Consider the following 135133-nt stretch of genomic DNA (forward strand, 5'->3'; position numbering starts at 1 on the left):
AATGTTATGCCACGCTTACAAACTTATTAAAAAATTATAATCTAGAGATAGCAATAGATAAAGTACAATTAAATCTTCCAATTAATTATTTAGGAGTTCTATTATCCTCAACCATGGTCCGTCCACCAAAAATTCAAATACGAGTAGATCAACTCAAATCACTTAATGACTTTCAAAAGTTATTGGGAGATATAAATTGGATAAGGCCTTATCTAGGCATACCAACAGGAGAATTAGGACCTTTATTTGATATTCTAAAGGGTCCATCAGATCCAAATTCACCCCGCATGTTAACGCCTGAAGCTAGAAAGGCATTAAAAATCATTGAAACATATATGGAAAATATGCATTTGGATAGAATTGATATAAGTTTGCCTTTATTATTTATTGTACTACCGACAAAGAATATTCCTACAGGGGTATTTTGGCAAGAAGGTCCATTATTATGGATACATTTATCTTATTCTCCTAATACTATTCTTACTAGATATCCTGAGGCTGTAGGGCAATTAATACTCAAAGGAATAAAAGCAGCAAAAGGAGTGTTTGGGATTTCTCCCAATAAAATTATTACTCCATATACTATGGATCAAATTGATGAGTTAGCTAATGAGTTAAATACTTGGGCAATAATCATGTGTAAATCTAGTGTTGCATTTGATAATCACTTGCCATCTAATCCTTTGTTGTCTTTTTGGTCTAAGCATCCTGTAGTTTTTCCAAAAATGACAAGAAAAACCCCTATCATAAATGCTCCAAATATATTCACTGATGGGTCAAACAATGGTACAGCAGCAGTAGTTACTCCTGATCAAACTTTTACATTTTTAGTACCCAAACAATCAGCTCAAAAGGTAGAGCTCAATGCAGTATTGCAAGCTTTTATGATGTTCAAAGATTCTACATTTAATTTATTTTCTGATAGTCAGTATGTAGTTAATGCTATCGTATCTCTTGAAGATGCTGGTAGGATTTCTCCTTCCTCTACTGTTTTCTCTTTGTTTTCTGCTATACAAAGTCTAATCTGGGATAGAAAGGATCCATTCTTTATAGGACATATCAGAGCACATACAGGATTGCCTGGAGCCCTTAGTTTGGGTAATGAACTAGCAGATAAATCTACACATGACATACATATTTTTTCGACTGTAGAAGAAGCTATAAATTTTCATAAAAGGTTCCATGTCAATGCTAATACTTTACAAAAACGTTTTAAAATAACTAAAGAACAAGCCAGACATATAATAAAACAATGTCAAAATTGTGTGACATTTTTGCCACAAGTTAATCTTGGAGTCAATCCTAGAGGACTGATACCTAACCATATTTGGCAGATGGACATCACACACTTGCCAGAATTTGGAAAATTAAAATATTTACATGTTACAGTTGATACTTCTTCTGGATTTTTGATGGGCTCCCTTCATCCCGGAGAAAAAACTAAAGATGTTATAGCTCATTGCTTACAAAATTTTGCCACTGTGGGTGTTCCTAAACAGTTAAAAACCGATAACGGTCCTGGTTACATCTCCAAGTCTTTTAAACAATTTTGCTCATCATTTGGCATTACTCATATAACAGGAATCCCATACAACCCACAGGGACAAGGCATAGTTGAAAGAGCTCATCAAACTATAAAAATGTACTTATTAAAGCAAAGGGAGGGAATTAGTAAGGGGTATATATCCCCCAAAGATAAACTTAAAATAACCCTTTTTACTCTAAACTTTCTAAATTTGGATTCATCAGGACTTAGTGCTGCGGAAAGACATATGTATCCGAAAAATGTACATAAGCCTAAGGTACTTTGGAAAGATATTCTAACAGGACAATGGAAAGGTCCGGACCCAGTAATAGTCTGGAGTCGGGGCTCCGTCTGTGTTTTTCCACAGGAGGAACAGCAACCAATTTGGATTCCAGAGAGATTAACTAAAACAATTTCTACAGAAAAAGAAGATGATTTGACTCAAATTCATAACAGCTGATATCCAGAGTTCCAGCCTGGCTATTCTTACATCTACGACAGTGATTTACCACGGTGCCTTTTTCAATATCTATTTTATTATTTGCATTTTTCCCACATCATAAAGTTTTATTTTATTTTATTTTATTTTATTTTATTTTACCTTATTTTTTAAGCTCATATAAACCTAGGTTAATGTTTTTCTGATCAGTTTTATTTTTTTGACTGTGTTTTATTTATTTATTTATTTTTTAAACTGTAAAGTTTTTAAACATTGCAATGGAGATTTCACCTAGCTATAGCTACAAGGCCTTTATTTACTATTGTCTTATATGTTCTATGTTATGTATGCTGTTTTGTGTTGTATGTCTGTATGTGTGTATGTCCATATTTCATTTACAAGGAGCGCTCATATATAAATAGATACTAGTATTCAAAAAAAAAAAATTTAGTCACGTGACTTATATGGTTTAATTTACTTTAGGTAAACAGCTGTTATTAAATTTTGTTTTTAAAGGTGGTTAACAGATATGTTTGTTTACTTTCACCTTTCCTTTTCATTATATTTCATAATTCTGTTCAGGATAATGTCTCTTTAGCAACATGGCCATAATTCCCATCTCCATCCCAGTGCCGGTGAAGACTAAGACCAAACTACAACTTTTATGATAGCTATCACTATAAACTGTATAAATTGATACATCAATCAAAATAACTCAATAAGACTGCTCAATCAAGGACTTAATTTACTTTGGGAGGAAATGGACATATTGATAGACTCCTCCAATTTCAACTGCTCAATCAAGGACTTAATTTACCTTGGGAGGAAATGGACATATTGATAGACTCCTCCACTTTGAACTGCTTACACAACTTGCCTGGACTATGTATCACCTGTATGCATTGTGCTCTATTTGTTGATACAGCGAACTGGTAGTGCTATATCTTAGCCGATGTGTCACCAGTGTTTCCAAAGGAGCCGTCAATTGGCTTGGTGTCGTGGCAATTCTGCGTCTTTCTCCCTTCTGCTAGCGATGGTCTGATTTTGGGGGCCAACAGAGGTGAGGCAAGAACCTCACCCCCCCACTGGCACCAAGGTTAAATTTGGGGGCCAACAGAGGTGAGGCAAGAACCTCACCCCCCCACTGGTGCATAGGCCTATTACACAGGTATGGCTATATACTGGACCGGTAGTCAGTGACGGGTATGATTCGGTTACAGTGGTATCAACCTAAGCCAGGAGACTGACGCAATAAGGTCAGTTTTCCCATGACGGGTAAGAACCATATGTGAATTGGACATACCTAACAGGCACGGTCCCTAGCCACATTTGCCTGTTGTTTATTTAAACAGAAGGGGGCAGATGTTAGGAGCCACAGCAAAAATATTGATACAGGCACCTTTGGATTTTATGACTGCCAGCCAGCAATTCACATTCATATGGTAATTGGACTCATGCTGTCTAGCTGGGCCCATTTTCAGGACTCAGGTTACTCATGTCACTCTTGTAATGGGAGAGTTCCCATTGGTTGGGAAAGGATGGTAGGAGGGTGTTCCGGGGGAAGGGGAAACCCCCCGGCTCAGGTAGAACACACACGTGGCGGACCCACCTGTTAGGGGACGCACACGGCCTCTCTCTAAATAAAACTTTGTCTCAGTTTGACTGGCTTGTGTTTTTGTGCCCAACCGGGTTGCAAGATTGCAAGCCCGCGTGCACTGACAGCTCAGCAGGGAATCGCTCAGCAGGGGTGCCGCAGGCAGTGCTCGGCAGCAGGAGCGGGACTCAGCCGGCCCGGGGCCGGGCAGTTTGCGGCAAAGAGTCATCTAGAAGTGGGGATGGGGGACCGCTGGGGGACCCCAGGAATCATCTAGATGTGGGCATGGAGGACAGCTGGGTACCCAAGGAGTCATCTAGAAGTGGGGATGGAGGACAACTTGGGGACACAAGGAGTCATCTAGAAGTGGGGATGGAGGACAGTTGGGGGCCCCACAGGAGTCATATAGAAGTGGGAATGGAGGACAGTTGGGGGACCCAAGGAGTAATCTACACATGGGGATGGACGACCGCTGGGGGACCCAAGGAGTCATCTAGAAGTGGGGATGGAGGACAGCTGGGGGACCTAAGGAGTCATCTAGAAGTGGGGATGGAGGACAGCTGGGGGACACACAGGAGTCATCTAGAATTGGGGATAGTGGACAGCTGGGGGACACAAGGAGTCACCTAGAAGTGGCGATGGAGGACAGAAGAGGGACACACAGGAGTCATCTAGAAGTAGGGATGGAGGACAGTTGGGGACCCAAAGGAGTCATCTGGAAGTGAGGATGGAGGACAGCTGGCGGACCACAGGAGTCATCTAGAAGTGGGGATGGAGGACAGCTGGGGGACCCACAGGAGTCATCTAGAAGTGGGGATGGAGGACAGCTGGGGACCACAGGAGTCATCCAGAAGTGGGGATGGAGGACAGATGGGGACCCAAAGGAGTCATCTAGACGTGGGGATGGAGAATAAATGCGAACCCACAGGAGTCATCTACAAGTCGGGATGGAGTACAGTTGTGGATCAAAAGAAGTCATCCAGAAGTGGAGATGGAAGACAGCTGGGGACACACAGCAGTCACATAGAAGTGGGGATGGAGGATAGCTGGGGACCCACAGGAGTCATCTAGAAGTGGAGATGGAGGACAGCTGGGGACCAAAGGAGTCATCTAGATGTGGGGATGGAGAAGAGCTGGGAACCACAGGTGTCATGTAGAAGTGGGGATGGAGGACAACTGCCGACCTACAGGAGTCATGTATATGTGAGGTTGGAGGACTGTTGTGGACCCAATGGAGTAATCTAGAAGTGGGGATGGAGGACAGCTGGGGACACACTAGAGCCATCTAGAAGTGGGGATGGAGGACAGTTGGTGACCCAAAGGAGTCATCTAGAAGTGGGAATGGAGGAGAGCTGGGGTCACAAAGGAGTCATCTAGAAGTGGAAATAAAGGACATCTGGGGACATACAGGAGTCATCTAGAAAAGGGGATGGAGGATAGCTGGGGAACCCAGGAAGCATCTAGAAATGGACATGTAGGACAGCTGTAGGACCCACAGGGGTCATGTAGAAGTGGAATGGAGGACAACTGAGGTTCCACAGGAGTCATTTAGAAGTGGGGATAGAGGACAGCTGGGGACACACAGGAGACATCTAGAAGTGGGGATGGAGAACAGCTGGGGGACCACGGGAGTCATCCAGAAGGGGGGATGGAGGACAGCTGGAGACCCACAGGAATCATCTAGAAGTGGGTATGGAGGACAGCTGGGATACACAGGAGACATCTAGAACTGGGGATGAAGGACAGCTGGGGAATCAAAGGAGTCATCTAGAAGTGGGGATGGAGGACTCTGGAGGACCCACAGGAGTCATCTAGCAGGGGGAATGGAGGACAGCTGGGGACACACAGGAGTCATGTAGAAGTGGCGATGGAGGACAGCTGGGGAACCTCAGGAGTCATCTAGAAGTGGGGATGGACGACAGCTGGGGACACACAGGAGTCATCTAGAATTGGGGATGGAGGACAGCTGGGGAACCTCAGGAGTCATCTAGAAGTGGGGATGGAGGACAGCTGGGGACACACAGGAGTCATGTAGAAGTGGGGATGGAGGACAGCTGGGGATCACAGGAGTCATCTAGAAGTGGAGATGGAGGACACTTGGGGAAAACAAGAGTTATGTAGAAGTGGTGATGGAGGACTGCTGGGGACCACAGGAGTCATCTAGAAGGGGGGATGGAGGACAGCTGGGGACACACTGGAGTAATCTAGAGGTGGGCATCGAGGACAGCTGGGAACACACAGGAGTCATCTAGAAGTGGGGATGGAAGAAAGCTGGGGACACACAGGAATCATGTAGAAGTGGGGATGGAGGACAGCTGGGGATCACAAGAGTCATCTAGAAGTTAAGATGGAGGACAGCTGGGGACCACAGGAGTCATCTAGAAGTGGGGATGGAGGACACCTGGGGAACACAGGAGTTATCTAGAAGTGGGGATGGAGGACAGCTGGGGACCACAGGAGTCATCTAGAAGCAGGGATGGAAGACAGCTGGGGGACCCACAGGAGTCATCTAGAAGTGAGGATGGAAGACAGCTGGGGACACACTGGTGTCATCTAAAATTGGGGATGGAGGACAGCTGTGGTACACACTGGAGTCATCTATAAGTGGGGATGGAATACACCTGGGGACACACTGGAGTCATCTTGAAAAGGGATGGAGGACAGCTGGGGACCACAGGAGTCATCTAGAAGTGGGGATGGAGCACCCCGGGGGAACACAGGAATTATCTAGAAGTGGGGATGGAGGACAGCTGGGGACCACAGGAGTCATCTAGAAGCAGGGATGGAAGACAGCTGCGGGACCCACAGGAGTCATCTAGAAGTGGGGATGGAGGACAGCCTGAGACAAAAGGAGTCATCTAGATGTGGGGATGCAGGACACCTGGAGAACACAGGAGTCATGTAGAAGTGGGGATGGAGGACAGCTGGGGGACCACAGGAATTATCTAGAAGTGGGGATGGAGGACAGTTGGGGGACCCACAGGAGTCATCTCGAAGTGGGGATGGAGGACAGCTGGGGAACCACAGGAGTCATCTAGAAGTGGGGATGGAGGAAACCTTGGGACCCACAGGAGTCATCTAGAAGTGAGTATGGAGGACAGCTGGGGACACACAGGAGTCATCTAGAAGTGGGGATGGAGGACAGCTGTTGACCACAGGATTCATCTAGAAGTGGGGATGGAGGACAGCTGCGGACACACAGGGGTCATCTAGAATTGGAGATGGAGGACAGCTGGGGACCACAGGAGTCATCTAGAAGTGGGGATGGAGGACAGCTGGGGACCACAGGAGTCATCTAGAAGTGGGGATGGGGGACAGCTGGGGACCACAGGAGTCATCTAGAAGTGGGGATGGAGGACAGCTGGGGACCACAGGAGTCATCTAGAAGTGGAGATGGAGGACACCTGGGGACCACAGGAGTCATCTAGAAGTGGAGATGGAGGACAGCTGGGGACCACAGGAGTCATGTAGAAGTAGGGATGGAGGACAGCTGGAGGATACAAAGGAGTCATCTAGAAGTGGGGATTGAGGAGAGATGGGGGACACAAGGAATCATCTAGAAGTGGGGATGGAGGACAGCTGGGGACCCACAGGAGTCATGTAGCAGTGGGTATGCAGGACAGCTGGGGGACCCAAGGAGTCATCTAGAAGTGGGGATGGAGGACAGCTGGAGGACACACAGGAGTCATCTAGAAGTGGGGATGGGGGACCGCTGGGGACACACAGGAGTCCTCTAGAAGTGGCGATGGAGGACAGCTGGGGACCACAGGAGTCATGTAGAAGTGGGAATGGAGGACAGCTGGGGACACACAGGAATCATCTAGAAGTGGAGATGGAGGACAGCTGGGGACACTCAGGAGTCATCTAGAAGTGGCGATGGAGGACTGCTGGGGACACACAGGAGTCAACTAGAAGTGGCGATTTAGGACAGCTGGGGACACACATGAGTCATCTAGAAGTGGTGATGGAGGACAGCTGGGGACCCACAGGAGTCATCTAGAAGTGGGGATGGAGGACAGATGGGGACACACTGGAGTCATGTAGAAGTGGGGATGGAGGAGAGCTGGGGACCACAGGAGTCATCTAGAAGTGGGGATGGAGTACAGCTGGGGACCACAGGATTCATCCTGAAGTGGGGATGGAGGACAGCTGCGGACACACAGGGGTCATCTAGAATGGGAGATGGAGGACAGCTGGGGACCACAGGAGTCATCTAGAAGCAGGGATGGAAGACAGCTGGGGACCACAGGAGTCATCTAGAAGTGGGGATGGGGGACAGCTGGGGACCACAGGAGTCATCTAGAAGTGGCGATGGAGGACAGCTGGGGACCACAGGAGTCATCTTGAAGTGGGGATGGAGGACAGATGGAGGACCCACATTAGTCATCTAGAAGTGGCGATGGAGGACAGCTGGGGACACACAGGAGACATCTACAAGTGGAGATGGAGGACAGCTGGGGGATGCACTGGAGTCATCTAGAAGTGGGGATGGAGGACAGATGGAGGACCCACATTAGTCATCTAGAAGTGGCGATGGAGGACAGCTGGGGACACACAGGAGTCATCTAGAAATGGGGATGGAGGACAGCTAGGGACCACAGGTGTCATCTAGAAGTGGGGATGCAGGACATTGGGGACCCACAGGAGTCATCTAGAAGTGGGATGGAGGACAGCTGGGGACCACAGGAGTCATCTAGAAGTGGGGATGGAGGAGAGCTGGGGACCCACAGGAGTCATCTAGAAGTGGGGATGCAGGACAGCTGGGGACCACAGGAGTCATCTAGAAGTGGGGATGGAGGACTGCTGGGGACCACAGGAGTCATCCAGAGTGGGGATGGAACACAGTTTGGGGACACACAGGAGTCATGTAGAAGTGGAGATGGAGGACAGCTGGGGACCAAAGGAGTCATCTAGATGTGGGGATGGAGAAGAGCTGGGAACCACAGGTGTCATGTAGAAGTGGGGATGGAGGACAACTGCCGACCTACAGGAGTCATGTATATGTGAGGCTGGAGGACTGTTGTGGACCCAATGGAGTAATCTAGAAGTGGGGATGGAGGACAGCTGGGGACACACTAGAGCCATCTAGAAGTGGGGATGGAGGACAGTTGGTGACCCAAAGGAGTCATCTAGAAGTGGGAATGGAGGAGAGCTGGGGTCACAAAGGAGTCATCTAGAAGTGGAAATAAAGGACATCTGGGGACATACAGGAGTCATCTAGAAAAGGGGATGGAGGATAGCTGGGGAACCCAGGAAGCATCTAGAAATGGACATGTAGGACAGCTGTAGGACCCACAGGGGTCATGTAGAAGTGGAATGGAGGACAACTGAGGTTCCACAGGAGTCATTTAGAAGTGGGGATAGAGGACAGCTGGGGACACACAGGAGACATCTAGAAGTGGGGATGGAGAACAGCTGGGGGACCACGGGAGTCATCCAGAAGGGGGGATGGAGGACAGCTGGAGACCCACAGGAATCATCTAGAAGTGGGTATGGAGGACAGCTGGGATACACAGGAGACATCTAGAACTGGGGATGAAGGACAGCTGGGGAATCAAAGGAGTCATCTAGAAGTGGGGATGGAGGACTCTGGAGGACCCACAGGAGTCATCTAGCAGGGGGAATGGAGGACAGCTGGGGACACACAGGAGTCATGTAGAAGTGGCGATGGAGGACAGCTGGGGAACCTCAGGAGTCATCTAGAAGTGGGGATGGACGACAGCTGGGGACACACAGGAGTCATCTAGAATTGGGGATGGAGGACAGCTGGGGAACCTCAGGAGTCATCTAGAAGTGGGGATGGAGGACAGCTGGGGACACACAGGAGTCATGTAGAAGTGGGGATGGAGGACAGCTGGGGATCACAGGAGTCATCTAGAAGTGGAGATGGAGGACACTTGGGGAAAACAAGAGTTATGTAGAAGTGGTGATGGAGGACTGCTGGGGACCACAGGAGTCATCTAGAAGGGGGGATGGAGGACAGCTGGGGACACACTGGAGTAATCTAGAGGTGGGCATCGAGGACAGCTGGGAACACACAGGAGTCATCTAGAAGTGGGGATGGAAGAAAGCTGGGGACACACAGGAATCATGTAGAAGTGGGGATGGAGGACAGCTGGGGATCACAAGAGTCATCTAGAAGTTAAGATGGAGGACAGCTGGGGACCACAGGAGTCATCTAGAAGTGGGGATGGAGGACACCTGGGGAACACAGGAGTTATCTAGAAGTGGGGATGGAGGACAGCTGGGGACCACAGGAGTCATCTAGAAGCAGGGATGGAAGACAGCTGGGGGACCCACAGGAGTCATCTAGAAGTGAGGATGGAAGACAGCTGGGGACACACTGGTGTCATCTAAAATTGGGGATGGAGGACAGCTGTGGTACACACTGGAGTCATCTATAAGTGGGGATGGAATACACCTGGGGACACACTGGAGTCATCTTGAAAAGGGATGGAGGACAGCTGGGGACCACAGGAGTCATCTAGAAGTGGGGATGGAGCACCCCGGGGGAACACAGGAATTATCTAGAAGTGGGGATGGAGGACAGCTGGGGACCACAGGAGTCATCTAGAAGCAGGGATGGAAGACAGCTGCGGGACCCACAGGAGTCATCTAGAAGTGGGGATGGAGGACAGCCTGAGACAAAAGGAGTCATCTAGATGTGGGGATGCAGGACACCTGGAGAACACAGGAGTCATGTAGAAGTGGGGATGGAGGACAGCTGGGGGACCACAGGAATTATCTAGAAGTGGGGATGGAGGACAGTTGGGGGACCCACAGGAGTCATCTCGAAGTGGGGATGGAGGACAGCTGGGGAACCACAGGAGTCATCTAGAAGTGGGGATGGAGGAAACCTTGGGACCCACAGGAGTCATCTAGAAGTGAGTATGGAGGACAGCTGGGGACACACAGGAGTCATCTAGAAGTGGGGATGGAGGACAGCTGTTGACCACAGGATTCATCTAGAAGTGGGGATGGAGGACAGCTGCGGACACACAGGGGTCATCTAGAATTGGAGATGGAGGACAGCTGGGGACCACAGGAGTCATCTAGAAGTGGGGATGGAGGACAGCTGGGGACCACAGGAGTCATCTAGAAGTGGGGATGGGGGACAGCTGGGGACCACAGGAGTCATCTAGAAGTGGGGATGGAGGACAGCTGGGGACCACAGGAGTCATCTAGAAGTGGAGATGGAGGACACCTGGGGACCACAGGAGTCATCTAGAAGTGGAGATGGAGGACAGCTGGGGACCACAGGAGTCATGTAGAAGTAGGGATGGAGGACAGCTGGAGGATACAAAGGAGTCATCTAGAAGTGGGGATTGAGGAGAGATGGGGGACACAAGGAATCATCTAGAAGTGGGGATGGAGGACAGCTGGGGACCCACAGGAGTCATGTAGCAGTGGGTATGCAGGACAGCTGGGGGACCCAAGGAGTCATCTAGAAGTGGGGATGGAGGACAGCTGGAGGACACACAGGAGTCATCTAGAAGTGGGGATGGGGGACCGCTGGGGACACACAGGAGTCCTCTAGAAGTGGCGATGGAGGACAGCTGGGGACCACAGGAGTCATGTAGAAGTGGGAATGGAGGACAGCTGGGGACACACAGGAATCATCTAGAAGTGGAGATGGAGGACAGCTGGGGACACTCAGGAGTCATCTAGAAGTGGCGATGGAGGACTGCTGGGGACACACAGGAGTCAACTAGAAGTGGCGATTTAGGACAGCTGGGGACACACATGAGTCATCTAGAAGTGGTGATGGAGGACAGCTGGGGACCCACAGGAGTCATCTAGAAGTGGGGATGGAGGACAGATGGGGACACACTGGAGTCATGTAGAAGTGGGGATGGAGGAGAGCTGGGGACCACAGGAGTCATCTAGAAGTGGGGATGGAGTACAGCTGGGGACCACAGGATTCATCCTGAAGTGGGGATGGAGGACAGCTGCGGACACACAGGGGTCATCTAGAATGGGAGATGGAGGACAGCTGGGGACCACAGGAGTCATCTAGAAGCAGGGATGGAAGACAGCTGGGGACCACAGGAGTCATCTAGAAGTGGGGATGGGGGACAGCTGGGGACCACAGGAGTCATCTAGAAGTGGCGATGGAGGACAGCTGGGGACCACAGGAGTCATCTTGAAGTGGGGATGGAGGACAGATGGAGGACCCACATTAGTCATCTAGAAGTGGCGATGGAGGACAGCTGGGGACACACAGGAGACATCTACAAGTGGAGATGGAGGACAGCTGGGGGATGCACTGGAGTCATCTAGAAGTGGGGATGGAGGACAGATGGAGGACCCACATTAGTCATCTAGAAGTGGCGATGGAGGACAGCTGGGGACACACAGGAGTCATCTAGAAATGGGGATGGAGGACAGCTAGGGACCACAGGTGTCATCTAGAAGTGGGGATGCAGGACATTGGGGACCCACAGGAGTCATCTAGAAGTGGGATGGAGGACAGCTGGGGACCACAGGAGTCATCTAGAAGTGGGGATGGAGGAGAGCTGGGGACCCACAGGAGTCATCTAGAAGTGGGGATGCAGGACAGCTGGGGACCCACAGGAGTCATCTAGAAGTGGGGATGGAGGACAGCTAGGGACCACAGGAGTCATCTATAAGTGGAGATGGAGGACAGCTGGGGAACACAGGAATCGTCTAGAAGTGGGGATGGAGGACACCTGGGGAACACAGGAATCATCTAGAAGTGAGTATAGAGGACAGCTGGGGACACACAGGAGTCATCTAGAAGTGGGGATGGAGGACAGCTGGGGACCACAGGAGTCATCTAGAAGTGGGGATGGAGGACAGCTGGGGGACCACAGGAGTCATCTAGAAGTGGGGATGGAGGACAGCTGGGGGACACACAGGAGTCATCTAGAAGTGAGTATGGAGGACATCTGGGGACCCACAGGAGTCATCTAGAAGTGGGGATGGAGGACAGCTGGGGACCACAGGAGTCATCTAGAAGTGGAGGTGGACAGTTTGGAACCACAGGAGTCATCTAGAAGTGGGGATGGAGGACAGCTGGGGACACACAGGAGTCATCTAGAAGTGGGGATGGAGGACAGCTGGGGGACCACAGGAGTCATCTAGAAGTGGGGAAGGAGGACAGCTGGGGGACCCAAGGAGTCATCTAGAAGTGGGGATGGAGGACAGCTGGGGGACCACAGGAGTCATCTAGAAGTGGGGATGCAGGACAGCTGGGGGACCCACAGGAGTCATCTAGAAGTGGGGATGGAGGACTGCTGGGGGACCCACAGGAGTCATCTAGAAGTGGGGATGGAGGACAGCTGGGGACTCACAGGAGTCATGTAGAAGTGGGGATGGAGGACAGCTGGGGACCCACAGGTTTCATCTAGAAGTGGGGATGGAGGACAGCTGGGGACCACAGGAGTCATCTAGAAGTGAGTATGGAGGACAGCTGGGACACACAGGAGTCATCTAGAAGTGGGGATGGAGGACAGCTGGGGGACCCACAGGATTCATCTAGAAGTGGTGATGGAGGACAGCTGGGGACCCACAGGACTCATCTATAGTGGGGATGGAGGACTGCTGGGGGACCCACAGGAGTCATCTAGAATTGGGGATGGAGGACAGCTGGGGACCCACAGGAGTCATCTAGAAGTGGGGAAGGAGTACATCTGGGGGACCCACAGGAGTCATCTAGAAGTGGGGATGGAGGACAGCTGGGGACCACAGGAGTCATCTAGAAGTGGGGATGGAGGACAGCTGGGGACCACAGGAGTCATCTCGAAGTGGGGATGGAGGACTGCTGGGGACCACAGGAGTCATCCAGAGTGGGGATGGAACACAGTTTGGGGACACACAGGAGTCATGTAGAAGTGGGGATGGAGGACAGCTGGGGACCACAGGAGTCATCTAGAAGTGGGGATGGAGGACAGCTGGGGACCACAGGAGTCATCTCGAAGTGGGGATGGAGGACTGCTGGGGACCACAGGAGTCATCCAGAGTGGGGATGGAACACAGTTTGGGGACACACAGGAGTCATGTAGAAGTGGGGATGGAGGACAGCTAGGGGACTCACAGGAGTCATCTAGAAGTGGGGATGGAACACAGTTGGGGGACTCACAGGAGTCATCTAGAAGTGGGGATGGAGGACAGCTTCGGGACCCACAGGAGTCATCTAGAAATGGGGATGGAGGACAGCTAGGGGACCACAGGAGTCATCTAGAAGTGGAGATGGAGGACAGCTGGGGACCACAGGAGTCATCTAGAAGTGGGGATAGAGGACATTTGGGGAGCCACAGGAGTCATCTAGAAGCTGGTAGAGGCTTGCCTGTGATTTACTTCAGACCTCCCAGGTGACTTCCAGTGCCAATCCTGTCCCTTTGAGACAAGCCAATTTCCTTCTGCCCTGTTTTTCCTGTCATTTGGGCTGAGAGCGGAGTCCTGCAGTGAGTTGGTCCACTCTCCACCGTGTGACGGGGCCCTACCTGGGCTTGAGGTGTCATGGTTAACGAGGCTGTTACAGTAGCGTTCTGAAGTCCAGTGAATGGTCACTCCGTCATGCAAGTCCATTCCACCACCCTTGGCTCTTCTGGCCTCGTAGGCTTCCAAACCACCCAGGGACGTGCTCACCTCTGGTGAAAGAGCCCTGTCCTCTGCAGTTCCTACCCAGAAACCCAAGCCTGACCCCACTTCCTCATCACCTTCAGGGTCCAGGGTCAGGGCTGCAGGGGTGAGAGGGGATCGATGCTGAGGTTGACCCCATGGCCACTGTTGCCAAGGAGATAGTCCAGGGGGGCTGGAGAGGGCCAGGGCCATGGGGGGAGGGAGGTGGCCCCGCAGGTGCTCTGCTGACTCCCTGTGGAGTGGGCCTGGGAACAGACCTACCCCCAACCTGGAAGTCCTACAGGGAGCATCCGCTGGAGGGCGTCTCTGCAGACTCCACAGTCCAGAGGCAGCAGCCACTGGCAGCTGGAAGCCGCTTAGAAGGGCAGGGACGCACCCCCAGAAACCAGGGAGGGTGTCCTCAAAGAGGGGCAGATAGTGCAGGTCCTGCAGGATGGGCAGGATTCACAGGTGGAGATGGTGTGGAGGAGGGAGGCAGCCGACGTCTGGCTCTGAGATGGTGAGGAGTGAGGTGGGTTACAGAAACGTCCCCATTGACAGGCTCTGCCACAGTAGACTGGCTATCTGCGGCTGGGTTGTCCAGGACACAAACATGCACCAATGCCCAGGTCCTACATTAAAACGTGTACATGCGAATGTGCTAATGCTTGTGCACACTCGTCTGCACACTTCTCACCAAGTGCCGACGTGAAAATGTGTGTGGATATGTGCAAATATGGCTGATCTGCATGAACACACCTGGACACAAAACAAAGGAACAGCCCAGCACAAGTGGGTGCACACACAAGCACGCAGGCACGTGCACGTAAGCACAGACAGACACGTGCTGGAATACTCAGGAGCACCATGGACCAAGCTGGTGGACAGTACGTGTGGCATGCTGAATGGGCGTTAGCATAGTGTGCAGACAGCCACAGCACATACGAGCACGTGTGCGGGCACAGGTGCAGGAGTGTCCACGTGCAAGGCCAGGCGCTCTTGTGAGCATGTCCGACAGGCGCCTGCACACCTCCTGCCCGCCACCCGACCCTCAGGTTTCTGGACGCCGCGCGCCCCCTGGTGGACAGTGGCCCCGCTGCAGAAGCATCCCGCAAGCGCCAGGTCCAGGGCCCCTTGCCACGGAGGGTCAATGTGGGTTTAGAGTGGACAGCCTGAATCAAGATGAGGGTCCGAGGGGTCACGGGAGGACAGCCCAGATGGGACCCCGGTTTTCTTTCTCACCTCCAGCTCTCCCCAGCCCGCCCCCACCAGCGCTGACAGTTTGTATCTCGCTGCCAGGGCGAGGTCCTGAGTCCACCTTCTCCTGTGCAGGGCAGGACCCCCACGCCCCAGGAAGGCCGTCGGACTCACCCCCAGGCGCCGGCAGGTGGCAGCATGTGCTCCAGTGCACCCCTGCGGCCTGAGCCCCAGGATCAGGGAGCCCCCAGCCTGCCCCATCCCGCCCCTGGCGCATGAGGAAAGGGCCTTGTGTGACTCTAAGCACCCGACCTTGGTGCCCTGCGCCGCATTTTCCACGGCATCAGGAGGGGAACACAGACTGACCCCGACCAAGCAGGATGGGAGCAGATAGTGAATAACACACAGCCCTGCAGGTCCGGGGCGGCCCTCGGGGGGCCCGGAGCACCCAGGAGCAGGGCCAGGCCTGCAGACTGCTCTGAGGTCCAGGGGCAGACCTCGGGGGGCCCGGAGCACCCAGGAGCAGGGCCAGGCCTGCAGGCTGCGCTGAGGTCCAGGGGCGGCCCTCGGGGGGCCCGGAGCACCCAGGAGCAGGGCCAGGCCTGCAGACTGCGCTGAGGTCCAGGGGCGGCCCTCGGGGGGCCCGGAGCACCCAGGAGCAGGGCCAGGCCTGCAGGCTGCGCTGAGGTCCACGGGCGGCCCTCGGGGGGCCCGGAGCACCCAGGAGCAGGGCCAGGCCTGCAGGCTGCGCTGAGGTCCAGGGGCGGCCCTCGGGGGGCCCGGAGCACCCAGGAGCAGGGCCAGGCCTGCAGGCTGCGCTGAGGTCCAGGGGCGGCCCTCGGGGGGCCCGGAGCACCCAGGAGCAGGGCCAGGCCTGCAGGCTGCGCTGAGGTCCAGGGGCGGCCCTCGGGGGGCCCGGAGCACCCAGGAGCAGGGCCAGGCCTGCAGGCTGCGCTGAGGTCCAGGGGCGGCCCTCGGGGGGCCCGGAGCACCCAGGAGCAGGGCCAGGCCTGCAGGCTGCGCTGAGGTCCAGGGCGGCCCTTGTAGGCGACCCTGAAAGACCCCTTGAAGCCCAGCTGGTCTGGAGCCTGGGCTGCTGAGGCCCAGGTTTTGTCTCTAGGCAGGAGGTGAGGAGGATGACTGAGGACATGTAGGGGATAGAATCCAAAGTCTTAACCCAGGAAGATGTCGGATTCCCAACCTCACAGGACACAGCCCAGAACCCCACTGCCCTGGTGACGCCAAGGTGAGGCTCCAAGCTCCAGGGTGGCAGAGACACCAGGGCCCCTGTGAGCCGGGAGGCAGGGACCTCGTGACCTCTTGACTGCCGAGGTAGGGTGGCTCCAGGGGCAGAGGTCCTGTGCCCCAAGGCTGGTCCCCAGGCCAGGTGAGGAAGGTGTCCCCACTGCTCACCCTCCCCCACCCTCTGTAGCTTCTGAGCTTCTGCGCCTTTCAAATAAGGCAGCAAAATTAGCAGCTCTCCTGTCATTAATATGCAAAAATGCAAATCAGAAGGTGATTAAGCTGCAGCCCCCAGGATGTTTCTAGGAAGGATTCCATTGTCAGAGGTTTGGGGGTTGAAGGGGGAGGATGGAAGCCCAGTGCCCTCCCCAGGTCCCACACAGCCACTGTCACCCACCTTCTCCAGGCCTGGGCAATGGGGCCTCAGGGGGGACAGGGGCATAGGCAACCTCCTGAGACCTGCAGGTGGGGACCAAGAATGTGCAGAGGTGGCCCCAGCCCCAGGGCCTTTGCACTGGCTAGGCCTCTCACCAGGATCATTCCTGGCCTCCCTGCCCCTCTCTGGCCACTTGGTCCTGGTCTGTGACAGCTTCACGACGGCTCGTGCTGCCATGGCCAGGAGCCCGGGAAGTAAAGACTTCTTCCCCTGGAGCTCCACACCAGGTCCTGGCCCAGCCATCAAGAGGCCATGCCCCCAAACCTTGTGAGATGGGAAGCAGGCTCACAAGGGGGCTCCTGAGAGCACCTCCCATCTGCCTCCCTGGGGGCAGAGGCACAGTGGGGTCCTGAGGCAGGGCCAGCACTGCCCCTGGCTCCCTGACCCAGGGACGGGGAGAGGGAGGGAGATGGAGAGGAGAAGAGAGGCTGAGAGGGAAAGAGAGAGACCCTGGGGGAGGGGAGGGAGAGGCTCCCATCTGGCCCCCAGCCAGCTGCCAGCTGTCACCCCTTCCCTCCCAGGCAGGGCGGTGTGGGGGTGGGGAGCCCCAGCTGCCACTGCCACACAGGCTGGCCCTTTGGTGGCCCACCAGCTGCCTGGGGAACCCTCGGAGCTCCGGGTCCAGGAAATACCTCTGCTGGGCTCCTGGGGCCTCCTCTCTGGGCCTCCGTTTCCTGGCCTATGAAGTGGGAACCCTCATCCCTGCCTCTTCACCCCAGGCTGGACACGAACCCACGGCAGCCAGACCGGGCAGTGAGGTAGCCCTGGATGCGGCTGGTGCAGGCGGGCCACAAGCCAGCGGGCGAGGGGGGTGGGCAGCAAGGCTAGGAGGGGGGTGGGCAGCAAGGCTAGGAGGGGGTGGGCAGCAAGGCTAGGAGGGGGTGGGCAGCAAGGCTAGGAGGGGGGTGGGCAGCAAGGCTAGGAGGGGGTGGGCAGCAAGGCTAGGAGGGGCCACAGGAGAGCAGGTCAAGAGGACAGCCCTCCTAGCAGGGCCTGGCCAGGGCCCCGGCCTGCCTCCCCGGGATTCCTCCATCTTCCCACCAGGCCTGCCCTGAGCCCTCTGGCCTGGGGTGTCTGCTTCTAGCTCCACCTCCCTGGGTGGGCGTCCCTGCCCTGGCCAGGTCACCCACAGGGACAGCTCAGACCTCCCTGCTTCCCTGCCTAGATGTGGCTGGCCTGTTTCCCACCCTCCACACTGACCCTGCCCATGCCAGGCAGGCAACCCACCGCTGAGCCGCACCCCAGCCCTTTGTACTTTACTTTGAGACGGGTTCTTGCCACGTTGCCCAGGCTGGCCTTGAACTTGCCACCCTCCTGCCTCCACCTTTTCTGGCAGCTGGGAGGACAGGCCGCTTGCTTTTCTCTGTGTAATTTTGCAGATGGAGGTGTGGGCAGCCTGGAACCCAGTGGCCTGTCTGCTGTGGGACTGACTGGGGTTGGGAAGGGGCCACACCCACCAGAAGCCGCAGGGTGAGAGGGCAGGTCTGAGACACCAGGAGCAGGGACCCCGGGGGCTGAGGCCAGGCCTCTTCACCAGCCTTCACCTGAGCAGGAAGACAGGGACCCAGAGGCCCAGGGTCTCCCTGGGGCCCTGTGCCCAGTTCCCTCAGGCACCACTTGGGGCCGGCCGGCCCTGCCTTTTGGGAAGGGGCCACCCCTCCTTGCTCCCCCAGCACCTGCCAGGCACCAAGGGACCCAGCTGCAGGGGACCATGCCTCAGTGGCCTGGGCCACCCTCCTCCTGGACCACCCTCCTCCCGGGCCACCCTCCTCCCTGGGTCACCTCCTCCCGGGCCACTCTCCTCCCGGGCCACCCTCCTCCCTGGGTCACCTCCTCCCTGGGTCACCTCCTCCCTGGATCACCCTCTTCCCTGGGTCACCCTCCTCCCTGGATCACCCTCTTCCCTGGATCACCCTCTTCCCTGGGTCACCCTCCTCCCAGTCCACCCTCCTCCTGGGCCACCCTCCTCCCTGGGTCACCTCCTCCCTGGATCACCCTCCTCCCTGGGTCACCTCCTCCCTGGGCCACCCTCCTCCCTGGGCCACCCTCCTTCCTGGGTCACCCTCTTCCCTGGGTCACCCTCCTCCCTGGATCACCCTCTTCCCTGGATCACCCTCTTCCCTGGGTCACCCTCCTCCCAGTCCACCCTCCTCCTGGGCCACCCTCCTCCCTGGGTCACCTCCTCCCTGGATCACCCTCCTCCTGGGCCACCCTCCTCCCTGGGTCACCTCCTCCCTGGATCACCCTCCTCCCTGGGTCACCTCCTCCCTGGATCACCCTCTTCCCTGGGTCACCCTCCTCCCAGTCCACCCTCCTCCCGGGCCACCCTCCTCTCTGGGTCACCCTCCTCCCAGTCCACCCTCCTCCTGGGCCACCCTCCTCCCCGGGTCACCCTCCTCCTGGGCCAACCTCCTCCCGGGCCACCCTCCTCCAGGGCCACCCTCCTCCCGGGGTCACCCTCCTCCCTGGGCCACCCTCCTCCCCGGGTCACCCTCCTCCCTGGGCCACCCTCCTCCCTGGGCCACCCTCCTCCAGGGCCACCCTCCTCCAGGGCCACCCCACTCCTGGGCCAAGGCACTTGTGCTGTGCTGGCTTCTTCCTGTGCACATAAGAAAGTTAAAAACGTAGTTTAGAAATGGAAATGCTGTGCCCTGGTCTGACCGTCCTGCACCATGTGCTGGTGTCCAATTGCCACACTTTACCCTGCAAATCTGCTCGCTCACTATGTGGTGATCAAGAAAACACGAACAAGGCTAACAAGAAAGAGAGGAGAGGAAAGGAGTGGCAGCCGCACACAGTGGCCACGCCAGCCGGCTCCAGGCCGGCCTCAGCCACCTGGAAACCCTGTCTCAAAACATCCAAGGGCCGGCTAGGGCTGGGCGGGCTCAGGTGGAGCGCTGGCCTCTCCCATGTGAGGCCCCGGGTTCCATCCTTAGCACCGGAGGTCTCAGCTAATCCCGCTTCTTAAATAAAAATATGAAGGAAGAACTGAAAGTCGTCCGTGGCACCGCGCCCTGGGCACTTCCTCCTGCACTGTTTCGATATCTGCTTTTTTCCTTTACAAAATCTTTCCCCTGAATGGCGTCCCGGGTCCCACCGCGTCACTCCCAGGTGTGCTGCAGCGCCGGCCTCTCCTCTGCTCCTGCTGGGAGGTGTCTCTGCAGGGTCCTCTCTCAGGACCTTGCGCCCTTTCTGCCCTGTCCCTGGGTTTTCTGGCAGGATCGAGCTCGGCCTTGTCCAGCTAAGGAGCTCTCCACCCTGAGCTGCACCCAGCCCTTTTCGTTTTATGCTGAGACAGGGTCTTGCCAAGGGGCCAGGCTGCCCTGGAACTTTCTGACAGACGTGGCCACTGCACGGGCAAGATGTCCTCTTTTTATCGCGATTAGCACTCCCCGGGATCTGCCACACCACCTCTGCAGGCTTTGATGATCTTGACAACTGAAGACAAGAAGTGCCTTCCCGTTGCTCACCCTCTGTATTCCTTTCACCAGGAGTGACTTCACATTTTTTGTCTCTGTTTATCCCGTGGCCATTTCTATTATTTTTTTGCAACACTGGAGATTCAGCCCAGAGGTGCTCTGCCACTGAGCTATTCCCCACCCTTCTTCTTTTTTGGGGTGCTGGGGTTTGAACCCAGGGCCTTGCACATGTGAGGCAAGCACTCTACCAACTGAGTCCTTCTTTACTTTTTATTTTGAGACAGGGTCTCACTAAGTTGCCCAGGCTGAACTGGAACTTGTGATCCTCTTGCCTCAGCCTCCCAGGTAGCTGCAGTGACAGGTATGTGCCACCACACCCAGCTTCTATTACTTCTGTATGAATTGATTGTTCATTCCTTTGCCCAGTGCTCTGGGATATTTTTTTCTTATTGATTTGCAGGAACTCTTTGTATACAAAGGACACAAATTCTCCATCTGTTACAATGTTGCACATGTTTCTCCCCAGCTATCACATCTCACCTAGCTTCATCCGCAAGCTGGTTATGATCTGTAGTGTTTAATGTTCATGTAGAGTAAAAGGTTTTTCTTTCATTGTTCTGAGCTTTGTGCCTTTTCCAGCCCCCCAAAAGGATCAGGAAGTGGTTGTGCTCCCCACACCTTTGTGGAGATTCTTTTGATCCCAGGAGTCTGGGGAGCTCAGCTGAATCCAGGTATTCTCCACCCACCTGATGAGACAGACCTCCTGCCCACCTGACGCTGGGCGGACAGGCCTGGTGGGGCCTCTCTGAGACACTAGGGCAGTTGTTGCTCCACACCACCCTTCCTTTGAACACTCCCAACCACATAAGGACAGGTAGGGGTCAGGCCTGAGCTCAGAGGCCTGGGATCCTCAGCGGGCCAGCACCCCAAAAGGAGGAAGCAAGCCCACCTCCTCCCTAAGCCCCCTCAACACCTGCTTTGGTAACTCATTTCTTTTTCTCCCCATCCCCCGGGGTGGCCCCAGCCAGGAGGACTCCCGTGTGACCCATGCAGCCTCTGGGGACCCCAGTTTCCTGCTCAGTGGGCTGTGAGAGGGTCGAGGGCATCGGGGGCATCAAGACGCCATGGTGGCGCAGCAGCTCACAGGCGCCCCTCCCTGTCTGTCATCCTCCGCCCCCACCCGGTCCTGGCTCGGGTGGTCCCAGGCGCAGAGCCTGCCCGGCTGGTCACTGGGATGTGGGCTTTGGCCATATGGCCTGGTGCCTGTGCTGGGCTTCTCCCCCCTGGGGCTTGGGAACAGGCTCCTGACTCCGGCAGCCCCCACCCAGGTTGGTACAGCCCACACATGGAGGGGCCAGGCCCGAGCAGACCCTGGGAGGGCCGCCCTCGCACTCCACGCCCTTTGAGTGAGCCCCTGCGCCCCCCAGGCCCTGCACTCACAGGCCCTGCGGGTCGGAGTACCTCTCAGTGCAAGAACGAGGCAGGGAGTCTCTTCTCCTGGGGCCCCCGATCTGCTGCCAGTGACCCAAAACCCCACAAGGCAAAGTCGAGAGGTGGTGAAGTGGGCAGGGAGCCTGGCCTGCCCTGGGGACCAGGGAGGGACAGCCAGGCGCCGGCAGCGGAGGCGGTCAGAGGAGGCCAAGGCTGGCGTCTGGTGAGACGGGACCACCCGGCCTGCCTCAGCTTGGGCCCAGCCGGGGCCGGCCATCCCTCCTCACCACCCTGCCTTCCAGCTCTGGGTCACAGCACCTTGGCCAGCTCCTGGGCCCCGGCAGCCCCCTGCAGACCCAGGCTCAGCCAGAGTCCCTGCCTGGATCCTGCCCACACCCTCAGTCTGCGGAACCCAAGTCCTGCTCTGTCTGGGGGAGGCTATGCCTGTGAAGTGGGCTTCTTCCTGCCATCTCACCCCACCCCAGGTCTCCACCTCCACCTGGATCCCCAACCCTCCTCCTGCCGGGTGAGGCCACACACTCAGCAGGGTGCAGGCCCTCAGGATATTCGGCGAGGCCTGGTCCGCAGCCTGGAGGGCCTCTTCCCTCTCAGGAGCTGGGCCGGCGCCCGGCCCGTCCTCAGGCCAGGGGCCTCTGGAGGCAGCCTCTCAGCAATGGAAGACTGCCTCTGCTCCCCAGGCAGAGCTCCCCTGGGAAGAGGGGGCACCCCCATCAGGCCCAGAGTGGGCAGGGGCCACCCCACCCAGAGGTCAGCAGGGGCCACCTGGGTTAGGCCCGTGGGAGTGACCTGCTGGCCTGCTGGCCTCCCTGTTCCTGCCCCCCCCCCCAGGGATAACTGGGCCAGACACTGCCCAGTGGGGGGCGATGTGGAGGTGCCCCCTGTTTGCACAGGCTGTCCGGAACGTGGTGCGACGGGCCCCAGGGCACCTGGCCAGGAGACGGTAGGGCACCTTAGCAGGTGGTGATGGCTGGTGGCAGGGTGTGGGGGCATCGGGGGAGAGCAGGCTGGGCTACATCCAGGACCACACTAAGCCTGGATGGGGCTTCTGTCCATGTTGAGGGGCTCAGCTGGGTTGGGGTTTGGCTGGCGTTCTGGGCCAAGTCCAAGGTGGGCAAGAGCTGGAGCTCAGCTGGGGGGCCAGGGCTCTGCGGGATGGGGACCCTCCACTCACTTGTTCTTGCCCCTCCTGGCGGTGCCAGGCACCATCCACGGGGCCTGGACACTCCCCTGGTATAAGGACCTCTTGTCCCTGTTAGTTCCCGCCTGGCCCTGGGCAGCCCCTCATCCTCCAGCCGGGGTCGCTGCTCCTCAGCCTCCCCAGGCTCCTCTGGGCCTCAGGCCGCGCCCACAGCCCCACTCTCTCTCCCTTTCCCTCCCCCGGTGGCAGCATGAGGCAGGCCACCACCCTCCTCTGCTCAGCCCCTGGGGGCCCCGAGGCCTTCCTGCGGTGAACCAGGTCCTGACCCCCTCTCTGACCTGGGTCCTCTCTTGGTCTCTCTGCTGTCCAGCCCCCTAGGCCTCTTCCTTAAACATGGCCTGCCTGGCCCCACCCTGGGGCCACCGTCTCTCCCTTGGCTCCTTATCTGCGGCCACAGCCCAAGAGTCTCTGCCCTCGGGGACCCCAGTGGGGCTGGGGTGCCCTGAGATGTGCTCAGACCACAGCGGGGGCTTCACGGCCGGCTCTCCTGTCACCTTCGGCCACCCTGCCCCGCTCTCCCGGCCTCCGGCACCCAGGACAAGTCTGCGTGGAGCCAGGGGTCAGATTCTCAGGGTGCCCTCCCCTCCTTGCAGTGCTGTGGCGGGGAGTGCCAAGGATTAGGACCAACTGCTGAAGTTGTGACCAGGCCTGGGGACACCTAGTGGCCCCATCCTTCAGCTTCCCTCTGAGGTTTTTTTTTTTTAAGGGGATGTTGGGAAGGAAGCCTGGGGCCTCACACCACTGAGCTACACCTGTCCATCCTATGCCCAACGTGACCACGTCTCCTCCCTCCGTGGCCCTCCACCCTGTGTCCCTGGAGGCTCCCCGGCCAGGCCCCACCAACAGGCCCCACCAACAGGCTGGGGAGGCTGCCTCTGTAAGTCTGGGAGGAGACATGTCTCCGGCGGGCGACTGAAGCCCAGTGCTGCGGGGCAGTGGGCTGGACTTGGATGTCTTGGGATCGGACAGGACTCTGAGTGGAGCAAGAAGCCCCCACCTTGGGGCGGCCCCCACCCGGGTGGCTTCAGCTCCTGAGTCCAGTGGCTGTGAGTCTGCTGCCAGCCCTGGCCCTCCTCCTAGGGGACGCTGAACGGGGGGAGGCAGGTGGAGAGCTCGAGGGAAAACCCCAGGCATAGATCTGACTCTACCCGGGGCAAGCGCCTGTGCCTGCACACCTACTGTCTGCCTTCCAGAAGCTTCCACCACCTGCAGCTGTGGTCTCTGCGCTCCCCTGGTGGGAATTCATCCCTGACTTCATCTTTCCACCAGAAATGGCTGGGTGCAGGCCTCAGGCCCTGCGCACAGTAGGTGTGGCTGGAATAAAGGGCCAGTGGCAGGTGCAGAGGCTCTGGTGACGGTGCCCACAGAACAAAGGCTGCAGTCAGGGGGTGGGGCACCAGGGCTGTGGGCTGCCCTCGAGGGGCCCTGGCACCAGCACTGGCGGCCTGTCTGGGTGCCAGGCCCTGCAGGATGCACCCAGGCCTTGGGCTAGGCAGAGGTGGCAACCAAGGGGGGCCCCCATGGGCTGTTCCGCCCGGTGACCCAGCCCCAAGATGGCCTCCCAGGAAAGACACGGTGCCTGTGGGTTCTGGCAGAGCCTCCTAGCAGGTGTGAGCCCCAGGCTGCTGGGGCCCCACAGGGAGCTCTCCAGGTCTCCTCATCTGTTTAGTGCAATGGATCACTTGGGCTTGGGGACCCGATAGCCAACCCTGGAAAAGCTCACCTGTGGGACCCATGGTCTCGGACAGCTCTCCTCGCCCTGGAGGACAGGACTGGGGTCACTGGTGTCCCATGCCCAGCACCCACCCTGGTGTGCTGTCTGTCTGCACTCAGGGATGGGATGGTTTTGGACTGGATGTTTCTTCCTGCCCCTGGGTGAAACTGAAGAGCGCTCTCTGGTCCATTCCCCAGCATGGCTGGGGTGGTGGGCTGACCCCCACTGAGAGGCTGGGGGTCCCCAGAGGCCTCAGTTCCAGTTTTCAAGAAAGCCCCAAGCTGGGGCTAGAGAGTGCCAAAACTGGCCAGAGGCCACGAGACCCACACTGTAAGGGCTAAGGCACCCTCCCTCCAGAGACAGGCGCTCCAGGGCTACAAGCATGAGGCATGAGCTGAGAGCACGTGTGTGTGTGTGTGTGTGTGTGTATTTGCACCCTTCCTTCCACTTTCCTGGCGGGGAAACTGAGTAGGAAAGCAGAAAGTATCAGGAACGTGCCCAAGGTCTCAGTGCAAGGGTGTAGGCTGCTCCCTGAGACCCACACCCATCTCTGCAGAGCAGGAGATGAGTGGCTCTGGCCTGGAAGGGGTCGGATGGAGGGTGAGTCCAGCTGGCCTGTAGCTTTATTAGGCACCCCTGTGCCTCAGCCTCCCCGACACCCACTTTTCTTCCTCCCCTTCAGTTCCACTCCCTGTGGCACTCAACTGTGAACTGGGGGCTACAGACCTTGTGGGAAGAGGGTTCAGGGTGCCAAGTGAAGGGAGTTGATTTCTCTCTGGGACCCCGCGAGCCTCAGAAGACTGTGTTTTGTTTATTACTTTATTGTTCTGATTCTGCATGGTCCACGGTCCTCAAAGGCTGAAGAGCCGGTTGGCATGAGCGGAAAGTTTGACCAAAATGCACACACAGCTGAGAATCACAAAGGCACATACGGACTTGATTCTGTCCAAACTCAAGTCCAAAATCTATTTTAAAGATGAAGAAACCGAGACACACCAAGTAGCACAGCACGGGTTTCACTTGGAGCTCTCTGAACCTGAAACGAAGCAAGCCTCGGTTTCCCCGCCAGTAAAATGGACACGATGTTACCTCCTGGCTTGGTATGCCCGTTCTCAATACACAAGCACTCGGAGCCACCCCTAGAAACGCAGATACAACCAAGCTGACGCGACCAGGCGGGCGGCCACACCAACCTGAGAATAAAACCTCAATACCCACTCCCCGACACCGCTTCTCGCGGCCTCTCGCTCGGAGAGTCCCGCCTCTATCGTGGGGCGAACGGACTGAGGCGGGGCTACTTCACGAATGGCTGGAAGCCCCGCCAGGCAGGATTTTACAGCTTCCGATTGGTTACTGAGGCTCTTCTTTATCTTTCAATCTCACGGGTCTTCCGCTTGCGTCATGGTATTACTCTCAGCTCGCGTGCACCTCCGCGTAGGAAGATAGTTCCAAGCTTGTTCCCGTGCCTTGGCCGACCTATCTGCCCCGGGATCACTCACTCTCAGACGACAGCTCTGCGGAACTTCAGGGCTCTCCTGAGGGAGCTCGGGAGGCCGAGGCGCGGGTTCGGGGCCGCGCGGACGTGGCGGAGGGATCCGCGGAGTGCCTTCGGGCGGGGCGCGGGGGGCGGGGTCCTACGGAGGCGGGGCCGGCGCGGGGCGGGGCCGGCGCGGGCGGCGCGGGGCGGGGGGCGGAACATGTCTCCCGCCGCAGGAAGATGAGGCAGCGACCGCCGCCGCGGGCGTAGCGGGCCGGAGCGGAGCCGGACCCGACGCGGTCGGCGGGCACCGCGGGCACCGTACACCGCTGCCCCAGCGCCCCGGCCGGCCTCGCGGGGCGGCAACGCGGCGGGGGAGGGGCCGCCCACGCGCGCCGCCGCCGCCGCCCACGCGCGACCCTCGGGGGCCCGGCCGTGACGCCCCTTTGTCCGGGGGGGGGCCGTTCATGCCGCCGCCCCCCGCGCGCCGCGTGCCGGGCCGCGCCGAGCAGGTAAACGCTCGGGGACCCGGGGAGAGGCGTGCGGCGTCGGGGCCGCGCCCGGGACCCCTGGCGCTTTGTGCGAAGTTGACCGCGGGCTCCGCGGGGGGCGTGGGGGGCTGGGCGCGGGCGCCGTGGGGTGCGCGCCCCTCCGGGCAGCTGGGGGTGGCCGGTCGCCCGGGCCGCATTGTTCTCCAACTTTGCGCGCCGGAGGGGGCGACCGACGTGGAGGGGCCCGCGCCGCCCTCCGCCACTCGCACTTGGGAAACTTTGCGCAGCTCGGGCCGGCGCGCGGGGGGCGCCAGAGGGGTCGCCCAACTTTGCGGCGGGGCCCCAGTGCCCCAGTGCGGTGGTCCCAGGTCGCCCCTCCTCAGGGAGGGGCCCCGGCCGGGACTGGAGTTCGGAGGGGGAGCGAGGGAGGGAGGAGAGTCCTTTTGTCTGCGCGGGGAAGGTGCCGCCGCGCGCACGCAGGCTCAGGGTGAAGGGCCGGGGCCGGGCGCGAACATCTGCTCCGCGTTAGTGCGGGGCGAGGCGGCGGTCGGGGTCGAGAACACCGCGGTGGCGCGGCGAGCTTCAAAGGACTCCCGGGCCGCACTGGCTGCCCCGGGAAGGGGGGGTACCCCGGCTTCCTCCTCTCCGCATTAAAAGAAGTATCAGGTTTTTTTCTCCCCTCCCAATTGTTTTCAGACGTCCAGTCCATTTCCAGTCCCCCAAAGTTGTTGTGACACCCCAGAAATCTTATCTCTATGTTAAAGGCTCGTTTCAGCCCTCCCCAAGTTGGCCTGAAAATGGGTTTCAGCTACCCCACAAAAAAGTGCGGTTTCGCACAACTCAAAGTCAGTTTCACACGCCCTCCAAAAAGGAAAAAAAAGAAAGAAAAAAGCGGGGGAGGGGGCCCGTGGGTCACCGTTTCACACCCGGTGTTGGCGTTGGCACACAAAGGGGGGGTCCTCTGCCTCTGGAGTTGGGTGTCCCTCTATCTCGGAACCCTTTCCCCTCCCCCAGCCTCTGCGGTTTCTTCTTGGCCACCCCCGCCTGGGGAACCCTGGAAAAAGTTCTTTGGGAGGGAGGTCCTGTGCTGCTCCCTTTCCGGGGGTGGGAGGGGGCTTGGCAGGTGGATTCCCCCATCCCCCATCCCAGGATGGAGTCCCTGGGGACCAGGTGGGGAATCCCAGGTCTTGGGGAACCCTCCCCCCCAGGGGTGGGAGGTAAGGGATGTTTTTAAAGTTGCTTAAAAATAATTCCCGGATACATCGTGACAATAAAACAACTTCGGATTGTTTTTTTTTTTTTCTTTTTATCTGTATTCGGTTGAGTTGGGGGGGGTGGGGAGGGCGGATCCGAGGTTAAGGGTGGCGGGAAGCTTTCTGATCCCTGAGTCAGGCCTCCTGGTCTCCCTTCTCCCAACTAAGTCCAGAAGCCGAGGTGGGTTTCGTGGCTTTGTGACTTGTGGATTTGTTTTGCTTTGTGTTTGGGGGTGATCAGCCCTCAGCGTGCTATGACAGGTGCTGGGGAGGGGTCCACCAAATTTCTCTTGGGGCGGGTCCTGGGTCGCCCCTCCCCCCAGGGGCGGGGCTGGCAGGGCCGCCTGAAAGTAGTTGTTGGAAATGAGAGATCCTGGGCCCCTGCATTTAAAGCTTGCAACCTGATTCCTGGTGGTCTCTCAGGGATTGACCAGATTTATATTCATCTTCTCCCTAGTCTCCCTATGGGCTCTAGGCAGGGGTCTGCAGAGGACCCAAACCTCAGGATCTCAGCTTCCTTGCCCTCTTCACTCAGGGTCAGGAAGGGACTCAACTTTCTGCTTCCCACCTGTCCACTTGGGCTATGGTCACTGAAAACCCTTCTCTCCCTTCCCTGTTTGTCCTTGTGCGTTGTTGGTCTGTCCCTGCGGCCACTGTGCAGGGCTGTCTCTAGGCTGGAGGGCCTTCCCTGGTTCTTGTGCCTGCCCCTGTTGCTGGAGAATGAGCCAATCGCAGAGGATGGCCCCTGTGGGCACCGACAAGGAGCTCAGTGACCTCCTGGACTTCAGCATGGTGAGCTAGACCCCTTTCCTGCCCACCTCTGCCCAAGCCTGCTGCTCTTGGGACTGTCTGCCCAGAGTACTCCCCGAGGAGTGCTGAGCCTCTCGCTTTTCTGGGAGTTTGCCCCAGTGGGGCTGGGGTCAGGGTACCCCTGGGCAAGCCAGCACCCCCATGGCAGTGTGCGCAACACCAGAGTTCTCTTCAGCCACAGAATGGAGATTGCCTACCACTATATGTAGATGGAGAAATTGAGGGACTGCCAGGGTCCCAAGCTTCTCCCTGGGGCTGGAACTCGGGAGTGCTGCTCCCTGAGGCCCCAGCCTGGCTGGGTGAGCATTCAGTGACCTTGGTCTGTGAGAGCAGTGAGCAGGGTCCCGAGTGTGGTCAGGTGGTTCAGTCCCTTGTGGAGCAGAAAAGGAAAGTGGAGATTCTGGTGGAGACCCTCAGGGAAGTGGTGGCACTTCAACTTGCACCAGGGTCCCTGTCCCCACGTGCCAAGGACACAGGTGTTACACACTCCATGGTTAACAGGGCTGAGTCCTTAGAGGGTCCATGTGAGCACAGAGCACCGGGGGCAGCTGGTCCAGGCTGCAGGGGAGGGCGGGCAGTCCTCAGGTTTCCTGAGTCTTGACTCTTTACTGAGCGCCCCGTTCTCCCCTCTGCAGGTGGAGGCCCAGAGGTGCTGGCCCCAAGGTTACAGGGCTCAGGTCCAGAGAGGCTAGAGCCAGCAGTCTCCTTGGGTGTTGATGGAAAGGCTCGGGACCCTCATTTTGGGTGTCAGGGGATCAGCATTTCCTCCAAAAAAATCCGAGAATCCTGTTTTATTCTCTTGTGTCTGTGGGCACTCCTTAGACTCCAGCCCTCACCCCCATGAGCCCCATTTGGTCTGAAGCAGTGTGGGGAGGGTGCTGTACTGATCCCTCCCCTGCACAGGCCAGGCCACTGAGGTTGGTCGGGAACAGGTCTCCAGACTGAAATGGCCCCAGCCACACTGGAGAGACAACCCCCAGACATGGCGGCCGGCTCCGGAAGGGCCATGCCAGTATTTTTAAGCCCCGTCTTATTTTTACCTCTCCGGCTGAGTAACCGGAGGTACAGTTTGCTTGTTTTTGTGCTAAACTGACAGGTCACAGACTACTGGGCTGGAACAGACAGCCTAGTGGGGGCAGCCTGGGTTCAGCCCTGCAGGGCTAGCTCCCTCTCCCCACTCACAGTCCTGAACCACTTCTCATCTCCCCTGCTGTCCCCAGGACCCTAAGTCTTCTCCCACCCTGGTCAAAACCAGCACCCGCTCACAGAGGAGGAAACAGCCCGAGGGGTTGGGGTTGGCTCCTCCCAGGACCCCCTTCACCCAGAGAGGAGGTGTTTTTTTGGTATGGGAGTTGAACCCAGGGGCACTTGACCACTGAGTCACATGGCCAGCCCCATTTTGTATTTTATTTAGAGACAGGATCTCACCTTGCTTTTGCTGAGGCTGGCTTTGAACTCCTGATCATCCTGTCTCAGCCTCCCAAGCTGCTGGGATTATGGGCATGCAACATCAGGCCCAGCCCAGAGGTGGGTTTTAACCCTCTTGGTGTTACAGGAAAGCCTGTCTGGTCGGGTCAGGGAGCACAGGCAGTGCCCTTTACTGACCAGGGACATGGGGTGGACTTGTTTCTTTGAGTAAGGACTTTCAGGCTGAGACAAACAGACCTTGAAGGGAATCCCTTCTTGGGCAGACTCGTGTGGGGTGGGAAAGTCAGTGGCATATTAAACACAAAGAGGAGAGCAGCGGTGACCTCAAGAGTCCCGCTGGACCTGAGCCTGGACTTGAACTTTATGGTTAGAAGGAAGAGCGAGAGGCATTGAGGACCTGGGAGCCCTGGACTGGTGCTGATGGGTACCCCACTGCCCAGTGCCAGTAAGCGTCCCCAGTGGGTATGGACAGAGGCCCCTCCCTACTGCACACAGGACTGCAGTCGGGCCCAGCCCTGAGTCCGCCCCACAGAAGGAAGCACTGGGGCTCCAAAGGATGAGGGGTAGCTCTGGGTTAATCATGAGGCCTTCAGAACCCATGAGACACGGCCCAGGGTCCCCCGGTGCCTTGTCAGTAGTTCCCTGCATCCTGGGGACAAAACAAGTGGCCTCAGGCTAGACCTGCCGAAGCAGACCCCGGGTACCCCAATGGGAGAAGGGTTCTTTTGGGAGAACAGAGCCCTGCGGAGGCTGGGCCGGTTTCCATTGGTGCATGAGCACCACTGAGCCGTGGACCCCTTTGAGAACCCCTCAGCCTGGACACCCCTCCTCCATGAGCCAGGCCGAAGGCAGTGCGGGCTCAGTTTCTCCTGAGACAGTGGGCACTGAGCCCTGGCATGGTGCTGTGCAGGCACCTCCTGGCTGGCAGGGGTGTTGGGACTGGGTGGTGCTCCCCAGCATTCCCTTTGAGCATAGAGTGGGTCTCCCACACCCTGCCCCTTGGGGTAGAGCACACATGGTTTATTTTTTCTGAGGCAAAAGGGATTGTTGGTGTGGGGTCTTTCTGGTTGCAGTGCTAAGCTGTTTAGTCTTTAGGGACTGGGCACCCTGAGTACCTGCAGCGGGTGGCTGTCCCCCTCGGTGTCTAGGGGATCCACGCTGCACACTGGATCCACCCGGCATTGCCACTCTGAGCCTCAAGTCTCTCCTCCGACAGGCCCACACTGTCCCCTGGGAGGGTGTCGTGGGAGCACAGACCTCACATGGGGACGCTTCGCCTCTTTGCCCCCTCCGCATAGTCCCCTCACGTGTGTCTGTCCTGCTAGAGAACCTCAGCCCAGGGTGCTGGTGCCCAGCCGGACCTTGGGGCTCTGGCCTGAAGTGGGTTTCTGTTCCTCCATCTGTTGGGGTGAGCACCCGTCTCCTTTGCTGAGTTGAGATAGGAAAGAACTTCGAATCACTAAAGCTGATACCGTGTATCCGCTGCTTCAGCAGGTATCCCATCTGTGATGCCAGGTGGGCCCGGGCCTCCTGGGTGGGGGGCCAGTGCTCCAACACTGAGTCACCTGCAGGTCCTGGTTGCCCTTTCCGGCGTTGGGTGGGCCTGGGCAGCTGGCTGCTCCTGCGCCTTTTCCCGCCCTGGCAGTAGGTTTCAGGGCTTGACCCTAGCCTCGGCCTCAAAGTTTTTGGGTCTTGGGAGGGTGGACATGTCTGAGCAGAACTGGTCCCAGTGTGCCAGAGCCCTGTGTTCCTGCGAGGAGACAGCCTTGGGGTGGGGTTTGCTGGCCACCCCACTCACTGCTCTCCTGCTCTGTCTCTGCAGATGTTTCCGCTGCCTGTGGCCAACGGGAAGGGCCGGCCGGCCTCCCTGGCGGGAGCTCAGTTCACAAGCTCAGGTGAGCCCAGGTTTCCTGTGGCACAGGTGCCTGAGAGGTGGATGGGGAGGGCCGCTACAGGACAGCACAGCGCTGGGCACGCGCTTGTGGGTGTGGGGCTGTGGGCTTAAGAGCACCCTGAGGGTGGGCCGCCCTCACTCTTACCAGTGTACCAGGGCCTGGCCAGAGACCAGGGGTCTATCCTGTGGACAGCCCAGCGTCCCCTTGTTCTATCCTGGCCCGCCTGGGGTGGAGTGGGCTTTGCTCTTAGGACGGGCCTGGGCCCACGTAGTGGTGGTCACCTGTTTCATGCATCCCATCACGAATCCCACCCACCTCTGGCCTGCCAGCCCAGGGGAGGCCTCACTCGGTTCCACCTGTCTTTGCTCAGGGAAGAGCTTCTCACACTGGGCCTCTGCTGTCCTGGGATCTGGCCCTTTGAGCATTCATATCCTGAGAATCCCAGGCAGACCTGGGCAGTTGGTCACCCTGATGATCTGTGTGCATGGCAATGGGCAGGGTGGACAGGGAGATGGGCACAGCCAGGGCCGGACTGGGGGAAACTGGGCCCCGGGATCTGTCCCAGCTGTGTCACTCTGAGCCCCTGACAGGCCCAGGCCCTCCCTGGGTGGGGTGGGAACACAAGCCCACCGCCTTGCTCTTCCTCGCCCCCCCCTTCCAGGGAGGTGGGCAGGAGCTGAGGGGCAGACAGGAGCCCACTGGGTGTGAGCAGATTGGTGCCCTGAGGCAGGACCCTGCAGCACAGGGGAGCCAGCCAGGCAGGGGGGACACAGCGCAGGAGGTGGTGGGCAGAGGTGCTGGGGCAGGTGTGGTGGGAGGGCCTGGCACACGTGTCCTGAGGCACTCTCACGCTCTGCTCTGGGGCCTCTCGGTGGGTGGTGTCGTCGAGGAGCACAGTGTCTTGATTCTGTGTGGGGCTGAGGTCAAACCCGGGCCTCACACACAGCAGTCAGGCGCTCACCACTGGGCCCAGCCCAGCCCTTGATTTGTCTCGAGCCCCAAGATCGAGCCCAGAGGCGCTCAACCACTGAGCAGGTCCCCAGCCCTTTTCAGGTTTTTTTCTCTTAAGGCAGGTTCTCATGGGGTTGCATAGCGTCTTGCTAAGTTGCCCAGGCTGACCTCGAACTTGCAATCCTTCTGCACCTGGCTTCTTGGTGGAGCTGTCTGTCCTCCTGGGCTCTCAGGCAGGTTCTTCCTGGTCTCTGGCATGGGTGGAACTTTCTGTCTAGTGGTTTTCTCTGAAGTCCGCTGCAGGCTCTGCTGGGGAGGGGATTTGGAGGAGTGGTGCCACCCCTACTGTCCCTTCCTGGCTTTTCTGGGGAAGTGACCCTGGGCTGCCCTGGCACTCCCTGAGGCTTGGAAATCCCCATGGGCTCCCATCGCCCTGGAAGCAGCCCCCAGGAACCAGAGGGGCTGAGGTTTCCTGGCCGAGGCAGAAGGTCAGGCCCAGGGGCTGTCACAGAGCACCTGTGCCCCTTACCTGCCCTCTCTCTGCCCCAGGCTCACAGGTAGGTGTGGCGTGGAGGTGAGGTGAATGGCTTCTGTTTCTCTGTCCACTGACCTTCCTGGCCCTTCTGCAGGCCCTCTGTGGCCAGACCTTTGTGGGTTACTGGGCTCCCAGAACTTTGTACAGGGACCCCTCTCCCTAGAGAGCTGGTCGTCTAGAGCAGGCGCCCTGTGGACACTGGAGGGCGGTCTTCCGTGGTGTCTGTGGTGTGTCCTAGCCTCTGGCCCTGCCCTGACAGCTTCCTGCCTGTTCCCCTCCTGTATTGGGACTGGGTTTGGGGGCCTGGTGAGCCCAGCAGGTGGTGTTCCTTGTCCCGAGGGACGAGGTGTGGTTCGTTCCCCTCATGGGCATGTGGTTCCAGCAGTGGACTCCAGCCAGAGTCCCAGGGGGAGCAGGGGACTGGGAGAGAGGCTAGCGGGGCACCGTCCACGGCTGCGCACCTGTGCAGGGCCAGCGGGCCTGGTGGCTTTCCTTCTGTACTCCGGCGTTCTCTCCTGTCCTGGGGCCTCTGTCCTGTTCACCGAGGGTCCAGTGGATTGTGGGGGCACAAGAGGCTGGACACACGGAGGCAGTCCTGGCCCAGGGGACCCTTGCCAGGCTCCTGGGAGGAGGCCCAGGTGCTAGGAGCTCCTGTCCTTGCCTGCCACTCTGCACAGAGCCGGGGCCCGGGAAGGGCACCTGCTGCTGGTGGCCGAGTGCTTGCTCGCCCCTTCCCGCCGCCTCCCCTCAGCGCTTTCTCTTGTTTTCAGGCCTCTCGGCTCTCGCTGCAGCCCCTCTGGTGGGTTTTTGTGGGTTTCGGTTCTGGGGATGGAGCTCAGGGTCTGGTGCCATACAGTGAGGTCCCCGGCCCGACCTGCAGCCGACCTGTGGCAGCGTCTGATAAGCTCTTGGCTGGGAGAGTGGCGTAGTCCTTCACGGTGGCCGCTTGGCCGCCTGTTCCGGAGCCTGCTGGGGTGCCCAGCGTTCCGGTGGGGTCTGTTCTTCATTGGCCGCCTGGAGGCCTCCTGCCGTTCTGACGGTCGGCATTTTCCCCTTGCTTTGCTTTCCAGGTAGGCAGTCACACTGTCCACCCTCAGACCCAGGCTCATGCCATGTACCCTTTGACCTCCACGGGGGCGTGTAGACCCTGTGGCGGGGCCACCAGGCCTGATGCTGGCTGCCAGCTGCAGATAGGCTTTTGTCTCTTTGTTGTTGTTGTTACTGGGGATGGAACTCGGGCTCCACCACAGAGCTATAGCCCCACCCCTTATTTTTTATCTTGAGACAGGACCTTGCTCAGTTTCTGAGGCTGGTCCCCAACTTGTGGTCCCCCTGCGTCAGCTCCTGGGATGCTGAGGTGAAGGCGTGTGCCACTGTGCCGGGGTTGTGTGCGGGTCCTGTGCAGGGCCTGTCCGGGTCCTGTGCAGGGCCTGTCCTGGTCCTGTCTGAGCCTCCCCCTGAGTCTGGAGGTCAGCTGTGCGCACCTGCAGTGGCCCTCTGCAGGCCGACCTTTCCAGGGGCTGCCTTCCCTGCCAGGCCTTCCTGCGCCTTGAGCATCCCCTGAGCTGTGCAGGCCCCCAGCCTCACCTGCACTGGCCTTCCTGCTGGGGGTGTTGGTCAGAGTCTCCTGCGGCACCCTTGGCTGTGTTCTGAACCTGGCTGGGGACTGTCCTCTCGCAGCAACAATCTGCCACGAGTAGGAGCCACCTGGTGCCTGCAGGGGACACATCTGAACCTTTCCTGGGCATGTTTTCCTGTGTGCTGCCTCGGGAGCTGGTGCCCGCTGCTCTTGGCCACTGTAGCATGTTCTTAGGAGAAGATCAGCCAGGTGCCAGGGCCACACCTGTCATCCCAGCAGCTTGGGAGGTTGTGGCAGGAGTGTGGCAAGTTGGAGACCAGCCTGGGCAACTGAGCAAGACCTTGTCTTTGTGAAAAGAGAAAAAGGCTAAGGATGTGGCCCAGTGGCAGCTTGTGTGGCATGCGTGAGGCCCTGAGTTCCATTCTTAGCTTGGGAGGAGAAAGATTCTTTCAGTCACGTATTCAAGCCCGCCAGTGTGGACTCTGGTGGTGCAGAGCTGACCGCCGCTGTCCCTGGAGGTGGAGCTGTGGTGCATCCCAGACGGCGCCCCTTCCTCTCTGCCTGTCCTTGGTTCGGCTGCCCTGCTTCACCTGCTGCTTTGGCTCCTGGAGATCAGCGTGCGCCTGTCGACTGCTGGGCTTTTCTGCTGAACCCGGGTCGTGGTGCTTTGGTCTGTCAGCGTTCACTCGTTCTTTTCAGTCGCTCATCACGGGTGACTTCCCGTCTTGGGGTGGTGCACACGTGGAGTCTGGCTGGCCGAGTGATCGTGTGTGCTGTCCTGGGCAGCAGCAGGGAGCTGGGTCTTGAACTCGCCCGGACCGTGTCAGCTACATTGTAACCTGTTGTCATAGACGTTGACAACTTGGATAAACTTCCTTCTTGAGTCAGGTTGTTTCAGAGACTTCTGGGTTCTCCATTGGGATAGGCTCATTTCTGGGTGTTCAGTGCCAAAGCTCCGCTCGCGAGCCCCTGCTGGTGCTGGGGTACAGTGCGTCCTGCCCTGCTGGCACTGCCCTCCCTCCCGAGCCCTGAGAGCAGCTGGATGTGAGACCACGGGGTGCACCGCAGCTCCCAGGTCATCTCCAGGTGGACTTAACTTTTTGCTTTTATTCATGGTGCTGTGGATGGAGCCCAGGGCCTCCTGCATGCTGACCCTGTGTGGGGCTTTCCGGGCGTTGATGGCCATGGGCTGAGGGCAGCACCAGTTCCCCTGCCGCTGTGTGTGCTTCTCTGTCTGAGGGTTTGGGTGCAAGGTTACTGGGCCCACTGTGCCCGGGCCAGACCCAGCTCAGGTGATTCTCCTGGGTCAGCCGGTGGGTCCCCAGGTGTGGCTGTGGGTGCTGATGGCAGGTGGAAGGGGCTGGGCTGGAGCCAGGTCTGTGGCCAGAGCTCCTCCAGGGTCTCGGCTGGTGTTGCTGCCTTTCCCGCCGCCTCAGCTGGCCCTGAGGTCCCCTGGAGCTCGTCCCCGCAGTCCTTGCCTCTGCAGTTGTGTCCCCCCTGGTTTCCCTGAGCCGCTGCTTGCTGCCTTCCTGCGCTTGCTGTCAGTTGTGGCCGCACCTCCCTGGGGACCTTGCTGCTGGTCTGGCCACCACCACTCACTTCCTGAATCCACTCCAGGAAAATGGGTACAATAGTGGCTAAAGGGCCCTGCGGGCACGCTGTGCAGCCTCCCACTTGGTGCCTGCCTTCCCGCCTGGGCTTTCCCCACCCAGGCCTGGCTCCCTGGTGCCCACTTGCTGCCAAGTCCCATGCGGCCTGGAATCTCGGTTCAGGAAGTTTTTTCCACCAAGGGACCTTGGTGACCCAGGATTTGTGTGTGAGCAGCATTTAGTTGAGCCTGGGGTGTGTGCACCAGGCCGACTCCTCCCCATTGCCCACTACACCTACGGGTACACCTACTAGCCCACACCTTGGTGTGTTGGTTTAGGGTGTGTGTGTTTTGAGACAGTGTCTTGCTGTGCTGCCCAGGCTGCCCTCGAGGCCCTGGCACAAGCCTTCCTCCTGCTCAGCTGTGGCCACTGGGTGGCAGGTGTGCCGGGCTGGGAAGCCACCTTGGAGCCCTGGGTAGTGTGGCCTGCTCTGTCCTCTGTTCTGCAGGCCCTGCTGTCTGCTTCCTGAGGACCCACGTGGCACCGTGAGGGCTTCTGCACCCTGGGCTAAGTGGTCCCTGTGTCCAGCTTTGTCCACCCGTCCCTGCTTGTCTCTGGGCTTCTTTCTTGCGAGAAGCCCCTGGTTGATTCGGGTGGACCTCGGCTGCCTGGGTTGCCCACGGGCTGCGTTGGAGCCCACCTGTCTTCCCAGGGCTGCTTCCGCCGACCCTGTTGAGTCAGCTTTCTGTTGCTGTGACTAAAGCACCCATCAGAACAACTTCAGAGGAGGAGAGTTTGTTTGAGGGCTCACAGTTTCAGAGGTCCTGGTCCATAGACGTCTGCTCCATTCCTTAGGGCTCCAGGTGAGGCCGGAGGCTCCACTCAACCTATACAGCACACCTGCCCCATCGCCATGCCCCGCCCACCTCTTCCAGCCACACCTGCCTTCAGTCCCACTCAGTCCCTCCAGGGTTAGGTCGCTGGTTGGGTTAAAGCTTTCACAGCCCAATCATTTCTTTCTTTTTTTTAGAGAGAGAGAGAGAGAATTTTTTAATATTTATTTTTTAGTTTTCGGCGGGCACGACATCTTTGTATGTGGTGCTGAGGATCCAACCCGAGCTGCACGCATGCCAGGCGAGCGCGCTACCGCTTACGCCACACCCCTAGCCCCCAATCATTTCTTCTCTGAACCTTTTTGCATTGTCTCATGTAGGCTTTTGGGGGAGACCTCACACCCAAACCATAACATTCAACCCCCAAAAGCTCACACTCATCCGACCATTCAAAATACATTTAGTCTGTTTCCGAGAGTTCCCGTAGTCCCAACGGTTCTGAGATTGTTCAGAGTTCAAGGCCCAAGTCTTCTCTGAGGTCAAGGCGTTCCCACTCTGAGCTCCTGTAAAAGGCAGTTGACGAGTGGCCAGTACCAGTGCAGAGTGAGCCCCGGAGGAGGGAGGAGGACCAAAGCAAGGCTGAGATCCAGCTCCACGTCTGGCTTCTGGAGCACATGGCATTATGGTGTCCTCTCAAAAGGGCTTGTGTAGCTCCATCTCTGTGACCTTGTGTGTGGCAGCCCAAGTGGCCTTTCTGTTGGCTGTCTCTGCTCAATTCCCAGCTTTCCTGGGACGGTGTTCCATGTTACTGGCGTTTCTCAACCTCAGGGGCCTGCGCTATGAGGCTTCCTCCTCGCATCTCTACACTGTGACTTCTCGCGAGGTGCCCAGAAGGACTCTGACCCTGCTGCACTTTGCCTGGACTCCCAGGCCTTCCTTTGAAATCAGACTCCAGCATCCTGCATCCCTGCAGAACCAGCACCATGCGGCTGACACCAGGGTCAGCCGCCATATCAAGCAGTAGCCAAACCTCCAGGGACTTTGGCTGCAGCGGCCTCTCGGTGTCTGCATGGCTGAACACATTGAAAAAACCACCCAGGCCCCTAGTGTAGGAAGGGTGCCCCATGAGGCGAGGATTCTGGTCTCTTCCCCAGAATCCTCACCTTTACTCCCCTGAGCTTGAGAGATGTGTGGTCTTGCCATCTTTCTCATTCTCTCTGGGCACAATCTTTAACATTTCTTTAGTGGAGTTAATGCCTTTAACAATTGCAACTTCTTAGGCCCAGTTTTATGACCACTTTTCAAGTCCCAAGTTTTTCAAATATTTTGTTCCTGATTATCACAGTATATTTGGCTAAAAGCCGCCAGCAATATTCATGCCACTGCCTGAATACTATGCTGTCTAGACATTTCTTTTGCCAGATTTAAGAAGTCCATCTCTTTAAAAATCATCGTCACTGAAAGTGTCAGGACACGGGCAAAACTCAGAAAACTTCCCAGTCAGAACATAACACAGGTGGCCTTAACTCCAAATTCCAACAGTGTCCTCCTTTTCCTCTGAACCTTCTTGAACCTTGTCTTCATTGTCCGTGGTCCTATTGGCATTCTGGTCGGAGCTCACACCAGAATCTGCCATTAAGCCCTGCTTAAAACAACCTAAAGCATTTCCAGCTTGCAATGCTAAACATCTCAAAATTCCTGCCACCAATTCCAAAAAGCTCAAAAAACTTCTGAACCACATGGTCAGTTTAGTCACATCAGTGACCCCACTCCTGGTATCAGTTTCTGTTTTAGTCAGCTTTTTCGTTGCTTTTAAAAGACCCAACCAGAACAACTGGAGGTAGACAAATTTATTTGAGGGCTCATAGTTTCAGAGATCTCAAGCCCTTAGATGGCTGGCTGTATTCCTCAGGCCTCCAGGTGAGCAAAACATCATGCAGAAGACTAGCAGAGGGAAGCGGCTCAGGTGATGACCAAAGAGCGGAGACTCCACTTGCCAGATGTAGATACCTACCAACTCCTCCAGCTGCACCCCACCACCCTTAGTCACCCTTCCCTCGGTCCCATCGGGTGACTACTCACTGACTGGGTGAAGGCTCTTGAGCCCATCATTTCTCTGAACCTTCTTGCGTTGTCTCACATGAGTTTGTCGGGGGCACCTCACATCCGAGCCATGACACACTTTCTCTTCAGCTACAGCTTACAGCTTGCTCAGGGGAAGGCCAGAGACCCTGCTATTATGGCTCCCAAGTATTGGGCAGGTTTCTAGGGGCTTTCCGGTGTCTCCTACCCGCAGCAGCCCACCACCTGTCTTGGGCTGGGCACTTGCCTGGCTAGCATGTGGTCAGTGCTGGACATGATCACTCCTGCTTCTGATCGCTCCCAGAGTGCTGGGAGCTGTTGGCGAGAGCCTGTGGCCACTGCGGCCTGGGAGGTCTGACAAGCTGCAGGTTGCACAGACCTGAAAGATGGTCAGAAACATTGATGCAGAAGGGAAGGACCAGGGAGTCTGGGTGGCAGGCGCATCCGGGCCACTTTTCCTTTTTTCTTCTTTTTTTTTTGGTGGGGGGGGTATTGGGGATTGAATGCAGGAGTTGAGCCACATCCTTGGGCCTTATTTTTTATTTAGAGACAGGGCCTCACTAAGTTGCTGAGGCTGGCTTTGAATTTACATCCTCCTGCCTCAGCCTCCCGAGCCATTAGGATTACAGGCATGGCCACCACACGTGGCGTTATCTTGGTCTTCTTGTAGTGCTGCCCTAAGCTTTGAACTTGCATGGGAACTAAAAATACCCCCATAACAATCTTGAGCAGACCTCCCGGTTCATGGTGGGAGCCCCCAGCTCACTCAAGGAAGGCAGCTCCCTGAACTCTGACCCTTCTGACCTCACTCCTGCAGAAGCCCCCGGTAGGCGAGGAATAGGTCATTGAAGGGGACAGGCCAGACTGGCAGCTGATGGACTCTCACCCTGTTTAAGATTTTAAGTGGCCAGGCACATTGGCACATGCCTGTAATCCCAGCAACTTCGGAGGTTGAGGCAGAAGAATTGCAAGTTAGAGGCCAGCCTCAACAACCTAGCAAGGCCCTAAGCTTAGCTTAGATACTTAGCAAGACTGTATCCCAAAAAGTGAAAAGGGCTGGGATGTGGCTCAGTGGTTAAGTGCCTTCTTTGTGTGTGTGTGTCTGTATGTGGTGCTGGGGATTAAACCCAGGGCCTTGTGCATGGGAGGCCAGCACTCCACCAGCTGAACTGTATGCGCAGCCTGCCCTGCCCCTAGGTTCAATTCCTGCTACCAAGAAAAAAGGGATTTTAAGTGTGAGGGAAGGAGTCAGCAGGGGAGGTTTGGGTGCTGGGGGTCTTGCTTGGCTCTCACGAGCAGACTCCCATGCACCCTGCCCAGGGGCTGCTGTTCTGGGTTTAGGTGCAGCCATCATATACAGGATCAGGTGGGGGGGTTTCAGAATTGCCATTTCAAGCATCCCTTGGCACCTGTCCGGGATTGGGTTGAGGACCCCCAACTCACTCTCCTGTGATAGCCCCGTCTTTGCTGCGTAGAACCCACACACGGACTTCTGAGTCCTCCCTGGATGACAGGTAAGGCCTGGTGTGGCCGGCCATGGTGCACAGCCACACAGGAGACTGAGACAGGAGGACCGTGAGTTCAAGGCCAGCCTCAGTAACTTCACCAGGGCTGAGGGGGCAGCACAGTGGTAGAGTGCTTATCCAGCTGAGGCAAGGCCCTGGGTCTGCTTTCTGGAACCACCAGGAGGGGGACCCAGTGCAGTGCTGTGCAGGTTGCCGCACTGCATGTTCAGGAACAGAGGCCAGGAAGTCGGGGCTGGTGCAGATGCAGGTTTCTGTTTCTGTGTCTTCGGCACGTGGTGCCTGCAAGTGGGGTGAGTGTGCCTTAGTCTTCTGGGTTGCAGTTGCTGGCCCCACAGCCGTCCCCCGTAGGGTCACTGAGCCAGGTGCAGTAGGGCACACCTGTCCTCCTGGCAGGAGGATGATCCCAAACTCAAGGCCAACCTTTGCAACACGGTGACATCCTCTCAAAAAAGTAGGAGAAGGGGGGGGGGTAGCACAGTTGTGGGTCACTTGCCCAGTGTGCATGAAGCCCTGGCTTCCATCCAGAAGACTGAAGAAAAAATCTTTTTTGAAATGTTTTTTAGTTCTCGATAGACATAATCTTTATTCATCTTTTGTGTGTGGTGCTGAGGCTCGAACCCAGTGCCTCCCACGCAAGATGCCGGCGCTGTGCCACGGAGCTACAGTGCCACCCCAAGTTTTCTGTATGATCACATAAAATGGGACCTCCTTCCTGAGCCTGCTGGCCCCGCGGGCAGGTGGCTGCTGTGAGGGACAGCACAGCGGGAAGGGTCTCGTTTTTCAGCCCGGGATACGGTCACTTGTCACTCAAGAGTGGAGTGAAGAACTGGAACATAGAGGCGTGGGGGGCCCAGCCCCAGGCCAACCGGAGTAGAGACAGGAGCCTGGGTGGGCGCCGGGGCAGGTGGGCGCAGGCAGGCCAGCACACCGCGTCCTGGGGGAGTGGGGCCTTCACCCTGAGGCCCCAGACCCAGGGCCTCACCCCCCTGGAACCACACCTCCCACCCTGTTAGTAATTCCTCCGCCCACCAAGGACTGTGTGTGAATATTCATGGTCACGTCATTGGAATGCATCGTTAATAACCCTGTGAATGTGGGTGGCGGAGGGGCCTTCCTGTTGTTTGGCATTTCTAGAAGGGTTGGGCGAGGGCCAGTCTCTGCATTCCAGAAAGTGTGGAGCAGGGTCTGTTGCCTTGCCAGGGGCTTTCTGCCTTTGTGGGGACCCCAGGACCGCCCCACCATCACCAGACCCTGGGTGCCCGGGCTCAGCCTGGCGGCAGTTTGGGGTGCATCGCAGGTGCCCTTGGGGAGGTGTGTGGAGGGTCGTCAAGGTACCAGGCTCCTTCGGTTGACCCTTCCTTCCAGGAGCCTGCCCCCCACCCCAAGGCCGCGTCCCAGCCCAGGCCCTTCCCTGTCTGTAGTCACTGGAAGTATTAGATTTGAACAAAATCTAATGGGATGTGAATATTCATTAGTTTGACCAATTAATATGCATAATCATGCAAATTAGACAGCAATTAAGCAAGAGAGCTCCAGGGGGCTGGTAGTGGGGACTGAGGCGAGAGCTGGTCTGCGTGGAGTCCCCACTGTAGCCCTCTCCTCACTCTCTCTGGTGGTGCCAGGAGCACCCCAGTCCTGCTGTGTGTCACCAGCCCTGTTCCCAGAAGAGGGAGGCTGAGGCCCAAGGTATGGCTGCAGCCAGGCCAGGGGTCCCGGGGCTGCTCTGTGTGCCTCCCACGGGGAGGAATGAGCCTCAGGGAGCCAGGCACCCTGGGCTGCCCCTGCCCTCCTGGGCTGTTGTCCCTGGGGAGATAAGGGCCCCGCCCCGCCCCACCCTGGGACAAGGTCCTGTGGCCTGGCGGCTTGGCACCTGCCTGGGCCTGGTGGTGCCTCTGGGCTCCTGCCTGAGGCCTGGGCTTGTGTCTGGCTTGGAGCCGTTTCTCCTCCCCTGGGTCAGGTCCCACCTTCCCTGGGTCAGCGCAGAGCTCAAAGCCCTGCAGGGCAGCCTTTGTTCAGATCCCACGTGACAAGGCGCCTCTGCAGAGAGAGTCCACGTAGGACCGAGGGGGGTCCTGGGCTGGGGGAGAAGCTAGCATAGCAGTGGGGCCCCGGGTCTTGACGATGGGCAGGAGTTTGCTGGGAACGACAGGTGGTAGAAGTGCTACCGAGTGGCAGCCCTGAGCCCACCAAGTTCCCAGGATTCCAGGGCGTTGGCTGTGAGGTGAGCCCCTGGGTCCGTGTGGCCCTCCCCAGAGACATTGGGCACTGCAGGCTAGAGCCAGCAGGTCTGAAGTGGCCCCTGACCACCTCTTGTCCTGCAGGCCTCGAGGACCGGCCCAGCTCAGGGTCCTGGGCCACCAGTGACCAGAACAATTCCTCCTTTGACCCCAGCCGGGTGAGGATCCCCTGTAGCCCACGACCCTGGGTCTCCCTCCCCTGAGTGAGGGGTGGGTGAGGAAGCTGGGGCTGGGTGGGAGGGACGTTGATGGGGGGCTCTGAGGTGCTGGGTGGCGTCCTGGGCCTCACCCCAGCCGTCTCCTAGGCCTACAGTGACGGCACCCACTTCAGCGAGTCCCACGGCAGCCTTTCTTCGTCCACATTCCTGGGACCCGGACTTGGAGGTGAGTGGCTAGTCAGGTGGACTGGTGGCAGCCTCAGGACTGATCAGGGCACTGGACCCCTCCTGCTGGCTCTGTGGGGCAGGGGCCTGTGGCGGTGCCCACAGCAACAGGTGTGGGAGTTAGGTGTGGGTCTTGGCCACTTGGGAAGGTGGTGCGAGGCCCCAGCAGCCAGAGTGGACAGAAAGTGGCCTTCAGGCCTGCGCTTCGGCCAGGTGCTGACCAGGGCTCTGTCATGGGGGGATTCTTAGGCTGCAGCTAGCACGGCTGTCCCGTGGGGCTGGGTCTGGAGGCAGTCTGGTGACAGGTCGAGGCCCAAGGAGAGCCGGATGTGCTGCTGGCCTCTGGTGGGGACTGCTGCATGAGCTGCTCGGCCTCATGGCCAGGGGTACAGCTGGGCACCCCCACCTTGTCCCAGCCAAAGGCTGCGAGGCCTGGCCCGTTGCGTGACCTGGGGTGGCCCTGCACCTGCAGCACACTGGCTTCCCCTCTCCCTCTTCCTCCTCCTGGCCTCCTCAGCTTCCTGCTGGTGTGAGCAGGGCTGCGGGCAGTTCCCACGCGGGCAGCAGTGTCCAGAGCCCAGCTGGGTCCTGGCCGGGTCCTGCCTCCCCTGCCACTTGCCCTCTCACAGCTGTGAACTTGGGCAGGGCAAGTGGGCTCCCAGGAACCCCACCCCAGGGTTCCTGTTGAGGAGCGGAGCAGGCCCCGGACAGCACCTGGCGCATCTGGAGCATGGCGCTCTCACCCGCTGCCCCTGGTCACTGACCTGGCACCTCTTCCCACGAGTCTAGGAGATGTTCTTTTACAGAAGTCAAGGGGTTTTGTTTTCTCCCAGTTGTAGATAATTAACCTCAGTGGACAAGTGTTCTGACTGCTTTTTGAGAAGGTTCTTACTGACCCTGCCTCCCACTCCTGCAATCAGCCATTTTCTGTGTCCAGTTTAAGCGCAAGGGGAACTTAGATGGCTCAGGTGCCGAGTATTCCAGGGACGCTGCTTCAGGCGAGGCTGGATCCAGGCATCCGTGCAGTGCCGGAGCCTGTGCGGGGGGTGGCTCTCAGTCCCCTACAGAGCTCCAGACTTTGCCTGCCTCTTCTCCCGGTGGCTTGACGCAGCATCCAGGGTGGTGCCTGTGGCTAAGTGGGGCTCACATGCTGGTTTACAGAGGGACCACTGGCCAGCAGGCTGGGCTGCCCCCGAGCTGGCTGTGGGAGCCGCAGGCCTGGGTGCTGGCCTAGTGGGCATCGTGCACACAGCACAGGTCCCTGACGGATCTGCCACTGGCGTCCCAGGGAGGTGGCACCCTAGCCTTGAAGTGAAGGGCCCTGAGCCAGGGAAGCATGAGGCGGTGGAGTTCAGCACTGTCTCCCAGGCTGGCGGCAGCAGCTCCAGTTGTCAGGAGGCTCCGCCCCCTGCGTGCGCCAGGTGCCCTGGGCCTGCTCTAGAGCTGGGTGCCTGCGTTCCTCGGGGTCCGCCCCAGTGACCTCCTTCCCCTGCAGGCAAGGGCGGCGAGCGAGGCGCCTACGCCACCTTCGGGAGAGATGCTGGTGTTGGCAGCTTGACTCAGGTGAGGGGTGCAGGGTGGCCGGCCGAGCTGCCCTGTCCAGAGCCTGTGCTCGGCTCGACCCTCCCCGGCCCCTTGTTTGGGTTCCTTGTCTCTGGGCCTGGTGGGGCTGCTGGTTGTGGGTGGGGGCTCTTCTCCATGGCTCCCCACTTAGGGTCTAAACCAGGCCAAGCCACCCCCAAACCTGGCCGCCTGTGCCACTCACAGGGGTAGCCCACCCAGGGGTTGCCCCAGCCCAGATGAGAACCTCACCACCTGGTTCTCATGTGAGTGAGGGCAGCAGGGCCCGGGGCCAGTTCAGTGGTCCCAGCCTGGCCTCCCTTCTCTGTCCCCTGGGAGACATCTATCCCCACACCCCCAGGCATTTCATTCTTGTCCCCACCACGTCCTCCCCAGTCCCAGGGTATAGCCTGGCCTGTCTGAGGTGGCTCCCCTAAGCTGCTGGACACCAGCCAAGTGCAAGGGTCACACCTGCAGGCCTGCCAGGCCCCACAGGGCCCTGTATGGTGGGGACAGCCTGCAGCGTTACTGCTGAGAGCAGAGCCTGGCAGAAGTGGGTTGCGAACCAGGGGCCAGGGCAAACAGGAGGCTCCTTGGTGGCCTGATACCCCAGGGACAGAAGTCCATCTCGACCCAGTGTGCAAGAACCAAGCTGTTGGGGTAGGAAAGAAAGGACACAGGAAGAATGACTCCCAGGCCCAGCGGTGCCCAGCCCAGAGCCAGAGCGGGTGGCCATCGGATGCCAACAGCCTTGAGCCATGCCCACAGCTGCAGTCCCTGGTGCCTGTGTTGCCCAAGCCAGGTCCCCAGACAGCAGGAGAGCCCCCTGCCCCCAGGGCTGGGCCACCCCAGACGTCTGAGTGACTTTGACCTTTTGTAGTTGATGGGTATCTAACTGGCGTTGGCATGGGGAGTGGACAGTGACTCTGCCTCCTGCTGTCCCTGCAGGCCGGCTTCCTGCCTGGTGAGCTGGCCCTCGGCAGCCCCGGGCCACTGTCGCCCCCTGGCAGCAAGGGCAGCTCCCAGTATTATTCCTCCTACCCCAGCAACCCTCGGCGGAGAGCTGCGGACAGCGGCCTGGGTGAGTGGGCCGGCCAGGGCCTTGGAGGGCAGTAGCCAGGGCGATGCCAGATCCTGACTGGGGTCTGGGCACGCAGGGTGGGAGGCACAGAGTGGGCCTCCCTCTGCCTGAGGCCACGGACACTGGGCCATGGCTCCCCAGACAGACTGGGGGCCGCTTCCCAGGACCCTCCAGACTGCTGGTCTCCATGGGTCCTGGGCCTCTGTTCATGCCTCTCTGTCTGAGTGGCGCTGGAGATGGGGCCCAGGACCCGCGTGCTGGGCAGGCGCCTGCCACTGAGCCACCTGTCCTGGAGCGTTTTGCTGGATTGATTGTTCTCCAGCCCGCGTGGCCCAGCCGCCCACGTCCACACAACAGGTGGACCTGGGCCCCTTTGAGCCTTCAGCACTGTGCCTGGGGACACTGAGTCAGCCAGACCCAGGGCTGTCCTGGGCCCTGTGGGCAGCACAGGAGCTGGGGTCAGTCGCAGGGTGCACAGCAGTGGTTCTGGCCTTCGCTGCCTGCAGGTGTCCTGCAGGTGGAGAAAGTGCCCCGAGTGCCTTGCACACTCACAGATGCTGCCGGGTGGGTGAGTGTGCACGGAGCTGGGGCCACAGTGTGGCTGAGAGGGACGGCCTGGCACTTCAGGTGTGTGCCCCGCCAGACTCCTTGCCCACTGCTGTGGGTTTCTGCATCTTTAAACTCGTGTGGGTGGACTTGAGGCCCCTTCTTTCTGGCAGGACTGGGGATTGAACCCGGGTGCCGTGCCGCGAGCTGGCCCCAGCCTCACAGTCTTGGTTGGTCCTTTCACCCAGGCTGGCTTGATACTTGCCATCCTGCTGCCTCAGCCTCCTGAGTTGCTGGGGTGACAGGAGTGACCAGGTGTCCAGCCAAGGTGTTTGACTTTACCAAATGGGTGACCTGAAGACCTCTGCTCCAGGGCAGGAGCTGCTCCATACCGGTCCCCAACAGTGACAAGGTGTCCAAGGGGCAGGAATGGTCATTGAGGGGCATTTCTCATTTCTCTCTCTCAACAGAGGTGCAGCCCAAGAAGGCCCGGAAGGTTCCACCTGGTCTTCCTTCCTCGGTGAGTGGCGGAACAGAGGGAACCCCACTTGATGAACGCCCTTCCTTGGCAGCCAGACCTTGTGAGGTCCTGAGCTGTGCGTGCCTCTGCAGCCCGGAGCACAGCGTGAACACGTGTGGCCCGAAAAGCTACCCTAGGGCCCAGCCCTGGCCACAGGCCTCCAAGGGACAGTGGTCTGAGGCCTCTGTTCCAGTCTTGGCCTCACCTGGCAGAGGAGGGCAGGTTCCTGGCGAGGCCCCCTGGGCATGTGTGGGGCTCTGGGAGCCAGGCAGGAAAGTCCTCCTGGGCGCTTTCTAGGGCCTGTCCACCCTATCTGCCCTGCATCCCCACCCGCTGCCCGGTGGTTGGCTGGAGGCCAGGGCAGCAGATGGTGCGGGCCGGCCGCCCCCTGCCGGGCCCCTGCGTCGTGTCAGGCTGGAAGGAGAGGTGTGTGCCATTCCCTGCACCACCCAGCACCTCTGCCGGGGCCGGCCAGCACCGGGCACCACCACCAGTGGCTGCACCACCACCAGTGGCTGCACCACCACCCTGGTCAGCATGAGCAGAGGCCAGGCACCTGCTGCCCTGGCCCAGGGCCCTCCTTCCTTGTCGGGCCTATAACTGGGGTGGGGGCAAGCAGAGGGGACACAGGGAGGGAGGCCCAGGCATGCAGGTGCCAGGACCTCAGTCGGGCCTGGAGCGCTGGGGCTCTGCTTGGGAGCCACACCACGCGTCGGGGCAGAACGGAGCCCCTGGGGCCCTGGTCCAGCCTCGCTCACAGCAGGTGTCCATGTCTCTGTTGGCCTGAAGTCCAGGAGCACCAGGGGTAGTGGTGGTGGGCCCTTTGCCGTAGCTGCCCTCGGGTGGCCAGACCTGGGGCTTAGGGAGGCCCCGGTATGGAGGACCCTGGCCGGGTGGCAGGAGAGCAAAGGGAATGGCTGGGGGCTTGGCAGGAGCGGAGTTGGCTGCAAAGGTGGCCGGGGCAGGACCAGGGCACCCACAGCTCAGAGCCGCGGGAGGGAGGCTGGACGACCAGTGCCCCTGTCCTTGAACCTGCAGGTGTACCCCCCCAGCTCCGGGGACGACTTTGGCAGGGACACAGCCGCCTACCCCTCTGCCAAGACCCCCAGCAGCGCCTACCCCGCCCCCTTCTACGTGGCAGGTGGGTGGGGCTCGCCCGGGGTGGCTGGGGCCCTCTGTGCCCGTCTCACCTGCGCTCCCCACAGATGGCAGCCTGCACCCCTCGGCCGAGCTCTGGAGCACTCCTGGCCAGGCAGGCTTCGGGTCCATGCTGGGCAGTGGCTCGTCCCCCTTGCCCCTGACACCGGGCAGCAGCGGTCCTGTGGGCAGTAGCACCTTCAGTAGCCTGCACCAGCATGAGCGCATGGTAGGCCTGGTTGGGCTGCAGGCGGGTGGGCGGGAGGGCCTGGGCAACACTGCCTGATCCTCTGCTGTCCCCCAGGGCTACCAGCTGCATGGAGCAGAGGTCAATGGCGGGCTTCCAGCTGTGTCCACCTTCTCCTCAGCCCCCGGAGCGCCTTACAGCAGCGTCTCCAGCCACACGCCGCCTGTCAGTGGGACTGAGGGCCTCCTCGGTACGGCCACCCCCGGGACACGGCCTCCCTGAGCTAGCCCAGCCGGGGATGCCTCGGCGTGGCTGGAGAAACTGGTCCTTAGTCACCATGGCTTCCGCTGTGGGGTGGCCCCAGGGGACATTGGAAGGACCCTGGAGTGGTATCTCCCCCCCCCCCCACAACCAGGGACACAGGGGCTGGGGGCCTAGTTCACTCCAAGTCCTGCTGCGGTCCCCAGGGCCTCACCTCAGCATGGCAGGTGTCATGGGGCCTCCTCACACGGGACACCTGACCTCGAGGCTGGCCCTCGCCTCTTTCCACCCACAGGCTCCCGTGGGACCACGGCCGGCAGCTCTGGGGATGCCCTTGGGAAGGCGCTGGCCTCGGTGAGGCATGGGGCCCGGGAGGCGGGCTGGGGACGCTGCCGGCCAGCCTCTGACCCCCGCTCCTCTGCTGCACAGATCTATTCCCCGGACCACTCCAGCAGCACCTTCTCACCCAGCCCCTCGACCCCTGTGGGCTCCCCGCAGGGCCTGCCGGGTAAGTGGGGGCCTGGGCCCACAGGTCACGGGTTTGCTCCCCTGGGGTCTCGCAGCCTCGGGGATGGGGCCGGATGGGGCAGAGCCTGCTGTGAGCCGTGCCCTGAGCAGGCCAGGAGGGCTCCCTGGAGGTGGACTGCAGGTGTCCTCGAGCACAGGAGAGGCCCTGTGTGAATGAGGCCCAGAGGTGGCACCTGGCGGCTCACACTGCAGCCACCAGGCGGGTGCAGAGGGTCTGCGTCCAGGAGCTAGGCCACCCTCTGGCTCAGACCCATGCCCGCTGTTGTTTGCTGTCCTGATGGAGAGCAGGTGGTGCCAGCTGTGGCCCGTGCCACCTCTGTCCTTGCTCAGTTGTGCCCAGCATCAGCTGGGTACAAGAGGAAGTGAGTGCTGGGGCCTTCTGGCTGGCCTGGGTGGTTGTGCCAACATTACCCCTGGTCCTCGCCTCTGCCTGTGAGAAACCTCAGGAACCCAGGCTTTTCCTGGACCTGTGCAGTCTCCTGGAGCTAACCACTTCCCCTACTGCTGCTGGAGCTCAGAGCATGTGGGGCAGGATATGGAGGAGCCTCCCTCCCAGGCACTGGCTGCTGATGGAAGCTGGTGGGCTTGGTGGGCAGCTGGCCAGGGCCCGGTGGGGCCAAGATGCCCTCCCTGTGCTTTTGTTTGCATAGGGCATCCCCAAGTGGCCACCCTGAGCCTTAGAGGATGCCCAGCTGTGGGGAATGCCCCTTCCCCAGGGCTGTGGCTCCCTGTGTCCCAGGACACCCTGATGCTTGTCCCCCATCCACACATCTCCTGCCCTTCCAGGGACGTCGCAGTGGCCTCGAGCAGGGGCCCCCGGTGCCTTATCGCCCAGCTATGACGGGGGTCTCCCCGGCCTGGTGAGTGACCCTGCCTTGCCATGGGGGTGGGTGGCCTGTCTGTCCTGTCCCCAGGCAGCAGGACTGCAGGGGACAGCAGCCCTTTGACCAGGAGGTGCTTGTGAGGAAGGGTCTGGGCTAGAGGTGGGTGGAGCCCACCAGTGTGCAGAGCTCCTGGGCAGGACCGCAGCGGCCCCTCACGCCCTCCTTGTGCCCCACAGAGCAAGATGGAAGACCACCTGGACGAGGCCATCCACGTGCTTCGCAGCCACGCCGTGGGCACAGCCAGCGACGTACATGGGCTGCTGCCTGGCCCCGGGGCACTGGTCTCTGGTTTCGTGGGCCCCTTGCCACTGGGTGGTCGGCACGCTGGCCTGGTGAGCCTCCGGCAGGGTTGGGGGGTGGGGCTGGGGCCACCCACCTTGACGGCACCCCTGCCCCGTCTGCAGGTGGGGGGCAACCACCCTGAAGACGGACTTGCGGGCAGCACCAGCCTCTTGCACAACCACACTGCTCTGCCCAGCCAGCCTGGCACCCTGCCTGACCTTCCGCGGCCGCCTGACTCCTACAGTGGTGAGTCCAGGCACCAGACTGCTTGTTCCCCCACCCCCACCCCGCTGCTGTCCTCTGCAGTGCGGGCTCGGGTAGTCCAGGGACGGTGCTGCCAGGGGCCAGGCAGTCTCCCCAGCCTGAGCAGAGCTGTAGTGTGGCCCTGTTGCCCTGCCAGATGTCCACGGTGGCCACGGATGCAGGATTCCAGGGCCCCGTGTGCTGCTGAGGACGCTGTGGCAGGAGGTTGGACCTGGCACTCAGAGGGCGGGGGGCTTGCATTGCTCCTCAGGTGGGACTCCTGCGGGCATCTGGGGACACAGGCTGCTGGCGGGTGGTGTTGGGGGGAGCAGGGCTGGCACAGGCCTCTCAGCACATGACGTGGCGGCCCTGCCTTGACCACCTGGGTACCCGGTACTGTTGTGGGCAGTGAGCGGGAGACTGGGGAACAGACCAGGTGCGGGCCGAGTGCGGGCAGGACTGTGAAGGCTGGGGCCCGCCAGGCTGCTGGAGCCCAGGAAGGGAGGACCTGGGCAGCTCTTCAGGACTGGACCTGCTTGGGATTCAGGGGCGCCCTCCGGTGGCCATGTCATGGGCGTGGCCAGGGAACCACCCAGTGTGTGCCCACAGTGCTGGGGTAGCCCTGGCCTTAGTCCCACCTCCCCAGGGTCCTGTCCTGCCCTTCCCTGGGTTTTTTGAACCCCAGGACATTTCCACAGCTGCCATTTCAATTGCAGCATCTCAGGGAGAGTCCAGGGTGGAGGCCCTGAGACCAGGCACTCTGCTGCCCTAGTGTTTGAACACCGCGGCCATGGTGTCGTAGAGGCTTGGTCTGCACCTGGTTCCTGGCGTGCCTGTCCACTTCTTCAAACAGGTGCCAGCCTCCGATCCATGCACGGCACGTCCCAATGTGCAGCTCCATTCTTGCCTCACCGGGTTGAACGGTGTTTCTTGATTTGGTGAAGGAGGCTCCCTGGGCTGGGGACACGGCTCAGCTGGCAGAGTGCTCGCCTCGCATGCCCACAGCCTGGGTTCCACCCCAGCTCCACAGAAGGGGAGAACAGGGGCAGCTCTGCCTGCAGAGCCCGTCTGGGCTGGGCCCCTGTTTTCTGGACTTGTCCTCCCATTGCATTGACCCCAGGGCGCTCTGCGTGTTTTGGAGAGCAGTCCATTACTGGCTATGCAGGTCATGCATGTTGTCTGCCTGTGACACTTTCATTCTGGTGTATTCTGGTCATTTTGAGCCGGGTCCCCTGGTGCCTGCCTGTCTTCTCATTGTCTGGGCATCTGAGGCAGGGAGAGAGCTCAGGCCCAGCCCGGCCATGCAGGAAGACCCACACACACACACACACACACACACACACACACACACACTCACACACACACACACACACTCACACACTTCTAAACGTGGATACCGTTCAGTGTGCGGGCTCGGGGATTCTGCAGTGCTAGGTGGGACCGAGTGCACTGCCATCCCTCTACATTGCAGAGGCTGACCTCCCGCTGTCAGGCTGCGCCCGCGCCCGCCTGCTGATGCTGTTGGAGGAGCTCTTCTGGTGTGCCCTCTGGCAGCTCAGCTGTTACCAGTGGCCTCTGTGCGAGGACGGCGTGAAAGCCCTGAAGTGCCTCCCCCTGTTTTTCATTAAATAATGATTTCCTCCCCAAAAAAGCTCTTTAGTTGGCTTTTTGTTGGTTGGTTAGGATGCTAGGGCTATGCCCCAGGGCCTCGCGTGCTGGGCAAGCGCTCCACCACGAGCTGGCCGCCGCTCCAGGATTCCCCAGACCTGTTCACCTGCCCCCTCCTGAGAGTCCTGAAGCCCCGTTTCCCCAGGCGGCTCTGTTCTGGTGGAACTGGTGCCTCTGGTGTGGGTAGAGGCCCAGCTCTGGATGATTGATTGGTGTGTCGCCGTTTTCTGTTTTTTTGTTGTGGTGGTGGTCATTGTCATTGTCGCTGTTGTTTTTCCTTGAGATCAAAGACCTATGACAGGAGCGTCAAAGGGGCTGGTCAGGTAGTCTTGGAGGCCATTACTGGCCGGGCCACAGCCTTTGATGCCAGGCCTATTGCAGGACTTGGGCGAGCAGGAGCTGCGGTGGTCACCGGCGAGATCAAGCGCGAGGAGAAGGAGGACGAAGAGAACACTTCGGTGGCGGACAACTCCGAGGAGGAGAAGAAGGAGCTGAAGGGCCCCCGCACGCGGACCAGGTGCCAGCCCGCCCCGTCCCTTGCCGCCCCCGCAGGACGCTCCGCGCACACGCACTCGGCAGCGCACACGCACTCCAGCGCACACGCACTCCGCCCACCCGAGGGTCGCGGGCCACGCCCGCCCCCTCCTCACTGTCTCCCTTGGCCCCCGGCCCCCCTCCCCCGTAGCCCAGACGAGGACGAGGACGACCTTCTCCCCCCAGAGCAGAAGGCCGAGCGGGAGAAGGAGCGCCGGGTGGCCAATAACGCCCGCGAGCGGCTGCGGGTCCGGGACATCAATGAGGCATTTAAGGAGCTGGGGCGCATGTGCCAGCTGCACCTCAACAGTGAGAAGCCCCAGACCAAACTGCTCATCCTGCACCAGGCCGTGTCGGTCATCCTCAACCTGGAGCAGCAAGTGCGAGGTCAGTGGGGCGCGGCCACCAGCGCCCAGCGCGCCGCCCCCTCCCGCGCTCCGCCCTTGCTCGCTCTCCCTTCCTGGCGCCAACCCTCCCTTCGCGGTGACTTCCTAGTCACCACCCTCGCTTCCTGGAGCCACCCCCTGCAGCCAGCCCCTTGTTCCCTGCAAGGACCTTCCCCCTGCTGACCCCAGGGTCCAGTCCTGGGATGGGAGGGTCGGACTCTTGGACTCGGGTCGAGCAGACCTGGGTATTTTGCTCATGGCTGTCTCCTTAGCCCAGGGGCCACAGCCCACCCTACCCCCTCCTCAGGAAGCCTAGAGCCTAGCTCTCAGGGCCAGCGTGCCCTGGAGCCCAGAGGCCAAGCTGGCATCTAAACCACTCTTGGCCATTTGGCTTAAGCAGATGAGTCCTTGACCCCACTCCTCTGGCTCAGTTTCCCTGTCTGCAGGGGGGCGGCCACCAGGGCTGGGTGAGGAAGGTGAAGGCCCATCCCATTCCCAGTGGCCCAATGCCCACTGCTGCTGGCAGCTGCTTCCCTAACCTCTTCTGCTCCTGCGTGGCCCTGTTAACCCTTTCTTTCCTGCAGCACTGTCGCTTGGACCGGAGCCAGAGTCCCGGCCCGGCCTCTGTCCCCTCAGCTCTGAGTTTCCACGTCTCCATGGCGGTGTGCACGTCCTGCCCTCGTGCCCAAGCCCACCTCTCTGCTCTCTGCCTCTTGCTGTCCCCTCCACCCCAGCCCTGCGTCCTCTGCTCCCCACTGGTGGCCCCTCCTCACCTCGCACTTGCTGCCCAACCCCAGGATGGCCGTGGCTGCAGCCCAGAGCCTTTCCTCTCCCCAAGCCTGCCAGGCCTGTGGGAAGGAAAGGACCAGGGCTTGCCAGCCTCTGGTTCAGTTTGGTCTGCGCGCTTGTCCTGGGCCCCAGGCCGCTGCCTCCCCAGGGATCCACCCAGGCCCCAGGAGGCAGGGGGCAGGGAGGCAGGGAGTGGGGGAGGGCAGCCCTCCCCCAGAGGAGCAAAAAAGGCCTTCAGACTCAGGCTCCCTGCTCTTGATGTCGGGGGGCCGCGCCTTCCTCTGTTTGTCTCAGCCAGTCAGAGCAGCAGGGTTCATGGGTGATTGGCACCCACTGTCCTAAGAAGGAAACCAAGGCGTGGGAAGTGAGGTCTCGGGTCCAGACCACACAGCGCTTTGGGTCTGGGCCAGGACTGCGCCCTGGCAGGTGGTCATCTGGTCTGCTCCAGACTCTGGCATGGCGAGGGGCCCAGTGCTAAGCCGGGTGCCCTCTGGCCCAGGAACTTGGAACCCCTGCTTCACCCAGAGGCAGGTCCTTTGAAGGGCTCAGAGCTCAGGGCCCCTCCGGCCCAGCCTGGGGCAGCCAGAGTCCACCAAGGGAACACGCGCATTTCAGGGGCTTTTTGGAGTTGGGGGGATCTCAGGGTGGACTGTTTCACTTCCCTTGGGCTGACCCCCTGGGCAGGCCAAGCTGTGCTAGTGCGCCATCACCCAGCAGGCACTGCTCTTGTGGGAAGATCGTCGTCTTGGGAGGAGCGGCCAGGAGGGGTGGTGGAGCAGCCAGGGTTCAGTGTCCTCAGCCAGGGCCTCCCGTCATGTTGGTAGCTGGGGACAGTCAGGCCTTGGTCCTTCTCCACACACAGCCTAGACTCCAGTTGGGTCTGAGGGGCACAGCCACAAGCCTCTGAGGTCACACCCCTGTGGGTGTGAATACACTGCCCTCCACCACCAGCAGCCATCACCCACATGCCGTCCCACACTAGCTGTTACCACACGAACACCGTCACCCTCAGCTACACCAGCATCGTCACCCTCACAGCTGTGCACCAGTAGCCTTCGCCTGCCCTATGCCAACACCAGGTGTCACCTGCGCCAGGCCAGCACTGGCCTGTAAAACACACACACACACACACAGCCAGCTGCACCCTCTCCACACCTGGCCCTACCCGGCCTGCCCAGGCTGGACACTAATAGAGGCCCCGGTGCTGTGACCCAGCAGTACAGAAGAGGTGCTGTCCTTGGAGGAGAAGGACCTGAGGGACCGGGAGAGGCGCATGGCCAATAACGCGCGGGAGCGGGTGCGTGTGCGGGACATTAACGAGGCCTTCCGGGAGCTGGGGCGCATGTGCCAGCTGCACCTCAAGTCGGACAAGGCGCAGACCAAGCTGCTCATCCTGCAGCAGGCCGTGCAGGTCATCCTGGGCCTGGAGCAGCAGGTGCGAGGTAGGACCCCAGGCCGGCCTCCCCCCCTGCAGACCTGGGTCCTGGGCAGGCCTGAGCCCGCGGCCCTCCTGTGGCCGCAGCAGGACCCTGCCGTCCCCGACACCTGGACTCCTGGTCTCGGCAGCCCCTGCACCCCTGACGGCCCTCTCACCCAGGAGACAGAGGCGTGCAGGCCCTGCCCACCCCTGCAGTGCTCGCGGCCCTCTGGGGACCCTCTTCCCACAGCCCTCTCCCTCTCCCCAGAGCGGAACCTGAACCCCAAGGCGGCTTGCCTGAAGCGGCGAGAGGAGGAGAAGGTGTCGGGCGTGGTCGGAGACCCCCAGATGGTGCTCTCAGGCGCCCACCCTGGCTTGAGTGAGGCCCACAACCCTGCCGGGCACATGTGAGGATGGCCCCGCTGGACGAGGGACCAGCTCACTCTCCTACTCTAGGTTTGGGGTGCATGGAGCAACATTGCCACCCTTGAGCCAGGAGCACCCACCGGGCTCCGAAGGGGATGCCTGGTGGCCCTGCCTGCTCCACCCCTGGCTGCCCACTGCCTGCTGCAGATCCAGAAGTCCATCTTGGCTCCGTGACGGGCCACAGGAGCATTGGTGGGGGGAGTTGAGCGAAACCAGAAAGCAAGCAACAAAGTACACTTCGTCAGAAAGAAGAAAATTATGCCTTAACTATGTAAAACGTGGAAGAACCGAAACTCTTCACTCCATCGAGGGTGATGCTGTGCAAACCTGGCTTGTTCTTCAGAAGCCACCAGCAAATCGTGCCTAAGCATAATATTTTTTTTAAGGAAAATAAAAAAGAACATTAGTTATGAGATTTTTTTAATGTAGAAGAAAATTAGTAAGGAGGATGCCTTTTTTTTTAAGCTTTCTTTTGCATATGTTTTGTAAGCAATTTTTTTTTTTTTTTTTTTTTTTTGGTATAAAAGTCTTGTCTCGCTGTTTCTAGACGTGAGCAGTGCCTTTTATGATCAACCAGATTATTAAAAGTCCTATCAAGACCAGCGTTGACCTGCGGCTCACCTCCCCACACCCTCTGGCAGCTGTGCTCAGCAGGGCTCTAGAGTGGCCCCTGTGCCTTTCCCCACGGGCTCCCTCCACCTCTCTTCCTCAGGGTGGCTCAACCTGGCTCTCCCCACCTGCCTTATCCCCAAGGCTCTGTGCTGTCTCCCTGGGGACCCAGCACATCTTTAAAATAAGGGATTCCGTGCGGGGGGTGCTGGGGTTGAACCCAGAGCCTTAGGCGTGCAAGCCCATATCCATGTACATGCAACTGAGCCATGTCCCCAGCTTGAAACGGGGTTCTTTGGGACTAATGACATCTTGCATGGAGGCCACAGCCCAGGAGGATGGTGTTGGCAGCCACAGCTTGTTCTCTGGATTGGCAGAGGGGCTGCTGCCTGGGAGTCTGGAACAGGACAAGCTCCCTCCCCACTCTGGCCCTTGGCCACATTACAAATGGCCACCCTGGTGTGGACAGATGGCCGGAGCTTATCCAGGAGTGTGCTATGGCTGCACCAGCTGCCCTCAACCCAATGCTGTGTAGTGAGACGCAGGAGGGTTCCTGTGCCCAAGAAAGTCACCCTGGGGCCCACCTGCCTTCTGGTCCCTCACCCAGGCTCACCATGCACTGTTTCTTGGTCTCCTGTCAGTAGCTGGGGAAACCAGTTGGTCCTGGCTGGCATGGGACTGTCCTGGGTCCAAAACAGCATCTCAGCCCCCCCAGTCCCAGACGTGTCACTTGTCCAACCATGGGGTAACCTGCTCCTGCACAGGCCTTCTGGAACCCAGTTGTCTGCATTCTGCACACCAGCATCCTGGGTACCCCCGATGGCTCCTGAGACCGCTGGGGACCTGGGCTCCAGGGCAAGGCCTGGCTTGGGGAACTCCCGTGCGCCTTGGTGATTTGGGAGCTCCCTCATGGGAAGCCAGCCTCGGTTTACCCTTTATTTGCCTGTAGTCCTGCCCAGGGGTCCAGTGGGCAGTGCTGAGGAGACCCTGAGGTCTCATCCAATTTCCAAGCTGAGATGAGCTCAGCATGAGAGGAAACACCACGGTGGGAGGGAAGGTCCTCGGCTACAGGTGAGGGCCTCAGCATAACTGGGAATCTTGTTTGGGGGAGCTTTGTTGTATGCTTTTCTATACCAGGTGTTGAACTAGGTGTGATCAGCCACTCAGCCCCAGCCCCAGCCCTTTTAGACCAAGTTGCTAAGCCTGGTTTTGAACTTGCATCCTCCCGCCTCAGTCCCGCCAGCTGCTGGGATAATAGGTGTGCATTTCTAGAATACCTGGCAGAACAACTGGGTTTTAAAAAATGTTTAGGAGCTGGGGTTGTGGCTCAGTGGTACAGCACTTGCCTAGCATGTATGAGGCACATGTTTAATTCTCAGCACCACATAGAAATAAATGAATAAAGTGCGGGGTCAATCAACAACTACAATATTTTTAAGGAAAACAAATTTATAGCCAGGCATGGCATATACCTGGCAGCCCAGCTATGTGGAGGCTGAGGCAGGAGGATCCCAAGTTGGAGGGTTGGAGGTCATCCTGGGGAATTTAGCAAGACCCTATTTCAAAATAAAAAGTAAAACAAGCTGGGGACACAGCTCAGTGGCAGAGCACTTGCCCTGGGCCCAGTACCACAAAAAAAAAACATTGTTTTTTGGCTCAGTTGGCTAGATTATTTGAGATTTTTAAAGGATCCTGTCCTGTTTATAACACCTCTGATGTTGGCCATCCTGAGTCTGTCCAGTGTGATGTGCTGACAGGAGAGAAGGGGTCAGGAGGGTTGGTCTTCAACCCTTGGTGCCCCTGACGCCTACCCCAAGAGAGAGCAGCTTGCCCAGTGGTCCAGTGCTTGTATACCACTGACCCCCCCAGGGAACAGCTGCATCCAAAGCTCTGCAGGGGAGGTGGGAACCTGCACTGGAAAGGAGATTGGGTATCCGGATGCTGGGCTCCAAGCAGAGGATGCGAGTTGCAGAACTCCTGTCTCCCTGTACTGTTGCAGCTGGCTTCTCAGGGGGACCCCTGCCTCTAGCCTCGACCCGTCTGCTGCTCGAACTGTGGGCATGCTCCAGGCATGGTGGCACACGCCTGTGATCCCAGCTACCCAGGAGGCTGTGGCAGGATTGTAAGTTTGAGATCAGCCTGGCTACTTAACAAGACCTGTCTCAAAATAAAAAGCTGGGAATGTGGCTCAGTGACAGGGGCCTGACTAGCACGTGTCTCTCCAGCTTCAATCATCAATACTGGAAGAAAAGGTGGGCCTTGCTATTTCTCCGCTAAAACCTCCCAAGGCTCCCTAAAGCCCCTGAGGGGCGTTTACCGCTTCTTCAGAAGGAGACCCCTGCAAACTACAGGCACAGCCGCTCGAGGAGGCGGGGCTGTAGCGGAGGCTTGTTGGGGCCCTGCGCCAGACTCCTCCACCTTCCGCTGCTTACTGGGGCTCCTGCTGTCTGTGCCCTTCACCGCTGAACTTGACCCGACCCCTTGGAAGGGGTGGCCCCAGGGGCCAGCCATTCGGAGCCTCCTGCCCTCTAAGAGTGAGCCCTGTCTTTACGCACGCTGAGACCGGGACCCGTTTGCTGGAGGGCATTCAAGGTTGCAAATGAAAGTCACTAGGATGAGAACAGGGTCATTCTTCTCGGGACTGGTTCTTCTCTGGTGTGCGGCAAGGGCAGTGCAAGATGCTGAGCAGCTCCGTGCCTCCACTCACTCCATGCCAGGGCACCCCCATCGTGACAGTCACCAGTGTCCCCAGACGGCCCGGAGTCCTCTTGGGACAGAACTGCCTCCGGAGTGAGACTGCTGCCTTCAGGCTTCCTCGTTCAGCAGAGCCAGGAGGAGCGATGCAGGCCTTCAAGAACTGCTGGATCGGGCCGCAGCAGAGCACCCTGCCTGACCCCTGCTCACTCCTTCAGCCAGCACCCTCCCCGTTCCCTCCACAGGCCTCATGCCGGCCTCTACACCCCACCAACGGACACAGTCTTATTCAAGTGCTTCCTAATCCTAAACACCCCAAACCAGGGCAATCGTCCACACTGTGGCAGAGCCTATGGTCCGTTGGCCTGGGGCAGAGGCAGGACCCCGACCGCCAGGGCAGAGCAGGCCAAACCACTGGGTCACTGCCAAACCACCAGGCCCCAAGAGGCCGAGAGCCGGGTCCTCTAGCCTTTCTCCCATTCTATCCAGGTGCTGGGCTTCCTGAAGGAGGCAGGGCTTGGTGACGAGAGCCAGATTCGGCGGCGGGTCCCCCTTCCTCCGGGGTGTGCGTGCACGAGGTGGGGCTGGAAGGCGGGGGTTACTGAGCGCCCTGGCCGGGCCGGGCTCTGGAGGCCGCTGGAGGCAGGGGCGCAAGGCCGGGAGGCTGACGACGAGGAGCACTGGCCGGCTTCGGCTGCGAGGGCCCGAGACTTCCCTGTGCTGCGGGAAGGAAGGCTCCCAGCGTCCTCCAGCCATACCCGCGGGCGGACGGGGCGGGCGGGCGGCTCGGCCGGAGAGCGCTGCCTCGCAGGCACGGGCTCAGGCTCACTCCGCACCAAAGCCGGAAAGCCTGCGGAAAGACTTTCCTCGGGCCTCGAGGCAACAAGTGGATGCACCCTTAGGGCTCTGGGAGGCACGGCCACTCGGCCACAGTCCCTCCCACGGCGAGTCAATGACGACCCCTCCCGCCTGCGAGTGGGTTCAGTGCCCGCCCTCCTGGGCGCGCCTCTTTCCCGTCGGGTCTATTTCCGTCGCTGTAAGTCACAAGCAGATGCTGCGGGGCCCAAAGTCACCGTTCGGCCGCTACAGGACACATTGGAGCCGCAGGCGGCTGCGCAGAAGGGACCCCAACCGCTCCGGTGAGCTCGACCGCCCCCGGCCACGTGGGCCTAAAGCCCCGCCCACCGCGGTCCACCTACCGACGCTCCCCGGAAGTGGCTGCGAATGCCTTCCGGGCCTGCGCGCGCAGCGGTCGGGCGAAGGGCGGCCACGTCTTGGCGCATGCGCGCCGTGGGACACGGTGACCCTGAGCGTGCCGACTGGTAGCGATGCTGTCCCGGTTCCTGGGCCCGCGCTACCTCCAGCTGGCCAAGAACTGGTGAGGACGCCGCCCGCCGGGGCCCGGACCCCGGCCGTGCCGGCGGCCGAGGGCAAACCGACCCCGGACGGGTGGACCACCCGCCTCCGCCCGCGGCCGAGCCGCAGCTGGCCTCGCTTCCCCCGGCCGCGGCGCCCCGGGGCGAACCCGCCTGTCTGCTCCTATTCCTTTATCGGCCCCGTGGCTGCACCCCGGCCTGGCGCACGCTGGGCAAGTCGCCCCACCCTGAGCCGCACCCCAGCCTTTTTTGCGTGTCATTGAGACAGGGTCTTGCCAAGTTTCCCGGGCTGGCCTCGGACGTGCTTCCTCCTGCCCTTTCGATGCTTTTTAATAATGCATGGAACCCACAAGTGCACCTAGCCCTGATCCCGTGTGGGAGGTGGGCAGGGTTGGGGTGACTCCCCTGGGAGCCGGGATGGGGCTGAGCGTTTGGCCAGCAGCCTCAGCGGTCAGCTGGGATGTTAAGAAGCAAGGGTTCTTTCCCGTCAGGGTGTTGGGGCTTCCACAGCTGGACTGCTGAGACTGCTGCGTGTTGGAAGACTGCGCGCATCGGGCTGAGGGCCCAGCCTTTCATCTCTCTGGTACAACTGTCCTATTTCCTGTGCTTGGTCAGAGTGACAGCCATGCCTCCTTCACGGTCCTGTTCACTCACTATGCATTCATTGAGTACCTACTGTGTGCTGACATTCTATTAGGTCGGCAAGGAAAAGTAAAGAATTGGAAAAAAAAGAATTGAGAGGGGCTGGGGTTGTGGCTCAGTGGTAGAGCGCTTGCCTGGCATGTGTGAGGCGCTGGGTTCAATCCTCAGCACCGCATGAAAATAAAGATCTCTACAACTAAGATTTTTTAAAAATAAATAAAAGAATTGAGATCTAAGCCAGGCGTGGTGGCAACACCTGCGATCCCAGCGACCTGGGAAGCTAAGGCAGGAGTGTCACAGGTTTGAGGCCAACCTTAGCAACCTGAGAAGACCCTGTAAGGGCTGGGGATGTAACTCAGTGGACGAGCACCCCTGGGTTTAATCCCCAGTGCAGTAAAAGAAACAAGATCTGTGTGTAGGCAGATCTAAAATAGCCAAGTGGAGGAGGAAGGGGCTGCAGCCCGTCTCACTGGACTTTGGCTTTGAGAGGCCAGGAAGCAGGTGTCCACAGGAGGGGTCGTGTCTAACACAGGACATGGAGGATTTCTGGTTACTGAGTCACACACTCGCCAAGCCCTGATGTGTTGATCTGAGAAGGGGGAGGAGGATTTGCGGGATGGTCAGCATGGCTATCTTCTTTGTGTCCTTCCTCCTTGCTCGTGGAGGTCAGGTTTATGGACTCCTCCTGCATTGTGCAGGTCCATGGGGTCCTAGGGTTAAGTGAAGCCAGTCACCTCAGCAAAAGAAAAAGGCTGCTGTGATGATTATTACAGTGGCACTGAGGAGGAAAGAGTCCCACCATTCCGTGGCCCTGCTAGGTTCCATGGCTGCCGCAATCTGATTCTGTTGAGATGTACAGTGAGCTGTGAGCCCTAAATGGCAGAGTAGTCTCAGTGAGGCAGCCTGAGGCAAGGGGTGTCTATGTGTGGGTTGTTCATCCCTCTCTGACATCCCAGGCATGAGGCTTACTGTGACCCACAGACATGGGACTTGGGTTCAGACCACCAATGGGACAGACCTTCTGTAGTTATCCACTGCTGCGTGCCAAATGGCTCCCAAGGTCAGCTGCTTCCCACGGCAGTGTTGAGTGTCGCGCAGTCTCTGCAGGACAGGCACTCGGGCACCACCGGGCTAAACCCTTGCTCATCTGATGGTCTGCTGCTGCAGTCCCTCTTCCAGGCTCTCCCCTGTGGCCTCTGGGAGGTGATGGACAGCCAGCCTCGCCCAGTCGGTGGGATGGGGAGTGCAGGCACGCATGGTGAAGCCACAGCTTTTTACATCTGAAATCTCAGAAGTGGTGCACCCTCACACCTTCTGTTCCTTGGAAGTGCCTCCTGGGTCCGTTCTGCGAGGGCAGGAGCATGTGGGTCTGGCCGACCGTCCTCCTCTTCTCGGAGGCCACAGAACACAAGCACAGCCCTGGGAACCCTTAGGCACATGCTGCACTGGCCCAGAGTGTGTCCTTGGAATGCCAGGGCTCCGAACCTCCCTGGCTGTGTGTCCTCAGGGAAGCGACTCCCCCCCCTCCGTTGCTTGGTCTCCCTCCCTGAGAAACAGTGGTGAAATCACTGGGTCTCCCTCAGTCCTGCTAAGATGCAGGCCAGTGAGTGAGGAGCTGCCTGCTCAAGGTGCCTGCCTTGAAGAAGCACCTGTTGCCGTGGTGGTTGCCAACTTGGTTTTCAGCAGCAGCATTCTCCAGATGAACCCTCGCGTGTCATTTGTTTGGCCCTGCCATGCTGTACATGTGCATCCATACAGCACCTTGTTACCTGTAAACTGTACAATTATGATTTGTCTGGGGTGCCAGGGTTGCTTGGTGTTGAGCACTTCCTGGTGTGTGAGAGGCCCAGACTCCATCCCCAGCAGCGCATGCACATGCCTGAGGTAGACTCTCACTGTGAAAGCAGATAGGGTGGGGTGGTGGATGAGGCAAGGGTCCCCAGGGCCACTCTGATGCACAGTTCTCTGCAGCTCCAGCATGGCTCTTGGCGTGGCGCACTCATGGCTAGGGGAGCTGCTCCCTGCTGAGGCCTCCTGACGGCTGGCAGGCAGCAGGTTTGGTGCTCTTGAGGACCCAGCCTGGTCTTCCTCCTTTCCCTCCTGAGGGGCCCTCAGCTCTGGGTAGAGGCTGGCCCACGGGGGTGCTTGACAGAGGGTGGCTTGGGGTCAGAGGTGCCCATGGTGGGTCCCAGGGGAGAGTCTGAGGCAGGGCCTAATGGCCACTCTTCTCACAGGATGCCCACAGCCAGCATGTGGGGCGCTGTGGGCACTGTGGGGCTGGTGTGGGCCACAGACTGGCGGCTGATTCTGGACTGGGTGCCTTACATCAACGGCAAGTTCAAGAAGGAAGACTAGCTAAGCTGGCCCTCCGAGGACCCCTCTGGTGAGTCATGGCCAGGGTGTTTGGACCCTCAGCTTAGTGGCACTGGGTGGGTGGACTAAGTGGCTGCTGGAGGGTAAAGTGGGGCTCTCCAGGCTTCTGGGATTGTCCTGGAGAGCCCTGCAGGAGGGTAGAGCTTGGGCACTTCTGCCTGGTGGCCCAGCTGGGGGTGGGGGGTGCCCCTCAGAACTCAACAACCCCTAGCAATCTGGAGCTAGGCAGTGGTTACCCAGTCTGGGGCAGGGTGGGAGGCCCCACTTTACAGATGGGGAAGTTAAGGCTGGACTTCTGGATGGGCTATTCTGTCCACTGTGCTGACCACTTTGATTCTGTCATGGCCTGTTGCACATGTGATAGTCCTGTGTCATAGGTCCACGTCACAGATGCAGACTGAGTGCCAAGGATAGGCAGCCAATATGAACCTGGGCCATAAAGCCCAGAACCACCTTCCATTTCACTGTGTCTGGTGGCTGGTGTCCCTGGCCACTCACCCTGCCTTGTCCCCACCCCCAGGTGTATGTCCAGAGCAGCCCAAGCCCAGAGGATGGATGCAAGGACTCACCTCATGGCTGGAAGGTCATCAGCCTGCTCTGCGGACTACTCTGCCTGGGTCTCGGTCATGCTGTGACTCAGTTCCCCGACTGAAGTCCCCGAGGCCTGCCTGACCAGGGCTTTTTCCAACTCCATAATTTTGCAAATCTAGGAGGCTTATCCAATGACTGGCAGAAATTGTCTGAGTACTTAAAATATTTAAATATTCAGTGGTTGGTACTGTGCAATGTGTTCCTCTACCGCTGCCCTGACAGAGAACCCCACAACTTCATTGGCATCAAATAGACACACAGTCTCCTGGACGAGTTTAGGGCCATGTGTCTGGGTGGGTCTGGCCCAGGGTGCTGCCACTGCAGTCAGGACACAGGCCAGGCAACCCTTGGAAGCTTAGTGGGGGCTGCAGGAGCCACCTGCAGGCTGTGTGTTCTGTGGCTGCGGGTGGGAAGCCAGAGCTCCTACCAGGTGGGCCTCCAGCGTGCTGTGCTGGCTCCCCAAGGTGAGCAACCTCAGGGAGAGTCAGGAGGAAGTCACTGTCCTCTTACAACCTGATCTCAGAAGTCTCTTGCCACCATTCCTATCACTTCCTAGCTCCAGCCAGACCAGAACAACTGTAAAGGAGGAAAAGTTTATGGGCTCACAGTCCTCAGAGTTATTAGTCCCGAGAAGGCCAGCTCCATTCCTTGGGGCTCGAGGTATGGTAGATATCATGGTGGAACAGTTGGTGCAGGGGAGCAGCGCACATGGTGGTCAGAAAGCTGAGACTCCACTCTCCAGATCCATAGCCACATCCCCAGTGACCCACCTCCTCCAGTTCCCACTCAGTTAATCCCATCAGGGATCAATACACTGATTAGGTCAGGGCTATAGCCCAATCATTTCTCCTCCAAACCTTGCAGTGTCTCATGTGAGCTTTTGGTGAACACCTCACCTCCAAACCATAATAGCTACATCCCCAGCCCTTTTTATTTTGAGACAGTCTGGTGAAATTGCCCAGGCTGATCTCAAACTTGAGATCCTCCTGAGTCACTGGGATGACAGGAGCATGCCATCGCACCCAGCAATGTGACCTTGTGTATCTAGTTCTCCCACTGAGCACAGTGTCCTTGGGGTCTGTCCCCAGTGCAGCAATTCCACATGCCTGAGTGATGCTCCAGGTGTGGGTGGACACTTGGGCTGCTCCTGCCCTTTGGCTGCCGTGAGACTTCCTACAAGCCTGTGTGAGCCTCTCCTTTCAGGTCCTAGGTCTGTGCCTAGGAGTGAGCTGCCAGGTTTCCTAGTCCCTGGTCTCCAGCACTACTGCCCCCTCTCACACTCCTGCCAGCCAAGGGCAGGGTTCGGATGGCTCTGCTTGCTCACCAGCACTCATCCGCTTCCATGCTTTACACAGGTGTTCCAGTCCCACCCTCTGCTCACCCTGACCCAGCCCTGGAGTGAGCAACTTGGCAAAGAAAAGCATTCCCCTGCAGGCTGACAGGGCTCACCCTACCCGTCTCACCACGTTGCTGTGCTGGGTGGGCAACCACGGTCCGAGGCATAGACAGTCTCCACACTAGCACTGGCCCCTCTCCAGATCGCCCCACTTGCCATTGCACTATGGGCCTCTGGGTCTTGAGCCACCAATGAGCTGCAGAGCATTGAACCCCTCAAGTTCCTGGTGTGGGGAGAGAGAAACCATCTGCCCCAGGGCAGCACTGTCCAGAGCAAGGGCTGTTGTGGGTAGAGGAGAGGGGGCTGAGTGGGACCCAAGTCCCTGTCATCATCCATCTGTCTTCCCACACCGTGCCACGTGCATCTGTCCAGTTATAGCTTTTTCAGGGCTTGTAGGATAATGCCCCACAATTGGTGCAAGTCACAACCCCAGGACCTGTGGACACGGCACCTTCCACGGAAAAGGGGACTGTAAATGGGGTTAAGGACCTGGAGGTGGTAGGTCATCCTGGTTTAGAGTGCACTCCTGCACACTCGAGGCCCAACAGTTTAGACTAAAATGGAGTCAGATTCAGGGCCACGGAGCCAAAACTAAACTCCGATCTTCCCAGAGGTCAGGAGAGAAAACAGCCAAAACCTCAAGCAAGCCAGTGTGATCAGCGGGCGCGACAAGGCTCTGACCGACCAGCCCCGTGTTTCCGTGTGCTTCAGCCCTTCCTGGTCTGCAGCCTGCGCTCAGCCCGTGGGATCACTTGTTCTTTTACAGAACTAGGGGCTGCCCGGTGCTGGAATCACGCATGAAGCCAATTAAGACCTTCAGGCTAAACGTGTTAATTTCGTCTTTTGAGCCGTGGGTTGGCCCAACGCCACCATCTGGCTCCTTAGAACCAGGGACCTTCTCCGGGTGACTGCAGAGCAGCTGCAGCGGAGGAAAGGTAGTCCATTTTCCAACACCTGCCCCTGGGCGCGCGTCGAGCCAGAGCGACCCCTTCCACCTCCTATCCCCCTGGTCGGGTGGGGCAGGGGATGGGAGACCGTCCCACGCGCAGGCCTGGGCCCCTCTGGGCGAGATGACGGGACAGGTGGAGGGGCGCTCAGAGGCGCACTGCGTCGGCGGTGGAGCCCGAGGGTTAGAGCCCCGGCACCGCGAAAAAGCGTTGGCGTTGGCAGGACTTGGATGCTCGTGAAGAGTCTGGAGGGTGGAGAAGGGCCGAGCGGGAAGGGTACGAGCCTGCCACCTCGGCTCCTCAGCGGCCGCGCTACCGAGACGCTCCGAGGTTCGGGACAGAGGGCCAACCAGCGCGTGGAGCCCGAGAGCAAAGAGCGCATGCGCACACCCGGCCCCGCCCCGAGCCGCGCACCGATTGGCCTTGTCTCCACGGGGCGGGGGCTACGCCGCGGCTGCGCAGTCGAGCCCCGCGGGCGGGTGGGCGGAGCGGCCCCCCGAACGGGGGCTGGCGAGCGCGGGGAGGGGGCCGAGAGGGCGGCAAAGCCGGCGCGCGCCCGGCTGGGGGCGGAGGGCGGGGGCCTGCGGGCCGGAACAGCCGCGGCAAGTGGCGGCGGCGGAGGCAGCTGAGGCGGCGGCGAGCGGGGGTCGCGGCGGCGGCGGCAGCGGGCCCGGAGGCGGGCCGAGGAGCCGGGCGTGATGGAGCGGAAGAGGTGGGAGTGCCCGGCGCTCCCGCAGGGCTGGGAGAGGGAAGAAGTGCCCAGAAGGTCGGGGCTGTCGGCCGGCCACAGGGATGTCTTTTACTATAGGTGAATGAGCGCGCCGGCCGCGCAGGGCCCCAACGGGCGCCTCCCAGCGGTCTCTGCGGCGGCCTGGGCGCCCCTGCCCTGGGCCGCGGCCTGGGCCGCGCGCGTGCGTCGTGCGTGCGAGCGTGCGTAGACCGTGTGTGCCCGCCCGCCTAGCGCACGGCGGCCTAATGCGCGTGCGTGCTCGCGGATGCGCGGCTCAGTGAGCGTGCGCCGTGTGGCGCGCGGCCGCATGGCGCTCTAGCACCCGGCGGCTGAAGCTTTTGTACTGGCTGCCGCGGGGAACGTGCGCTCTAGGCTAGGGGCGCCCGGCAGTGGCCAGACGCGCTGGGAGGCGGGTGGGGGTGGGGGCTGGGCTCTCCCTCTGGCTCCCGTGGTGTGTTCCCCGGGTCCCGCGGAGCCCGAGGCGGGTGGCCAAGCCGGGATTTCGGGGAGCAGTGCTCGTTGCGGGGGACTGGAGCTAACCTGCTTCAAGATGCACAGTCCTGGGCCCGTTTCAGTCCTGGGAGTGTGTTCCCTAGGGTGACTGGGATTCCCTGCTTTTGAGGGGGGACCCCACGTTTGGAAATGTTTGAAGGCCACTGTCCCTCATGTGTACCCCCAGGCCTGAGAATGCTACTACTGCTACTTAGGAACCCATTTAAGACTAGTGCATTGATGCTTCTGGTGGTCAGTGTTTTTGAGAGCCCTCAACCCTAGATTGGAAGGAGGAGCTGGTCTTGACCAGGAAAGGCAGCAAGGACCCCTTTGGTGGAACAAAGAATTAGTCACCTGCTAGTATCCCTGCTCAGACAGGCCATCACGTACTGTGTTTCTTCTCCCTAATTTTGAAAGATGCCCCTTTTTCTTTTTGGTGCTGGAGCTCTACTCTAGGGGCTCCCACATGCTAGGCAAACCCTCTATTACTGTGATACAGCCCTAGCCTGGAAGATGCTTTTGATTCTGCATCACTTTTTAATTGCCCCTTCCTTGTCTTGTGTTGGGGTGCCTGCCATCTGCAGAATGCCAGCCTGGGTGCTGGGGGTGCAGCTCCCAATGCATGGGTGAGCAGGTGTGGAGCCAGGGCCAGCCAGCCCTTCATCAGCTGAGCTCTGTGGTTCTTTCCTGTCCACTGTTTGGGCTGTAGAGTAAGGGGTGGCTTGTGTTTGGAAGTGTGGTTACAGGATCAGGATACGTTTAGAGTCTGATTTCAAAAAAGTGTAGGGACAGCAAGGGAAGGTGTGACTGTCAGCCCCGAAAGGTGTAGGAGTTGAATGATGGGGCTGCTAGCAGAGGGACACTGTATATTTCCCTTGTCCCCTCTCCTGTGACTTCATCCCCCTACCCCAATTCTTTAGAAAGCTGAAATTCCTGGGGTTCTGTCTTTTGGGCCTGTGAAGAGGCTTCAGGCCAGGATTCTCCAGAGCCATTCCAAGAACACTGGTACTCTGGTCTGTGTCTGCCTATCTGGTCCTTTGTTTGGTTAACACCTCTGCAGCAGTTGCTGGGCTGGGGCGGCCGCTGAGCTGGCACGGAGAGTGGGTCCATCCCTCTGGTGTCAGAGCACCAGCCACCACTCCACACTGAGCTGCAGGGATCTATGGGGTGCTGGGGAGCCCTGGAGGACCCCCTGAGGAAATGACAGGGGAACAGGAGACACCTAGGCAAGGCCCGAGAACCTGAGGGCTGGCTGCAGTTCAGGAGCTGAACCAAGGTCAGGTTGGCCAGTGTCCTGATCGCGTCACACATTTCTTATTCCCATCTACCCTGAAGCTTCTTAGGGGTCAGCCGGGGTCCCTCTGCGTCCTCCAGATGTAGGGATCTAGCTGTAGGAAATGAAGTTGACCATTCCAGAGCTGCCCTCCAAGGTGCAGGTTTGGGGTGCTCCTTACCCTGGACTTCAGTCTTGGGGTTTGGCCTGCTTGCTGTCTCCAGTCTTGGCATAAGAGAGCTCAGGCTTCTGTGCTCATTTTTATCCCATGTATCTGGTTTTATTAAATCTGTTCACTTTTCTTTCAATAAAAAAACAGGGACATCTTTCTGTGTCAATACAGATATGCATAATCTTTTTCAAAAATTTGATACCATTCGTATTCATAAGTTATTCTTAACCTGTAAACATGGTAGTTTTGTACAATCAGAGTTGAGCAGCTGCCACGCTGTCTACTTGCAGTTCATTTTCAGCTTAACAAGACGTAGTTCATGTGCTGTACCGTCTACCCACTGTGTGTAAGTCAGTGGTGTTCTAGAATGTTTTCAGACGTGTGTGGCCATGACCAGACTCAGTTCTAGGATTTTCATCACTGCTGAAGGAAGCCCTTGACCATTGTAACTTTATTGCCCTGAGCCCCTAGCTGTACCAAGCCCTGTAAGCAACCACTAGGCTGAGTTCTGTGTCTGTATTTTCCTGTTCTCGGTCTCTTGAAGGTAGGCACGTGGAGGAAAGGACTGTGGGCAAGCGTTTCCTGGGGTCTCTTCCTTCTCTGTGGCTGTGTCTGGGACCGGTCAGGGCCTCAGCTTCTGTATAAAGCCTGGACATGTGCACTCAGTTTTGACATCAGCCCACAGCATAATTGCAGAAGTGAATCTCTGGGGTCCTCTATCCCTCAGGACACCAGGCACTTACAGGTTCTCTGTGCCCCAGTGCCCTCCCTGGTGCCTGGTCCTGGAATATGTGTCCGAGCCCCACCAGGTCCTTGGGCACCATCCCGTTTCCCTGCGAGTGCAAAACATACCTTCCCAGGATCTGTGTATTGGCCAGTGCCTCGTGACACTGGGCTGGGGGCTGCTGTGCCAGAGGGTAGCTGAGTCTCCCTCCATGATTGCAGGGTTGGGTTTCCTCTTGGCTGGACTGGACCATGAGCTGTCCTGTTTTCTGGCATCTACCCAGGGCTAGGTCAGGATCCTGTCCTAGAAGTTTACAGGGGAGAAGGACAAGGTGAGCCACCACTAATCTCAGCTACAAAACACACTCACAGGGAATGAACTGAGGGGTGCTCTATCACTGAGGTACATGTCCAGAGCCCTTTTTATCTATTTATTTTGAGACAGTTTTGAAAAATTGCTGAGACTGGCCTTAAACTTTCTGCTGGAGAAACAAAGTTTTTTCCCCTCTTCCTCTTGGGGTTGGGGATGGAACCCATCCCCAACCTAAGCAGGTACTTCACTGAGCCACATCCTGGCCTTCAGACTAAATTATTAACAAGCGCTATTTACTGAGTTTGTATAAGTTTTGTGCTTGAACATCTGACCTAGTGAGCACCATACATGCTCTTACGACTTTTTAATGACTTTTTGAAGATACCACATGCCACATAGTTCAAACATCCAGGTCAGTGCACACTTTGGTGGTATTTAACCACGACGCTGTGTAACCATGAGCATTAACTAGTAACATTTCCATCACCACAACAGGAAGCCAGCCTCCACAGTAGTCACCCATTCCCTCCCAGGTACCTGAGAAGCCACATCATGTCTGGACTCCCCTGTTCTGGATGTTCCCTGTCACTGGAGTCACACACTGTGTGGCCTTGTGTGTGTGTGTCTGGTTCTCACTGAGCATGAGGTCCTCAGGTCCATCCACACTGCAGGTGTGTGTCTGTCCGTCCATTCAGACACTGGGGCTGTTCCTGCCCTTGGGCATTGAGTCATGCTGCTCTGGGCATTCATGAGCAAATCTCCATGTGACATGTTTTCACACCAGGTCTAGGAGTGAGTGGCTAGGTCATTTGAGGAGCAGCCAGATTCTCCATGCTGCCTGCTGGTGATGCTGGCTCTGCAGTAGGTGTTCTGTAGGGTGGTGGCAGGTGGCATGCACAGCACTCAGGTGGTGGTACACGCCTGTAATTGCGGCCGCTCAGGAGGCTGAGGCAGGAGGATCCTGCAAGCTTTCAGCCAGCCTCAGCAATTCAGAACCTGCCTCAAAATAAAGGGCTGGGTGTGAAACTTAGTGAAGAGCACCCCCTGGGTTCAGTCCCCAGTAGTGCAGAACAACAACAAAACAGCTGGGTGACTCCATAGATGGGTGTCCTGGAGTGAGCAGGGCACCCTGCACAGCCTCCCCCCAGGTAACCACCCAAAGGAGCCAGCTCCCAGGGATGCCCCTCAGGCTGGTCTCCTTGTGAACCACAGTGCAGGAGGTCATGGTGACTGTCCGGCAGCTGCCCTCCACCCTGGTGGTGGGAGGGTCCCCGAGGGGCTTCCTGGCGGTCTAGCTGGGTCTGGCAGGCCCAGAGGCCTGCGCCGACCCGCCTCTGCCCGCAGCCCCAGTGGGAAGAAGTTCCGCAGCAAGCCCCAGCTGGCGCGCTACCTGGGGGGCTCCATGGACCTGAGCACCTTTGACTTCCGCACCGGCAAGATGCTGATGAGCAAGATGAACAAGAGCCGCCAACGCGTGCGCTACGACTCCTCCAACCAGGTCAAGGTAAGTCGGGGTGGTGCCAGCGCCACTGGGGAAGGTGCTGCCCGGAGAGGCAGCCGCATGGCGCAGAGGTGGCCCCTGGAGAGGGGCCTGAGCCCACCCCCAATCTGGCCATGGTGGGCATGACCGCGGGCAGCCTATGGAGCCCAGCTGGCCACCTTGTTGGAGTACCTTGTTCTGCAGGGCAAGCCCGACCTGAACACAGCGCTGCCTGTGCGGCAGACAGCGTCCATCTTTAAGCAGCCTGTGACCAAGATCACCAACCACCCCAGCAACAAGGTGAAGAGTGACCCACAGAAGGCTGTGGACCAGCCCCGGCAGGTGAGCCCATGGCTCCCACTTTTAAAGGGAGGCTTTCTTGGGAGTGCCGCACTGCTTCCCAGAGCCTTGCTCTGCAGGAACTAGCTCCCCACGTGCGGCCTTCCCTTCTGCTTCTCTGTTCCAAAGTAGATCGCTCAGTTTGTGGGCACCGTAGCTCAGTGGCAGAACTTGCTCAGCTGCTCTAGGACCTGACTTTGGAGCCTAGCACTACAAAAGAACAGCATGCTACATAAATGGCTTTCTAATCTGCTTTTTAAAAAGCAGAACCCAGGTGGGCCTGGCAGCACACGCCTGTAATCCCAGCTACTGACTGGGGAGCCTGAAGCCGGAGGGTTTCAAGTTCAAGGCCAGCCTCAGCAATTTTGTGAGGCCCCAAGCAACTAATCAGGGAGGGCCCAGAGGCCTGCACAGACTCAAAATTTTAAAAGTAAATAAAAGGTCTGGATTCTGTCCCTGGTACATTAAAAAAAAAAAAAAAAAAACACAGAACCAAGCCAGGTGCCATGGCTACCTGTGGTCCTAGGCACTCTGCAGGCTGAGAGAAGATGAAGCTGTTTCAAGGCAATTTAGCGAAAGCCTATCTCAAAATAGAAAATACAGAGGGGCTGGGGAATAACTCAGTGGTAGAGCACCCTGGGTTCTGTAGCCAGAAAAGCCACAACAGCAAAAAGAAAACCTTTCTGTCTTGAGTACTAACTTACACTGCCCACTGGAGGTCTGGGCGTGGTAGGCGCCTGGGGCAGGCAGGGGAGATGCCCAGGGGCCCAGTGTCATGAGGAGGTCATGGGAACCCTGGCCCTGCCTGGCTTGGTGTGTCCTGTCCCCCCCTTCCGCACCTCCCCATCCTTCACATTCCCCCACCCCCGTGGCCTGGCTGACCTGTCTGTCCTGTCCGCCTGGGCAGCTGTTCTGGGAGAAGAAGCTGAGCGGCCTGAGTGCCTTTGACATCGCGGAGGAGCTGGTCAGGACCATGGACCTACCCAAAGGCCTGCAGGGTGAGCAGAGCCCCAGCCCTCCGCTTCTGCCCGTCGTCATGTGGCCGTGGAGACCGAGTCTCCTCTGATCTCTGGAGCACCCCGGGGGACACTGCTTGCCTCCAGGTGTCTTAAGAACTTCCCGAAGGCTGGGATGTGGCTCGGTGGTAGAGCCCTTACCTGCCATGCTCAAGGCCCTGGGGTCCACCAAAAGGTCTGCAGGGATGTCTGGGTTTGCTCCTGCATTTTGAAGTCACTGTCACGCTGCTCAGCGGTGTGCTAGGCTTGCATTCTTCCTGTTGTGAAAGGCATGGTGCCCAGGTGAGGGAGTGTGGGAGGAGAGCCAAGCTGGAGAAAGGTAGAGCCCCCATCTGAGTGCTGAGCAAGCAGCCGTGTGACCCCACCCTGCCCGGGCTGTTTCCTCTTCACCTGTTAGGGGTGGGCCCAGGCTGTACGGATGAGACGCTGCTGTCGGCCATTGCCAGCGCCCTGCACACCAGCACCATGCCCATCACGGGGCAGCTCTCAGCCGCCGTGGAGAAGAACCCTGGTGTGTGGCTGAACACCACGCAACCCCTGTGCAAAGCATTCATGGTGACTGACGAGGACATCAGGTAGCTGGTGGCCCTTGTCCCTACTGCACCTGTCTCTCAGGGCCCTGCCCCCAGCACCTGTGCATTCCCAGTTTCCCCCAAAACTTAGACATTTCTGCTGACATTGCCAGAGTTTTAGAAGAGAAGTGGCCACAGCAAGGTGCAGAGTGTTGGAATCCTAGGTGCAGGCCAGGCAGGGGCCTGTGGAGGGAGCCAGGGGACCTGGTTGCCGGCTTCACAGCTGCGGTGTCAGAAGCAAGGGCAGAGAAAGGGCAGCCTCCTGGATCGGGCACTGTCTGAGCCTGGCACAGGGAGCTGGGGCGCTTACCTAACACCATGGCTGGACACTGGTCACTGCTAAGTGACCATAAAGGAAACACCTGGGATGAAGGAGGAGGAGCACAGTGGGTGGGCAGCACCGCTGGTGGTGCTGATGCTCTTGCTGGTCAGAAGGAGCTGCGGGGCGCAGGGCAGTGGTGGCAGCAGCTGCCGTGAGGTGGCAGACAGGGCAGGCTCGAGCCAGCAGGGGGAAGCCCAGGGTGGCCAGCGCGCAGCTCCTCGGTGTGCAGAGGCAGATGAGGAGCCCAAGTCTCCCCATGGCAGGGTGCTCTGTGCACAGCAGGGAGGGCGAGAGGTGCTGGGGCTGGACATGCCCACACCCTCCCCTGGCCAGCATTTGTGTCTCCAGGAAGCAGGAGGAGCTGGTGCAGCAGGTGCGGAAGCGGCTGGAGGAGGCACTGATGGCCGACATGCTGGCCCACGTGGAGGAGCTGGCCCGTGATGGTGAGGCGCCACTGGACAAGGCCTGTGGGGATGACGAAGACGACGACGAGGAGGACGAGGAGGAGGAGCCGGAGCCAGACCAGGAGCTGGAGCGTGTCTAGAGCAGGTGCTCGGCTGATGCCCTCCCCACCAGGAGGCCAGGCTCTGGGACCTGAGGCCAAGGCTGGCTGGCAAGTGGGGTCAGTGCAAGAGCACCCCAGCCTGGTGTGCAGGTGGCAGCTGGGAGCACGCCTCGCCAGGCCTGCTCCTGTCCCAAGTCACCTTGCTGACGGCGTCCCCTCCCCATCCTTTGCAGACGCCCTGCCTGAGAGCCCTGTGCTGCAGGGCCACCAGCTCGCCTCTACACGGCCACCTACAGACTTGGCCCTGGGCCACACTGGGGACCAGGCTCAGCAGTCAGGCACAGTCTGGGAGGAGGGCAGCCCCTCCTCCCCTGGGCCTCAACACGGGGCGCCTGAGGGCAGCCCTGCCTGGTGGACCCTCCATCATGGCTCTTCTCTGGGGGCCTGGGGGCCCCCGCGTGTGGACTCGGGCCTGTGGTGCCCCAGCCTGTCCCCGTGGTCTCTGCCCCAAGCTCCTCCACATGGGAGAGGTGCCAGCAGACGCACCCGTCCCTCGGTGCCCTGGAGCTGGTCACACAGAGGTCCTTCGGTTGCCATGTCCAGGAGCCAGGGAAATATTCCAGAAACACAGCTCCACCTCCTTCCAGTGCAGTGTGAGCAGCACTGCTCTGGGCCAGCATCGTGACCATGGTCCTGCGCTGCCACCCAGCTGGGTAGGGCCGGTGACCCCAGTGAGGGCATCCGAGAGCCAGCAGCCACCTAGGAGGTCACTTCCCTCAATAAATCGATGATACAAATGGGGCTGGAACTTGGCTGTTTGACCCTTTGTTTGGCCACCAGCAGAGGTGATGGGGACAGCTTTCTGAAACCCGCTGCCCTGCCTCGGTGCAGGTGCTTGGCAGCACCCAGGCTACACCCAGGTTCCCCTGCGGTGCCAGGGAGATCCCTAGTCCAGCTGCAGAGAAATGAGCTGGCCCTTTGGGTGTGGCCCCCACAATAGCCACCCCTGAGAGTAATGTGGTGGCACAGTGGCAAAGGGAATGGCCACTGCTTGGATACCCCTACCACCCCTGCTGTGACTTGGAGGTGCCCGGGCCCAGTTAGGCCCTGCTTCTTCCTCCATCGCCCTGATGCTCACAGCACTAGTTGTCCTTTGGCTCCCCTGCTGCCCCAGCCAGGATGTGGTCACTCTCAGGCTGGACAAGAGGGAGGCCAGCACCTTCTTGGCTCCCCCTGGGGCTCAGCCACCACTACCCCTGGCAGTTGGGGGCTGAGCCTGGTATGATGGCCGAAGAAGGGACCCCTTCATTTGTGGGATCCCCTACTAAGGTCACTGTTAGACCCGCATTGTCCCCCTTGCCCTCAGGGCCATGGCCTGGGGTGCCAGGTTGATGCTGTCACCTTTCAAAGCACAAACCCTTGGCACAGGAAGACTGCTCACTCCCTGGGCTGCCAGACGGGGCCAGTCTCCCACGAGGCTGCCAGGGGAGCTCCTGTGGGGCCAGCTCCTCTTCCTGGCACTGGGTTCTTGTGAGGATGATGGCTTCAGTGCTTGCTGTGACCCTGAGGCCAGGGGTGCTGCCTGGTAGGGGACACAGCTGCAGTGGGCACTGTACCTGAATAAAGACACTTCCAAGAACGTGGTGTGGAGCCTTGTGTTGGTTTTGGGGGTCCGGGACTTCTCCGTGCGGGGCCAGGGTCCCTGGACTCACACCTGTCAGTGGATGATGAGAGGGAGGCCGTGGGGCTCACAGGCCCCCAACCCTGCCAGCACCTGGGACCCCGGGATAACCGTGGCACATAAAGCAGGAAGTCGGGCTGGGCTCAGCGTAGAGTGCTCGCCTGGCACGTGCGAGACGCTGGGTTCCATTCTCAAACATTAAGGAACAGTAGGAAGTTGCCAGAAAGGCATCTGCAGGGGGGTACCTCAGGACCCTTCAGGCTGGAGGAGCTGTCACCTAGGGCCCACCTTGATGCCATCCAGTGGCACAGGGTCACAGGTCTCATTCCACCGCCCAGTGAGGACAGACCCACACACCAGAAGAAATGGAAAAGGAGGATCTGCGCCAGGAGCGTCCCTGGGGCTACAGCACCCTAGGGTCTTGCCCACCTGGACCCTGGGTTCCCGCCCAACCCAGGCCCTCAGTGGCCACCCGAACCCCAGACTGCGTGACCAGGAAAAGGTGGGAGACCACGCTCCATCATGCGCCGGCCTCTCCAGAGCATCTGCTCGGTTCCATGGCACTCAAGACCCCTCTTGACCCCAGGGCTCTGTCCCCATCCCCCTCTGGGCAGGGCCTTGGTGACCAGATGGCTCTCCCTTTGCCCTTCTGCCCCTGTGAGGCTGGTCATTCACTTGACCTCAGAGGTGTGCGCAGCCGGGAGACAGGGCCAGGTCCCCCCTCATGAGTGTGAAGGTGGCCCAACCCCGATTCCTCACTGGCCCCTTCGCCCTCAGTCCATCCATCACCAGCTGTCGCCTCCTGTCCGGGCTCAGGGTCCCTCCTGAGCTCTCCTTTCTCCACAGGGCCCAAGTGGGCCCTGAAGATACAGTCCAGTGTTAGAGGGGACACTCTGCATCCAGAAGTGGGCTCTGGGAGTGGACATAGAGCCTGAGAGTGTCAAGCAGGCCAGGCAGGCAGGCCCTGTGCATGGAGCCTGAGCGCTTCCTCCTGCCTGGCTGTGATGTCCACCTGTACTGGCCCCTCCAAGCCAGACCTGGCTGCTACAGGATGTTGGGGTGCTGGGACCCCCTGACCAGGACCCACTGCTGTGTAGCAGTGCCCCTCAGAGAGCAGCTGGCGCCAACCCCACCCAGCCTGCACTGTGCAGCAGCAGCCAGGGCCTGGGTGCTCCACTGCCCCATCCCCTGCACTCACACCCTCTCCTGGGGGGCTGAGGCGCCTCAGCTGGGCACAGTCAGTTTGGGGAGAAGTGAGGACGATGGCACCAACCCTCCCTGCGGCAGGCAAAACAGGAGCCTGGGCTCCCAGTGCTCCCTCCCCTGTCCTCTGCCCTCCCTGGGGTGCAGCCCAGCACCTGTGAGCCTAACCCCAGCCCTGACAAGTCTGGAATGTCCCCAAAATTGCACAACTGTCTACTTTTAAAAGAGAGAATTTTGATGTATGTCAATTATATATCTGAATCAATCCCCGCCCCCCCTTCTAAGACTCAGGGAACCTGAAGCCTGTCTCCAGATTCCAGCCCTAGAGCTGAGACCAGTCTGGGTGGAGCAAGTGGGGCCTGAAGGCAGCCGGTGTGGGACAACAGCCAGCAGCAGGCGCCCACAGAGGCCATCTGGAGCTGGGAAGGGGCTCAGATGCATGGCCTCCGGTTTGTGGTGGTGGCTTTGTAGTGGGGATTAGGCCAGCTGACTGACTTTGCCATCCTCCTCCTCAGCCTCTCCTAAGTCACGAGGATGGCAGGCGTGGCTACCACACCTGGCTTTGGCTGGGAATCTTGGGGGGAGACAAAAATAAATTTAGGCTGAGTGCCAGGAACCTGCCCCAGGAGTGAGCACAGAGCTGGGGTTTAGGCACCCATGCAGAAGAGGGGCCAGGGCGGGGCCGGACAGGACAGCACCATGCTGGTGGGGTCCACTGGGTCCCAAACCTGGGTCCCACACCACCAGATGACCAAAAAAAAAAGTCTGTAGCCACAAAAAAAATAAACCCATGAGCCTTCCTGAGCATCTTCCAGGTGCCGTTTCCAGGCATCTGATCACCCAGAGCCATGTGCGAGGCCCTGGGCTGAGATCTGGCTTCCAGTGCACTTCCTGGAAGCCACTGTTTTTGAAGACACCTTATATGCAATAAACGCTGTTTTCAACATTCTTTCTTCCTTATTACCATCTTGCCCTAATACTTTTAAAACTGTAAGTAATAACCAGGTGTAGTAGTGTACACCTGTAATCCCAGTAGCTCAGAAGGCCGAAACAGGAGGACCACAAGTTGGAGGCCAGCCTCAGCAATTTAGCAAGAAACAAAGCAACTCAGATTTGTGATTCAGTAGAAAACACCCGTGGGCTTAATCCCCCTACCAAAAATAAAAAACAAACGGACAAAACAAAAATAAATACTACAAGTACAGGGGCTGGGACTGTAGCTCCGTGGCAGAGCACCTGCCTGGCTTGTGTGAGGCACTGGGTCCGATCCTTAGCACCACATAAATAAACAAATAAAATAAAGACATGCTGTCCATCTACAACTATAATAAAAAAAAAAAAGAAAAAAAATACTACAAGTATATAGGATTTTTTCCCTTTCAAGTCCTCATAAATATTACTAAAGTCCTCATGATGAAAATTAGCATTGCCGGGCTGGGGATGTGGCTCAAGCGGTAGTGCGCTCGCCTGGCATGCGTGTGGCCCGGGTTCGATCCTCAGCACCACATACCAACAAAGATGTTGTGTCCGCCGAGAACTAAAAATAAATAAATAAATATTAAAAATTCTTTCTCTCTCACTCTCTTAAAAAAAAAAAATTAGCATTGCCAGCCTTTTTTTGTATGTGGGGTGGAGGTACAGGGGACGGAACCAGGGACACTTAACCACTGAACCACATACCCAGCCCTTTTAATTTCTGAGACAGGGTCTAAGTTGCTCCGGATGTCCTCAAACTTGTGACTCCCCTGCCTCAGCCCCCGGATCACCAGGATCATAGGAGAACAGCATTGTCTGGCAGCTCTTTTTATTTTGAGACAGGATCTTGCTAAGTTGCCAAGGTTGGCCTGGAACTTGCCACCCTTCTGCCTCAGTCCCTTGGGATTGCAGGCATGCACCACTGCCCCCAATATGCTTTTCTTCCTTGTCTACTTTTTTCCGTATTTTTAACTTTTGCAGTGCTAAGGACTAAACCCAGATCCTTGGACAGACCAGGCTAGCACTCTACCACTGAGCTGCAACCCAGCCCCTCCCCAGTTAGATTTTACATATACAGAAAAGAGGCCAGCCAAGCTAGTGGCACAAGACTGTCACTCCAGCCATTGGGGAGATTGAGGCAGGAGGGGCCAAAGCCACAGCAACTCAGGGAGACCCTGGCTCCAACAAGAAAACCTGGGCTGTAGTTTAGTGGTAGAGCCCCTGGGGTTCAGTCCCTAGTACCACACATACTGTGAGGGTTTGGCCACCCCCATGGACCTGCAGCAGCCTCCTCACTATCTCCACCTGGACTCCACCCTATGTCCACCCGTGCCCAATGGGCAGGGGTATTGATGCTATTTCATCCACAAACATTTCCAAACCAATCTCTCAAAGGATTTTTCCTAAAACTTTTTAAAAATGATTTTTTTTAATATGGAAGGTTTCAAACACACATCAGACCCAGTGAAGTTCATATGCCAACACCCAGCTTCATCGAGATGACCAGGAGCCGGGTGCAGTGGCCACAGCTGTCATCACAGCTGCTGGGAAGGCAAAGGCAGGAGGATGGCAAGTTCAAGGGCAGACTGGCAACTTAGCCAAGACCCTGTCTCAGCAGTGGAGCACTTGACTAGCATGGTGAGGCCCTGGGTTCCGTCTCCACACCAGAAGAAAATAAAAGGAGGAAAGAAAAGAACATGAGGGCCCATCTTGAACCTTGAACTTTTTTCCTTACCGCGGCTGGAGGTTAGTCTAGAGGGCTCCGCCGCTGAGCCACACCTCCAGCCCTTGTTCTTTCACTCAGTCGCCACCCTCCTGCCTCAGCCTGCAGCACTGGGACTGCAGGTGTGGCCCTCTGCTCCTGTTCTTCACTCCCAGGCCGTGGTGGGAAGTGCAGCGATGGATCTGGTCAGGCACTCTGTCCCCAAGACCCAACTTCCTCCTCCATAAGAACTCCCATGCCCCCTCTTTGGAAGCCACCCCCAATCCCTCAGAGGCAGGAGGTGTGCATGGAACCTGGGTGGGGCAACCGGCAGGCAGAAAAGGAGGCAGGAAGGGAAGGCCCTCCCAGGAGGTCAAGAGCCTGAGTCCTGGACAGACTGGAACTCATGCTAGGGGCTGGCAGGGTCCGGCTCTCTGAGGAATGCCTGTGCACTCTAACCACCCTGGTCTCAGCTTTCCCGCCTGCGGCCAGCAGCCTGGCACTCTGTCCTGTTCCACCTAGCCCTCCTGCTCCCTCACTTCAGCACCCCACAGGATCAGTCCAGTGCAGGCTGTGGTGTAGCTCCTGGTGCCCAGCTGGGCAGCTGGGCCTCTGGCTTTGAATACCAGCCGCTGCAGGTGGAAGCTTCTGTGTGGAGACTGGGCCACAGAGGAGAGTGGGAGTGAGGATGTCAGTCTGTCTCCGGAAGCCCGGGGACTGGGTCTGTCCCATGGGGAAGGGGCTAGACATGAAGTATCTGAAAGTACTTATCAATCCCAAATGCTGGAGTGCAGGAAACACAAGTGTGGGACCCCAGTAGAGGAACTGGGCTGTATCTGGACAGGGGTCAGGAATGACATTTCATGGCAGGGAGGAGGGCTCTGGGCAGAGGAACCTACCGAGGTTAGTGCCAGGACTTTCATCGATATTCTGACGGGCACCTGTGTTGATGACTGTGTAGAGAGAAGTGACCAAAAGTGGTGGACAATCTTTTGTGGATGTTCGCAGCTGGGAGAGGAGATGGAAAGATGGAGGACCAGGACAGGCAAGGCTGCCCCCACGAACCCAGACTTGCCAGGCAATTGGCCCGAGGGTGCACCCTCAGCCACGGTGGGGGTGGGGTTTATTCTATTCCATCCACCAGGAGAAATCTCACGGAAGCCCAGCAGGCCCACGAGGCTGCTGAAGGTAGGGCACCTGGCACTGGGTGGCTCTGCAGGTGGACACGCCAGGCTGCTCTCAGAACCCACAGGCAGGGCCACCTCCCCTGCACAGGGCACCTCAGAAAGGGTGGGCCTGGGGTTAGGGTTGGTGGGAGGCCCTCCACCCACGGAGCATCACCCAGGCGGAGGTTTGGGGCTTGGGTACACAGCCGCCCCCATCCGGCGCTGACCTTCCCAGTGGTGGCGAGTAGGAGCGCGCCTGCCTCGGAAGCCGGGCACGGACTCGAGAGGAACTCGGAAAGAGGAGCCCGAGACCCGGGGCGCGCGCGGACAGGGGTCCTTGGCACCAGGAGAGCTGGCAGGCGCGGGGTAGCGGGAAGCCCGAGCGACGGCAGCGGGGGAGACTCGGGCCGGAGCCCCACGCACCGCCACCCGCGGGCGCGCCCGCACGTGCGAGCGCCCGGGTCCGCGCCCACGGCGGGGGCGGGGCTGCCACGTGACCGCCGGCCCGGCCCGCGCGTGCGCGCTGCAGCCGCCCATTGTTGGCCGCGGTGACGTCGAAGGGCGGGGCGGGGTGGGGCGGGGCACGCGGCCGGGAGGCGGGCGGCGGGCGGCGGGAGGGCAGGAGCGTCCCGCGCCGCCGCCGCCGCCTCGGCCGCCAGGAGCCGCCGCAGCCCGCCGAGCAGCAGAGAGTCGCGGCCGCCCCCGGCCCGGCCCGAGCAGCCCCGCGCCGCCGCCCCCGCCCGGCCGCCCCCGCCCCGCCGCTGGATGCCGGCGGCCGGCGGCCGAGCTCGCAGAGGCGGAGGGCGGCGCGGGCGGCGGCGCGGGCGGCCGGCGGCCGAGCGGCAGGAGCGCGGGCCCGAGCGCTAGCGCCCGCCATGCCCGGCTCCACCGGCCAGCCGGACGGCGGCGGGGGCGGCGGGCCGGGGGCGGCGACCGGCGGGGACCCCAGCCCGCGCCCCCCGCCCCCGGGCGCCGAAGAGGCCGCGCCCCGGCCGCCGCCCGAGCCCGACGACGCGGCCGCGGCGCTGCGCCTGGCGCTGGACCAGCTGTCCGCGCTGGGGCTGGGGTCCGCCGGCCGCCCGGAGGAAGAGGGGCCGGCGGCGGGCGGGGGAGACGGCGTGGCGGGCGGCGCGGACGGCGGGGAGGCCGAGCCTGCGACCCCCGACGGGCCCGAGGCCGGCGCGTCCCTGGCCGTGGCGCCCGTCGTGGTCCCCGGCGCGCTGCCGCTGCTGGAGCCCGACGTGAGCCCCCCTCCGCCGCCACCCCGGCCGTCGCCGCCGGACGTGTTCGCCGGCTTCGCGCCCCATCCCGCGGCTCTGGGCCCCCCGACGCTGCTGGCGGAGCAGATGAGCGTGATTGGCAGCCGCAAGAAGAGCGTGAACATGACCGAGTGCGTGCCGGTGCCCAGTTCGGAGCATGTCGCCGAGATCGTAGGTCGCCAGGGTGAGTGGCCGCCGTCAGGGGCACCGCCTGTCCCAGGGAGGGGGTCTCCACAGCCCAGTTCCCGGCTGAACACTGGACACGCCCCGCGTGGGCTCCGGCCTGAGTGGCCGCCTTTGCTTTTGTCCAGCCGCCGGCCCTGGGAGAAAGTTGGGCGCAGCCTGCGCTCCTCCCATCGCTCTCAGGCCCGCCGCCGCCTTTGTCTGGGCGACTGCAGCCAGTACAGGGTTATGCCTGCAGCGGCTGTCCAGGGCCCCCGCAGCCCGCAGGGACACCCCAAGACAGGTCTGGGAACCTGGCCCGGGCTGGGCGGTGGGCGCTTTATCCCAGCCAGAGCCGTGGGGCGCGGCAGGCTCAGATTTGGCGGTGGCTTAGGGAGGGCCTGCAGGGTCAAGGAGGGAAATCTGGTAAAGCAGAGAGGGAGCATCCCAACACCCCCAGTCTGGGGACCCCTTCCTGGTGGGCTGCTCTCACTTCCTGTGGATGTGAGAGGATGCTTTGACCCGCTCTCTACCCTGAGTCAGGCAACCTGGCTCATGGACGGGACAGCTGCAGAAGCTGCTTTGGGGGCACCTCCACAACCCTCCTTGGCAGGCTGGCACTGGGCAGGCCCAGGGTGTGGGGGTCCGGGCAGCGGCATTGTCAGAGCGTCCCTGTTGCCCGCCCCATTGTTCTCTTTGTTAGAGAGCCAGGCTAGATTTGCAGGGTGACATCAGGCTGGCCGATGCTCATTGGCCCTCTAGCTGTGGGGCGGGCAGGCGGGTGGTGGGCAGTGCCCAGCCCCAGCACACACCCACTGCCCCTGTTCCGGCCTTGTCCTCCTGCCCCACCACCCCCACCACCCCACTGGCCCCAACTTTCTTCTCCTTTCCACCTGCCCCTCCCTGCCCTCAGCTCCCTGCTGCCCGCCTATGATCAGCCAGGTTCTAGAACTCAGGGTGGGGCCAGGTAGGGCTGGAGGTGGGGCTGCCAGACATCAGGCTGGAGGGGGGCAGCCTCTGGACTCTCAGTAACAGAGCCAGAGAAGGGTGTGGGGGATTTGAATTGCAAGGTCACCTGCACCCTAGATGCAGGCAGGGGACCACAGGATGCCCTACCTTTGCACTGCCCTTCCCTAGTTCCAGGTGGGTAGACCAGTTGGCCAGCAAGCCCTTTTGTCTTTCTCTCATTCATTTGTCCACCCTGTGTGGGGACACACTGAGGGTCAGGCATTGTGCTGGGCCTAGGGGCCATCATGAGGGAGTGGGTCAGGTAGTTCTCTGAGCCCTGCTGTCCCAGACGGCGAGACCCTGGGCAGGACTGCTGTCTTCATGTCCCTGCTGCCTTTCCCCTAAGGCCCACGGCCAGCTCCTTTGTGCCCGGTGTCTAAAAGCTTGTGGGAACAGACATGCAGCCCAGGTCTGGGGTCTTCTGCCCAGCCCACCAGGCAAGCCCTGGGGGACAGGGGAGGAATGTTCTCTGTGAAAGCATGGGTTCTGCTGCCTAAATGTCCACTCCAGTTGGAGTCAGGCAGAGGGCATCTGGCCCAGGATCTCAGGCTGAACATTCTTTAGAGGCAGGGTCATGGGGAGCCCACCTGGAGCACCAGGTTTGGCCTGATCTCCTGGATGTACACTTGGCACCCCTCTGTCTGGTGCCAGGCTGGGATCTTGCAGGCAGCAGAGAGCAAGGTGGCCCTGGGGTACAGTGGGCCCTGAGCAGTCACCCTGCATGCTGCAGTGGTCCCCTGATCCCGAGCAGAGAGGCCTTCTCTGAGCTAGAGATAGCACTGCCCATGGGGTTGTCTTGAGGTGCTCAACAAGATGCTGCTTCTGATCCCAGCTCAGGGTGCACACACTAGCTGCCCCATAAGTGGGAACAGGGCCCTAGGGAGGGAACCCTTAGTGCCAGGACAGGATGTCAGCTTCAGCAGTCCGCCCCTCCCAAGCTTCAGAACCATCTGTGGCTCCCAACTCCCCCCATATTCGTTCTCCAGGGTGTCCAATAGTCCTTTGTGCCTCAGTTCTGCCCACTCTGTCTCTCTGCTCTGTACCCCATTCTTCATCCTGGGGCTCCTGTCAAACCCCAAGTTCATGCCACCCTCCTGTGGGGGGCAGGAGAGGAACACCTGTCAGGTGCTCTCCCTGAGCCTGTGGTCTGAGTCCTTGAATGGGTTTCAGGGCTTTCTGGACACAGCACAATCATCACCCCTTCCCCCAGTTCTCTGTTTGCTGAGCTGAGGTCCTGGGCAGAGGGTACTTTCCTCTTCTTCCTCTGCCAGATCTGTACCATGGGGGCAGGACATGCTGCAGACTGAACCCAGGCCCCCCACTACTGAGCCACGCCCCAGCCCTTATTATTTTTTATTTGAGACAGGGCCTCACTAAGTTGCTGAGGCTGGCCTCAAACTTGTGCCCCTCCTGCCTCAGGCTCTAGAGAGGTGGGATCACAGGCATGGCCATCACACCTGGCATGCCTAGACGGTTAACATGAGTCTCGCCTCTGCTGGCCGCACTTGTCCTGCCTTGTCAATGTGTCCCACAGAAGGTCCTTGCTGCTTCCCAGGTCTAGAGGGGAGGGAGTCGCTGGTCACACGTGGAGAGGGGCAGGCCAGAGTGAGGGTCCACAGGGGTGGATTCCAACCCTGTGAGCAGGGCTGGGTCAGGGAGGAACTGGAGCCTTCCTGCAGAGAGAGTGGAGACGCCCAGTGGGTCAGCGAAGGCCACCCAGGGACCACTGCACATTCCCTGCGGGTTCCATCTGAGACCCTCCCAGCTGCCTGCTGACCGCCCTCTGCATGTCTGTGCCCTGTGGCTGCCTCCCTCTGCCAGTTCCCAGACAAGACCCCTCCTGGCTGTGGGTGGGTGCTCAGACCACCAGGGTCTGCCGGGCTGGAACAGAAGCCACCAGATTCCTCCCTCTCTGCCATTGTCCCAAGCAGAGGACAGTGGCCTCAGACTGCCTCCTCAGCTAAGGGGAGGTCCAGATGCCCACTCTTCTCCCCATGCCTGTGCCCGTCCCACCCCAGGGCTCGTGGCCGGCCCCCACCCCATACCTGTGTGCTTCTCTGGGGGCTGGCGATGGTGCTGTGGTGTTGGGGGCACGCTGCCTTGTGCCTGTTGTACCCTGCAGACCCCTGTGTCAGGCCTGCTGTGCCAAGCATGCCCAGAGCTGGGCCAGTTGAGCCATGCCCCTGGTCTAGGCCCTGTGTGGGACCTTGGCCCTGCCTTTGTGGGAATAGGACTGGCCACAGCAAAGAGAGGATGGTGGGGGCTACGGGGACAGGTCAGGACATGGGTTAGCCTCTGGCATGATCACCAGAGTTGGAATCTGGGGCAGGGCCAGGAATCTGCACATCAGCCTTGCCCCCACTGACTCCTGGTAGCTCCCAGGACGCCCAGGCCTGAGGCTCACCCCCTGCCACCACCCACTTTTGCCTCACTGCGCCAGAGGGCAGAGGTGCTGCTGCCCACCCTGTAGCCCCAATGTCATGGCACTGGTGAGCCTCCTGGTCCAACCCTGCCATGCACAGCGTCTTAGAGGGTGAGATTTGAAGCAGATGGCACTCAGTTGGCAAACTGGGCTTGGGTTCTCTCCTTGAGACCCTGTGGCCGTACGGGTTCCACCCAAGCCTGCCATCTGGGACAGGGCAAGGTGGGGCAGGCCCGGGAAGCTGCTGGCTCCCAGCCTGGCCACACCCCCTTCACCTGGCCTCTCTGCCATCCGTCCACAGCTGCTCCCACCCTGCACCTTGCCATCTCATTCAGCCCAAGCCAGGCTGAGGTCATGTGAGGTGCCCTCCAGCTGGGCGGGTGGGAGGGAGGTCAGGATGGAAGGACCCCCGAACCAGAATCCATCCCAGTGAGACCCAGGAGGCTCGGTCCAAGTCCCTGCAGAGCCACAAAGCCCCACCCTGGTGAATTCTGCACCCTTTCTCTGCACCTTTACTCCTCCCCTCTCAAAGTGCACACCTGGGCCACAAACCACTGCTGCCCTCCGAGCCTGCCCTGAGCCCATGAGGCCAGGCGTGCTCCTGCTGCCTGGAAAGGGTTCCTAGAATGCGCCCTCGCTGCGCAGTGCCCAGCCGGGAGCGCGGGGGAGCGCAGGAAGCCGGGTATGGGGAGGGGGCGCCCACCAGACAGGACTGGCTTCCTGGAGGAGGGGGTGCTGGGCTGTGATCTGAGCAGGGGAAGGGGGGACAGAGGAGTAGGGCATGAGGAGCAGGGCTATTGAGGTATGGGACGAGCCAGGTTGGTGGTCCTGGGGGAGGGGCAGATTGCCAGGAAGGACTTGGGTGCAGAGGGAGCGGCCTGTACTCAGGAGGTAGCAGGAGCTGGCCACCCTTTCTGGGAGGTGTGGGACTTCCCCTTCCCAGTCCAGCCTTTGCTCAAAGCCCTGGGTTGAGGGCCTGTTGTCCTCCTCAGATTGGTCTGCCTCTGCCACCTTCTAGTGGCCCCCACTGAACACTTGTGACCACTGGCCCTAGGCCCTGCTGTCCCATCTTCTGACCCAGATGCCATCTGGGTGGCTTCTTCCCTGTCAAACCCTGTGGTCCTGCTAATTTTGTATCTCGCTCCTGGAGACGCAAGCAACACTGTTGCCCTCTGCGGCCCCTGCTGATACAAGAGCAGCATGCCCTGTGGACTCTGCCTCCCAGGACAGAGGGCCTGGCCCCAGTCCTGGGCTGAGGCAGGAGATGCCTGACAGAGCCTCGTGGTCCTGGTGGGGAGGGATGTCCAGGCCTAGGCAGGCCACATGCCCAGGGCTGCCCAGACAATGGGGTGGCATGCCATGATCAAAGTCTCTTGTCTTGTCTCCTGTGGGGTTGGGCCCCTAGTTCCCCCAGCAGTGACAAAGGCACATGGGCCTCTCAAGGGGTCCTGAATCATGGCCCAGGAGCCACTCCCCTTGGCTGGGGACTGGAAGCCTAGGGAGGGCCCTTGGAGGACAATCCTAAGTGGTCTCCACATTTTGAGACTCTCACCACACTTTGAACAGGGAGTTGGTGTCAAGGTTCTGTGTTCATTTCCTGATGCTGACGTAACTCAGTGACTGAAATGAACTGGGCCAGAAGTCTGAGGTCAAGGTGGGCAGGCTGCGCCGCCCCCTGAGCTCTGGGGGTCTTCCTGCCTCTCCGGTGCCCAGTGTGTTCCTGCTGGAGTTGCTGCCTTGCAGAACGCTCGCCCCATCTCTGTCTTCACTGGCTGGCTGTGTCTTCTAAGGACACGGGTCATGTTGGATTAGGGCCCACCCTGCTCTATCCAGGATGACCTCAGTTTAACCAACCACATCTGCAGAGACCCTGCTGGCACAGTGAGGTCACTGCAATAGTATGAATGTGCCTGCTGCTGTGGCAGACCCTCAGGTGGGCAGCTCTGAAGGACAGAAATTACTGCTTAGGCCCTGGGAGCTGAGAAGTCCAGGAGCAAGGCACCCTTAGACTTGGTGGCTCCCAAGGGCTGGCACCTCACAGGTCATGCCCTCTGAGTGTCCTCACAGAGCTGAAGGTCCAGGGGAGCACCAGTCCTATTCAGGAGGGTGCCTCCATTCCCAATGAAGGTCCCACTTTAGCACTGTCTCTCAGGAGGCGTCCATTCAGACCACAACAGTCCACAGAGGGTCAGTGGATTATGAGACCCCTACAGCAGGGTCCTCTTTGCAGTCTTGCCGACCCTTCCAGTCCAGGGGAAACTGAGGCTCAGGGTGGGAGGGACATGGGGCATCAGGAGAGTCAGGGAGGGGCTCCGGGTTGGCATGCTCACTGGCCCTGCATCCAGTTTCCCACCAGGCTGTCCTGGGCAGATGGCCCTGGGTCACTGGGTCTCCGTCCCCCTGCAGGGTGCAAGATCAAGGCTCTGCGCGCCAAGACCAACACGTACATCAAAACGCCAGTGCGTGGGGAGGAGCCGGTGTTCATTGTGACGGGCCGCAAGGAGGACGTGGAGATGGCCAAGCGGGAGATCCTGTCAGCGGCTGAGCACTTCTCCATGATCCGCGCCACACGCAGCAAGGCGGGTGGGCTGCCCGGCACTGCCCCCGGCCCACCCAACCTGCCAGGACAGACCACCATCCAGGTGCGCGTGCCCTACCGTGTGGTAGGGCTGGTAGTGGGGCCCAAGGGCGCCACGATCAAGCGCATCCAGCAGCGAACGCACACGTACATCGTGACGCCTGGTCGCGACAAGGAGCCAGTGTTCGCGGTGACGGGCATGCCCGAGAACGTGGACCGCGCCCGCGAGGAGATCGAGGCGCACATCACGCTGCGCACCGGCGCCTTCACGGAAGCCGGCCCCGACAGCGACTTCCACGCCAACGGCACCGACGTCTGCCTGGACCTGCTGGGGGCCGCTGCCAGCCTCTGGGCCAAGGCCCCCCACCCGGGACGGAGGCCCCCCACGGCTACCAGCGGCCTCCGCGGGGACAGTGCCCTGGGCGCCCCCAGCACCCCCGAGGCCTTCTACGCGGGCAACCGTGGAGGGCCGCCAGTGCCAGACACGGGCCCCGCCAGCCCCTATGGCGGCTCTGGAAATGGGGGCTTCACTTTCGGTGCGGATGGCGCTGGAGCCCCCACAGGGACGGCCACCCCCGAGGACTGTGACTTTGGTTTTGACTTCCTGGCACTGGACCTGACCGTGCCGGCGGCAGCCACCATCTGGGCCCCCTTCGAGCGGGCCGCGCCCCTGCCAGCCTTCAGTGGCTGCGCGGCCGTCAACGGGGCCCCAGCGCCCGCCTCCACGGGGGCGCGGCGCAGTAGTGCTGCGGGCACCCCGCGCCATTCGCCCACGCTGCCTGAGCCTGGAGGCCTGGGCCTGGAGCTCCCGCTGACCCGCCGCGGCGCCCCGGACCCGGTGGGTGCCCTGCCCTGGCGGCCCTCCCAGACCTCCCTGCCACCCTTCTCCAGCAGCGCCAGCTTCTCCGCAGCCACCTCACTGCCCAGCAGTGCCTCGGCCTCCTCGGTCCTGGACTCCAGCGCCACCGACAGCAACCGCAAGCCCTCCACCTCCTCCGGGGCCGCAGCAGTGGCCCCCTCCGCTGCCGCTGGGGCCCCTGGTCCACCCACCACCGCCCCCGCGCGGGAGTGCGTGGTGTGCGCCGAGGGCGAGGCCATGGCCGCCCTGGTGCCCTGCGGCCACAACCTCTTCTGCATGGACTGCGCGGTTCGCATCTGCGGCAAGAGCGAGCCGGAGTGCCCGGCGTGCCGCACGCCGGCCACCCAGGCCATTCATATCTTTTCTTAGTGCGCACTCGGCCGGGGCCGGGGCCTCCCCACCAGGCCCACAGCTGCCGCCTGGCGGTGCTGGGGTGGACATGAGCGGAGGGGGGGGGGCGTGATGGGCGTGGGGCAGGGGCGAAGGAGGGGCCGCGAGGGGCCAGCCAGAGTCCAGAGACAGCTTTAACTCCTCGGCCAGGTGTGGAGACGGCCAGCCGGCGGCCCAGCTGCAGCACCTCAGTTCTTGACAAATGACAGTATTGAGTGGACAGGTTAAAATAAAACGGAGAGAAAAGGTCTGCTTGCACTTTTTATTTAAGACACCCCTCCCAGGGGGTCCCAGCAAACAAAACAAGGATTTTTACAACCGCCCTGGTCCTTTGTCAGTAGCTGTCCGGGGTTGACAGCGACTACACACACAGGCACTCCCAGGAAGGGGTGGGTGACATTTCTACTCCCGTTTTGGGGCAAACATTTGCTGTTTTGTACTCAGTGGGGCCGGGCGGGGGTGGGGTTCCGGGGTGTCTCACCCAGAGGTTTCTTTTTTTTAAAATTATGAATCCCATTCCTGCTGTGATTCTTGTCATTTTTTAAATTTTTAAAAGTTTTTTTTTTTAACTTTTACTTTTTACCTCTTGTGTATATGTAGGGAATTTATAGGGAAATATGTACTTTATGGAATAAATTTTAAGAACTAAAAAATATATTTTATTTTAAATGAAGTAATGGACCTTTAATCTTACACAGCTAAATTACTGATTATATATTTGCTGAGCTGATTTAAAGGTTAAAAACATTGTATCAAGAGTTTTATTTTTTGACTTCAAAGCCTTCTTAATAAAGTCTTTTTACTACACTGAGCCCTGCTGTCCGGTGTGTGGAGTGTGGGCGGGTGGCCTTGGCCCTGGCTCCTCCCAGCTCTGGGTCCCAGGCTCTGGCTCTCCAGCACTGCCTGGGTCCAGCTGAGGGCCCTGGGGTTTGAGGGGCAGCTTTGGCTTCCAGGGACCAGCAGAGGCAGGCCTTCCCCTGCGGCCAGGTGTGTGGCCCCACCCCACAGTGGGGCGTGCCAGTCTAGATGGGAGCCAGGCTGGAGGTCCTGGCCGAGAATCGACTACAACACCTCGTGGTCTGCAGAGGATGCGGTGACGGCCTGTTCTCCTCATCTGTTCCCCCGAAGGGCAGCCCACAGGTCACCAAGCAGATCTTCAGGGGTGGGTTGAGCCCAGGGGGTCAGGAAGGAGTGGCCACCAGGTGGATGGTCCGTGGACAGTGGAACCACTCACGTGACTCATGAAACTAGACGATGTGCTGTCCCAGGGATCAGGCACAGGGCCAGGGTGGGTGGATCATGGGGAGGGCCTGGGGGACAGCCCCCTAGGACAGTGAGGAGTGTGAAAGGGGCCTGGAGGGAGGGGCTCAGGGACACGGGAGCGACGAGCTGTGGGTGGCAGCAGTGGAGATGAGCCCCACTCTCTGGACCCCTGGCCTGTCCCCACCACCCGCTAAGGCAGAGATACCCCTTAGGACCGGCCTCCTAGTTCTGGGGGCTGGGGGCACTGCAGTGTGGCGAGGAATGCCACCCAGGAAAGATGTCCCCTGGCTCCAAATGTGGCCTTATTTGGGAAAAGGGTCTGTGTAAATATGATTAAGGATTTAGAGAGAGTCGCCCTGAGTCGGGGGGCCTCACCTCCAGTGTGCCCCTATGAGGGAGATAGCTGTGTGGAGGCAGAGCCTGGGAGGACCCACCCAAGAGGCCAGGGGGACTCCTGGCGCCCCCAGAGTGCAGCTGTACTCACCTGGGGCTGGGCCTCAGCTTCCAGGTGGAGGATGGAGTTCCCACCAGCCCAGCTGAGGCTCTCTGTCCTGGCCAGGGCTGACCCGCAAGTCTGCAAGGAGCATGGGCCACGGCCACAGGAGCCCTGGCAGCCTGGGCTGAGGTCAGGCCTGGGCCAAATGGCAGAGGGTGGCCAGCAGGCAGCAGGTGAGAGGGTACTGCTGACCATGGGCAGCTTGGGCAGGAAGAGACTGTCCCTCCCCAGGAGGCTAAGAGGAGGAGGTTCTGGGCGTCCTGTGGAAGGAAGGGGCCCTGAAGAGAGGACTCAGAGGTCTGAGCCCCAGGGGAAGGAGGCGGGCGTGCTGGGCAGCTGTGCCTCCAGCTGCTGTGCCCACTTGTCTGCTGGCTGCGGCTGGCTGGGGGAGAGGCCCTCAGAACTGGGAGCACTCTCCTTTCTCCCTTGATTTATTTATTTTTGCCTATTCTAATGGTACGCTGCTGTCATCCCCAGGAACCCTGGAGGCTGAGGCAGGAGGATCCTAAGTTCAAGACCAGCCTGGGCAACTAGGGAGACCCTGTCTTAAAAAAGGACAGGGGCGGCGTTCGGTGGTAAAGCGCCTGGTTTATCCTCGTACCAAGCCCAGAACGTGCTGGGAGGAAGGAGTGAAGGAACACGGGGCCAGGGTCCTAGGCCCAGGCTCGGGCTGCCAGGAGGACGGGTGTGTGGACAGAGCTGGGGCAGCTGGACAACTGGCCAACAGACAGGCCCAGGGCATGGCCTGGGGCTGGTCTGAGGACCCCTGTCTGGGGCCGCGGGGCTGGTGCTGGGCACCTGTGGCCACCGTGGCCCTGGGGGAGCCGGAGGGATTCTCGGAGACGGGGTTCGAGGCCTAGATCCAGCCAGGCCTGGAGGAAAATGATCCCTGCCTTTGAGTTTGGCGGCCAGTGAGCTCTCCAGCACTGAGAGCCGGAGCAGGCCGGAGCGGCTCAGGCCGGGAAGTGTCCCGGGAGGAGACCAGCTCCTCACTCCGTTTCTTCCTCTTTTCCATTCCGATGTTTCACACAGAGGTTCGGCTCAAGGAAGCTGAAGGCCCAGGTTCTTCCCGGTGTCCCAGGCGCAGACCCTCGGGGACTGGGCTGCTCAGGGTGAAGTCCCTTTGGGCTTCCTCAGGCCCCCGGGCCAGCCGAGGGCAGAGCCGGGTTCTCCCGCCTGGACCTGGGAGCAGCAGGCTCCAGCACGGAGTCCGGCTGTGCCTGTGCTTGGGGGACAGTCCAGCCTCTGGAGTCCCACCCTGCGTCCCACCACGGCCCCCTCTTGGCACTGGACCTTGGGCTTCACTCTTTACCTCAGTCTGCACATGTGTGAAATGGGGCTTGGCCTTAGTCACCCGGGACAGTCCAGCAGGTGAGCGGCCTCCGGGCTTACCTTCTGGGTGGGGAGGCAGGCGGTGGACAGGCAGGGGGTGGGCGCCTGGGTGGGCCTGAGGGGGAGGGATGGAAGCAGAAGGAGGGGCGGTGACGGTGGGGGTGGTCAGCGCTCAGGAGGCAGACGGGAGGTGTGCTCGCAGGTGCAGCTGGTTGGGGTGGCCCGGGGCTGAGTCAGAGACCAGGTGGCAGGGACCCGGAGAGGGCCACAGGGCTCCTTCCGAGGGGACGAGGCTGGAAGGAGAAAGGTCGCACCCCGGGCATCCTCTCCAGCCTTACCCGCCGGATCCAGATCCTCAGTGGGACACGGGGTTCAGATCCAGGGGTGTCCCTGGAGAGCTGAAGACGTGACCCCCGTGTGGAAGGGTTCAGAGGGGCTTGGCGACCTCAGCAGTGGGGAGTGCCGGGTGGTCCTGTGGGCAGGTGGGGCACAGCCTCCGGCCCGGCTCTCTTCTCGTGAGGTGATCTGGTCACAGGGACCCACATTCGTCCTCGCCCATCCTGCAGAGTCCACCTGCCCTGGAAGTCCACATCAGCACACACTGCACTCCGCCAAGCAGAACGTCCACGTCAGCTGAAACGCCATAGCCACACGTGTCTGGTGACTTCCACGTTGGATCTTTCTGGAATCTTCTAGAATGCTGCAGTCCATCATGTCCAACAGAACTTACTGCGATGATGGTGGAACTCCGAGTCCACACGGTGCAGGACAGAAGTCCCAGCACAGGCCGCGGGGCCACAGGAGGCCAGCTCAGTGGAGAAGCCGATTCTTTCTGATTCCAGATTCTGGGGATTGAGCCCAGGGGCCCTTAACCGCCGCGCCCCACCCCAGCCTTTTTATCACTGTTACTTTTGGGGACAGGATCTTGTTAAGTGGCTGAGGCTGGCCTTGAACCTGCATTCTCCTGCCTCAGCCTCCCAATTACAGGAGTGTGCCCCGCGCCCAGTGGCACCCCCCCACTGGGTTTGACATAGAGATGTCAACAGGAGACACCCTGGAGAGAGCGGGGGAAGGGAGTCCGCCCACAGACCTCGCGGTCCCTGATGGCCCTGGATGGACGCATCTTCTCCAGGTGTAGGTCAGCGTGGTGGACCAGGAGCCGGGCAGCAGGAAGGCCCTGTGCTGCTCAGGGTGCTGGCCAGAGGGCTGTGCTCCCCGTCCCAGGCCCCCACAGGCCCGTCCCCAGGTGGGCTACTGGAGGTGGCACAGCCTGGGAGCACCTGGGTCCCCATGACTCTCACAGGGGGTGGCCGTGGCCTATGGTGAAGGGTGTCTGTCCACCATGATGCCCTGACTGGCCACAGGTCAAAGCTACAGGGACAGCTGACCACTGAGGCCGGAAAGACCCTTTTCTCCTTATCTGCTAATTAACTCAGGTATCTTGCTATAGCGATGGTAAGCTGAGCGACTCAGAGTGGCGCGGGGTCCGGAGCAGGGCAGCCCCAAAAGCCCTGGGGCCCCACGGCCACCTAGAAGAGGGGAGACCTTGGGCCATGATGGGCCACGGAGTACAGCTCCAGCAGCGTCCCCTTCCAGCCCCAGGACCTGAGGACACATCATTTCCCACGGCCAGAGGGACTCCACGTGGGGGAAGTGGAGGTGGGGTCACCCGGGTCATCGGCTGCATTGTCCCCGGAGCCCCAGGAGCTGCCTGCATCTGCATTCAGGACTTCCCAGTTCCAGGGCCACAGAAGATGGACGTGCACCGGGAACCCGGGGCAGTCGCTGCGGGAGAGTGCCGCTGTGCTGAAGCGGCCAGCCCTGGAGGGCAGCGGGTTCTACAGCCTGGACACGAGGTAAGCAGGGCCAGAAAGCAACAGAGTGCTCCATCCCACCACCACGGGGACATGCCAGAGGGACACAGGAGCCCCCAGGAGCGAGGGCTCAAGGGGCAGAGGCTGGCACGGTCCCTCCTGGAGAGTGCAGGACGTCCAGCTCAGCGGACTCTCAAACAAGGACGCGCTTCGTAGCCCACCTCCCGGGTCCTGCCTGGGGGTCTTTGGTTTCTCTGGCTTGGGACCCGGGGATGGAGCCACCCCCAGCCCTTTTATTTTCTATTCAGAGACAGTGTGTGGGCCTTGCACTTGAGACCCCCCACCTCAGCCTCCTGAGTCACTGGGGTGACAGAGGTGGCCGCTGCCACCTGTATTTTGATCTGCTAAATAGTGACCGCACGAGGAATGGGCAGGAAGAGGGAGTCAACCTGGGTTCTCGGTGCCTTCTAGCCAGCAGCGCATCCTGAGCCACAAGTCACGGAGGAGGGGCTTGGGGAGCACAGGCCACAACAGATTCCACAGGCAACTACTGGTTTTGCCCGAGCGCCCGACGTGCCCCAGGGTCCAGAGTGGGCGGCTCTGGGCAGGAGCCGGGAGGAGGCCTACAGCCCTGGCACAGGGTCCTCGCCCACCTGCCCCGCACCCAGCAGGGTGTCAGCCGCCGGTAGAGCCAGCGGCCTGTCCTCTGCCGCCACCGCGTGTCCAGCGCAGCACATGACACCCTGTCCTGCGTGGCCCTGGGCAGAGGGTTGTCTGTTAAGGTGGAAGCTGGAGCTTGGTGGGCACAGGGCGGGCCCCTGTGGCAGGGCTCCGAGACTGGACTGGAGGAGCCACAGCGTCTCCTTTGCCCCGAGCAGGCCCGGGCCCCCACCGTGCTGGGACCCTGGCCATCGCCCGCCGCCTTCTTACCTGCAGCCAGGGCACTGGGGCCACCCGACCATAAGGAGAGCAGAAGAGGTCCCTCGCCAGGGACCTGAGGGAGGGCCAGACAACAAGGGTCTCGGCAGATGCATTTATTTCCCTGTTTGCAAACAGAAGTTGGGACTTGTCCAGACAGAGAGGACGTTTCCCTGATTTATGTGGAACAAAGGAGAGCCCAGGGCAGTGGCCCTCAGGCGGGCGTCACCCACACCAGCTGAACAGTGGGCTTCAAGAGCCCTTTGACAACCTGGGTCAAGGTCAACACTCCCTGCTTTGTCGTGTTCCCAGCTTGTACCATGATAGGAGGTGATGAGAGGGCACCTCGGCTCTGTGGGCTCTGTCCCCACGACGGTCACCCTAGTCCAACCAGAGAAAGGCATCGGCACCCAATAGGGGGCAGTGCAGAGCACCCCTGAGCAGGACCCCTCAGAACCTCCCATCACTGGGGACAGGAAGGGCTGAGAAACTCATGGCTCAGAGCATCCCAAGGAGAGATGACAACTAAAGCCATGTAGGGTCCTGAATGGGGTCAGAGGTAGGAAGAGGGCACTGGGGAAACCCCAGGACCCCAGTGAGGCTGGGCTTTAACAGCCGTGTATCAGCTGGTGCAGTGGCCCTGCCTGTCATCCCAGTTGCTCAGGAGGCCAAGGCAGGAGGATGCAAGCTTGAGGCCAGCCTCCACAATTTAGCAAAGTCCTGTCTCAAAATAAAAAGGGGTGTAGGTCAGTGGTGAGGACTTGCCCAACACATGCCCAGGCCCTGGGCTTCAGCCCCAGTACCTCAACACAGCAAAAGGTCTCTGAGCACTGTCACTTTGGGACCCCAACCTCCATATGCATAGATTACATTCTACAGATGCATCCGTTTATAGGCGAATATGATCTGATTTTATGTATTTATTTTATTAATACATAAGGTATAGTTTGTGGAGGAGGGCACTAGAGATGGCCCCATGTTCTCACACTTGCTGGGCCAGCTCTCTGCCACTGAGCTGCACTCCCAGCTCTTTTTATTTTGCTTAGATACAGAGTCTTGCTAAGTCACCCAGTCTGACCTCCTTGCCGTCCTCCTGTCTTGGGCTCCCCAGTTGCTGGGATGATGGCGTGGCTACCACACCCAGCCATTAATATTTTAAAGTAAAACTGTCTGAAAAAACCCAGAGCACTAAACCCATGTGCCATCAAGAATCAACCTGATCTGAGAGCGCTCATTTTTCTTGCTGAGAGCCTTCTGACTCCTGGCATGGCTTGGAGGACCAGAAGCCCTGTTGGCCTCGGTGGCTGCAAGCAGACTGGCTCTGACCACAGACAGGACAGCTCCCTGGACCAAGGCTGCAGAGAAAGTCAACCCAGGGCCGTGTGCACATGAGGGCAGCACCCGGGTCACCCTCTATGTTCACTGTTTGGGTATATGGGAAGCGCCTGGGGGGCGTTGCATGGTGATTCTACATTAAGTTAATATTATTAAGCCCTACAAGGGACCGAAGATCACTTACTCCTTCATTTCTTGTGGCCCTGGGTTTGAAACCCAGGGCTTCTGGGCAATGTCTACCACTGAGTCACATCCCCAGATTTTTTTTTGTTTAATATAGCAAAGACTATTAAAGGAGAAAGGAAAAGATGTGCTCAAGGGAGAGGGTGGGTCCTCTCAGGGAGGACAGTGACCCACCCCAGCCCTTTTAAATTTTATTTTGAGACTGGACCTTTCACTCATCCACCTGCCTCAGCCTCCCAAGTAGGGGGGTGACAGGGACACACCACCGAACTCACCTTACTATCTAACAATAATTTTTTTCCCTTTCTATCTTTTAAAAATGATTTTCGGGGGGCACCAGGGATGGCACTCCACCACTGAGCCACATCCCCAGCCCTATTTTGTGTTTTATTTAGAGACAGGGTCTCAGTTGCTTAGCACCTTGCATTGCTGAGCCTGGCTTTGAACTTGTGATCCTCCTGTCTCAGCCTTTGGAGCTGCTGCAATTATAGGCTTCTGCCATCACCCCTACCCAAGATGATATATATATATATATATATTTTTTTTTTTTGGTGGTGTGTGCATGTGAGGCAAGCACTCTACCAACTGAGCTGTATCCCCAGCCCAAGACGATTTTTAATTGAAAGATGTTCTTGAGATAATTGTATATTCACACACATTTGAAAGAAAGACCAGAGAGGGTGTGAGAGTGATCTGGCTGTGGCATCTGATGCCCCCTCTGTGGTGAGGGCTCATCTGGGGGGCCAGGCAGTGGCTCCTTCCTCCTCCACCCGCGACGCCCCACTTGCGGAGACAAGCCTGTGCGCTGTGTGCAGCGGGGGACCTGCCTCGACAGAGGGGGACCGTTGGGGTCAAGGGTGCAGAAGTGGTGGGTGCTCTGCTGAAACCTCTCAAGGAGCTCTCCAGAGACCAGAGCGAGATCCGTGGCCCTGCGGTGGCCCCCAGTGGGATCGCTTTTGCCAAACGGCAGCCGGATGTGGACATGACAAGGTCCAGCAGCCCTATTCCGGTCCTCTGTGTTACTTCTTGTACTGCTGTGGGGGGTCCCTACAGTTTTAGAGCGGGACAGGTTTGTGCCCTCGCTCCCATGTCCCAAGGTGGCACTGCCCACTGCATCCAGGGTCGCTCCCACTGCCCCTTCGCCCCACACAGTAAGCCCCGGCAACGCTAATCTGTCCTCCCTTTCTGACATCATGTCATTTGAAAAATATTATTTGAACAGAATCCTACTATGTGTGACCCCGCGGGCCAGGTGGGCCGGTTCCTCGCCAGCGCCGGGAGCCGGCCTGCCCCACCCCGCGCTGTGACGTCACGCGGTTGCCGGGCGCCCAGGGAGACGCCCTGACGCTGACGTCACACGGTTGCCGGGCGCCCAGGGAGCCGCCCAGCCGCGGTCCGGCCTTCTTGTCCGTGATTGGAGGAGGCACTCTGTCACGTGCTCGGACGGACCCTCGAGGCGGTGGGCCAGAGGCTGGGTCACGTGGCCCTGGAGGGAACGCCGGTTGGCCGCGGGCGCGCTCCCAGGCGGCGAGAGAAACCACCACGGGGCGGGGCTCAGGTGTGGGGATCCTCCGAGTGTCGCTGCTCGACGCCACGACAGGTGGCAATAAACACGTTAGACAGGTCCCTTCAAGACACAGCTAAACCCGCCGCCAGTCCCCACCCCCCCCCAGGAACGCGCGTGGTGGGCAGAAAGGGAGCTGGCCTTTGTGGGGCACGGGGTGTGGCTGGCCATGGCCCCGGGACAAGTCACTCCCAAGCTCAGGGACCCCAGAGAGATAAACGCGTTTTTCACTGTGCACATGGGGAGTTCAGAAGTGATGTGGCCGAGTGGCCGCAGTCAAGTGCAGCTGAGGGCTGTCACTTGCAGGCTGGGCTGCGTCGCGCTGGCTCCCTCACAGCAGCCTTGTCCTCAGCACGGCTTGAGCTTCCTCCCGACATGGAGACTGGCTGTCCCCAGGGTGAGCAATCAGCAAGCAGAGAGCCCATCACTCTCACCAACCCAGACTGGAGGCCACAGGCTGGCTCACTTGTGATGTCCTATTGGCCCCACAGCTCAGCCCCTTGTGGGGAGCGCGCTGCCCCAGGCCATGAATTCAGAAGACAGGGCTGCTGGGGCCAGCTTGGAGGCCGCCCCCCGCATCTGCACACAGATCCATGTTCCATCAGGAGCACAGCCCTGAGCCCCCGCCTCGGTGCAGGCCAGCACAGGCGGTCAGGTCCCAGGCCCACCAGCCAGCTCCACTGGGACCTACTGGACCCGTCAGCTACTTCCCCTGGGTTTGCTGAGCTGGGACGAGGTCAGCACTGCCTCCAGCATTCGCTAAAGCTGAAGCCAAGACCGAGCCTGGCCAAGTGGAGGTGGAGAGAGCAGGGGTGTTGAGAGCCACAGCCAAAGGGGCCCCAGAAAACTTCCAGCTGCCAGCAAACTCCCAGCTGCCGGCTGATGATTGGCTCACAGTGGCCCCAGCAACATCTAGCTGATTGGCTCCTCTGCGGTCATGTTCATTGGGCTGTTTCCCTGCCCTTCAGACTACGGAACTGCTCATTGGGGGACTTCTTTGGCTCCGCCCACGCGACCTAGCCAATCGGCCTCAAGAGCAGGAGGATTGTGGGAGGTGGTTGTTGGTGTGTGGGAGAGGCTGGTGGAAGCCGGTGGTGGCAGTTGGGCTCTGAGGGTTTTTCCTGAGGAGCTGTTTTGTTTGGCGTTTGTAGTTTTAAAAATAAAGTTTGTTTCTTTTGACAAGTGGCTCCTGAATTGTGCCCAGCCAGACTGCGGCATTTGGTGGCTCGCACGGGGAGCGACTGAGGGTAAGTAAACTGCTGGCCCCTGAGGGCAGGGCGAGAGGATGGGTAGCCATTCTAAGTTTCCTCTTTTGTTTTGCTTCACTTTTGTTTTAAGTTGCCTGTCCCTGGAGATGAGTGAGACGGAAGAAAAACCGCTCACATTTGAGGAAAAACTATTTGCGTTTGAGGAACAGATAGGGAGAAAGGTCGGATGGACATTTCAGTCCCTGGAGATGAGTGAGACGGAAGAAAAACCGCTCACATCTGAGGAAAAACTATTTACGTCTGAGGAACAGATAGGGAGAAAGGACGGATGGACATGTCAGGAGGATAGAAAGGCTATAATGAAATTTTGTTGTTCCATTTTTATTGGATTCTGTCTCGGTTTGGTTTGGTGTTATCTTGCTGGGTTGTATTATAGTAGAAATACGGGATCAGCAATTAGTAAAAAACAAACCGAAAGAGTGTTAAGTAAATTGTTAGACGAAGGAGGCATCCCAGTAAAATCAAGAGCAGTCAGGGCATACGCTGATACAATACAAAAATATAGCCCATGGCTTTTTAAGGAGGAGTTGTTAGATATATCACAATGGAACCATCATGGTGAAGATTTAAAAAGAATAGAAAAGTACAACCCAGGGACTCTGCCAGTTGGCACATTGACATTGTGGGCGAACGTATCTGGTTTGCTTAGTCCAAAGCCTTCAGTTCAGACAAAGGTAGAGGAAGGAAGTTTAGAGCAGCAAAAGCCATCAGGGGAAAAGTTACAACAGGAGACTGCTAATAACACCTTTCTATCAGAGAGCGAAAGTCTCCAACCAACAGCACCACCTCTACAGGAGACTGCTACTAACAGCATTCTATCACCAGAGGGCATAAGGGTCCAATCAACAGCACCACCTCCATATGCTAAGAGACTCCCAACCCCCGCAGTTGATAGTTGGGATCCTGAGACAGGATCTCAAGTATGCCCTGTATTTGAGGTAGGAGGGCAGCGAATTCACCAGGGTTTATTTTACAAAACAGTGAAGGAGCTAAAAGAGGCTGTAACAACCTATGGTCCTCAAGCACCCTTCACTGTAAGCTTGATCGAATCCATTACCAACTTAAACATGACGCCAGCAGATTGGGCTAATATGTGTAAAGCTGTGCTAACTGGAGGACAATACCTGTTATGGAAGGTTGCTAATGAGGAATTTTGCAAGGAGACAGCTATGGGAAATGCAGCAGCTGGTTATCCTCAGAGAAATCTAGATATGTTGTTAGGAAAGGGACCTTATGAGGATCGGCAGCAACAACTTGCATATGATCCTGGTGTATACGCACAAATTGCTATAGATGCACTTAAGGCATGGAAGACTTTACAAGGACATGGAGGTTTACAAGGTCAATTATCTAAGATAATACAAGGAGCTAATGAACCTTATGCTGAATTTGTAGATAGGCTTATTCAAACAGCTACCAGAGTTTTTGGGAATACAGAACAAGCAATGCCATTAATAAAACAACTGGCTTATGACCAAGCGAATCGTTGGTGCAGAGATATCATTAGACCATGGAAACAGGAAGATTTAAACAAATATATTAAATTGTGTAGAGACATTAATGAACAAGAGCAAGTCATGGCAGCTGCAGTAAAACAGGCTTTAGATGCCAGAGACATTAATGAACAAGAGCAAGTCATGGCAGCTGCAGTAAAACAGGCTTTAGATGCCAGAGACATTAATGAACAAGGGCAAATTGTGGCAGCTGCAGTAAAACAGGCTTTAGATGCCAGAGACATTAATGAACAAGGGCAAATTGTGGCAGCTGCAGTAAAACAGGCTTTAGATGCCGGGCTAAGAACATGCTACAATTGTCAACAAGCAGGACATTTTAAAAGGAATTGCCCCATAGGAGGAGGGTTTAACAATACTAGGTATCAAAGGAATAGAATACCGGGTATTTGCCCACGATGCCGTAGAGGGAGACATTGGGCTAATGAATGCCGTTCTCAAACCACCATAGAGGGTACTCCATTATCAAAAAACGAACAAGGACAAGGTTTTTATCCACAATATCGTGGACAAAGGCATCGGGCTCCGTTGCCAAAAAACGGACAGGGGGCCCCAATGCTCCGGGGCCCCAAACCACAAATATACGGAGCTCTGGAGGAACCCAGCAACCCCAGCAACCCCATCAGGGTAGTGCCCAGGGCATCAGATCCCTCATCAGACAAACCAGAGGGAGCGCAGGGTTGGACATCTGCGCCTCTGCCAGAGCAGTACTAACTCCAGAGATGGGAGTTCAAATCATTCCCACAGGGGTGAAAGGACCTCTTCCCAAAGGAACAGTAGGCTTATTATTGGGACGCAGCTCTTCTACTCTAAAAGGACTTTTGATAAGTCCTGGGGTAATTGATCCCGATTATGAAGGTGAAATAAAAATTATAGCCAGTTCTCCAAAGGGTATATCAGTAATTTCACCAGGAGATAGAATAGCACAATTACTAATAATACCAAGCCTACATGATAAATTTTCCAATCATACTGTAGAAAGAGGTTCCAAGGGATTAGGCTCCACAGGTGTAGATTGGGCTATGCTTTCTTTAAATTTAGATTCTCGCCCCATGCTAAAACTAAATATTCAAGGACATGAATTTAATGGGCTACTGGATACAGGTGCAGACCTTAGCATTATCTCTCGTCAAGAATGGCCAAAACATTGGCCATTACAACAAGCCACTCAAACGCTTCGAGGCCTAGGAGTGGCGAATAATCCCGATAAAAGTGCAATGGTATTAGATTGGAAGGATCCTGAAGGATGTGAAGGAACTATACAGCCATATGTATTGGATCATCTTCCTGTAAATTTATGGGGACGAGATGTCTTAGATCAATTAGGTTTGACATTAACAAATAATATCAATCAAAATGCACCCACTATTATGGCTAGACAAGGTTTTAGGAAAGGAAAAAGATTAGAAAAACAAGAACAAGGTATAGCAGCACCAATACAAATAAATCAAGGAACAGACAGACATGGGTTGGATTTTCACAAAGGGCCACTGAGACAATAAAAATTGCCTGGAAATCAGAAAGACCAGTATGGGTCCCTCAGTGGCCCTTGACTAAAGAAAAGATACAAGTAGCCCATGATCTGGTCAAACAACAATTAGTGGAAGGACATATACAACCTTCTGTATCTCCCCATAATACTCCCATTTTTGTCATCAAAAAGAAATCTGGTAAATGGAGATTATTGCAAGATTTAAGAGCCATTAATAATGAAATGGTCATTATGGGACCTGCTCAATCGGGGATTCCTCAGTTGTCTGCTTTGCCAAAAACTTGGTATGTTTTAGTTATAGATATTAAAGATTGTTTTTTTTCAATTCCAATTCATCCTGAGGATAGTCCACGTTTTGCATTTACTATCCCTGCACTGAATCATGAAGGTCCTGATCAGAGATATGAATGGAAAGTACTCCCTCAAGGGATGGCTAACAGCCCAACTATGTGTCAAATTTATGTTAACAAAGTAATCCAGCCACTTAGAAATCAAAATCCTGAGCTACAAATATTTCACTATATGGATGACATATTATTAGCACACAGAGCTAAAAACACATTGCTAGAATGTTATGCCACGCTTACAAACTTATTAAAAAATTATAATCTAGAGATAGCAATAGATAAAGTACAATTAAATTTTCCAATTAATTATTTGGGAGTTCTATTATCCTCAACCATGGTCCGTCCACCAAAAATTCAAATACGAGTAGATCAACTCAAATCACTTAATGACTTTCAAAAGTTATTAGGAGACATAAATTGGATAAGACCTTATCTAGGTATTCCAACAGGAGAATTGGGACCTATATTGGATATCCTAAAAGGTCCATCAGATCCAAATTCACCCCACATGTTAACGCCTGAAGCAAGAAAGGCATTAAAAATCATTGAAACATATATGGAAAATATGCATTTGGATAGAATTGATATAAGTTTGCCTTTATTATTTATTGTACTATCAACAAAAAATATTCCTACAGGAGTATTTTGGCAAGAAGGTCCATTATTATGGATACATTTATCTTATTCTCCTAACAATATTCTTACTAGGTATCCTGAGGCTGTAGGACAATTAATACTCAAAGGAATAAAAACAGCAAAGGCAGTGTTTGGAATTTCTCCTAATAAAATTATTACTCCATATACTATGAATCAAATTGATGAATTAGCTAATGAGTTAAATACTTGGGCAATAATCATGTGCAAATCTAATGTTTCATTTGATAACCACTTACCATCTAATCCTTTATTGTCTTTTTGGTCATTGCATCCTGTAATTTTTCCAAAAATGACAAGAAAAACACCTATCATGAATGCTCCAAATATATTCACTGATGGGTCAAATAATGGTACAGCAGCAATAGTTACCCCTGATCGAACTTTTACATTTTTAGTACCCAAACAATCAGCTCAAAAGGTAGAGCTTAATGCAGTATTACAAACTTTTGTGATGTTTAAAGATTCTATATTTAATTTATTTTCTGATAGTCAGTATATAGTTAATGCTATAGTATCCCTTGAAGATGCTGGTAGGATTTCCCCTTCTTCTACTGTTTTCTCTTTGTTTTCCACTATACAAAGTTTAATCTGGGACAGAAAAGATCCATTCTTTATAGGACATATCAGGGCACATACAGGATTGCCTGGAGCCCTTAGTTTGGGCAATGATTTAGCAGATAAAACTACACATGACGTACATATTTTCTCTATACTAGAAGAAGCTATAAATTTTCATAAAAGGTTCCATGTCAATGCTAATACTTTACAAAAGCGTTTTAAAATAACTAAGGAACAAGCTAGACAAATAATAAAACAATGTCAAAATTGTGTGACCTTTTTACCACAAGTTAATCTTGGAGTCAATCCTAGAGGATTGATACCTAACCATATTTGGCAGATGGACGTCACACACTTGCCAGAATTTGGAAAATTAAAATATTTGCATGTTACAGTTGATACTTCTTCTGGATTTTTGATGGGCTCCCTTCATGCCGGAGAAAAAACTAAAGATGTTATAGCTCATTGCTTACAAAATTTTGCCACTGTGGGCATTCCAAAACAGTTAAAAACAGATAATGCCCCTGGTTATACATCTACTTCTTTTAAACAATTTTGCTCATCATTTGGCATTACTCATATAACAGGAATCCCATACAATCCACAGGGACAAGGCATAGTTGAAAGAGCTCATCAAACTATTAAAATGTACTTATTAAAGCAAAAAGACGGAATTGGGAAGGGGTATATATTCCCCAAAGATAAACTTAAAATAACCCTTTTTACTCTAAACTTTTTAAATTTGGATTCATCAGGACTTAGTGCTGCAGAAAGGCATATGTGTCCAAAAAATGTACATAAGCCCAAGGTACTTTGGAAAGATATTCTAACAGGACAATGGAAAGGTCCTGACCCAGTAATTGTCTGGAGTCGGGGGTCTGTTTGTGTGTTTCCACAGGAAGAACAGCAGCCGATTTGGATTCCGGAGAGATTAACTAAAGTCCTGACCCAGTGATTGTCTGGAGTCGGGGGCCTGTTTTTGTGTTTCCACAGGGAGAACAGCAGCCGATTTGGATTCCAGAGAGATTAATTAAAGCAATTTCTACAGACCAAAAAGAAGATGATTTGGCTCAAATCCATAACAGCTGATATCCAAAACTCCAATTTGGCTATCCTTACATCTGCAACAGAACCAGGATGCTTTTTTCAATATCTATTTTATTCTATTTTGTTTTTTGAGCTCATATAGACCTAGGTTAATGTTTTGCTGATCAGTTCTATATATATATATATTTTTTTTTTTACTATAGAGTTTTTAAACATTGCAATGGAGATTTCACCTGTAAAAAGTTATAAGGCCTTTACTATTATGTTATGTGTTGTATGTATTATATTATGTGTGCACACTTGTGTTTTGTGTTATATGTTTGAATGTACATATGTCCATATATCATATATGATTGAGCGCTCATAAAAAAAAAAATGGATCCAAAATTTTTTTTTTATTCACGTGATTTAAATGGTTTAATTTAAATTGGGTAAATAACTGTTAAGAAGGTTAACAGATCTGTTTGTTTACTTTCACCTATTCTTTTTATTATATTTAATAATTCTTTTCAAAATAATGTAAATTGTTAAGAAAATTGTTTTCTTTTAGTGCCTTCTAGAATGTTACACAATTATTAATATTAACCATTATTGCCAAAATTCCTATCTTCATCCCAGTGCCAGTGAAGATAATGTAAATTGTTAAGAAAATTGTTTTCTTTTAGTGCCTTCTGGAATGTTACACAATGTTTTCTTTAGCTATTATTGCCAGAATTTCTATCTTCATCCCAGTGCCAGTGAAGACAATGTAAATTGTTAAGAAAATTGTTTTCTTTTAGTACCTTCTAGAATGTTATATAATTTTTTCTTTAGCCATTATTGCCAGAATTCCTATCTTCATCCCTGTGCCGGTGAAAACAAAGATAAAACTAATCTACAATCTCTGCAATAGCCATCACTGAACCGCTTACAGAACTTGCCTAAACTATGTGTCACATGTATGCATTGTGAACTCACTTGTATGCATTGTGAACTATCTGTTGGTGCAGCGACTTGTGGTAGTGTTGGAGTATTTTTGCTGATGATGTCATCGGTGGTACAATTTTTCCAACAAGAGCTGTCAATTGGCTTGGTATATCTTCCTCTCTTCTGCTTGTCATGATCGTTCAGCTATTTGGGGGCCAACAGAGGTGAGGCAAAGAACCTCACCCCCCCGCTGGTACCTCTCCACAGGTGTGGCTGTATACTGGACCGGTAGTCAATGACGGGTAAGATCCAATTACAATGGTTCCAACCTAAGACAGGAGGCTGACGCCCTGAGGTCAGCTCATCCGAAGACGGGTAAGGACCATATGTAGTATTGGACAACCTAAGGCAGGCACGGTCCCTAAGCCACATGCTTGTTGTTTAAACAGAGAGGGGGAGATGTTGAGAGCCACAGCCAAAGGGGCCCCAGAAAACTTCCAGCTGCCAGCAAACTCCCAGCTGCCGGCTGATGATTGGCTCACAGCGGCCCCAGCAACATCTAGCTGATTGGCTCCTCTGCGGTCATGTTCATTGGGCTGTTTCCCTGCCCTTCAGACTACGGAACTGCTCATTGGGGGACTTCTTTGGCTCCGCCCACGCGACCTAGCCAATCGGCCTCAAGAGCAGGAGGATTGTGGGAGGTGGTTGTTGGTGTGTGGGAGAGGCTTGTGGAAGCCGGTGGTGGCAGTTGGGCTCTGAGGGTTTTTCCTGAGGAGCTGTTTTGTTTGGCGTTTGTAGTTTTAAAAATAAAGTTTGTTTCTTTTGACAAGTGGCTCCTGAATTGTGCCCAGCCAGACTGCGGCACAGGGGGGTGGCGCCGCGGGCCTCACCTGAGCTGAACCGTGCTCTTCTGGGGCCTCTGGGTCCCAGGCCAGCCCTGCTCATAAGGATTGGGAGGGGCGTTCTGTCCTGTGAAACCAGATGATTGTGGAACCAGTGATAGATGGAGGGACAGGGTGCTCTGTCCGTACTCCAGAGTGCCCTCACCAGGACAGGAGCCAGGTGACAGCTGCACTGTGGATGGACCTGAGGACCTCGTGCTGAGGTCCTGTGACCCAGTGACAGGAGAGTCCAGGGGAGACGGATGTGGCCCCGGGGTGCAGGGCTGGAGGCGGGCTCTGTGGGCTCTCAGGCCCTGGGAAGTGAGCAAAGCCAGGAGCAGGAGCTGCTCCGCGGGTGGCTGTGTCGCGCTGTAAAAGTGGCAAAGGTCATTTCAGTCACTAAAAGTGCCGGACGTCCACTCTGCTTCCTACAGGTCCTCTCTCCACACGCCCCCTTCCTCGGGGCTCCCCAGGGGCTCCCCAGACCCTCCCAAGGTGCAGAACCTGGTCCTCACCCAGCTCTGGCCCACCCCGGGCTCCCCACACCTCTGCTGCCTCCTGCACTCCTGTCGCTGGCCACAGTGTCTGTGGGGTCACTGCCCCACTGCCGTCCTGAAACGCCTGCCTCTCTCCGTCGCCCACTCCATTAAAAGCAGGAGCTGATCTACACACATGGGTGCACAATGCACCCGGGCAGAAGCCAGGCTTCGGTGCATGTTCAGACTATTTTTTGCAAGAACCTAAAGTGTATGAAACAGATGGAAAAAACCAGGTGACTCCGTGACCTCCCCCAAGTGGAGGGGCCTGGGATCAGTGCCTGGTGGCTCTGGGACTGAGTGGGAAGAGGACTCGGGAGGGTGACAGGGAGGGTCTGTGCTCTGGCCTGTCTTTGGCCTGGGGGGGGGGAGCCGTGTTGGCACCTGACCTGCAGCTGGTGTCCAGGACACAATCCTGGCAGGGAGGGCGGGCACCCAGGCTGGGCCCCACCCAGGCGGAGGGTGCCCGCTGACCTCTCTTCCCGGATGCAGCGCCTGGCCCAGGGACGTTGGCAGGGACCTCTCTCCTGCGGTGCGTGCGGTGCCCTGTGGCACAGGCTGCTGCTCCCAGGCATCGCTTTCCTTTCTCTTAGTGGCTTTTTTTTTTTTTTTTTTTTTTTTTTTGATTACAGAGAAAATGTGTTTCAGGAACAAGACATTATGTCTGTAAACACTTCCAGCATCAATGTCTGGGTGGCGCTCTGGGTCCAGGGTGCTGAGCAGCTTCCACCCACCGAGGGCAGAGCTCCCCAGTCATGAGGATCCAGTGTCCCAGATGTCCCCCAGGGTCCCCTGGGGGCAGTCAGCTCTCCCCCTGCAGAACAGCTACTCTGACCGAGAAGGGCATCTTAAAGACAGACGATGACGTCACACACACGTTAACAGTTCCCGACATCAACAAATGTCCTGGGTGCCCATTTCCACCGTGGCTCTTATAGGTACATATATATTGGGGTTTGGGGACACCTTTTAAGGGTGGCACCTGCATAATAAGTCAGTTACTCTTTCCCATGATGAGTGCCGGCGCCAACACGGGGACCTCAGGAGCTGAGCTTCACCCGGAACCACGCTGCTGGCATCTCACCGCCCTCCTAAACAGATGGCGAAGCTGAGGCCCGGGCTGGTGCCTGGGTCTCCCGGCCAGCATGGAATCCACTTCTGAACACCTGAGCCGCCACCCCAGAACGGCCCAGGAGCCACCAGCTGAGAATCGTGCCTGAAAGCACCCGTGGGGACCAAGGCCACGTCACCAGAGCAGATCTGCTACCCGGAGCCCCCAGGCCCCCACTCTGGCCCCCCACGAGGCACAGCCTCCTGCCCCTGGAGCTGGGTCACAGGTCCTTGCTGTGTCTCTCCCCTTGGAGGCCAGCCCCTCTCGGGCCTCAGTGTCTCTGACGGTCACAGGTGGCCCTTCTTCCACAGGCCAGAATGGGTTCTGTGTCCCCACCCTGGGTGGAGAATGACGGATATCCAGAGACGAGGTGGCCTGGGCTCCCACCTGGGGACGCAGAGGGCTCACGCTCTCCCACCCTGGTGTCTGCAGGCTCCTCCCACATTTGGGGTGAGGGAACCTCTGGTGTGGTGTCCCGTGGAGGCACCCTGCACCCCTCGTGGCGTCTGGTGACAAACTCTCTACATCTCACGGCTCCCTGCGCCAACACCAATGTCCCCACTGCTTGTCCATTAAGCAAATGTCCCCGAGTGCAGGTTCTGGGGAAGGCAAGGCGCCACTTTGGGTGCTGATCTCCGCATTGGTGCAAAGTCTCGCCGTCTGTGCCGCGAAGGGCACCCCCTCGAGAGGCCCCTCGGGCCCCCGAGGGAGGAGGACGGCACGCGGCAGAGTCGAGTGCTTTTTTTTTTTTTTTTTTCAATATATTTTTGGACGTTGATGGACTTGCTCTCATTCATTTATTTTATGCGGTGCTGAGGGTCGAACCCGGTGCCTCCCCATGGTGGGCAAGTGCTCTACCACTGAGCCCCCGCCCCAGTCGATGCCCACGGGAGTCAGGTTGAACAGTCAGGCCACGGGGCGAGAAGCCACCCTGCCACCCTCCTGAGTGCCCCCGCTCTCCCGACTCCCTCGGGGGAGGAGCAGGAACAGGAATGGAGCCTGGGTCCCCAGCCCCGTCACTCGGAGGTCCACTCTGATCCTGGGTCGCTATAAGCTCTGCAGCAGGTGGAGCGTGCAGCGCAGGTGCTGCAGGGCAGCCGGGGCACACTCGCGGCGCTGCAGGGTGCCCAGGGAGTAGGAGGCCCCTGGCTGACCCCGCGCCCAGTGGGTGAGCAGCAGCCCCTGGCCCTCGCCACTCAGCACCAGCTGGGTCTGCAGCCCACCGAAGCTGACCTGTGGGGCAAGGAGCAGGGTCCAGATGGGGGCCTCCTCCTGCCCCTGCCTGCCCCTGCCTTCTGGGAGGAGCCCCAGCCTGGTGAATGCCAAAGTCAGAAGCCACCGAGTTTACGGTAGAGAGGGGGACACTGAGACTGAGCTGGGGACTCAGCTGCCAAGGCCCCCTCCTGGCCCCGCGGCCTCGTCGAGTGCGGTCTCCGGGCCTCAGCCAGGCACATCTTTTCTGGCTGCGGAAGCCAGCGAGGTGCAGAGGGGCCTGCCACTGGGCTCTGCAGCCCCGAGGGACCAGAGGGCACTTCCTCCCCGAGACTGAGCAGTGTCAGGAGCGGCACCGTCAGAGCTGCCCAGAGCTTCGCCTGAGGGTCCTCAGGACAAGGACCCATGAGCTCCCCATGACATGCACTCGAGCCCAGGAAGACCCCCAGCATGACATTCTGCTGTCCCTAAACGTCATCACTGTGCGTGGTGGGGCTGAGGATGACCCCGGGGCGGCCCCCAGCCCCTTCACACTCAGGAGCCAGCGCTTTTGGGGTCTCCTGGGACCCCAAGCTGGCCAAGAGGCCCTGGCCCACCTGGCCCCTTGCTCACCTGCAGGGTCCCGTCGCTGAACAGCAGCAGCAGCGCCTGCGAGGTCCCCACGAAGCGCAGCAGGCAGAGGCCCAGCGCGGCGGGCGGCTGGGGGGCAGGCGAGGCCCCCTCCTGCAGACAGGGCGTCAGGGCGCCGGCCCCTCTCCCCGCCCCCCAGCTCACCTCCCGCAGGCGCCTCTGCAGGTAGCCGGTGAGGAGCCGCAGGACGGCCAGCTTGGCGCCCAGCGCCCGGGGGACGTCCCTCAGGGCGAAGGTCTCCAGCCTCCCTCGCGCGGGCAGGTAGCAGATGTGGCTGTGGGCAGGAGGAGGGGGCCTCGGTCCTGGGCACTGTGCCTGTGGGCGCCGTGCCACCTGTCCCAGCCTCCTGAGTGGTGACTCTGAAGAAGGCTCTACCTGCCACTCGGATCCCCCAGCCCTGGCCTCTCTAGTGTCCTCATGACCCCAGATGCTCCCACTGACCGCCCCTCAGCCCACGGCGCTCCGCCCTCCACGGCTACAGCTACGGCCTGCCTGGCTAGTCCACGGCCTGCCTGCTGGTCCCCTGCCTGCCTGGCTAGTCCACGGCCTGCCTGGCTAGTCCACGGCCTGCCTGGCTAGTCCCCCACCTGCCTGGCTAGTCCCCCACCTGCCTGCTGGTCCCCCACCTGCCTGGCCAGTACCCCACCTGCCTGGCTAGTCCCCCACCTGCCTGGCTAGTCCCGCACCTGCCTGGCTAGTCCCCCACCTGCCTGGCTAGTCCACGGCCTGCCTGGCTAGTCCCCCACCTGCCTGGCTAGTCCCCCACCTGCCTGCTGGTCCCCCACCTGCCTGCTGGTCCCCCACCTGCCTGGCCAGTCCCCCGCCTGCCTGGCTAGTCCACGGCCTGCCTCACTAGTCCACCGCCTGCCTGGCTAGTCCCCCAACTGCCTGGCTAGTCCCCAGCCTGCCTGGCCAGTCCCCCGCCTGCCTGCTGGTCCCCCGCCTGCCTGGCTAGTCCACGGCCTGCCTGCTGGTCCCCCACCTGCCTGGCTAGTCCCCCACCTGCCTGCTGGTCCCCCACCTGCCTGCTGGTCCCCCACCTGCCTGCTGGTCCCCCACCTGCCTGGCTAGTCCCCCACCTGCCTGCTGGTCCCCCACCTGCCTGGCCAGTCCCCCACCTGCCTGGCTAGTCCCCCGCCTGCCTGGCTAGTCCACGGCCTGCCTGGCTAGTCCCCCGCCTGCCTGGCTAGTCCCCCACCTGCCTGGCTAGTCCCCCACCTGCCTGGCTAGTCCACAGCCTGCCTGGCTAGTCCACAGCCTGCCTGGCTAGTCCCCCACCTGCCTGGCTAGTCCCCCACCTGCCTGCTGGTCCCCCGCCTGCCTGCTGGTCCCCCGCCTGCCTGGCTAGTCCCCCGCCTGCCTGGCTAGTCCCCCGCCTGCCTGGCTAGTCCCCCGCCTGCCTGCTGGTCCCCTGCCTGCTGGTCCCCTGCCTGCCTGGCTAGTCCCCCGCCTGCCTGGCTAGTCCCCCACCTGCCTGCTGGTCCCCCACCTGCCTGGCTAGTCCACGACCTGCCTGGCTAGTCCCCAACCTGCCTGCTGGTCCCCCACCTGCCTGGCTAGTCCCCCACCTGCCTGCTGGTCCCCCACCTGCCTGGCTAGTCCCCCACCTGCCTGCTGGTCCCCCAACTGCCTGGCTAGTCCCCAGCCTGCCTGGCCAGTCCCCCGCCTGCCTGCTGGTCCCCCGCCTGCCTGGCTAGTCCACGGCCTGCCTGCTGGTCCCCCACCTGCCTGGCTAGTCCCCCACCTGCCTGCTGGTCCCCCACCTGCCTGGCTAGTCCCCCACCTGCCTGCTGGTCCCCCACCTGCCTGGCCAGTCCCCCGCCTGCCTGGCTAGTCCCCCGCCTGCCTGGCCAGTCCCCCGCCTGCCTGCTGGTCCCCCGCCTGCCTGGCTAGTCCACGGCCTGCCTGCTGGTCCCCCACCTGCCTGGCTAGTCCACGGCCTGCCTGCTGGTCCCCCACCTGCCTGCTGGTCCCCCACCTGCCTGGCTAGTCCCCCACCTGCCTGGCTAGTCCCCCACCTGCCTGCTGGTCCCCCACCTGCCTGCTGGTCCCCCACCTGCTTGGCTAGTCCCCCACCTGCCTGGCTAGTCCCCCACCTGCCTGGCTAGTCCCCCACCTGCCTGCTGGTCCCCCACCTGCCTGCTGGTCCCCCACCTGCTTGGCTAGTCCCCCACCTGCCTGGCCAGTCCCCCGCCTGCCTGGCCAGTCCCCCGCCTGCCTGCTGGTCCCCCGCCTGCCTGGCTAGTCCACGGCCTGCCTGCTGGTCCCCCGCCTGCCTGGCTAGTCCACGGCCTGCCTGCTGGTCCCCCGCCTGCCTGGCTAGTCCACGGCCTGCCTGCTGGTCCCCCACCTGCCTGCTGGTCCCCCACCTGCCTGGCCAGTCCCCCACCTGCCTGCTGGTCCCCCGCCTGCCTGGCTAGTCCCCCGCCTGCCTGGCTAGTCCCCCGCCTGCCTGGCTAGTCCACGGCCTGCCTGGTCAGTCCCCCGCCTGCCTGGCCAGTCCCCGCCTGCCTGCTGGTCTCTGTCACTTGGGCCAGAAAGACCTGCTGAAGGGTGAGCTGGGGGCTGGGGGGAGTGGGGGCACCCAGAGCCTGGGGGGGCCTTCTGTCCCACCCCCTCTCCGGGCCTGACAATGGCCTGGGAGACCTGTCCCTCCCCCCAGTCCAGCCTCCGCTGCGGTGTGCCCCAGCTGGGGGCCTGGCACACCTGCCCCCATGACTCCCCTGAACCTCGTGGGTTCTTCCCGCCCCCTCGACTGCGAGTCCCCTCCCTCCTGGCTGCCCTCGTGGTCAGCTTCCTGCAGAAGGCAGCCCGCTCACTTGCTGAGCACTGACCCCGGGCAGTGAGCCCTGCCAGGAGTGAGGACTAGTCCACTCAGGGAGGCGGGAGGGTGGTCTCCAGGGAAAGGAGCCCCAGCACTTACCTTCCTGGGGGGCGCAGGGCCATGTGGGTGCCATCCCGAAACAGGACTCCACTGCCCCCGTCCGACAGCTGGTAGCCAAAGCCATACTTGCTGGAATAATCCACCCACCTGGGAGCCCAGAGGGAGGGCTGCTGCTCCCCTGGGGGGTCCTGTGTGGCTGAGCACAAAGATGAGGTGTGCTGACCTGGGGTCAGGGTGGGGCCTGGGCAGAGGGCTGGGGGCTCCAACAGAGGGCCAGTCCGCAGAGGAGATGTTGAAGAGTGGCATCGTCGTAGAGGGGAGGCCGAGGGAGGAGGGTGGCAAGTTTGAGGCCAGCCTCAGCAACTTAGCAAGACTCTGTCTCAACATACAAGACTAAGAGGGCCGGCCGGGGTGGCTCAGTGGCAGAGCACCTGGGTTCAGCCCCCAGTGCCAAAGTGAATCAGCATAAAAAACACTGAAAAAAGTTCAGGGACAGGTCTCCTGATTCCTGCCGCTCACAGGGAGAATCTGGGGCCAGGAGGTGCTTCAGGAAGTGAGGGATTCCCCACCACTGCAATGGAGGAAGCACCAGAAAGTGTGGTTTTATTTTGTTAAAAGAATTTGCGTTTGAAAATGGAGGTCTCCCTCCGCGGGGTGCAGAGGGTTGAATGTTCTCGATACAGAGAGGGTCGGTGACGGAGGCATGGATGTGCCGGTCCCTGCAATCTGTCCCTCCTTTGCTGTGTGGCAATGCCACCCTGGGGCTGGGAAAGTGACCACGCCGCAGGTGCCTGCCCAGCATGCAGAGGCCCCGGTCCATCTGCACACGGGGTCACCATGTGCCAGTCAAAAATAAAAACAGACAAGTGAATACATTTTTCTGTCAACTGAAAAAAATACTGCTCGATGCCACGCGGGATCCTGGATCAGACCCTGGATCAGGCCCTGGGACACAGCTCAGCCGCCGAGAGCTCGCCCCCATGCACAGGCCCTGGGTTCAGTCCCCAGCTCCACAAGAAGAAGAGGAAGAGAACGGAGAGGCAGTGGGGACCGGTGGCGTCTGACAGAGGGAGCCGGCTGCTCCGGCCCAGGCAGGGGGTGGCCGGAGCCCAGCCAGGAGACCAGCGAGGCCCCTCGAGGAGGTGACTGACAGCTAAACGGACACGGCGGGCACTGGGTTCCTGTCTGGCCCCGTGTGGGCATCTCAGCCGCCCACGTCCTGGCAGCGAGCCCACCTGGGAGGGGTCGGGAGGTTCCTGCTTATCTTTTCTCGAACCACTTTCTACCATTTACTAAAAATCTTAAGAATATAAAAATTGGCTCCGGTTGCTTAGAGCCTCTAAAGTGAGGGGTCTCCCTCGAACTCAGCCTGGGGAAGCGGAAGAGGCGATGGGAACAGACCTGTGCCACCTGGGGCTGGGCCTGGGTCCTCCCCAGGCAGGTGGGAGGCTGTGGCGGGTGATGGGTGAGGGGAGGCAGGGTTTGGGGCTTGGGGACCCTGAGGACAGGGTCCCATCTCCCGGGTGGGGTGGATGGACCAGGCGTGGTGTTGGCGGAGGTTGGAAGTCAGTTCGGCCTCCTCCGTGGCTCTCGGGCAAAGCTGGGTAAGAAGCTGAGGTGGCCACCCTGAGAGAGCTCCCGAGCCCTCCCCAGCACGGCTGACCCCAAGGCCCAGGGACTTGCTGGGAGTCACCGCACCCTGAGGCCTCCCGGTCCCCAGCTCAGCCCCTGAAATGGGGAGGCCCTGGAGGGGGACCCTGGACACTCAGGTCATGCTGGGCAGGCAGGGCGGGGCGGCTCCTACCCACAGGGCCAGCGTCCAGGCAGAGCTGTAGTTTCCTGATGGCGGCTGCCACCTCCGTCTCTGGGCTCTCCTGTGGCCCTGGGGGGTCAGAGCATGTGGGGGCAGCCAGGCTGGGCCCCTCCAGACTCTCACATCTACGAAAAGTCTCATCTTTAACCCAGAAGGACAGTTCCCCATGTTTCAGGTGTGGACCAGGAGGGGGCGGTGGCCAGGCTGGGGATGCGCCTCCTGCAGGTGCTCACTGCCAGGGCCCAGGGCCTGCTCACCTGCCGGGTCGCTCCGGAGGGTCCCTTGTGTGAGCAAGTGGACGAGGGCCTGGGGACAGTGAGCCCCTCTCTCAGACAGGGAGGCCTTTGGAGGAAGTGGGAGAGGTAAGGGACCCCAGCCCCCCAGCCCCGACCCCCAGCAGCTCCCTCCGCCCGCCTGGCACAGCACCCACGGGAATGGCTTCCTCTGGGAGCAGCTCACAGGGCATCCAGAAGCACTCAGAAGCACGAGGGGGTGAACCAGGTGTGGGGTGGGTCCCAGGGGGAACCGGGCGGAGGAGAGCTAGATACAGAGGGGCCCCGTGAGTCAGACCAGATGGAGGGGCCTGGGGTCCCCAGAGGCCCAGGGAAGCCTGCGTGGGGCAGGAGCTTCAGGGGTGCGGTGCCCCCCCTGTGCCCTCTCACCTCGCTGCCCCAGTCCACGGAGTCAGGTTCTGGCCCTTCTCCTGGGCCCGAGGCCTCTTTGGAGGTGAAGGGACCTGAGGGAGCACAAGGCTTTGGCAGAGCCGCAGCTGGCAGAGGGGGAGGCCTGGGCAGCACCAGCAAGTGGGACGGCCGCGGCAGGCGGGAGCCAGTGCTGGGGACATGGGCAGGGGTGGGCAGCCAGGCACTCACAGGGAGGTCCACACTGGGCCGACAGTAGCTGGCCCACTTTCCGGAAGAGGCTGCCCAGAGGTTGTGGGAAGGTGAAGACCGGGGGGCTGTGGCAGGAGTGGGAGGGCATCCGCTCCGGAGTGAAGCCCTTCAGAGCAGGGCGGAGGGTCAGCGCACTCACATGAGGACAGGTGCCTGTCCCCTTGTTCCTGCACCTCCACAACCCTCCTCTCTCCACCTAACCACAGGCCGCCCGGCTCCCAGCACCCGGCTTACCTGGGCCAGGCCTCCCTACACAGGGCCTGAGCACCCTCAGCTCCACCTGTGCCCCACCTGTGCCCCACCTGTGCCTCACCTGTGCCCTACCTGTGGACCACCTGTACTTCACCTGTGCCTCACCTGTGCCCCACCTGTGCCTCACCTATGCCCTACCTGTGGCCCACCTGTGCTTCACCTGTGCCTCACCTGTGCCTCACCCGTGCCTCATCTGTGCCCTACCTGTGGCCCCCCTGTGCTTCACCTGTGCCTCACCTGTGCCTCACCCGTGCCTCATCTGTGCCCTACCTGTGGCCCCCCTGTGCCTCACCTGTGCCACCCTGTGCCTCACCTGTGCCTCAGCTGTGCCCTACCTGTGGCCCACCTGTGCCTCACCTGTGTGTCATCTGTGCCCTACCTGTGGACCACATGTGCTTCACCTGTACCTCACTGTGCCTCATCTGTGCCCTACCTGTGCTTCATCTGTGCCCCACCTGTGCCTCACCTGTGCCCTACTTGTGACCCACCTGTGCTTCACCTGTGCCTCATCTGTGCCCTACCTGTGGACCACATGTGCTTCACCTGTGCCTCATCTGTGCCCTACCTGTGCTTCACCTGTGCCCTACCTGTGGCCCACCTGTACTTCACCTGTGCCTCACCTGTGCCCTACCTGTGGCCCACCTGTGCCTCACCTGTGTGTCATATGTGCCCTACTGTGGACCACATGTGCTTCACCTGTACCTCACTGTGCCTCATCTGTGCCCTACCTGTGGACCACATGTGCCTCACTTGTGCCTCACCTGTGTTTCACCTGTGCCCCACTGTGCCCCACCTGTGCCTCACCTGTGCCCCCCTGTGCCTCACCTGTGCCTCACCTGTGCCCTACCTGTGGCCCACCTGTGCCTCACCCGTGCCCCACCTGTGCCCCCCTGTGCCTCACCTGTGCCTCATCTGTGCCCTACCTGTGGACCACATGTGCTTCACCTGTACCTCACTGTGCCTCATCTGTGCCTCATCTGTGCCCTACCTGTGCTTCACCTGTGCCCCACCTGTGCCCTACTTGTGGCCCACCTGTGCTTCACCTGTGCCTTATCTGTGCCCTACCTGTGGACCACATGTGCTTCACCTGTGCCTCACTGTGCCTCATCTGTGCCCTACCTGTGCTTCACCTGTGCCCCACCTGTGCCTCACCTGTGCCCTACCTGTGGCCCACATGTGCCTCACTTGTGCCTCACCTGCGCCTCATCTGTGCCCTGTGGACCACATGTGCTTCACCTGAGCCCCACCTGTGCCTTACCTGTGCCCTACCTATGCCTCACCTGTGCCCTACCTGTGGCCCACCTGTGCTTTACCTGTGTCTACTGTGCCTCATCTGTGACCCTCCTGTGCCTCACCTGTGCCCCACCTGTGCCCCCCTGTGCCTCACTGGTGCCCCACCTGTGCCTCATCTGTGCCCTACCTGTGGCCCTCCTGTGCCTCACCTGTGCCTCACCTGTGCCCTACCTGTGCCCCACTGGCCTCACCTGTGCCCCACCTGTACTTCACCTGTGGCCCACCTGTGGCCCACCTGTGCCTCACCTGTGCCCTACCTGTGACCCACCTGGCCTCACCTATGCCTCACCTGTGCCCTACCTGTGCCCCACTGGCCTCACCTGTGCCCCACCTGTACTTCACCTGTGGCCCACCTGTGCCTTACCTGTGCCCCATCTCTGCCTCACCTGTGTGAAGAAGTCGTCCTGCAGCAGGTGGTCCACGTTGGGCCTCTCAGCTGGATCAGGTGCCAGGAGGCGGGCAATGAGGCGGCGGGCATTGGGTGACAGGTGGGCAGGCTCTGGATAGTGGCCATCACGGATGTTCTGGTACATCTCTGACAGGGATGCCGCCACAAAAGGTGGGGTGCCAGTCAGCACTGTGTACCTGGGCCAGGTGGGGGCAGGAACAAAGGTACCCGTGTCCTCAGTTTGCTCACAGCTACCTGTGCACACCCAGCCATCCCTACGCACCTCACGCCCCTCCTCTGACACTCGGTGTGCACTCTCCCAGACTTGAGCTGATCCATGTGCCCCGGCCTCTCCTGTGCACGCTGCTCAGGGACTTTGTGCTCTACCTGCCAGCACCTGTCCAACCCCAGCGGGTGCACAGGCATCTGCACCCTGATCTTCTGGGCCACCCACCTGCACCCAGCTGTTCAACATCTGTGCACCCTCATTCCTCCCTCAGATGTACCTGTGCACGTGTGCCCCACTTACTCCTGCACACTCACATGACGACAGGTGCTGTCCCCTTGTGCCTGTACCTCCACAACTCTCCTCTCTCCACTTAACCTTCCCCGGTACCTGCCTTCACCTGTCCTTGCCCATGTGCATGCTCCCACCTGCCCATTGCCTGGTCCTGCTGGGGCAGTCCTGCCCCCTGCCCCACTCACATGATGCAGCCCAGGGCCCAGATGTCCGATGGGCAGGAGTGCCCCTTTCTGGACACCACCTCTGGGGCCAGGAGGTTTGGAGTCCCACAGAGCACCCTGGGAAGGAATGATGGGGGGTGGGTGGCTGGGGCCCCTTGCCAGGTTTGGGGCCTCCCTCACCTACCCACAGGGTATTCTCAGGGTCTCCCACTCTCACCTGTGGCAGCGGCCCCCTGGCCCCAACCTGGTGGCCAGTCCCAGGTCTCCGATTTTCACCTCCATCTTCTTGTTAAGTAATAAATTACCTGCCGGTGGGGAGGTTGCAGGGGCGTGAGGGGAGGACACCCTGCCACTCCCACCCCTGCAGCCCTGGACTCACTGAGCTTCAGGTCTCTGTGCACGATGCGCCGCTGATGGAGGTAGCGAAGGCCACCGATCACGCCCCGCAGGTAGTAGCGCACCTCGGGCTCCGTCAGGGTCTGCCGCGCCTTCAGCACGTGGGCCAAGGACTGCAGGTGGCCAGCCAGCAGCACACAGCACCCGGCGGGTACAGGTTAGGTGGCCATTGAGTTCAAGGGGCCCAAGAAGGCAAAGGGAAGTCCAACTTGGCCCAGGCAGGCCTAGAGGACGGCTGGACGGGCCCAAGTGAGCACACGGGGCACTTGGGAGGGCTCGGCGAGAGGTGGGAACAGGCAAGTTCACAGGGGCCCAGATGGCCCAGAGGAGCTTGAGAAGGGCTCCGTGACCGGAGGTGAACCCAGGTGAGTGCAGGTGTGCTCAAGTGGGCAGAGAGAGCTTCTGTGTGTCGGTGAAGTTTGAACTAAGTTCAGCTGGGCCAAGGTGGGCAGAGCTAGGTGCAGGAAGAGTTCAGGTGAGGGTGCATGCAGGCGAGCACAGGTGGGCATGAGTGGGTTTAAGTGGGCCAAGTAGAAACAATTAGGTTCAGGTGGCACCGTGGCCACACATGAGCACAAGATGTGCCTGATGACCACAGCATGCACTGAACACAGGTGAGCACAGGGGGTTCTTGGTGGGCACAGGTGAGTGAAGGATGGACACAGGTGGCCATACATGGACACAGGAAGCATGCTGATTGGACCGAGGACCGCGAATGACATTGGCACTGGTGGGAACAGATGGACGAGGGGCGGGAAGCTGGCTCCCCCTCCCCCAGCACCTGTCGGCTGCAGTACTCCAGCACCATGTACACATGGTCACGGTCAGCGAAGTGCCCATGGAAGGCCACTATGTTGTGGTGCCGCAGGCGTCTGTGCAGGGCGATCTCGCGTTCCACCTGTGGGACGTCCCCACATGCCCCGGTCTGAGGGGTGCCGGGGGATTCAGGCCACCAACATCACCCTGCCCCTGGGGAGGAAGGGCAGCCCGCGCTGCTGGCGGGACCCTGGAGGGCCGATGAGGTGCTCACCTTCCCTCTGGAGGGAAGCCTCCCGGCCCGCGGCACCACCTTAAGGGCAAACACAGCGCTGGTGGACATGTCTGTCAGCTTGTAGCAGCGGCTGAAGGCGCCCTGAGTGAGAGAGGGGTTAGCCTCTGGGCTGGACAGGTGCACAGGGCGTGTGGACACGCTGGCCACACCTCTGAAAATGCAGTGCCCATGGAGGCACCGGGCTGCTGGGGTCAGGTGTGGCCAGCGCTCGTCACACACACACACACACACACACACACACACGCTGGAGACAAATTGCACACGGCTCACACCCTCAAAGCTGGACCCATGACACGTGGACAGGCACACAGGTGCAGGCACACGCACGCAGTGCTGGGTGCATGTGACCCACAGACCACAGTGCAGCACCTGGTCCCCACACCCGGCACCCAGCACATGCACACACCTAGAAACAGTAACCAGAGACCCAGCACCCAGACACAGACACAGCACAACACAGGACCAATACATGCCAGCCCTCAACACAGCCCACAGACCACAAAAGTACCTGGACACACAACACACAGGGGCACAAAACACCCAGATCCACAGACACATCCAGACCTAGACGCCTACAACCCACAGAACACAACACAGTAGCTGGACACACAGCATCCCTACACAACACCTAATGCACCACACTGGACACAACACAGGAGCACACAACTCAACACCCCGACTCACACAAACCAATGCATGGACCCAAACCACCTGGGCGCACAAACGCACAGCGGGAGAAGAACCGCGAAGACGCAGGAGCACGAGAAGTGCAGCACAGTCACAGACCTACAAAAGGCACCAGACGCACACCCCAGACGCGCGCTGAGTACGGATTCCCGCCACAGGATCCGCACTCCAAGCCCCAGAGGTGCACCAAGCCCCAGATGCCCAACCCACGCAAGCTCCTCTCAGGACCCCAAACTCGCACGGATGCGAGCCACACGCAGAGACAAAAGCTGGGCTCAGGAGCCACAAGCCGCGCCACACACCTTGCCCCGGCGATCGGGCGCTCTCTCCCCACCCTGCCTCGCCCCCGCCAGGACCCCGAGCCCGGGCCCCTCGAGGCGGACTCGGGGTGCCCGGCCCCCACCTTGCCGATCAGCTTCCCGCGCCGGTAGACGCGCCCGGAGCTGGGGTCGCGCAAGAAGGCTGCCACCAGCTGGTGGCTCCGGTGCTGCCGCCTCGGCCCGGGCTCCATGCTCCGGCGCTGCGCAGCCAGCTGGCACCAGCCCGCGCCGCGCTCCGGCCCCGCGCGCAGTCGGGGCTCCTTTTATCGGCGGATGGGGGCCGGGGCGGGGCCAGGCGCTCCCAGCCGCCCCACCCGCGGGCCGCAGGGGCTGGGGAAGTTCCTGCCACCAGGGCAGCGCCCGCGCCCTGTGCGCGAGTGGGAGCCGAGCGCTGCCTGGACCCTTTTGTTCTTCCAGCCCTGCACCTCCTGGCGTCCTGGGAACTGTCACAGTGTCCATTCGCCCCCCCCCACCCCCCCGCAGGAAGCTGAGGCTCGAGGCCTCCCAGGGAAGGCGGCTGCCACGTGCAGGCTGCGATGGAGTGCTTAGCCATGAGTCTGATTGTGGTCCCCGGGCCCACATGACACTGGCTTGATGGCTTGGGGCACTGGGGAGTCACCACAGGATTAAGAGCGGGAGAGAAGCCCAGTGTCTCCAAGGCTGGTGGGCAGGGGGAGTGAGACCCTGCAGGGGGACAAAGGAGGCAGGACTGGGGTCTGAGAACAGGGAGGATACACCTAGGAGGGAGATTCAGCACTGAGGAGGACGTGAGCAGACCCTGTGTCCCAGGCAGCCTGGCCGGGTGTCTCTGGGATGGCGAGGGGAAGGTGAGTCGGGGAAGACCAGGCCCCAGCCTTGGCCGCTGGCCTTTCCTGGGCACCACCACTTCCCCTCACAGCCTCTGCCAGGGCCTGCTGAGGCTTTCCGGGTGAACACCCAGAGCCCCAGGGTGCTCAGGCCACTTGGCGGGCCACAGGGAGCAGTGGCCATGGACCAGGCAGCTGCCTGGGACTCCTTGGTGTTAATCCCCAAATGTTATGTAACACACAGTGGGGAGGGGCTAGCAGGGCTCCCTGTGGCTGGAACCAGGCCTTGGAATTTTCCAGAGACCAGGTTTCAGAAGCAGCCTGGCCACTCCAGGGGGATAAGAGATACGCTCTGAATGGCCGCCCACTCTCCTGGTGTGTCCAATGAGGTCCAGGGAGTGAGGGACCCAAGGACCCGATATGTGTGAGAGAGCAAGGTGCAGCTACCTTGGCAGGGTCCCAGTCTCAGTGCCAGGGCGGAGGACTCAAGGCCCACTGAGGACCAGCTGGCTGCGCCCGGGAGCCCAGGTTCCCTGCCAGGGAGAAGCCGTGTAGCTCAGGGGCACGGGGGTCTGAGCCATCACGTCACTGGAACCCTGAGGCGCCTCCTTCCCTCCGCATCCCTCCACTGAGATAACCCAGTACGTGCTAAGCACCTACTATGTGCGGACCTTGCTGCCCAAGACAGACCCAGATGGGCCCTGGTGCAGCTTAGACTGTAGAAGGAACTGCCAGGAGATGGTCTGAGGTCTAACCAAGTGCCCCAGAGGGATGGGAAGGCTTTGTGGGGATCACAGGCAGCCAGGCCCTGTCTGGGAAAGGCTGGTCCCTAAGTTAGGTGCTGTTCTCAGCCCCAAGGGACACAGACCAGAAACCCCAGCTCAGAGAGGTTTGTGCAAGCCCAGATCACCCACTGCAAGGGGCCAGACCTGGCCCAGAGTCCAGCAGCAGTGGGTCCACAGCCCCTGCCCCGCGGCCCTGCCCCTGAGGCCTCCTGCCCCAGCAGCACAGGGAGCAGTGCCAGGCAGAGCCCTTGCTCCAGGCCCAGTTGGTGGGAATCCAGAAGTTTCCTGGGGGAAGAAATGAGAGTTCCTGGCCCAGAGCCCCACAGCCTGCCCGTCAGCTGATGCTCAGCCCAGGCCAGTCCCCCCTCCCCTCTGGCTGCCTCTGGGTTCTCTGGCTGAGGCTCCGCCTCAGAACTGGGGACCTATCCTGGTCCCAGCCTGGCCCCTCTGGGCAGGGACCCCCTCCCCACCTCCTTGACACTGCCCTAGTCCTGGTGGACTCCCTGCCCACCCTGGCCTGGTGGGGGCTCTGGGGACCCCTGGGAGGAATCCCCAGCACAGCCTTGGCCCTGCCCAGGGCCCCTCGCAGACACTGGGGCCCAGGGGGATGGGCAGTGGGTCCTAGTGTTCCAGGAGAGGGCTGTGTGGCTTCGTGCCCTGGATGCGCTCAGCGCCACGGGAGAGTGCGCCTCACGGGAGCAAGTTCCTCCCGACGCGAACCTTCCTACTCCACCGCAGAGCAAAGGGAGCAGGGTGGTGTCAGGACAGGCCCCGGGGTGGCCCTGGAAGTGGGGGGCATGGCCCTGCCCGGCTGGAGAGGACGGGCCGCAGGGTCAGGACCAGAGGGAAACGGGCTCCTTCAGACTCCTTTCTTGAAACCCACCCTGGAGAGTGGAGTGAGCTGAGCCGCACAATGAAGAGTGGAGCCCCCACCCACCAGGGTTCGGGCAGCCCAGCGTCCATCGGGGAGAATGGACAGCCCAGGTGGCCTGTCCCTATAACCAAGCACTCATCCACCCACAGGAGCCAGGCCCCGGCACACACTGTCCTGTGGATGGCCCTGAAGACACACTGCTCAGTGACCTGTGCCAGCCACGGCAGGACTCAGACTGCAGGGTCCACCCACAGGAGGCCCCTGGACTCAGATCCACAGAGACAGGAAGCAGCACAGTGGGAGCAGGGCTGGGAGGGGACAGGAGCTTTAGGGTGGGAAGATGGAAAGTTCTAGAGGTGGTGGTGGGGACGGCTGCTCAGCCCTGGGATCGGGCTTCATGCCTCTGAAACTTGCACTAAAGAAGGTGAGGACGGTGCATTTTGTATTATGTATTTTTTGCCACAATAAAAAAATGAAAAAGAGATATTTTGTGCGCCCAGCTGGGGGCTTCCTGCACCCTCACTGTACAGAGGAGCGAGCAGGCCCAGCGTGTGGGCCGCCGTTAGGGGCCAAGTGGCCTCGGGCTGCCCGAGCCTGCATCCCCACCCCCGGGGTCCCGCTGCCATGGGGGTGGGTGCGGAGCCCTGCCTGGCGCCCACCCTGTGCACCCATCCAGGAGGCACGCCCAGGTCCCCCCAGTCTCCGCTCCCGCTGCCCTGAGATGACTCTTCAGACTCAGCAGATTTCTCAGGAGAAGCTCCGGGAAGCTTTTCTCAAAATACCTGCGGCAGGTGGAGGGGCCCTGAGCAGGCAGGGAGCTGGACTCCCAGAGGCCGCTGGCCCCGATCACGGGGCTGGCACGGGGTCGGGCCACCAGGGCCCAGCCTCCCAGCCCCCTCCTGCCAGGGTGGGAGCATCTGGGGACGTCGCGCCCGGGGACGTGACTCAGCCCAGATCCGGTCCCCTTCTGTGTCCTGGAGTCCCACATGCCTGGGCTCGTGAGCCCTCAGCCCGGCCAGGAAGGTCCCCGGGGACCAGCAGCCCCAGTGGCAAGGAGGCAGGAGGGGCCCCACCTGCACCAGGCTCCGGAACCCGCCCCGTGTGGCAGGGACGAGGCCCGCGTGGCCTGGAGCGGGCACCTGGACTCGCTGCGGCTTCCAGACCCCCAGGACCCCCCCTTCTGCTCTTCCCCACCCTGGCTCTAGTTCTTCCAGTCCTCCGGGAGCCTCCCTTCCTCTCCCTTCACCCCCCACACTGTCCAGGGGTGGCCTCGGCAACGGTGGTGCCCAAGCGTCTTCATTTTGACTGGAGCCAGCCTGAAGCCAGCTGCTCCCCGTCTCAGTCTCCCACGGCAGAGCCTGAAGCCAGGGTGCAGAGAATCAGCCGGAGAGCAGAGGAGGACCTGGTCACCACGGTGGGTCCCCGAGGCCCAGACACACCGGGGACCCTGGAGAACTGACCGCCAGGGACAGCTCTCCTCGTGCCTTCAACGACTCGCTGGTTTTTAGGAGCTCTTTTAGGTGCTGTCCCCAGCACCCCAAACTGCAGGGCCCCCAGCTTTCCGGCCTCCTGGGGGCCTGGCCCAGGGCTGGGCACCACCAGGGGAGACCCTCTCCCACAGCCCCTCTCTCTTCCCTGGGTCCTGTCGGGGTCCCCTCCTCAGGGGAAGCCTGTACCCCGTCCCCAGAGGGACTCAGGACCCTGAGCACATAACCCCCACTCCGTAGCCACACACAAGACCCCCACGTGCTGTGCAGCCATCGCTCCCTCAGAGCTGTCCACCACCCAGAGCAGCCCGACCCACTCGCAGTCCCCCTGCCCCCGCCCGTCACACTCTGTGGCCTCCTGCGTCTGGTTCTCACTGAGCACCAGGTCCTCAGGTCCGTCCACGCTGCTCTGTGTCCCCTCACTCCTGCCCCGGCCGAGCGCTCTGGGTGGCTGTGGGCCAGGTGTGTGCCTTCACCTGGGTGCACCTTGGGCTGCGAGATGGCACTGCTGTGCGCGTGGGGGCCGACCCCTGGGTGGGAATCGAGCAGAACTGCTGCGGGCTGGGAGGAGCCGCCCACCACAGCCGGCCACACCTCATCCCAGAGGGCTCCTGCCCGACACCCTCAATGCCACACGACAAAGTGACTTCGATTCTGGGTCAGGCTCAGACACACATGGGAGAGGCACCTGGAGAGGCGCTCAGGGTTCAGGTGGGGAGGCCCGGAGGCCCTGCAGAGCCCCAGCTGCAGGGGGCCCCACCTGTGCGCTGACCCGCCCTGCCAGGCAGGTGGCCTGGACGTCGAGCCAGGCGCCCACCTTCAGACACACTGCAAGGCCAGCAGGCCCTCGGCCCAGGGGGCTGCCCGAGTCGGGGCCTCATCTGGGGCCTGAGAAGCAGGAACTGTCCCGGGAGCAGAGGAGCCAGGGGGTGCCGGTCCCACGAGACCGGGACCTTTCAGTTACAAGTGGCAGAGACTAAAGTGGCCACAGTGGGCAGAGCCAACAGGGGACGGCTTCAGGTGAGGGTCAGTCTTGCCACCTCCTGCCCTTCTCCCGCATCTCCCTAGGAGCACCTCTCAGGGTGGCCGCCAGCCACGGGGAGCCCTGCCTCCAGGGTCCAGTCCAGAGCCGGCTCTCATGGGCCCACAGGGGTCCCAGTCCCAGTCTCCAGCCAACCGTGACCGGGCGGATGGAGTCTCTGACTGAGCAGGGCCGGGTGACCTCCTGCATTGGGGTCGCCAGGAAGGTTTCACCTGTGAAGGGGACAGCTGTGACAGCTGCGGACACAGGGGTAGGGGCAGACCTGCTTGACGAATTCCGGACACTTGGCTGGGACTCGGGTGTGGACAGGGAGCAGGCTCTGAGGGGTCCGGGGGCCCAGGAGCAGGGGGCAGGGCCCAGACCCGGCCCTCCCTGGCCTCGGTGGGCCTTGGTTCCCCACCTGGGCACACCCCGGCCAGGGACACTCGGGAGCAAGAGGCCTGGGGAGATTGAACCCAGGGAGCCCTGCCGCTGAGCACACCCCCGGGCTCTCTGGCCCCGAGGCCCAGGCCGACCTCGAACTTGCTGGAACTGCCTCAGCCTCCTAAGTCAGGGGACAACAGGCACGCACCTCTGCGCCCAGGGGGACCTGGTTCTGTACAGAGTTGGGCCCCCCCAGTCTGCTCAGGAGGTCAAAGTGTCCCGGGACCCGGTGGTCAGGCCCCCGGTCATGGGAGACCATGGAGTGTTGTAGGGGCACAGGGAGGCCACGGAGAGACCCCACGATCTCCAGGGCCTTTCTCTGGGAGAATGGAAGTTGCTATTAACAGCACGTTGTTCTGGTACACTGAGGGACAGTGCCCTGGAGCAGGACCCCAGTGGCCACCGGCACCACCCAGGTCCTGCACGCGCCTGTCACCTCCCAAAGTTGCCTGTGTCCCTCTGCCGTTGTTGATCCGTTCAGCAGTGCTGGGATGGAACCCAGGGCCCCACCAGGGAGACCGGCACTGACCACCGGGCCACGCCCAGGGTCAGGACGTCCACTATAAAATCCACACTCCTGACGCATTCCAGGTGCACAAAGTCGTGCATTTAACTAGAGGCCTGAGGTTCTTAAGCCCCAAGGCCGAGAGACCACAGAGGCAGCAGAGCCCAGCTGAGCCACCTGGTTGGGACTTGAGCCCAGCAGCCTGATCCCTGTCCTGTCCTGACCCTGCCTCAAGGAGGGGGTCCCAGCTGGGCCCACCAGGCGTCCTGAGCTGGGGTCCAGGCAGGGGTGGGGCCAGGAAGGCTGGGAGGAGCCTACTGGGATACACCCCGAGTGCCGGCCAGCCCCAGCCCCCTGCTGGGACGCTGCTGAGCCCAGAAGCTGCCTCTGCTCTGAGCCTCCTGGGGAATCTGCTGCCGGGACCCGGGACCGAGAGGAGCCAGGGGCAGAGGACCCGGGGCCAGAGGGGCAGCCCGGCCGACCCCACAGCCCAGGCCTCCCCAGGCAGCTGCAGTGGACTGGCCTCCATGATCAGGGAGCCTCTGGGGCTTCCGGCTGCCCACTAACTGCCCAGGGCCTCACTTACTCCCGAGCCCCCACCCCAGGCCTGGGGCTCCCACTCTCCCTGTCCTGCTTTCTCTCCCCTCCTCTCTGGACCTCTGCATCAGGCCCAGTGTCCCATGTCCCTCAAGGTCACCGCTGGCCTGCTCTGGTGCTGGTCCGGTCCATCCTCTGCCCTCCTCTCATTGGCCTGGCACCTGCCCCTCAGAGGCCCCGGGCTGCGGCCTCAGGGACCTGAGCTGTGGCCATTCTCCTCCCCCACCCCAGCCTCTGTCACTCAGGCCCCTGAGCACCGGGACGCGGGGACCCCACTGCAGAGCCCCACCACAAGGCTCACCCTGGGGCTCCCTGTCCCTCAGGCTGAGCTCCCTACTCTACCTGGCCTCAGGTGGACCTGCCCGCAACTCCCAAGCAGGGCTGGCACCACCTGCCCAGGCCCTGGCCACCCAAATCAGGGCAGCCTCCTGTAGCCCCAGGCCACTGGGCAGACCCGGTCCTCATTCCCTGGGCCCAGGGCCTCTGAGTCCTTTCCTCTGACCTCTCTGTGGCTAGGCCTCCTCAGCAAGAGCCTCCTGCCCCTCTCCCGCCTGCTGGAGCGTGGGCTCCTTCCTCCATGGTGGGATCAGGGTCGGGGGCATGCCTTCCCAGTGGCTGCGGCCCCATGGGCCTGTGATGGGCCAGGTGTTCCAGCCGGCTGCACACAGGTGGTGCTTAATACAGGGCAGTGTAACTGCTCTGAGGTGCTGGAGGATGGAAGGTAGACCGCAGGACCAGCGCCGCTCCGTGGCCCCGGCCTCGCCAGCCCCTACTCTGTGGTGAGGGCCGGGGGGCTGCAGGATGGGGGCCTGGAGGAGGGGACCCGCAGGCGAGCCCGGTTGAGCCCGGGGGTCAGGACAGCCCCTCGGGCCGCCCGCCAGGGGGCGCCGCGGGTGTGGCGGGGAGCTGTGGGGCTGGCTGCAGAGCCGGGCCGTCCGCGCTGTCCCTGCGGGGCGGGGGCGGTACACAGACCCCGCGGCGTCCCCGTCACCGCCCGTCCGCGCCCAAAAGCTGAGGTCCGGCTGCCCTTTCTGGGCGCAGACCCCGGTCGGCCCCATTGCCGCGACGGGGAAACTGAGGTCGGGGACGGTGCGGCCAGCGCCGGGGCCCGAGGGACCTCTGGGACTCGGGTCTGGCTGGGAAGCCGCGTCTGGCAGCCGGGGACGGGCTGGGCGGGCGGGAGGCGGGTGGGGCGCGCGGTGACAGCAGCGCCCGGGAATGCGCGCTGGGAGGGTCTCTCCGTCCCCCGGGCCGGGCCACCGCGCTTCCCCGTGAGAGGGGCCCTGGCTGGGGCGCCCCGGGACCGCGGGAGCCCGGCGTGGAGGGTCCCCAGCACGGCGCAGGCGGCCGCGGGGGCCGAGAAGGGGAGAAGACCCCGCGGGGCGCAATCCCGGCGTCGGCAGGAGGGGGCAGCGCCCGGCCTCCGGACCCAGGGCTAGGCGACCTCGGTGGGGCACATTCTCGGGCCCTGATCGCGAAGCCCAGAATAGCAGTCCCGGGTCGGGGGTGGGAGCGGTCAGTCTGGGCTTTCCAAGGTCACCCCACCCTGGCGCCAGGACACCAGGCCGCGGCTCTGCGGGACCAGGGCTCGCTCGGGCAGTCAGTCCCCTGCCGCAGATCCGCGTCCAGGCGCGCGCTGGCCGCGCGGGGGCGCACGGAGCCGCCACCCCTCCCGACCCCGGCCTGGGCGCGCCCCGGGAGGCCCCGGTGGGAGGGGCCGCCGGAGCTCCCCCCACCCGCACCTCGGGCCCCGCCGCTTCCGCTCGCCCTGGGGCCGCCCGGGAAACCTGGACACGCCGCTTGGGCTCTATGCAGCCGGTAAGTCCCTCTTCCTATCCTCCCACTATCCGGGCCCAACGCCAGCAATGAGGTCTACTCCTCCCCTTCCCTGGCCCCGTGGGACTAGGGGGACCGGGTTGTGAGGGCAATAATCCAGGGTAGGCATGAGCTCTGTGGTCCCTCATTCTCAGAGAAACTGAGGCCCACAGTGATCTTGCCCCGGATCACTCTGCCAGTGGTGAGCAGCCAAAACAGCCCGAGAGGAACCTTGGGAATGGGGGTCGGAGAGGGGGAAGGTTGTCTCTGTGGCCCCCATTTTCCATCACCTAGACCCCACCCCGGGCTCGAGTCAGTGGGGCGTTGTCAGGAGGTCAAGCCCCTGTGCCTCCCGCTGCCTGAGCCAGAGAGGACAAGAGTCAGCTGCTACTCGGCCCAGAGGGCGCTCAGGCCCTGGCCTGGAGCAGGCTGCAGCTGCCCCAGGTCCTCACCTCTGCAGTCACCTCAGGGTCCCGAGGCCCAGTGTCAGCACCGGGGGACTGGGGACTGAGGGCCGGAGGTGACCTTCCCCATCTGGGAGCTGAGGCTCACCTGTCTGGCCTCCCTCCTCCGTGCAGGCCATGATCTCCAGGGGAGTGGGCAGCAAGAGGCTCTGTCCCCTTGGGAGAGATGGCCCTGGGCCAGGTCACCGCTCCCTGTCCCTGCCCCAGCCAGCAGGAGGTCCCCGCTGCTGCTGGGTCTAGGAGCTGGGAGCCGGGGGACCCTGAGCCTGGGCCAGGCTCCTGACCAGCCCCACCCGCACCCTCTGCAGGGTCTCACAGAATCATGGACTGAATCCAGGTGGTCCCCACGGCACAGATGGGGAAGCTGAGGCCTGGGGCAGCGGAGTGGCGGGCCCCTGGCCACACAGGAAGGTAGAAGCAATGATGAGGTGGAGAGTGGGGGGCGCCCCAGCCCAGGAGCCATAGTGCACTATCCTTGGAATGACTCCTTCACGCACCAAACATTAATTAGGCACCTACTGTGTGCATTATAATACACATTCAATAACAAGAGCAGATAGTTTTGAGCACCCACCTCTGGATCCTACTTGATCCAACCCATCCCTCAAAACCCTATTATCACCTTATTTTTTTCAGAGACAAAAAGGGGGCTCAGAGAGGTCTGATTACTGTGTGAGATCACACAGCCAGCTAAGGCGGAGATGGGGTTCAGCATCGGTCTAGCTGGCACCCGCTGCATCGGCACCCTCTGCCCCCCGAGACCCCGACCCTTCCAGAGCCTTCTGCTCGTGCTGTGGACCCTCCTGAACTGTGTTTTAGGGAGCAGCGCTCAGGTAAGGGGCGGGCAGTAGAGTCCAGGGCCGGACAGGAATGGGGACATGGCCAGCGGCGTGGGTTCACCAATTCTCCTCCAGGCTGACCGGCTTCTCTCTCCCCAAGTAGGGTCCGGGGGAGTGGACGCCCTGGGGGTCCTGGAGCCGCTGCTCCAGCTCCTGTGGGCGGGGCGTCTCAGTGCGCAGCAGGCGCTGCATCCGGTGAGCAGGAGCCACTGGCTGGCAGTGCTGGGGTCCCTGGCCCGCCTCTCCTGCCCGCTGGCCCAGCCCTGCGCCCAGCCCCTGGCCGCGCCCAGGACCTGCCCACGCATGCTGTGCCCTTTAATCCTGCTGATCCCGCTGGAATGCGGGTGGGGTTGCTGGGGGCGAAGGGTGCGCAGGCCTGGCCGGGGTGGGTCCCTGGGCTCTGACCACACGCAGGCCCGTCCGCAGGCTTCCCGGGGAGGAACCGTGCTGGGAGAGCAGCCACGAGTACCGCGTTTGCCAGTTGCCGGTGAGTTCGGAGCTGCCCAGAAGCCCTCTTGCTTCCCAAGACATCCCTGCTACTGGGCTCCCTGGGGGCTGATCCCCATCTTTGCTCCCAGGACTGTCCCCCAGGGGCTGTGCCATTCCGAGACCTACAGTGTGCCCTCTACAATGGCCACCCTGTCCTGGGCACCCAGAAAACCTATCAATGGATCCCTTTCCATGGCGGTGAGTAGCCTGGCCTCCTGTGGTTAGGGTTCCAGAGTGAACGACTCATTGCTGACAGCCAGAGAGGAACTTGAAGGGTTGCACAGAGAAGGGGCATTAGTGTTGGGGCTTTGAGGACTACGTAGGAGTTGGCAAAGTGAAGTGGGAAGCAGCACCAGAGAGCAGATCCGTTCTGCACAGGGTCAAGTGCCAGATTTGCAGAGGCTGGCCGTACTCACACTCATCGCAGTCACAGGAAACATTGCTGCATCGAGCTGAAAATAGTGGGTTATATAACTGTGCCCGGGGCAGCACGCCTCCAGACTCCCTCCAGGGAGACAGGCAGCTTCAGCCTCCACAGGGGCAGGATACAGGAAGGCCTAGGAGGGAGAAGGTGCACCCTCATGGGCTGATTTTCTTTCTCTTTCCCTGCTCCCCACCCCCACCAAGAGCTGGAGGACCCTGCCATGTTCCCACACACACAGTGCCCTACCCCGGCCAGGTCGAAATCTGTTCCAGGCAGGGTCTGCCGGCCAGGCTCCGTCGGGTGAGAGGGAGAGGGAGCCTGGGCAGGGATCAGGACTGTGTGTGTGTTGGTACCATGGATTGGACCCAGGGGCACTTAACACCAAGCTACATCCCCAGCTCTTTTATATGTATATTTCATTTAGAGACAGGGTCTCACTGAGTTGCTTTGCGCCTCACTAACTTGCTGAGGCTGCTTTGAACTCAATCCTCCTGCCCCAGCCTCCTGAGCCCTTGGGATGACAGGTGTGCGTCCCCGCTCCCGGCAGGGTTGTGTGTTTGTGGGTGTGATGGGACAGCCCATTTCACCATGCTGTTAGGCAGAGGGGAAACTGAGGCCAGGAGTGCAGGGACACACCCAGGCTACACGTGACTTAGTACTGGGCAGACACTTAATTGGTCACCTGCTGGATGCAGGGCCCCAGTGCTAACTGAGTTCTGCCTGGTGCTGTATCTCAGAACCCACAGGTGTCTGGAAAGCAGTAGGTGCTCAGTGAGTGCTTGTGGAAGGAAGGAAGGTACTGATGGACAGTACAAATGGACCCCTGATGTTGAGGCCACTCATGAATGAATCAGTGCGCCCTGGGGGAGCCCCAGGTGGCCTTTGGTCCAGTCCAGGCTCTGCTGCAGCTTCCTATGTGGCTTTGGTGAATCTCTGGTCCTCATCTGCCCATATGATTGCCGGATGGAGCTCCAGTCAGGGGGACTGGAAGTCCGATGGAGGTCACTGTCCCACTCACTTCTGCCCCCAGCACCCAACCAGTGCGATCTCAACTGCCTGGCGGAGGGACACGCCTTCTATCACAGCTTTGGCCGTGTCCTGGACGGCACCCCCTGCAGCCCAGGTGCGCAAGGCCTCTGCGTGGCTGGTCGCTGCCTGGTAAGGATTCGCCTGGCCCCGCCCACCTCCTCTCAGCCCCACCCCCGCCTCCTATATCCGGTCCCAGGCTCCGCCCTTTTGCCCCAAGGCCCCGCCCCGGGCCCTGTACGGGCTGCCTCAGGCCCGTCCCTCACCAGGCTCCACCCCAGGCTCCACCCCGCCTTCCCGCTCGGACCCGCCCCTCCGCCCCGCCCCTTCCCGGTGACGGCTCCCCTCCGCACCCCGCAGAGCGCCGGCTGTGATGGGGTGCTGGGCTCCGGAGCCCTCGAGGACCGCTGCGGCCGCTGTGGCGGCGCCAACGACTCTTGCCTCTTCGTGCAGCGCGTGTTCCGTGACGCTGGTGACCGCCCTCCCCGTCCTCCCGGTGCCCTGGCGGGCGCGGGCCCTTTAAGGCGTCGTGCGGTCCCGCTCCTATTGGGCAGTGTGTGGCCCAGCCCCTCTGGCCCGTCATCCTGATTGGCCGGAGGCAGACTGTCCCACCCTCTTGGAGCACTGGAGCTCTAACCCCGCCCCCCGACTGCGCGCCGCGCTCCCTTAACCCTCGAGTCGCCGCGCACCGCACCCACCCCGCACCTCTACCCTCCTGCCCAGGTGCCTTCGCTGGGTACTGGAACGTGACCCTGATCCCCGAGGGCGCCAGACACATCCGCGTGGCGCACCGGAGTCGCAACCACCTGGGTACCGCAGGGCCCGGGAGGGGACGGGGTCACCGAGACGGTGGGGCCGGACCCCGGGAGCCTGGCCGACTCTTTCCTTGCAGCGCTGATGGGGGTCGATGGGCGCTACGTGCTCAACGGGAACTGGGAGGTCAGTCCGCCCGGGACCTACGAGGCTGCGGGCACCCGCGTGGTCTACGCCCGCGCCGCAGCGCCGCAGGAGACACTGCACGCAGCAGGGCCCACCTCCCAAGACCTGCTCTTGCAGGTGCGCGCAGGGCGGAGCGGGAGGCTGGCTCTCAGGAGGAGCCTGGGCTTCGGGGCCTAAGGGCAGCTCCCTGCCCTGCGTGCCCCACTCCAGATCCTCCTGCAGGAGCCCAACCCCGGCATCCAGTTTGAGTTCTGGCTCCCTCGAGAGCGCTACGGGCCCTTCCAGGTGCAGACACAGGCCCTGGGCTGGCCAGTGCGGCAGCCACAGCCGCGGGAGGTGGAGGCTCGGGCCCCCATTGCTCCCCCACCTCTGATGCCCACCCTGGCCCCAGGTGAGGTGGGGCGGGCAGGGTGGGGCAGGCAAGGAGTGTGGCCTGTGCCCCTCACAGCCCCGCCCCCCACAGACCCCTGCCCACCCTGCCCCGACACCCGTGGTCGTGCCCACCGGCTGCTCCACTATTGCGGCAGCGACTTTGGTGAGAACCCTACCCCAACGCTCATTAACCTGACCTGACCCATTCCTCCCTGCTGACCTCTGACCCTGACCTG

The 135133-nt window shown here is 59.6% G+C and overlaps 6 protein-coding genes and 1 long non-coding RNA gene across 28 annotated transcripts in view; 5 read left to right on the top strand and 2 right to left on the bottom strand.

Moving 5' to 3' along the window:
- Nucleotides 1-26704: 26704 nt before the first annotated feature.
- On the top strand, nucleotides 26705-60750 carry Tcf3 (transcription factor 3). 9 transcript variants are annotated; one of them, XM_026413976.2, is made up of 19 exons: nucleotides 26705-26789; nucleotides 28683-28813; nucleotides 32082-32154; nucleotides 43571-43644; nucleotides 43792-43870; nucleotides 45365-45432; nucleotides 46378-46510; nucleotides 47527-47576; nucleotides 48615-48717; nucleotides 48782-48942; nucleotides 49018-49150; nucleotides 49457-49515; nucleotides 49591-49669; nucleotides 50476-50549; nucleotides 50750-50905; nucleotides 50978-51101; nucleotides 53148-53283; nucleotides 53452-53687; nucleotides 56161-60750. In XM_026413976.2, exons 2-19 carry the CDS (start codon nucleotides 28742-28744, stop codon nucleotides 56301-56303), a joined length of 1953 nt encoding a protein of 650 aa, XP_026269761.1. In that variant the 5' UTR covers nucleotides 26705-26789; nucleotides 28683-28741; the 3' UTR covers nucleotides 56304-60750. The 9 variants fall into 9 exon arrangements, with proteins under 9 accessions (XP_026269761.1, XP_026269762.1, XP_026269763.1 ...); XM_026413977.2 differs by lacking the exon at nucleotides 53452-53687 and adding an exon at nucleotides 55691-55917; XM_026413978.2 differs by lacking the exon at nucleotides 53452-53687 and adding an exon at nucleotides 55694-55917.
- Nucleotides 60751-60850: 100 nt separating this feature from the next.
- On the top strand, nucleotides 60851-64780 carry Uqcr11 (ubiquinol-cytochrome c reductase, complex III subunit XI). Its single transcript, XM_026413958.2, has 3 exons — nucleotides 60851-60999; nucleotides 63874-64022; nucleotides 64533-64780. Exons 1-2 carry the CDS (start codon nucleotides 60950-60952, stop codon nucleotides 63992-63994), a joined length of 171 nt encoding a protein of 56 aa, XP_026269743.1. The 5' UTR covers nucleotides 60851-60949; the 3' UTR covers nucleotides 63995-64022; nucleotides 64533-64780.
- Nucleotides 64781-67546: 2766 nt separating this feature from the next.
- Mbd3 (methyl-CpG binding domain protein 3) lies at nucleotides 67547-76522 on the top strand. Of its 5 annotated transcripts, XM_077796641.1 has the most exons (7): nucleotides 67547-67754; nucleotides 71994-72153; nucleotides 72334-72471; nucleotides 73376-73466; nucleotides 73882-74059; nucleotides 74712-74927; nucleotides 75117-76522. In XM_077796641.1, exons 1-6 carry the CDS (start codon nucleotides 67645-67647, stop codon nucleotides 74920-74922), a joined length of 888 nt encoding a protein of 295 aa, XP_077652767.1. In that variant the 5' UTR covers nucleotides 67547-67644; the 3' UTR covers nucleotides 74923-74927; nucleotides 75117-76522. The 5 variants fall into 5 exon arrangements, with proteins under 5 accessions (XP_077652767.1, XP_077652766.1, XP_026269728.1 ...); XM_077796640.1 differs by having other exon boundaries at nucleotides 74712-76522; XM_026413943.2 differs by having other exon boundaries at nucleotides 67549-67658; nucleotides 74712-76522.
- A 3655-nt stretch (nucleotides 76523-80177) lies between these two features.
- On the bottom strand, nucleotides 80178-82088 carry LOC113200513 (uncharacterized). Its single transcript, XR_013343377.1, has 3 exons — nucleotides 81838-82088; nucleotides 81344-81452; nucleotides 80178-80399 (listed from the first exon to the last, which is right to left on the bottom strand). It is a non-coding gene; the product is annotated as an uncharacterized LOC113200513 (long non-coding RNA).
- Nucleotides 82089-82485: 397 nt separating this feature from the next.
- Mex3d (mex-3 RNA binding family member D) lies at nucleotides 82486-90961 on the top strand. The gene is made up of 2 exons (XM_026413956.2): nucleotides 82486-83053; nucleotides 88868-90961. Exons 1-2 carry the CDS (start codon nucleotides 82486-82488, stop codon nucleotides 90265-90267), a joined length of 1968 nt encoding a protein of 655 aa, XP_026269741.2. The 3' UTR covers nucleotides 90268-90961.
- A 17220-nt stretch (nucleotides 90962-108181) lies between these two features.
- Nucleotides 108182-122331, bottom strand: Plk5 (polo like kinase 5 (inactive)). Of its 7 annotated transcripts, none has more exons than XM_026414009.2 (14): nucleotides 122094-122330; nucleotides 120983-121084; nucleotides 120734-120850; nucleotides 119936-120065; nucleotides 119774-119861; nucleotides 119578-119673; nucleotides 118871-119069; nucleotides 116919-117045; nucleotides 116709-116782; nucleotides 116304-116388; nucleotides 116038-116115; nucleotides 114273-114429; nucleotides 111494-111623; nucleotides 108182-108600 (listed from the first exon to the last, which is right to left on the bottom strand). In XM_026414009.2, the coding sequence occupies exons 1-14, from the start codon at nucleotides 122199-122201 to the stop codon at nucleotides 108454-108456; spliced, it is 1638 nt and encodes a 545-aa protein (XP_026269794.2). In that variant the 5' UTR covers nucleotides 122202-122330; the 3' UTR covers nucleotides 108182-108453. The 7 variants fall into 7 exon arrangements, with proteins under 7 accessions (XP_026269794.2, XP_026269795.2, XP_026269791.2 ...); XM_026414010.2 differs by having other exon boundaries at nucleotides 108569-108600; nucleotides 116038-116107; nucleotides 122094-122326; XM_026414006.2 differs by lacking the exon at nucleotides 108182-108600 and adding an exon at nucleotides 110285-110740 and having other exon boundaries at nucleotides 116038-116107; nucleotides 122094-122331.
- Nucleotides 122332-129740: 7409 nt separating this feature from the next.
- Nucleotides 129741-135133, top strand: part of Adamtsl5 (ADAMTS like 5) — a 6785-nt gene continuing 1392 nt past the window's right edge. Inside the window, exons 1-11 of one of the 4 annotated variants that reach the window (XM_026413984.2) lie at nucleotides 129741-130347; nucleotides 131445-131641; nucleotides 131751-131842; nucleotides 132062-132134; nucleotides 132226-132334; nucleotides 133591-133718; nucleotides 133947-134058; nucleotides 134310-134396; nucleotides 134479-134642; nucleotides 134736-134916; nucleotides 134989-135060. In XM_026413984.2, coding sequence (XP_026269769.2) covers nucleotides 131510-131641; nucleotides 131751-131842; nucleotides 132062-132134; nucleotides 132226-132334; nucleotides 133591-133718; nucleotides 133947-134058; nucleotides 134310-134396; nucleotides 134479-134642; nucleotides 134736-134916; nucleotides 134989-135060 — 1150 coding nt within the window. In that variant the 5' untranslated portion in view covers nucleotides 129741-130347; nucleotides 131445-131509. Of the gene's footprint in view, nucleotides 130348-131130; nucleotides 131220-131444; nucleotides 131642-131750; nucleotides 131843-132061; nucleotides 132135-132225; nucleotides 132335-133590; nucleotides 133719-133946; nucleotides 134059-134309; nucleotides 134397-134478; nucleotides 134643-134735; nucleotides 134917-134988; nucleotides 135061-135133 lie in introns of those variants that run through there. The other 3 variants (XM_077796639.1, XM_026413986.2, XM_026413985.2) reach the window with 3 other exon arrangements.

Source organism: Urocitellus parryii, chromosome 3 (assembly GCF_045843805.1).
Source record: "Urocitellus parryii isolate mUroPar1 chromosome 3, mUroPar1.hap1, whole genome shotgun sequence".
NCBI classification, from domain to species: Eukaryota; Metazoa; Chordata; class Mammalia; order Rodentia; family Sciuridae; genus Urocitellus; species Urocitellus parryii.

Excerpts from the sequence above, each read along its gene's own strand:
- Uqcr11 (XM_026413958.2), top strand. The coding sequence starts at position 60,950 with ATGCTGTCCCGGTTCCTGGGCCCGCGCTACCTCCAGCTGGCCAAGAAC. Across the intron at positions 61,000-63,873 it reads CTCCAGCTGGCCAAGAACTG|GATGCCCACAGCCAGCATGT; the intron begins GTGAGGACGCCG and ends CTCTTCTCACAG.
- Mbd3 (XM_077796640.1), top strand. The coding sequence starts at position 67,645 with ATGGAGCGGAAGAGGTGGGAGTGCCCGGCGCTCCCGCAGGGCTGGGAG. Across the intron at positions 72,472-73,375 it reads CTGTGGACCAGCCCCGGCAG|CTGTTCTGGGAGAAGAAGCT; the intron begins GTGAGCCCATGG and ends CCGCCTGGGCAG. Across the intron at positions 73,467-73,881 it reads CCTACCCAAAGGCCTGCAGG|GGGTGGGCCCAGGCTGTACG; the intron begins GTGAGCAGAGCC and ends TTCACCTGTTAG.
- Mex3d (XM_026413956.2), top strand. The coding sequence starts at position 82,486 with ATGCCCGGCTCCACCGGCCAGCCGGACGGCGGCGGGGGCGGCGGGCCG. Across the intron at positions 83,054-88,867 it reads CGAGATCGTAGGTCGCCAGG|GGTGCAAGATCAAGGCTCTG; the intron begins GTGAGTGGCCGC and ends GTCCCCCTGCAG.
- Tcf3 (XM_077796636.1), top strand. The coding sequence starts at position 28,742 with ATGAGCCAATCGCAGAGGATGGCCCCTGTGGGCACCGACAAGGAGCTC. Across the intron at positions 49,516-49,590 it reads TTGGGAAGGCGCTGGCCTCG|ATCTATTCCCCGGACCACTC; the intron begins GTGAGGCATGGG and ends TCTGCTGCACAG. Across the intron at positions 53,688-56,160 it reads CCTGGAGCAGCAAGTGCGAG|AGCGGAACCTGAACCCCAAG; the intron begins GTCAGTGGGGCG and ends CCCTCTCCCCAG.
- Plk5 (XM_026414003.2), bottom strand. The coding sequence starts at position 122,201 with ATGGAGCCCGGGCCGAGGCGGCAGCACCGGAGCCACCAGCTGGTGGCA. Across the intron at positions 116,108-116,303 it reads CCTCCGGAGCGACCCGGCAG|GAGAGCCCAGAGACGGAGGT; the intron begins GTGAGCAGGCCC and ends CCAGGGCCACAG. Across the intron at positions 110,741-111,331 it reads TCAGCGACGGGACCCTGCAG|GTCAGCTTCGGTGGGCTGCA; the intron begins GTGAGCAAGGGG and ends CTTGCCCCACAG.